General features: G+C 28.6%; 7 protein-coding genes across 12 annotated transcripts in view; 5 read left to right on the forward strand and 2 right to left on the reverse strand.

Moving 5' to 3' along the window:
* Window positions 1-6707, reverse strand: part of LOC119687712 (trans-1,2-dihydrobenzene-1,2-diol dehydrogenase) — an 8777-nt gene extending 2070 nt beyond the window's left edge. The window contains exons 1-6 of one of the 4 annotated variants that reach the window (XM_038102126.1): window positions 6617-6676; window positions 6482-6535; window positions 3372-3589; window positions 3005-3296; window positions 1008-1254; window positions 296-936 (exon numbers count right to left, since the gene is read on the reverse strand). In XM_038102126.1, the coding sequence (XP_037958054.1) occupies window positions 673-936; window positions 1008-1254; window positions 3005-3296; window positions 3372-3589; window positions 6482-6535; window positions 6617-6618 (1077 nt within the window). In that variant the 5' untranslated portion in view covers window positions 6619-6676 and the 3' untranslated portion in view covers window positions 296-672. Of the gene's footprint in view, window positions 1-295; window positions 937-1007; window positions 1255-3004; window positions 3297-3371; window positions 3590-6481; window positions 6536-6616 lie in introns of those variants that run through there. The other 3 variants (XM_038102127.1, XM_038102129.1, XM_038102128.1) reach the window with 3 other exon arrangements.
* A 1314-nt stretch (window positions 6708-8021) lies between these two features.
* LOC119687713 (transcription termination factor 4, mitochondrial) lies at window positions 8022-9217 on the forward strand. The gene is made up of 2 exons (XM_038102130.1): window positions 8022-8152; window positions 8211-9217. The coding sequence occupies exons 1-2, from the start codon at window positions 8093-8095 to the stop codon at window positions 9015-9017; spliced, it is 867 nt and encodes a 288-aa protein (XP_037958058.1). The 5' UTR covers window positions 8022-8092; the 3' UTR covers window positions 9018-9217.
* A 40730-nt stretch (window positions 9218-49947) lies between these two features.
* LOC119688234 (mucin-5AC) lies at window positions 49948-58015 on the forward strand. The gene is made up of 2 exons (XM_038102914.1): window positions 49948-50101; window positions 55779-58015. The coding sequence occupies exons 1-2, from the start codon at window positions 49948-49950 to the stop codon at window positions 58013-58015; spliced, it is 2391 nt and encodes a 796-aa protein (XP_037958842.1).
* Window positions 58016-61776: 3761 nt separating this feature from the next.
* LOC119662711 lies at window positions 61777-65693 on the forward strand. Its single transcript, XM_038072404.1, has 4 exons — window positions 61777-61858; window positions 61940-62022; window positions 64802-65108; window positions 65206-65693. The coding sequence occupies exons 1-4, from the start codon at window positions 61802-61804 to the stop codon at window positions 65596-65598; spliced, it is 840 nt and encodes a 279-aa protein (XP_037928332.1). The 5' UTR covers window positions 61777-61801; the 3' UTR covers window positions 65599-65693.
* A 5315-nt stretch (window positions 65694-71008) lies between these two features.
* On the forward strand, window positions 71009-107016 carry LOC119662713 (diacylglycerol O-acyltransferase 1). The gene is made up of 11 exons (XM_038072407.1): window positions 71009-71420; window positions 97225-97553; window positions 97643-97771; window positions 97832-97923; window positions 98454-98506; window positions 104973-105081; window positions 105465-105614; window positions 105687-106000; window positions 106067-106233; window positions 106293-106398; window positions 106466-107016. Exons 2-11 carry the CDS (start codon window positions 97258-97260, stop codon window positions 106700-106702), a joined length of 1653 nt encoding a protein of 550 aa, XP_037928335.1. The 5' UTR covers window positions 71009-71420; window positions 97225-97257; the 3' UTR covers window positions 106703-107016.
* On the reverse strand, window positions 99217-103791 carry LOC119662712 (exportin-2). The gene is made up of 9 exons (XM_038072406.1): window positions 103472-103791; window positions 103242-103390; window positions 101653-102348; window positions 101102-101585; window positions 100832-101030; window positions 100659-100762; window positions 100446-100602; window positions 100087-100384; window positions 99217-100024 (listed from the first exon to the last, which is right to left on the reverse strand). The coding sequence occupies exons 1-9, from the start codon at window positions 103554-103556 to the stop codon at window positions 99296-99298; spliced, it is 2901 nt and encodes a 966-aa protein (XP_037928334.1). The 5' UTR covers window positions 103557-103791; the 3' UTR covers window positions 99217-99295.
* Window positions 107017-109164: 2148 nt separating the features above from the next.
* LOC119687623 (aspartate--tRNA ligase, mitochondrial) overlaps window positions 109165-119170 on the forward strand; it is an 11393-nt gene continuing 1387 nt past the window's right edge. The window contains exons 1-10 of one of the 3 annotated variants that reach the window (XM_038102013.1): window positions 109165-109350; window positions 109869-109995; window positions 112643-112875; window positions 112942-113194; window positions 113255-113433; window positions 114241-114330; window positions 114389-115011; window positions 115091-115574; window positions 115639-115818; window positions 115880-116008. In XM_038102013.1, the coding sequence (XP_037957941.1) occupies window positions 109872-109995; window positions 112643-112875; window positions 112942-113194; window positions 113255-113433; window positions 114241-114330; window positions 114389-115011; window positions 115091-115574; window positions 115639-115818; window positions 115880-116008 (2295 nt within the window). In that variant the 5' untranslated portion in view covers window positions 109165-109350; window positions 109869-109871. Of the gene's footprint in view, window positions 109351-109428; window positions 109760-109868; window positions 109996-112642; window positions 112876-112941; window positions 113195-113254; window positions 113434-114240; window positions 114331-114388; window positions 115012-115090; window positions 115575-115638; window positions 115819-115879; window positions 116009-119170 lie in introns of those variants that run through there. The other 2 variants (XM_038102014.1, XM_038102012.1) reach the window with 2 other exon arrangements.

Below are 119170 nucleotides of genomic sequence, written 5' to 3' on the forward strand. Positions count from 1 at the left end.
TGTATTAATATATAATATTAATAGAGAAATAAGAAAATTATGTTAAGGCATTAGATACTATTATTAGAAATGCGTATAATAATAGAATAATTATGATAAAGTAATGCAAAAAAAATATTATTGTGGCATCTATATATATATTGTTATATTGTTGCTGTTGTGGTAGTCCGCAGTGATCTGGAGAGCAGACAACATAAAAGGAACCACACGACGAGGGTGGTGGTGATTCAAAGGCATTTTACAACTCTTATTATAATACTATGCGTTTAAACTTACAATTAAAGAAAATTCCTTACATTTTTTAATTTTTATTATTTACATAAAGTTTAACAATTACAATGTTTACAATTACAATTTTATTAAAATTTTAAACATCAATTTTATAAAATTTTACACAGTGCACATATATTTAATAATAAAATACATAAAAATCGTTAAGATATATTGTTTTAAGCTCACAAATTAAGCGACTTATACATTGTAAAAATATTTTTAACTATAATAATAGTTAAAAATCATTGCATACATAAAAACAATAAGATCTTATAAACATTTTCTCAAAGGGTTTTTTTTTTAAATGTGATCACAATATTTGTATTTAATAAAGGAAACGTTAAGATAGTTTCACAAAAGAAGTTAAAAAAAAACTGAAGACATATAACAAAAGACATTTCAATTAACTTTTTCATCGTTATAAACCACACCAACTTGTTGCCTTATTTCGTCTTCAATGCGAGCAAATAACAAGCTGTCATTATGTGAAACAGTTTCATTTTCTATTTTACCATTAATTAAAGCCTGACGCACTGCCTCCGCTTCATATCTCAAACCTTCAGAATTCAAAAAATTAGTTGGATGTGAGCCTTGTGGCAATACCCATTCACGTTCCTTTCCATCAATATCGATGATCTTAATGGGACACCAAAAATTAATTAACTAAAAATAAATAATTTCAGTTTAACCCACTGTGTCATGTACATAGCTTTAAGGATTTTTTTTTCACTTACAGTTATTTCACCTTTGGTACCTTTTATAATAGCTTTATTATCCAACTGTTTCTTTCCGCTCAACGAAATTTTTGATATACGATTGCGTGTGTAATGTAATTCAGCATTTACTGCGATGTCAACACCCTCAGTATTTACTTCGCCGTTAGCTACGATCTTTACTGGTGGTTCTTGAAAAGCCCATTGTGATACTTGTATAGCATAAATGCCCAAATCCAATATGACCCCACCGCCTAAATCATTTTTGCTAGAAATATAAATATAGATCAATAAATTTAATGTCAAGAGAGATAGATAGATCAATATATGTATTTAAGAGATTGAGATTTTGAAATTAAATGGATTTCATTTAAGAACAACCAGTAGAAGCAAATAGCAAGCATTACATAAAAATTTGGTTATTCCAAAATATATATTCTTAAAATTAAAATAGGAAAAAAAAGCAAATCTAATGAATAAATAATTTCATTCATATAGTTCAAGGTAATCAAACATTTTATCGTTTACAATACTAACTGAAGATTGTCTTGTTGTTTGAAACTTATCGAGGGTTCTACAAATCAATTTGTGGATTCGACTCTACATGTGTATGTGTTAATGTGAACTCCATAAATGAATGTCAACTGCTCTGTGTGAGATAAAAACCCTGACCACTTGCAATTAAAAAAAACTGTATTAATAAAATTATTTTGGTTTTTCTTAAAGACTATTCAATTCTATATGAACACAAATCCCGGTAAGCCAAATAAACTGCAAAACTGGCAGCATTCATATATATAATAATTACTTAAAATCAATTAGTAATAAAAAACGCACTAAAAATTTATTATTTGTCAGTTCAAGAAGAACAAAAATGACACATCTTAACAACACATCTAGTTTCAATTAAAAATCTCGTCAGCTTCATTCAGCGAACTGTATCCAATTCCGCCAATTTTATAAAATAAAAATCACATAAAAAGTTTAAATTTTATCTAAAGAATCCAAATACTGCTATATTAAATGTTTTCTCTACAACCTCATCATGACAACTGCACATGCCTCTAGTGATAACACGCATTCAAAACACATGTATATTGGGTTCCAAAAACGGCCGGGTCTACGTCCTGAAACCACTTCTCAATTCCGACGACCAAGTACTGTTCATCAACCCTCAAAATGGATATTACAAGCAGATATTCCCACGGGCTACAGCATAATGTATACTTATCTAATTAAGACCTGTAGTGACTTACATAAACTAATAGAGAGAACTAATTCTTATATTTCAGAGAAGTGTTTGTGTTGTGTTTTGGAGAGCAGAAACCTCCATATGTGACAAATATGTGACGTTTACCAAATACTCTATGCTAATACAATTATTTAATCTGAATAAATGTTAAAAAAAGGATATAGGGATTCGCAATGTAGTCCGTATTATTTTTTCTAGAGTAATGGTATGTCTGATCAGCTTTTTAGCTTCATTGGCCCAATATTCCAAATCTCGGAATTTATATTATATGTACATTGTTTGCTTTACTTATATTATTGAGATGTTAGCAATAAAACGATATAGCTTTAGACTTTATCGCTTCATAGACAAGTGTTTTGATAGCAACTTGAATGCCAATGCGACTGCTACATTGATAAAGAAAATAGAGTTTCATATTTTCTCAACATTAAAAATTACTGACACAAATAATAAATATTTAAGTAATATTTGATATTCATATCAACACATTTAAATATACTGATATATTAACTTAAATATCATATTTAAATAAACTACTCGGCGAAAGGCACAATGATGACCCATAGACTATACAACAATAAATGTACACTAATCGACCTAAGACCTACCTAAGAAATAGTCAATATAACCAATAAATCTTATTAAGAAGTTGAATAACAATATAGAACTAATAATAAGAGGAAGCGACTCTTAGTACTAACATTTTACAAATAACAAATGACGAAACTATTTGTATGTAAAGTAATAAAAATTTTTTTATAAATACCTTAAGCGATCTACGTTAATCAAGGAAAATCCAAATGATACTTCTACTTCTTGAATTTCACCCAACATTCCAGTTTGTATTTGTTTACGCAAATATTGATAGGCAGGGAAGAATCGAGACCAAACCGCTTCCATCAAGAAAAGTTTTTTCCTTTCGGCATACTGTATAAGATTCTTAGCTTGGTATAAATTTAGGCACAAAGGTTTCTCGCATAGAACGTGTTTTCCATGTTCCAACATAAGCATACCAATTTCATAATGCTGTGGATTCAATGCACCAATATAAACCACATCTGAAAACAAAAAAAAAAAAAGAAATCGTGATGTACAGATTGTCTATATATGGGAGGAAATAAATTAAAAATTACCAACGTCCTTAAAATCCGCTAATTCTGTATAAGTTCCAAACGCATTTGGTATTTTGTGTTTCTTAGCGAATTCCTCAGCACGAGCCCTATCCCTTGCCGCGACGGCTACGATTTTGTGTTCATCAAAAGACAAAGTGCTTAGGGCAACACAAAAGTCATGACTTATTTTGCCCGCAGATACAATACCCCAACGTGTTGCCGACATGCTTAGTGGATCACTATTCAAAAATGAATAAAAGACGTTTATAGTTTGTATTGAATTTTTATAAGTGCGATATTTATTTTCATTAACGTTAAACTATTGATGGAGTGCATGATAAGTTATAAGCTTATCTGTTTTGTACACCTTATCGCAGTGTAAATGTTTGTTTGTTAGAAATACTCAAATGCAACATCAGGTTTGTAGATTGGTAAGCATGAGCGTAGCTAAGGGAACCAATGGGAAAATGGCATTCCCTTAATGTTGGTCCAAAATATTATTTTGTCATAAAAACTATGGGGTCCCTTGTGGTAATGCCCCAAAAAATTTGAGGAAAATAATTGTGCAATTGTGTGAAACTACTGTTTTAATAGAATAATTTAATTTATAGATAAGATTAATTTAATTTTAGATAAGATTATTTCAATTCATTTAAAACTAATAAAAATTTGTTATAATTCACTACTGTTCAAAAAATAAATACTTTTTTGTTTTTAAAAAGCTTCTGTAAGTTTTTGAATAAACAATCTGGCACTTGTCCAAACAAATTATATACGAACTATAAACTAATTAAAAAGTTCGAATATTTCCTAAGACCACTGAAGACGAGTACTTAACAATACTCAAATAAATTAAAATTAACTATAATTTTTGTTGTTGTCTTTTCATTTCTATTCGAACCGTTCTAACTTTTAAATAGTATCTTTTCGTCATAAAACGCGTCGCTTTCTGCAAAACAAAAATTAACATTTAAAAACATTTTAGTTAGTTTTGATTTTTTATTTTATATAGTTACTTATATATATATATAGATATCGTCTACGTTTCGAAATTAAATTGACTTCTTTCTTTTATTGCAATATGTGTAATATAAAAAATCAACTTAAAAGGTTTTTATTTGAAGATATATTATTTTTATTATTTTATTATTTTTTTGAAACAAAAATAATACTTAAAAACGTGTCGAATTCTATTTCTATTTAAAAATAATATTAAATTGAAAAAATTGCTTAGGTACCCCTCTGTTTACATTCCTGACTACGCCCATACTAGTAAATATGAAAAGTAAATACACTTATAATTTGATTAGCGTAACTGGTTCTGTTGATTACTTTATATAAATATGTATATACATATGTTTCTTTACGTTAATAGTTAAAATATATTATAATAATTAAGTAGATACATGCTACAAAGATCAATAAGTTCATTCTTGAAAAATTTAAGTCAAGAAAAAAGAAAAGAAAAACAACAAAAATATATCAGTCGTACTCAAAACAAAGTAATAATACAATTTGTAGATTTTGTTAAAAAATATACATATATAAATCTAAAAAACTAAAAAAAGTTAAGGCGGTTTCGAAGCATATTCTTGTTGAAGAACACCACAAGAGTAAAGCTCGGGATACTAGTGGGAGTTAATGAGTAACGTTGGGGATATAACAGTGTCACTGGGAGTTTATGACATAAATAAGACCTACACCTTCTGTTAAGCTAAATTAAAACAATCGTAACAAAAATTTATATAGTTTCGAAATCATTTAGTGAAATAATAAAATCATAATGTCTATTTTACGAAGTCTTAGGTTGCAGTTCTGTTTTGCATGAAGTTTTAATTTTTGTTTACTTTTTTTGTTGTGGATGAACAAAACAAAAGTCAACTAAATAAATATAAAAATTAAAATAAAAGTATAATATTTATATATATATATAATATATATAATATATATATATATATATTCATATGCACCTATTCATATATTGCAAAGTAAAAATGACAGAGATCTGAGAGTCGATTCAGTCGAAAAATACATTAAAGATCGTGCTCTGAAACTGTTCAATATAATTGACAGTCACAATAATCCAACACTCAGCATCCTAAAAATACAGCGAAATTTGATAAACACAGGCAGATACAAAGACATCAGATCCATCATATTATAAAGCCCCGCATTCAGTTATTCTTAGTGTGACTTAAAACTGTCCACAGATAAAATAGAGTAAATAGAGCTGATTCACCAGCTCAGACAGCTGAATATTAAAAAAGAATAGATTGGGTGTAGGTGGTATTTAAATTGAAATCAACTAGAATTAAGGAGGAGAAGTCTAGCCACTTCAATTGGGCAGGTAACTGTTTACTACATGGCTATATCTTGATTTCCATTGAGTTAGGAGAAAACATGCTGCAGGGAGAAGACGTCGTTCTTCGTATGAGAAACAAGTCATAAGATTCAGCAGTTATACTCATAAAAAGGTATCATTGTACTTCAGAAAAAATGATATTCACAAAGAATAATGTGTTAATAATTAGCAAAAATAGATAAAAAAAATAGAGCTATAAAATTGTTTCCTTAAACATAGCAAATCATTATTAAATGAATTATTGATTTGTCATTTTATATATGCGGTGATTGCCAAAATCCCATATTGTAAAGCTAAAAAGGAGTATAAAGCTGTACTAGAAAAACGTCAAAGACGTGAATAGTAGTAGTGAAGAAACCACTATGGAATCGTTTTAAATATGCTAAATGGAATAAACTCCAAAAACGGACTCAAACAGGCATTGGCATTAAAAAGACGTTAAAGCAGTAACTGCTTCAAAAATTGTTACTGCTTGTATAAAGCAGGAAAAAAAACACATAAAAGCAGATCGTCAGAATTTATAATTTCAGAATAAGATTAATTTAAATATTTTTTATTTTTATTTTTGTAAAATAAATTCCGAAATTTATCCATAGATTGTTACACTTTCGTACTTTTTGTGAAGTAAAATATAAATTCTATTATAAACATTACTACAAAAGCATAAAAACGAAATTAACACAAACAGCATTTAAAAAATTTACAAATATTTTAGATTTACGTAGTAGAAAACAATTATTTAATTATAATAGAAAAACTCTCTTGTTACCTATTATTTGTAAAATATGTTCCAAAATTTCCATAAGATGAAAATCTGGCAGACCTGCATTATCATTATTTCAAATGAAATGATTAACAGACAAATGTTGACATTAATAAATGCGATTTAACATTTTTAACTTACATTTGGAAGAATTTCTTTTAACAAATCTTTATAAGTACTAATTACGGCTGAACAGAAAAACAACCAAAACAAACAACCTAACAATAAACGCCTGTTGAAGTCAGAACAAAACAGTGTTGCCTTGCGCAAAATAAAAATATATTAAATTTAGTACTACGATAACTAAAGTGTTTGTTCTATCAAAGTTTTTATATCAAAATATAGCGTTACTTCGCTAATATTTTTAATTACTTTTCATTAGATAATAGGTACTTTCGATGGTTTGCAAGTGTGACAAAAAACGACTCAATGGCCTACAGGCGCTAAGCATCACTGTTTCATTGGCATCACTGTTGCAATCTGTCAAATGTTATGTTTTTACGAACAGCAAATCTTGCATATGTGCACATAAATCAAGCAAACTGCATTTTTAATCGAAATAAGTAATTAACATAAAATTGAAAATAAAAACGAATAATGAATTAAAAGCAATGTTAAGAATGCAGCAAATTTCCCGTTACAATAAAATTTGTAATAATTTAGAATATTTATGCCTTAATAATTATTAGTTAGCAACTAATAAGTAAAAAACTGTAAAGCAATTTGCAATAATATTTTCTTCATGTACTCCTATAAGTTTTTATACATATTTATGTGCATATTTTTAAAGTATTTACTTTTCACAATTTTGCACATTTTTAAATATTTCATATCCACAATTATCAAATCTATCAAGCTTCTTAATTTTGTTTGCATTTTTGTTTTGCATATGATTTTTGACATATGATTGGAATATTTGTTGAAGTTTCTAATGAAAGTTCACAATAGTTCGCTTATTTCGTTGGGAACATCTTTTTCTTTACTAGCTAAACTATTTGGCCATTTCACAACTACTTGCTTAGATAGAGAAAGTAGTATTGTTATTTTGCGTGCATTTAAGCAACTATAGACCAGCAATTTGCTATTTTTTGTCACACTTGCGAGCCACCGAAAGTAACTATTGATAATTTCTCATCCAAACAAAAGGTTATTTAACATATCAAAATAAATTAAAATATTTTGCTTCAATTATTAAGATAAATAAATGAGAACAATGGTAATTAGAATACTATAGAAGACAAATTTCTGATAAGAATTAAAATGAAATAATTCGGTAAAGTGAAAGCTTCGTGAACCTCATTTCGGTTAAATAATAAAGAAATATGTTTTTCTCTCAGGAGAGCAGTTTATGTACAATTTATGAAAACACTTTCATGTAAAAACCTAATTAAAAGTGTTGTTTTTTTTAATGAAACACAAAATAATAAGATTCAAGCAAATTTGTAGTTGAATTTTGCAATAGATGTGTGCAGAAACAGACGTTAAATTATTATTAGTCTACGGCAATACTGTTATCGATAATAAATTTACCAGCTGAGAGCATTGCTAAGTGTCAGCTGTTACAACCGCCAGCTAATGCTATACATATTTCAATAGTAAATATTTGTCTTGAACAAAATGTTACAAACTTATTTTACAAAATTATTAAAATGCAGACAAATTGCAAGAGTGCAAAATGTATGGAAAATACGTAATAAATTAAGACAATATTGTTAAATATATTTGGTTTCTTTAGTTTCCGAATTTGAGGTACATGCATGCAGCAGCTACAGAAAACTCTTCAAAGTTTGATAGTTTCTCACTTGAACAAACGCACATTGATGAAGCCATTAAATTATCACCAATACTGAGTTCAGCACCTATAGAAATCTGGCGACGATCACATGAAACATTTGTTAATCATGGAATAAATACGACAGGCTTTCTTAGGATTGTAACTGGAAACCCATCGGTATTAACACGCTCACCACAAAAAATTATTGAGAGCATCGAACGCTGGCGTGGTTGCCAGTTCGGCGAAAAACTACTCCACTTGCTTATAACTAAATATCCAGAATTGCTGAACGTTAACGATTGGAGTCAAATAGCTGTAACTGTCGCAGTTTTAAAAGAACTTTTTGGAAACTCTAAAAATATATGGAAAATACTTATGAACTCTCCAGATTTGTTACACCAGAATGCGGAAACAATAAGACAAAAGTTTGATTATATTAAAGATATTATGCGTATTGAAATTCCTGAAATTATAAAATCACAGGCTTTGTCACAAACATACGCTGAAATTAAATGTCGCCATATTTTTCTAGTACGATTAGGTTTATTTATACCACGTCCACCTAAAGCTGATCCCAATATCCCAACGAAAAATCATCGTTTATATAAAATAATGGATACGTCAGAGAAAACATTTGCTACAAAAATATGCCATGTTACATTAGTGGAGTATGAAACCTTTAAGGAACTGTTTGCCCGTGAACAAAAGCGGAAACAAAATGCTGACGATGAAGAAGAAAATGAATTGAATTTATATAAAAAAAAATAGTTTTATTTTTAACTGAGATTAATTCATTACAATAAATTAATATATTTTTAAATATATGTATATATTTGTAGTATGAAATGCTTATTTAAAATAATATGTGTGAATTTATTTAAGTATATATTTGTATTTATTACTACTTTCTACATTATAAATTAAATTGTTTATATTTTTTTTAAGTACAGTAAATATAAATTAAAAAATTAAATATAAAAATCTGTCCTATTGTTCATATTTATAAGAAGTAAATATATAAATGACACTACAAAACTTATTTAAATTAGTTAGTTTTGATTCTCTTCTATTTTAACCGTTTCGTCCTATTAGCTTCTAAAACCAAACATAAATCAATCTAACTACTGCAATGAATTATTAAATTTTTTTTATTATATATTATTATTTTATATATGTCTTTAAATAATATTAATTTGTTAACTGTAATTAACCCAATGACATAACATTTTTGTAATTAACCCCAACGTTAATTTACGTTAATAATATTTTTATAACTCTCATTGTTTTTTTATACTTTAAGATATTTAAAAAATGTTCTTTGTTATTGTAAATACTTGTTGATAACCCTTGAAAGAAGTATGAAATACAAAGAAGTTTCTGATATAGAGGTATCCTGTACCCCTATGGAGTATAGCACAGTTTACAAAAATCAGAGTGAGATAGTGATTACATAGCAATAGGTATAAGAAGTGCGGCAATAATAGCTGTAAAGTACTAAATCATCAAAACATATTTTTAATATTAATAATAATAAATTTAAATTGAACTCAGCAGGTCAATAGAGGCGAAGTTCTAAATGTTGGAAGCAACTGTCTGACACTAAGTTTCGTAAGATATTTGCCTATGTATGTTTAGGCAACTTCCTTTACTAGTGGGATGGTTAGATCCTTATAGATATTTGAGTTTTGTACATACCACAGGGTTCTCGTTATTTTTCGTGTGATAAAGTTTTGCACTCTTTGAATCGTGTCAATATTTGTAGAGCAAACTGAGCACCATAAATTAATTCCATAAGTCCACATAGGTTTAATGACACAGTTGTAAAGTAAGACTTGGTTTTCGAGACTTAATTTACTATTTGGCTTCATAAGCCAATAGAGCTGGTTAAACCTTAATTCCAATTGCGTTTTCTTACTACATATATGTTTGCTCCAAGTCAGGCTTCTATCAATATGGATAACTTGTGGACCTGTCTCTTTTCTTAGTGCAAAGACTGTTAACATGATTTACAAAATTTGTTTAAAAAATAAAGAAATCGGAATGTAACCATCAATGGCTTTCAGGACGGACCAATGAAAAACGATTTATTATTTGGTTTGTAGATCAATATTGGATGAAAACTTGAATGACTTTTCATTAAAAAAGGATTCATTACAATAGAATTTTGTAAAATCATTCTACTGTTCTATTCTAAATATGTAATTTTCACTGTTTATTAAATTACTCAAAGATAGAGAAGAAAAGAGGTACGGGACACATATCTGCTCAAAAGATATGCAGGTAAATGATACTAATATTTTCAGGATTTTGAAGCTCAGATATTTGCGAACAAAAAATTATTAAGACTAACACAAGCTATTACGTTTTGACTTTCGGATGTCGCTTTTTTTATATATCCCTTCAGATGTCCCAACATTCATAAGACCAATTAAACTTAGTTCGCACACATTGAGCATCGTTATGAAATGTTGCAGCTTACTACTAATGAATATTGAATTCATTGTATTATTAGTTTTGCATTATTGGCTTCCCAGACATAGGGATATCGTTGGAAACAAACCAGTAGTTGAGAGGTTCATAAGAGGCTGAAAAAAAGACATAAATACAGTCGACATCTCAATACAAACATCGATGTGTAAATTATTTAGAAACATTGATCACAATTCATGACGGTTTTGTAAGATCACTAGGACTGTATGGCATATTTCTTCACAATTTCTTTACTGATCTGGTAGATATAACGAATTTCGATTTATCTGCTGTCCTTAACTTTTCCTGGAAGTTTAATTGTTTTAGCAAGAATAACTCAAGGTTCTATATTGAAAATGTTGAATTGAAAAAGTAATTTACGTACCTATTGTAACTTTAAGGACATCATAATGGGTAATCAATGTCTACAAGTGAAAATGTTGAAATTTTTGTTAACACATACCCTTTAAATTCACTTAACTTATTATTAACCTATTGCTTAACTTAAAAGTTACTAAGTATACGAGTAAGACACTTATAAGTTGTAAGTAACTTAAGTGTGACTTATTACAGTAATTGGAGTTGCTGTAACCTGATGATTACAAAGAAAATCTCAAGTCCTTTAGGTACATGTCAAACTTCTATTCTCCTAATATAGTTATTATATAAACTTATAATTCAGTAATCAGTTCACATAAGAAAAACGGCTTCATCATATTTTCCTACTTTAATAAGTAATGTTTACATACTAATTCAATAACTTTCATTTTTTAATTGTTATGATTAAATTTTGAATTTGCTACTTAACTTAGTACCACTTGACTTATTTGACTTCACCTTAACAAAATGGGTCTGTCCGAAGAAATAGATTGTCAACTCTGCTTGGAAGCAGACGAGACTTCCAGTCACATTCTCTGTAACTGCCCGGTCACTGGGTCGAGAACTGCCTCTCCTTCTGACATTTGGAGGTCCTCAACGGCTCACATTCTGGCTTTCAATTGGAAGGCGGAATGTCTTCAGTTCGGTTAGAGTCTGTTGCAGCACAAAAGATCAACCAAGATCGCAGTGCTCCGCTCCGTTGGGAGCTGGCACCTAGTTCATTCCTATTCCTATATTCCTAGTGTCAGTTCTTCAATGTACTGTTTAATTAACGGTAAGGCTTTTCACCACTTTAATGGTTGATACAATGTAAAAACTAAAGTGAAGATTATAATTACAAATAAATGAAAGTACTGAAAAAATCACATAGGTTATTACTTGAATTTAAAATTAAGAACTTTTTTTATTCTATGTCTCTTAATTACTAGGCAAACCTTGTGTTTTAATTTAAAATGATTAAAATGATATTTCAGTGACTCTTAAGTTCTCAATATTAAGAACTAAAGTATCACTTAAAATTCAAGTAAGTGCTCATAATAAAACTGCTAATATCAAATTGATACTTAGCTATATAGTGGGGCATATATATTTATATATATATTTTGAAGCATAGATGTCACTTTCCAGAAAGTTAATATAAATGTTAAATTCAAAACCAATGAAATTAGTTTTAAATAAAAATCATCCTTATATAATATAAACTAATCAATTGTACAATAATTCAACCAGGAAGCGAACAAAAAAGACTATTCACCTCAAAAGAACTTACATCATTTAATTATTATTATGAATTCAAATTTTTTTTTAAATTTTATAATGAAGCATTAAATTAATAATTTTTTTTTATTAATAATTGCCTTCAATATGTATTGTTCGTGGTTATATTGGAGTTGTTGGCCCAGTTTCTGGGTTGGCAGTCTATTGTGCGCGGTCTGCGACATGTCACATTGACCGGCCACCTGACCAGCATTTGAAATAAGCGAAAACAACTGCACAGAAACACAAACGGAGGAGGTGAAAATTGACTTTGTTTTGGGTTTTGAAGTTTGCTGAACGGAATTTGTAATTTTCAAATAAATTTATTTCAGTTCGAAATTTCTTTGATTTAATTATGGAAGTACGTTTGGAGACATTCTTGCATGTGCCCGAAAATTTCCAATTTAGAAGTAGTCGAAGTTTCGCCGGCGAAATAAGTAATAACGCATTATGAAAGATTCTCCGAAGTAAAAGCGAAAGTTAGTGAAAATTGCATAAAATTTATTATTATTTTTATTAATGCGAGTAGTAAAGAACAAACGGCAATGTCAAGGAAATGTTGGCGATTGTGTATATAGTAAGTAGACTTTGGACACAATTTGTTGTGCATTTATCGCAGAAGACGTCCATATTGTGGCTTGTGACTGACTTGTTGTTTGTTGCTCGCAACATTTGCTTAGCGCATCATAAAAACGGCCAACATAATTGAAAAACAAAAACATTTATTTAACATTTGATGCTAAACAAATATGACTAATTATGGAGGAAATAACACGCTCGGACCAGTCCCAATAATATGTCCATGATCCGCAAATATGGCACGTTTATGCCTTTGTGTGTTTAGTTGATTTGATTGAAAAGTGTAAAACCACTTGTTGTGGCTGGTGTGACAGTGCTTTGCTGCCGGCCGGTGGTTATGTTGTCAGTTGATCTTGGTACTGATGATGGTGCTGCAGTTGGCTATTGGAACCAAAAAGTCCATATTCGGTTAATGTTGTACTTGTATGTAGTTTTTTCTTTACATTTTCCTTCTGATATTTTCTTGCGTTTAGTTAAGTGTGGCAATGACAACAACACCCGCAATTTCGCCACTTCTCGGAAATTTATTGGTCGATATGAATGAATGAATTAATGAAATGTCTTTGGCTTACTTTACAGCTAACTTGCAACAATATTGAGTTCATTTCACTTATATTGGGATTCGCTTTTCAATTTTCACTAAACAGTTTTCAAAATTCAGTGAAAACAAAAGAAAAAGTTATATACGAGTACTATTTTCTTTTTCGGACTCTTTGCCTATTTGTTAAACACGATCTGTTTTAAATCTAAATTTTCACAGATATTACGATGCTAAAAAGAAAAAAAATCATTACTATATATAACGATTCTAACAAATAACAATTTTAACTTCTTAAATCTAAATAAAATTAGTATACATAAATATTACGAACAATACCAAAGGATTAAATCATGTTATATTACCTATATAACATTAAAATTTTATAAAAAATTTTAATCCAGTTAAAGAAAAAGACTACGCTCTCCACATTAAATACACCTATGAACTTAGCCACATAATTGATAAGAAACACAACGAATGGAGGAGTTCAATCATCAAGCAAAGTAGTAAACGATTGGTGCAAAAGTGAAGGGAGACCCCGGAAAAGATGAAATGATACGTCTATTGCAGGATTGAATTACCCTGAACCCAATAAGATTAATTGACGTCTTTATCGAGGAATTCAATCATCAAGTGAAGTAGCAAACTACTAGTTGAAAAATGAAAGGAAGTTCCCAGAAAAAATGAACTGATGTCCCGATCGGAGGATTTTTGATGATTGTATTAAGAAAAGCGGCAAAGTTTTGATATAAAAGAGAAAGGAAAATCCAAAAAAAGATAAATCATAAAATATATCTTATCATAAAAAGCAGCAAAATTTGGTGCAAAAGCGAGAGGTAGACCCCGGAAAAGGTTGTTTGGTACGCTAGAAACTGATCTTAAAAAAATGATTAGCAGGCAAAGAGTTACTGATTGAAATTTATAAAAACATATATTAAAGGCAAACTTTCTAAGATCCAATACCCTATTTCCAACACCCTATTAAATTATATTACATATTGTATGTGTTTATAAATTACAAGTTAGTTTTAATATAATCTAATCTGGTCCATCTAGTTTCTAAAATCATTTTGTATATTTGTTTAATAGGGAAAATATTCAAAAAGCAAATTGCGTGGTTTTATCTTTATTTTGACCGATTTGTAACATGGCGCATTGTCTTAATGCAAGAGAACTTGTATTCTTCATTTGAGGTCATTTGTTCACAAAATATTTTCTTTCCAAACTTAATCGATTAAATTATTACAATGCTGATCTTAAAATATGTAGACGAGTAAATATTCACAAATTTTGACTGGTGTATGTACAGACAACAGAGATCACTCTTTTAAATTCGGTAAAGAAACTCTAGAGTTTTAAGTTATCAGCATAGGGTAATCATATGGAATAAATCTATGGCATCATTAAATGCATCTGTAATCTGGTGTTTTTAATTTATTCCGGATATAAATTCTTCAAACTTCTTTTTATTATTATTGAAAATGATTTCATGGGCTTTTTTTAAATGTTTTCCGATACAACCACATATTAAAGTTTTGCGAATCACCATATAAAACTTGATTTTTTTTCAGATTATTGCTCAATTTATTATAAGTTTGGAACAGAGTTTTTCATTATTTTAAAAAGTACAAAAGTAGCGTCAGTAAAATCACGATAACTCTTTAACTAAAAGCCAGATTGTCATTCATGAAATTGTCACACATACTATTTGAAAGTTGTTACACTCTTAAGGTTGCTTAACAAATTACCATAGCAGACGGTATTCCATATTCTCTAAGCAGGGTAGTGGATGGACTTTTTAATTTGAAGTTATCGTATCTCAGCGAAGGAGGGTACATTAACTATTTTCCCAGTCTACCTAAAAGATGTTCGCTTAACAGACTACATTGGTACTAAGAAACACCGAACATAAATTGCTTGCGAAGTCATTAGCCGATGTCAGTAGTCAAATCTACTAAATAGTTTATTCGAGTTAACAACAAAAAGCCTGACAGGTTTCGCACTCAAAATAAATAATTTATATAAATAAATAATATAAGAATTCATAAATTTTTTCGTTTTTAATTAGACTTCGACTGAAATCATTTTAATGTTAGTCGAAATATCAAATTGTTTAGAAGGTATTATCATCTATCGGTCAACAAATCTATTATAAATTTATATCCCAATATTTCCCTCTCTTGAGGTATTTCGCTCTTTGGGTTATAAATGTATAATATAGACAATTATTTAAAATTAAACAACGTTTTAATAAAAATTTACAATAAAATTAGAATTGTCAAGTTTCCTAATATGACTGAGAGTGCTAGTCTGTCCATCCCGTTCGCTGGGTTAAAAAATATTTCATTCAATAAATTGATTACATTATCCGGCAAATATGTCAGTTTTTTTTTTGTACAAAGCCAAATTAACTAGTATTTTAGCCTGCTGAGCGGTTTTTGAGGTATAGGCGTATAACGGACTTGGGATTTTCGATCAGAGATTCATCTTATTTTTGAAGTCATAAAATTTATTAAACCTGATTCAAACTCGCACGTGAGAGTTTTATAATTCTGGGATTTAACGCGTTAAAATATTTTTAATATGAATTCATTTTGTATTTTGATTTTGTACAAAAATCTTGTCGACTAGTGTAAATAAATTTACCGAATTTAAAACTCATAAGAGAATTTAAATATTTTTATTTAAAATCAACATATTATATTATTGCTTCTTCAAGCTTTATGTACCATAAAGCTTTATGTACCATAAAGCTTGACATATTTATATTCACATATTTATAATATGATTCTTCTACATCTCCCTGTGGTTAGAATCTCATATCAATTGACATGATATGTTTGGTATTCAAAAAGTATCTAGATAAATAAATTAACATAATAAAATCTTCTTTTCCTGGTTAGTAGTCGTAACATTTATATTGATTTTTATATACGTCCATCGATTAATTTGTTCGCTGTGCAACTATTGGAAATTAGAATATATAATATAATGTCTGCATTCATTGAACATCGGTTTATGTAAACTTTATCTTTTCAGTCAAAATTCTCATATAATATGTTATATATTATATGTTATGTATATATATTATGTATTATATATTAAATATCACATATTATATATAATATATTATGTATCACATATTATACATTATGTACTATTTATTATATATTATTTATTATATATTATATGTATCATATTATATATTATGTACATATCATATAATATGTTATACATTATATACATTATATATCTTCAAAATTTTACAAAAACTAAACGATATAGCGTTCCTATCAATATCGTCGACATATGAGTTGAGTAGCTTATTTAAAAAGAGGAAAGAGAAAAAAATGGTATATCAGAATTGAGTTATGATACTGATCTTCGCATCTTAAATGTATTAGTACCTAGCACGTATATTTTGAATACATGTTAGGTATCTGCTCGACGGGTACCATAACTTCTATAAAATAGATCATTTTCGATATAATAACGGGTAATGAAACGAGAGTATGTCTATATATTGTCATGACATGTAGGAGCTTTAATTTGTAAGCAATTCTTTTCTGTGATCAAGATGTTGTTTTTTCAGAGTTCCTTAGAAAAGATAATATTTGAATCTTTTTGAGCTTCTCAGATATAATCTTTCTTGAACTCGTGAAAAAACTGGAATTTGGAATCATAAAAACACACCATCACTTTTATAGAAAATTAAGGCTACATTTTTTAATTTTTGAAATTGATAATTCGGGAGACTTTTAGCACAGAATGTAGTTAGCCAATTGAATTTCATTTACATTGTTTTGGATACTCTTTAGATAAAAGTTAAAAGCAAAAGTTTACCTTAAAGTTTTCTCCGATATGAAGGCACTTAACCTATTCGGCAACTGATTTTAATCAATTTTGTAAGATTAGAGAAAGTCTATCGAATATAGAAAGGTATCTAACTAATATTTTGGATCGGAGGGTTTTCTATTTATAAACTTAGGAGTATTGAGATGCTTATACGCTTAAAATCGCAGTCAAAATGTTCCTTTTTTTTGGGTTTTGTGAATTTTCATCTTACTAAACTATTAACGAAAATTTAATATTTTTCCGAAATTATTTTGAAATAAAATTGAGTCCATAGAAAAGTGAAAAATGTGTGTATTTCAAAATAATTACTGCAGGAAACACGCACATTTAGCCATGCCCGCCCGTACTAAACGTTCATTATGCAAATTTTCTAAATTGAAATTTGCGCCAAATGCGTGCGTTTTGCGTACTTGACTGATCCATCATCGTACATGTCCATTTGTCAAATTGTCAATCGGTTGTCATAAAAAGTATTTATTTACTTTTCACTGAATGAGTGACTAAATGGAAGTTTACGAAACGACGTTTAGGTGTGTTGTATAGTTTACAGACATCGCCGCAAATACACTTGACGCTGTCTTATGGAGTTTTGAACACCAACGCTATTGTTGTTGCTGGAACTGCTGTTATTGTCTTTGGTCACTCACTCTATTGGTATGCAAAAGAAGCATGAAAGTATAGTTTCGATGTAGCTTCACTCGTGTGGTAACTGCGGTCGCTGCAGAGAATTGTACGTGGAACCATTTAGCTGTAGAAAAGGAAAGTGGGGGCAGTCCAAAATATTTATAGAACTCGATTTTATAAGATTTCAATGAGCTTGAATATATCAGGGTCATTCCATATTTATTTATAAATTTTGCTTCTGTTTTGGGGTTTACTTTCTAAATAATAAAATAAATAAAACACCAGCTATAAAGTAAAATAAATATACATAAGTATATTATAATCAAAAAATAATTATTTGTCATATAATCATTCAAATATTGAATATTAAACCAAACAAATTCATCAAAATAATAATAATAAATCAATAATTATAAATGGGTAGTATATAATATATATAAACCTAAAATTTGGTGCATAATTGAGTTAGCTCATAATAAATATAGAATTATCTCTGTATATACATAATATGTAATATTAAATTTATGTTTTTAATTAGAACATGTAAAACATGGTTTTAACAATTTAAAAATGGTGATTCCTATATGAAAGACAGTGAACGCTCTGGTAGACCACAAGAGTGAGAAGACGAGCTATTACAGGAGTTATTGGATGATGACTCAATTAAAACTCAACAGTAAACTGCGAAAGCATTAAATGTGTCACAAAAATAAATTAGCAGATGTTTACGAGCGAAGGGGAAGATTAACAAACTGGCTATATGGGTCCCAAACGGTATAAATGAATGTCAACTGGAAAATCACTTATGAAATGCTGCCTTATTGTCGCGAAAAAAAATAATTTTTGTATTGAATTTTGAAGAATAACGAAAAATGCATTTCTTTTGAAAACCCGAAGCGAAAAATGTTATGGCTTTTACCTGGCGAAATTGGTTCATAACCACCAATTTCCTCAAGAAGGTCATACTATGTCCCTGTTGGAATCAGAATGGTATTTTGTAGTATGAAATTTGAAGCCCACCAAAACTGTTAATACACAACACTATCACCAACAAATGATTAATCGAAAAATGACCTGGATAGGCTAGAAGATATGGCAAAGTGACTTTATTACACTATAATACACCATCTCACATAAATGATGGTTGGTTTCACTCAATCAGTGAAAGTCACCTTGATATCGCTTGAATGGGACATCTTTCTGCACCCGCAGTACTTTCCAAATTAGGCACCGGCCACTGATTATCACCTCTTCATATCAATGGGCTCACAGACAAGTACTTTAGCAACTTCGAGGAAGTTACAAATTGGCTAGCCAATGGGTTGTCCCATTACTTGTTAAATGTCTACATCAATAAGCAAAATTGCGGCATACAGAGCTAAGATAATCCTTAAGATGTCCATTATAATTGACTGTTTGGTGCGTATCATCGATCCATATTTCTTTCGAAACGAGAAAGGAGCTATTTGGTATTTTTGTTTTCAAAAATTAATCAATTAAACACCGACGACATTTGGTGTAATCTGCCATGCAGCGCGCTTAACAATTGATTTATTTGGAAATAAATTTGGTAACAACTTTATTTCCAGAAGTGGTTCTGTCCTGTTAACTGACCTCCACGTTCATACTATTTGATGGCTCATATTACTTTTTACACATTTTTATATGCGACACATTTTTAAATGCGATGTCGTTAATGTCTGATCGATTAATCTGAAATAGGTACCGGATCATAGCAAGATTAATGGATATAATGCGGTCGACAAACTGGAAAAAAACCACACATCATGACATCAAATGCTATTAATATGGAAATTACGTTAGTCCTAATAAATTATGGCACTATGATTAGTTTCTTTTCTGTGGGCAATTTAAAAAATGTATGTCTCATAGATAATTTAAACTTAACTAGCATTTTTCCCATTTCCTTTTAAAAATGGATCAATTTTTCTCAGTGTATGTGAAAAAGCTATCAAATGAATATTAGATAATAAGCCATTTTTAACATAAAAATATGATATACTGGCTTTAGTAATACCCACATAATATATTTTAAATATGTAGGCACCAGAATTAATTACAATGACATATAATATTAATCACTATGTGTCGAGAATAATATTAAATAAGAAATAAAACACAGTAAGTCTTCTGATCAAGACATATGAAAGTTCACTCTAATCCCTTTATGATGAGGGGCTACCCTAAAACGATTATAAAATATTAAGAATTTGTGATTTCATGGTCGGAATGTTGATATATATTTATAAGAATTTAGATATAATCTTCAGTAACGTGTTGGATTTCATAGGAAGATTATTGTTAGAGATGTGTGGTAAAGATACCATCTTATATTGCTTAAATTATAAACACTTTAGTTATATTTTTTTAAAGTTTCTTTACGACATTTCTAAAAAATGTTATCAATATACAAAGAGTCGTTTACTGGATTCTAATAACATTGTATATTTTTATATATTAAAATTTGAGTGAAGTGTAAAAGAAATTCTAAAAAAATCTTCTATTTCTGAATGGCTCTGTTTAGCACTCGACTCAACTCTAGTTTAGTTGAGCCATACTTCGATCCTGATATTAGAGTAAACAATTTTTTAAAATTCTATAATATTAAATACATTCTAAATGATGTGTATCTAATTAGGACTAAAATCTGGAATCATAACGCAACCATCAGCTGTATGCGTGGTCTCGGCCGACAAGTTAAGTAAGTATTATGTCCAATAATACTAGAAGTAGAAATCGAACAATTTGAATGCGCATCTAGTATCGAAAGATATTCTGCTCCAATATCGCTTGTGTATGCGTCCAAAGATAATACTAAATAGAAAAAAGAAATTGTTTTTGCAAAATTTTATTTAAATTTATTTTTTATAATTTTAAGATATAATAATCATGAGAATCTTAAGAGAATAAAAATATTTACTTTAGCCAATTTGTGTGAGTCAATTAGCAACGATTTTGTGTGAAGTCGGTTTGTTGGCATCTTGTCATTTTTATTGCTGTCATTATTGTTGCTTTAATTGCCATTGCCTCTTGACTCTTTATCGAACGTGTAATTGAAATCCGAGCCGCGAAGTAATTGTGTGGGACGTAGCTTAAGTATATGATAAAAACTGTCTGATTCGATCTTAAATACAATGTCAGACTCACTCATATACATTTTAACAGGAGCGAATTTATGATAAAAAGTTGCTTAACAAGCGGTTGATGAAACCTGCTTCCGACAATTTTTACTGTATGGACGATTTACTGTATAATATTCTAGGTTTTTGATGTTGCAGTACCACACTGAGAATAAAAATGTTAACAGTGCAATTTTGAGAAATTGTATCTTGTTCGACTTTAGAGTGTATTATTATATATTATATATATAGTGTATTTATATATTTTAGGATGTTAGTAGATTATTTTATCTCAATAGAGAGGTTTTTTGAATAGCAATTGTAACAACAAGATTTTATTATTTATTATTTAATTGAACAACTGTTAAATAATGTATTAATTAAAAATAACTTTAATATATTGATTCAACTAGTCTATAGCTGATTTATGATTTATTTTTAATATATGTAACACAGCAAGTGAATCACAAATAAAACTATCACAGTAAATTAACAAGACGTGAAGTAAGAACATACCGGCCAAGTACAGTAGGCAGTTGAATAGTAAACACTGACTCTGAGCTTCAAATTTAACAGGGCACGAATTCAATCCTTCTTATTTGTATTCTTTAAAAATTATTTACGAATAATTAAATACGAAAAATATTTCCAAAAGATCCTTGATGATGAGCATTGCTGGATATTTGGCAATACTCGAAACAGAGGTATTGGGTTAGTCATAAATTCAATTAATTAGTACATAATAAAATTGTGTAGTAACAATTCACTACTATTCAAAATTCCTCTGTATTAAAGTAATTGTTTCATTAAAAGATAATTTTACTAAAAGATTTCATAATTGTGTGATGAAAGATGTGTCATTGTAATTGACTTTAAAAATCAAATTTAATATTTAAATTTAATATTTAAATTTAATTTTTTGCTGTTGCTGTAGATGGAAAGCATCAAAAACCACAGTTTGAGCCTTGTACTCACTAAAGTCATATCTTATTACTGAGTTGAGATGATCACTGCCATTACATGGTAGAAGACTGCAGCTTAAATCACATACCAATAATCATAGATAAATAGATAAGGAGCTTATAGTAAGAAATAGGAAATGAAATGTTTTACGTACAAAATCTTTTACAAACGTTTATTCTTTCCCACAGTAATATTAGGTTATGTACTTCTTTAAAGCATCTGAAGTCCATGTCTTCAGTGTATTGCCCACTGCTGAAACTTATATTCAAAATCTCAAGCGGACTCAGCGAACTAACACATCAAATTCCTGACTTGATGTGCGAATTACTTAATGTCTACGGAAGGTTGTGATTAACTGTGGAGAGAGGACATCCAAAAATTCGGTGAATTAGTTAATTAATTTATTAATTAACTTTCGCAACTACAAGCCTTCACATTTGATTCCGTTTCATATGACATATGGCTCTTTTCATACCTCAAAAAAGTGACAAACAGTTTTCATCAAACTGAGAGATAATAGCTGCCGTGGAGCGGCGTTTTGAAGACCTTCCACGTAGTCGCCTACAAAGATGGGAACCATAAAGTGGAAGATTGTTGGAGAATTAAAATTCAAAAAGAAAAGTCTTTTAAAGAAAAATAAATCTACGAAAATGTTACTTTGCAATAAATCATTCAATAATATATATGTTAAATATCTATTTTTTTTTTGAACATGAAAACAACGAAGTTTTATTTTGTATTGATTTTTGATTTTTTCAGTGTATTTTCTTACTTTTTTAATTAACACTTCGCATTTATTTTAATGGCACTTAAGTGAACATGTTAAATTTTTTACAGTGTTTCTTTATTAGCATGTGGGTCTGATGTTTATTTATTCATTTTTTTCGCTCATCTTACACATGTTTCCACACCCAAACTACAACATAATTGTAAGCTTTTAGCATATAAAATTTTGCATATCTGCCGCTATATGTGCCAGTGTTTATACAATGACCGAGTGGAGATATATTCGTGGATATCTGAGTACGTAAGCGGGGATTTGTAGTACATAAGTATGTTTGCGTGTACTACAATATGGTTTTATTTGTTGTAAGTGATAAGTTTTGTGAATGAAGCTGCCGCACATGAACGGAGTCTGCAAAGAGTTTTTAGTTTTTAATGGACTACTGCAGCCGCGCTAAGACAGGCTGGGGGCTAAAACTTAGACTGACTGACTGTGTTTGAGTGTATGTGTTAACTGTAGCTGTTGCTGTTGCTCCGCGACCGTATCTGGTCAAGTGAATAAGTTGCACATCAGAGTTTATTTTCATTTCAAACTGACCTCAGGCACTGCAGAACTTTTTTCGTTCACTTTTTTCAGTATTTTTTTATTTTTTTTTTGTTTTTCTCTTATTGACTAGAAATTTCTTTTAAAATTTTTATTTCATCTGACCATCCATTTATCTGTTTAAGACTTATGACACGTACAGGGTAATTCATTTAGTAGTTCCAAACGTAAGTGTAAATAAGTCACAATTCTCATTAAGATTTTGTTCACATTCCAATCTCACTTTATAGTCCGAATCTTACCATTTCAATATCACGGAACATCTTACAGTACTGAATAATGATATGGTAATTTTCTGTTTTTTCTGAACATAGCTGACCATAGCTTGACTATAATTTGATGGATATTTATTTTTAAACCAACGAGGATGTGAGTATTGGCAACTAAAACACAATTCTTTGATTAATCTCCTAGAAAATTTCACTGATGACAAATGGCACGATCTTAGTGGCCAATTTTAAATCGCATCATTAAAAAACGTGAATTAAAATTTTGGTGAATTTCTCAACAAAATCAAAACCGAATGAATTGGGTAAACCACAAATATTCTCATATATATATATATAACTATATATTCAACTTTACCGAAAACAGATTGAGAATCATGAGGCTGTAGCGGTCGGAGTTGACGATATGTGTCACACTATCATTACCTTAAAAAAAATGGGATTAACACACGTCCAAATCAAACGTAATTCTTGTGAATTCAATTATCTGGGAAAATAGCAAATAGAACGATGTCACACCATCTTCATTTTCAAAAAAACTGTAATCAAATGCCTTACCAGATAGTAATCTTTTGTAGGTACAATAATATTTCGTCAATTACTTATGGATTATCACTACCACACATACAAATATTTTGTTTGTTAATATATCTACCCACGATAGTATTGAATGCAAAAAATCATTACCACTTTTAATGTAACTCTCAAATAAATAAAGGGTTTTTAAGAGTTATTGAAATTCAGCGGTTGTTAAACGATGCATTTTGTAAAATGGCAAATCTTAAAAATGCCTTGTGATGACTTGAATGATAGATTTTTTAAACATATTTTACAGAAACCATGCTACCAAATTAGGTTCATAAAATTCGTAACCCTTTATTTAATTAAATAAAATTAAAGAGGTTTTCAAAAAGTAGTGAACAACAACAATAAGAATTCTTTTTTTTATATTAATTTAATTTTTAATAATTAAATTTTTAGCTGACCATACAACTGTTTCGAGTATTGTCAAAAACCTATCATCAGTGGTCAGAAAATAATTTTTGTAAATAATTTTTTTAAACTGCAAGTACCAGGAATCGAATTCTTGCCCTGACAAATTTGAAGCTTAGAGTTAGCGCTCTTTAACCAATTGACCCAAAGCCGTACTTGATTTTTATATTCGCACATTTTTCTAGAGTTTTGTTAATTTGCTGTAAAAGTTTTATTAACAAATTCACTTATTGTGTTTACATTAGATAAAATTTAAAATTTAAAGAAATAAAAAAATTTTAACACATTCAGCCGTTGTTGAACGATTCTTTTTGTAAGATGGTATAACTTAAAATTGCGATGTGATAACTTGAATGAGAGCTTTTTAAACATATTTTATAGAAATAGTGCTACAAAATCAGGTTTATAAAATAGGTAACCATTTAATTAAATATTAATAAATAAAACTACACATATGTACTTTAATAATATCAGTGCATTGCTAATAAACTAAATATTTGTTGGGAAGTGATTTATAAACAGCAAAAAATCCACAGACGATTGTGAGTAGAGCTATTGTCTGTTATTTACAACACCAAGTTTCAATAATCGCCATGGGAAAACAAAAATTTCCTTTATATCTACTAACAATAAGTAAACACAGTCAGAGATAATAATATTGTATAACAATAAAAACTTATATTTTAAATAAAAATGTAAATAAACGACGTTATTTATGATATAGTACGATATAAAATGATAGGAAATAGAGAGGAGTAAGATCTTACATACTGGTTTAAAGAGACATAAAACACTTTATATATTTATTAACCTAATATATATTTTATCAATATATTATTTCAGACTTTTTTTAAAATTATATTAGTTTCAAAATAAAAGAAATTATTAAATTATTTAATTAAAAAAAATTTAAACAATTAATGTAAAAAGTTTTAGTTTCACAAAAAAAAAAATGAACTCGTGCATTGCTTAGAAAGCGAGTTTGTTGCCTAAGTCTTTTGTAAATTTGCACGCGTTTACCATTGCTGACAATTAAAAAGATTTGTAATTATTTAGCAGCGGACAAACCTCAAAAATCCGTAAATGATCATATATCAAAAAAGCGAATAAGAAATGTTTAGTGTTTGTCTAAATTGTAGGTGTTCGTTGCGGCACTTTTTATCTATTCAGATTTTTATTTTGTTGTTATTATTTCCTTCAGCAAAATTCAGCATTAAATCAATTTCAAAAATAAGTCAGGGGCGTATCTCACGGACTATGCGATGGGAACTGATTATTCAATTGTAAAACAATTGTAAAATCAAAATCTAATTTCATATTATTTCATTTCATACATTTATCATATGAATATTTAAATATTTAAATTCGTGATGGGAAGTGGACTAAGAAAAATTTAGCTCACAATTTTGAAGGACATTGAGTTCCATTGTTATTTTTTGTGGAGTGAATAATTACTAAAGTGAATAATTAATAAAGAATAATTAATAAAATTTATTAAATTTTAATTGATTAATAATTTTCAATTTATTGATTGTTTAGAATAAATGTCCAAATATCAGAACAAAAATATTATTCATGTATGAAAAATCAGTTTTGTCAAGTAGATATGAATGAAGATAATGCAATTGAAATTTATTTAATTTTTAGAAATGTTAATTTAATTATAGTTAAACATATTTAATCCTTTTTTTAATTTAACGAAAACACTACAGCAATGAAATGTATTAGTGACTGATCAATAGAGTTTACGTTTTTATAAAAACACATCTAATTTGTGGCAACAATAGAATCTACTGAGTCTATTGCTAGTAGAACAGTTGTCTATTGCTAGTGGAACAGTTGTCTATTACTAACAATTTACTGTAGAAAATGTGTACAATGGACAATGAAAAATAAAATTTTATTTAATATGTATCAGCAGCCATTTAAATATTCCAAGTAGACTTCCAAACAATGTACTCCAGTCTTAACTTTTAAAAACTCGAATTCGAATAATGAATCTATCAAAATTTTTTGTTATTGATTTGTATGAACTATTTAGATGGCTTTAAGGTATTAGCATTGTCTGAAGCCCTAATAAACATTTGATACTTTTATGTATTTATGTAGTCGGAAAAGTAGAAATGAGCAAATTAAAAGCATGTTTTTATGTGTCTTTCACTTTAAATCTCTTATAAGCAGATATTATATATTTGATTATATAGTACAGCATATATGATGAGTGCTATTAAAACAAAGCAATACACGCATATCTTTTCATAAAGTATTTTTAAAAAAATTATATAAGTATATTATATATTTATCATCATATTTAAATATCATATCATATTTAAATATTTATCATCTAAAATTTTTCAACAGTTTAATATCTTTCTATAGATCGACTTCTTGGGGTCTTCAAAATAAATGTCCTTATTTACATACATTTTTACTAGAGATAATATTTATAAAATTATTTTCTCATTTTAAGTACTGATAGTTCACACCTTGACTTATGCTTATTTGCATAATATATTTACACTACATATGGCTTTTATAAGTGGTTGTAGTAGCAGATCGGTAGGTATCGTCTCATTACTCGTAATTAGCTGACACCTTGACTTAGTCACATAGATTCAAATTATGAGATTATGGTAAATAATCGATAAGAGTGATATCGAGAACTCGCACACTATGAGTGAGATGTCACTATACCAAGAATTTTTGTGGAACCTTATTATGCCTAAAATATATATGCTATGAAAGAAAAATATATATATTTGTTCTTATTTTTTTTTAAATTCGTATTAAAAATAATAAGCTGCATCAGGCATTGATCTTATTTTGAATAATACGAACTGCAGATTGGCAAAACAATCAATATTACAATATTACTATCTACTGACTAAAATACTGATATTAAAATTTTAGAAAAAAAAAAGATGAAACAGTGAGAGGAGGGGGTTTGAAATTTTTTATTATTGATATTCAGCGAATATATAATTTAGTAAAAATGGTTCATTTATGGCTTCTCAATCATAGACTTCATTTACAATAATATAATCGATATTTCAAGTCGACTTACTTTTTTTATGATATGACTATATTAAAGGATACTATAAGACGATTACATTTTTAAATTTATTATATTTTTATTATTATATAATGTTCTTAGATATATTTTTTTTTTGTATGTTGTTGTTACGTCTTAATGGATATTTTGAGAAAAGTGTCAAAATGAATACATATATTTCACATATCATACTACACCAAACTAAAATTTGTTCGGAAATATTATTGGAATAATTGTTAAATTTATTATTCATTTAACAAGATAAAAACAAGTGAAAATTAATAATATAATAACAAAATTTTGTATAGTATTATTATTATTCAGTGATAATTCCTTGAGCTAAAATAAGTAATAAAAGTGACACTACATATGTATGTAATAATATGTATATTGAAAAAATATATAAAACCTATGATAAAGTCGATTATTTAATCACAATCTTTTAATTGTCAGTCTAGATAATATAATATTCATATTTTGATTACATAAATAAACAGCAAACATCAGAATAAAAATGGTAGAAGATATTATAACAAAAAAAAAAATTATCAAAACAAATAAGAAGAGGACTTTAAAATAGTTATAACAGGAAGTATTTCAAGTCTTGTGAATGTGATAAAAGAAAATGGGTAGATCACAAACTCATTAATTCGCAGATGGATGACTATAACAAATAAGTCTATAAATCTAACAACATTGCTTCATTTTTGAACAAATGCGGCCTCAATCATGCGACAGTTGAGGCGGTATATTTTCCAGGGCACATTTGTATCTGATAAATCGAACACCTTTGGGTGTTTCGTACTTTATATTTAGTGATTTCTTTTTATTGACAAAGCGATTCTCAGACGAAAGCGATTCTTATAGTATTATAGTTTAGCAATTTCAAGATCATTAAGAGTAATTTTTTGGCAAAAATATATTTTAGATACATACCCATAAATAATTTTGATAATTATTTTTTTTTTATTATTTTATTAATTATAATTATTTTTATAAGTTGAATAATTTTAATTTTATTACTCATAAATAAACACACGCAAATAATTTATAAACACTGTTTAAATTTAAGATCTTGGACGCTGCTAATTAATTAATAGAAAGATGAATTTAGTTGCCAGGTTAATTACCAGCTGTTTGAGTAACATTGTGTTAAAAAAAGACCCTGTATTCTCAATGAAAGCATCTTTTTCAAATTTTTCTGTTTTCAAAACAAAATAATGATAATTTGAGAGAAAAAATTATATTTATTAACTTTTAACTTTAACTTAAGGTTTCTTACAATAAAAAATAAATTTTTTATTTTTAACATTTTTAATCTAAAAAAATAAAATTTTTATTTTTAATATTTTTAAATTTAAAAAAATAAAAATGTGACACAAAAAGCTTTCATTTGAAGGTATGCCAGACAAATTGCTGTAACAATAAATATATCGCTATTGAAATTAATGAACAACGTAATAAACATTTGAAATCTGTGAAAATTTGGAGTTAAAAATGCAGAAAAAAAAAATTAAATATTAAATATTAAACATAAGAAATATGTAGAGAACAAACAGCTTTATTTGTAATAAAAAATTCTTAATTTAACAATTTATTAATTTCTAACTTAAGTTTAAATAGTCTATAAATAAATGAAAAAGAAATCATAGACATAAATTAAAAGTATTTCAGGAATAATTAATTAAAACAAAATAAAGGAGCAAATTTATCGGCATTCAAAATTGAACCGCAGTGCGTATGGGTAACACAGTTTAAATTTCAACGCAGACATAATAATTAAAATGTTTATAAACATTAAAAATGAAAATGTTGCACAATAATAAAAAGTAAAGCAACATCTTTAAGACAACAGGTTAACAACAACAATAACAACAACAATTAAATATAAGTCGAATAACGTCGTTGTTGTTGTTGTTGACGTTTTTTCTTTTGGTTTTGTTTTTGTTTTTGATTTTGATTTTTTAACAACATTTGCACATAACCAAAACATACCGACCGAGTGCATAAAAGCTAATATACAGAGGTTCAGTGGAGTAGCTGCACGTACGCGGCCGCCGCTACTAAGCCTTATTGATTTGCTTTGGTCATCGGTAAAGTTTGGTTTATTGGACTCTTGTTGTGCTGTTGTTATTGTTGTTGTTATAGTGCTTGGTCGTCGTTGTTGGTGTGGCTTTTTTAATATTGTTGCTGTTGCTGTTGCTGTTGCATGATAATGTGGTTGCGTTTTTAACTGTTTTTCAGTTTCAATTTCAGTCTGTGACAAGTTGCTTGCAGTGTGAGGAAACAGCGCGAAATCAGTTAACGAACGAACGTTGCTACAAATGGATGCTTTTAACGGAAGTCGTTTGTTTTGAAATAGCAAAACATAGTAAGAAATAAAATATTTATTAATAAAAACAAAAGTGAAATAGAAAAGCAAATTATAACAAAAGTGAAATTTTCTAAACAAATTAAATATTGAAACATGAAATAATTTTATATTAGAAAAAAAAATTATTTTTAATAGAACTAAAATCAAAAAAAAAAAAAAAATAAAAAAAAAAAGGATATTCATACAAGCGATCCTTTACAAAAAATAAAAGTGATTTATAAAACAACAATAAATTGTTTTTTTTTTGAAATATAAAAAATTTATTTTTGCAAATTTTTTTTTTGTATAAAAAAGTAAATAATTGAAAAATTACTTAAATTTTTGTTAAAAAAATTTATTCAGTACCTGAACGCGAAAAAGCCGATTACAACCTATTGACAACCCAAAGTTTATTCCTGCAGTTTATGGTATGAAAATATACATAATAAAAAATTTATTAAAAATAAGGATTATTTAAAAACAAATATGTGTTAACAATAATTTTTATTTAATTTAAAATTGAATATTATAAAAATAAGTAAAGATTATAATATAAGACGACAATGGTTCTATTTATGCTTGAAGTAGAATTATGTACATATATATATATATATATATATTTATTTTTATTTAACAATTGTTGAAAAATCTTAATGATAATTAATATATATAACATATATACATATAGTATATATATATATTAATTTTTTTATTTGACAATTGTTGAAACATCAACAATGTTTGAGACAAGATCATTAAGAATAAACTCAAACATCTTGAAGATAATGATTATAATATTACCATTATTTTTAATTAATTATTGTAACCACAATTACATAAATATTTAGAAAATTCGATATGCATTAACAACAATCCCATATAATATAAAATAATTATTTATATAAAATAATAAATGTATAAATACATTTATTGTAAATGCATAAATACATATATACATTTATTTAAATATATAAATTAATATTAATAACATATATAAATATAAAATAGTATTAAAATAATTTATTTATTAATTACTTAACAAAGATTATAAAAAGAATATATTACATATGTTCTAATAAAGTTTAAAAAGCTACTGCCACTAAAACACAAATAATATTCTTTATATATTCTTTTTGATATATTCTTTACGTTCTAATAAAGTTTAAAAAGCTACTTCCACTAAAACACAAATAATTAATAATAAACTTCTTAATAAAGATATAATAACATAACTTCATTTAAGAACAAGTAATATTTATAATTTTAAAAATTATATAAATAAATTCTAAATTTATTGCACTAATCTGCCAAAATATCAATTAAATTTATTCATGATATTAATTTTTTAAAAATAAATATTAATTCCTTTCGTACTAAAATATTTTATTAAAGCAAAGATAGAACTCACATCATGGAAGAATAAAAAGCCGAGCAGACTTTATATTTAAATATCTGCATTTAAATATGAATCTTGATCCAAGAACGATATATACATATGTATATTACATATATATAGATTATATAGATTTAGATATATAGATTTACTCTAAAGTCTTAAAGTAGAATATAATTGAAATATTAGTTTAAAAAAAATTAATCATTAATAAAATACTTATCACTAGATAGTACATAATTAATTTAATAGAATGTTCAAAGCACGGCCCACGGGACGGATGATTTACATATATTAGCCAGCGCCTAACATATGTGTGGCCTGCGACATGTTTCCAGTCTAAAACAATAACAGAAATTTTCACTTAATATATTTTGGTAAAATTGCATTATTTTAGTACAGCATACTATGGTATCCCAAAAAAATGAATTCAAATGAATAAATTAATAAAACTTATTCTGACATCATCACCATATTTTTATTGTTTTCCAAAAACACCATGGATGTATTCACTTGTTTTTGCGTCCCTTCAATCTGCACAATCACTTGTATGGGCCCGCGATCGTATCTGGTCTGGACAGCGCTGATCTAATTTATTTCTTTAATATTTTTAGTTGTAACTGATTAGTCATATAGAAATGTATGCTCGCCCACTTCTATTAATTGAAAACCAACATACTGAAACTAATTTGGTCCAGTGTTATATTACATGATCTGAGTTGCCACTAATCAAAGTAACAAGTCATTCGTTGGTTTTATAAGTTGTAATAACCTTTGCAGTTAAAAAGATATTTTATAGTTCATTCTAATGAAGTTGGGAGCTGAACACTGTTTCAGTAAACCCGCACACGTCTCACTTAATATCTATTAAGAACACCTCAACTATTAGAAAGATTGTACTATTCATATCCAATAAAGGATGTTTTTAAAATCATGATTTTTTTTGATAAGTTGTGATGATTCTTCTTTTTCCTTATCGTCTCAATTTTTATTGTAGTAATTGAATGTAACACCAATTTTTAAGGCATGTCGAACTATAAGTTAATATCCGGTGATGACTTCCGTTAAAGTAGAGATTTCATTTTCTCGCATGTTACTTCCAGAACTGGTTTAGGTCTAATTTTAACAAAATAAGTCTATTGTTTTTTCTTGGTTACCTTGTCCTACTTTGTATAACTATGTCAATGCATTTGATTTATATATAAGTGAAGTTGCTGAACCATTTCAGTTAGAGATTTGCGATAATTGAAAAATTGCTGTTTGACTCTTAAAGTAGATATGGACACATATTATTGCAACCATATTGCTGGATTGCAAGTTGTTATTTGGAAGACACTACAGTAATCAAAGACTCGAATTAAAGATTCGATAGTGTAACTTTATTTCTAATCCTTGTGAATAATTTTTACAATCTATTTATTTCCGAGAAAATTACCTGGACAAGCAAATTGGTTTTTACTTTCCATATTTAACTCTGCGTAATAATAGTTAAGAGTAACTGAAGAATTATAAGGGATATTGTCAATTTCTTCCACAAAATATTCTATTGAGTGATAGTTCCACAGCCTGAACGAAACGTATGGGTGAATTTTTGAAGTCAGTACATTGTTTACGCTTTTAATTAAATATTAAAATGTATATCTCTACATTCTTGCTTGACCTTTCCTTATTGCAGATGGTATAATATTGATAGTTTGTTATTTATCAAGAAAAACTGCTAGTGCACATCAGAAGAAGAATATAGTTCGCGTTGGTACCGTTCCTGTGAATAAGTGCAATAACTCTGATTTCAATGTCGACAACAATTTTTTACAACAACTACCTCTGTAGAATAAGAATAAGAAAAAAAATACATTTATTGTGCTTAATAGCCTGTAAATTCCGAGATATTATTGCTATAAATATTAGAATTCAACTGTTCAACTATTTGTATGGTGCGTCACCTTTGCGATCCTTTCTTTAACTCTATATCTTTACAAAGTCAATATCAAGACAAAGCAACCGCAGCTAGTGATTCAATCTTTTTCGTCCAAGATCGAAGTATTCACAATGAATGTGCTCTGAGCTCTCCAAGTCCGTTGCTAAGTCACAAGTATCCATTTCTATAAATAAATATATAACTAATAGTTTAGAATATTCAACCATCAAATCGAAGTTCTCCACAAATATATATAGTTCACTGTTCTGGTTTAAAATAAAATCTCCGGGAACTTTTGTTTCAAATAACTTATTTTAAACACTTCAAATAAACTTCGATACTTTCTGTAACCAAATACCTTGAGAAACAAAATTTTAGGAAAATATGTGGAGGATCTAGAGAGAATCGTAAATAGTTCAAACTTCTATTATAATGACATCTTTAGAGATTTGCTTCAAAGAAGCTGTTCAATTTTTAGGAAAACGTGTATGTATGGCTTTTGTATGCATTATGATTTAAAAGACTAAGCATATGTATATATAATTAAAATCCTTATTAATGTAAGTTGCAAGGCTAACGTGTATCTAAGTTGGAAAACTTTATTTATTTGCGCATTGAAATAAATTTTTTTTACTTCTTCCAAAGGTGAAAAACGGATGTTTTCTAACGTCAAACACAATTCGCATTGGAACTTTAAGTTGACAACAAAAAGTGAAATTGAAAGAAATGTATTTTTGTGATAATCTTCAGTACAAATACGTGCAATAAATTTTAATTATAATAATAAGCAGCGTAACACGACTTCAACTTCAGTTTCAGCTTCAGCTTCAGCTTCAACTGCGAGTTGAGCTGCAGATGTGGCCCCGACGTCCGACGTCCACGTATGAGTACGGCGACATTTTTGTGTATTGTCTTAGGTTAATATGCATTGCTAATTTAAGGTACCAATTTACCGATTGCTGCGTAGTTTTCACTTAAGTTCGATGTACAATTCGGTTTCGATTTACCAGTCAAATACTTAGCAGAAGTAAATTTGATTAAGTCTGATTTGTCTGATTTGTCTGGAGGTGAAGTGAATATTTCACTTGATTTGTCTGAATACCAGTAATTCACAAAATAATAACAAAAATAAAATAACATAATTTTATTTGAAGCTATTATGCAATTATATAATCAAATTAATTTGAAAATCTCTTGCTGAAGTCTTGTAGAGAAAAAAATTAACGACTTTATCATAAGTTACGATCTCGGCGGCCAATTAATATCAGCAAATTTGAAATTAACGCGTTATTGCAATATTATTTTGCTTTTATTGTAGCAATGGTGATGGTATAAACATAAACTATTATATCATAAAAAGTCTTTGGTTTGTGTATGTTTAAGTTTTATATGGATTATAGTGCTTCTAGGTTTAAAATGGACTGTGAACTATATAACATTCTGAAATGGTTCGGTTAGTAGTTTAATACTCTGAACAAATGAGAGATATGCAGTGACTTAATTTGGCGTATACCAAATTAATTTTCATCTGGTCTCATTTTGTTCTTTAAAGCCACTAATGACGATAAATCACCATACAAAGAGCTCACACATAAATGAGTTGATTATAAATAAATGAACTCATTTAAGGTGAAAAATGTCGTACGCAATCCTTAAAAATAAATATCCCAGTCATAAAAGAGATACAATATGTTAAAAAGTTAAAAAAAAAACACTTTTGTCAATAAACTCAAACCGATACTTCCAAAATGTTGCATCTAATCACTTAAATTATACACCAGTAATAAGTCCAATAAATTATTGGCTAATTTAATGTCTATACAAAGAGCTCTCACATAAATAAGTTAATTAAAAATAAATCAACTCATTTAAGGTGAAAAATGTCATATGTAACTCTTAAAAACAAATGTGCCACAAGAAAAATTACCAAAATTTAATATATTAGTAATATGTTTTTTATGTAATATGTAAAAAACAAGCTGTTTCACATGCATAAATCAGCTCATGTCAATGGAAACGACAAAATCTTTATTTCATTAATTTAAATAGTTTTAGCTAAAATGAAAATATGATTTTATAAATAAAATAAGCAAAGCGTGAACATTCAAAATAATAACAATATAAATATCGCATAAATATTTTTATAATGCCATTTGCTATTCGAGTTCACATTAGTCTTTGCTCCCATGCGGTGGCATACAGAGCTATCATAAGCAAAGTGTGCAGCAATGCTCATCGACAAGCATTAAGATATTACATACAAAAACATATTTTGAACAAAAAATAATAGAAACATCAGTAGCAAATAGCAATCTTGATTTTGTGATACTAAATTTGAGTGTGCAGATATAAATTTGTGTTGTTTTTGATGTTACTGTTTTGTTATTTTGATAGATATTCGTATCCATTGCTGCTCTATATTTTCCTTTTTCTTATATATTACTCTAAACTGATATGATTATGAAGTGGTAAGTATTGACACCAATTATGAATACTGACTCAGATTTAGAAATTCTAGTGTTCCTGATACGCGTGAATTCGTCAAAAACTAATAGGTTTAAAATGTACCGAAAAATAAGAGATATAAACTGAAATTAGTATACAGAAGTAACTGATATTATGCTAGTTATTGTTCTGTTAATAGCAATTCAATATAGAAGAAATTGATATTCTGCTAATAGTATTACTCTTAGATTATAGGCTATAGACTATAGAATATATTCTACTTTTTACTATTTGGCGATTGCAACAGAACTGCAATAGTTACAGTGCTCTATTCCGCTCGGAACCAGTACCTCATTTATTTATTTTAGATTTGTTATTTGATTTGATTCTGCTAATTTTGTTAGTTCTCATTTTTCTATTGCTTTTTTTTTTTGCAGTTACTGTTCTGCTATATATATTGGAGATTGACAGATAATTGCTATATTATAAAATAGTCACTTTTGTAAGAAAAAAGTAATACTTTAATATTATCGTCTGTAATTGGTAATAAAATATTAGAAAGCATAATAAATGGCATATGAATATAATATAAATATATCATTTTCAAATATTTCGACTATTTATATTTCTGTAATTAAAATTAAATATACGGACAGTTATAGTAATTACAATATGATCAATAATGTGATCTTAAAATTAGGAAAGAAGCATAATTTCTAAAATTCAACCAAAAACATTTACCATGCTTTCTATTGTACCATGCTTTCTAAACTCCTATTAATGCTTTTTAATTAAAAGTGGCAGGTGCCACACAGCGTTGCGTTCCCACTTTCTAGTATTTTCGAGACCAAGTTTTATCTCATCTTAATAAAACAAAATTAACCATAAAAAAGGACTTTGAAAAGCACCATTGTCAATTTTTCAAATATAGAGAACCAAAATTTAACTATAAAAAAATAATGGTCCAGGAAAAAATGCCAGAAGATATTCAAAAAATTGGTTAATATTTGAATTAATTAAATTATTTTTTAACTAAATCATTTAATATTATGTATTTCAATGGCATTTTTAATTAAACACAAGTTTTGGATTCATAATTATATCTGATAATAGAAAATGATATAGGTTTTACAATATATGATGTCCTTATCTCTTTAAAAATTTTAACTTGAATAGAAAATGGAACTTAACTTTATTAAATTTTTTTATTTAATCAATAATTTTTTTTTATTTAAATATATATTACAACCTAATATAAATTTAATCACGATATAGTAGGAAGCTTAAATATCCGAGTTTATGTTATGAGACACCATCAAGACCGATATATTGATTATGCAGTTTGCAAATAAGGTTCGTTGTTTGGAAACGTAAGTTTTTTGCTCTATTTCTATATAGTCTATATATATATAGTTCTTGTAATAATAATATCCACTAAAGTCGACAGAATAACGTTTTATTTTAAGGTCACCTAGTTGTAGGTATGACACCTAAATACTTGTTTTTTGTTTCTGGCATCAATTGAATTTCTTCCAGTTTCGGTGCCATCCACTTATGAATTTTGCAACGTCTGATGATGTAAGATGTGTTTTGATTTCTTCTGTTTATAAAGACCGTTGTCCACACAGGTTGTCCGTAAGCAATAACTTCAGGAAGTAATTGGGTGACAAATTAAAACTATGTTGGATATCCATTTAATTCGTGCTTAAGAAGTCTATTATTTGATCTGATATTGAGGTATTAGTTATTGATATTGGTTGGTATTCTTCATTGCTCTTCACTCTCCTTTAAAACACGAGATAATATTGCATATTGATTCATTTACGTTCCTTTAAAACGCGAACAATTATGTTGGTTTTGCTTAAGTTTCAAGCTCATGTGTCACATTCAGTACATGCTTTCTGAAGAACCTTCATAGTCTTCTTTGAGCATTTCTTTGTACCAATTGACAATAAAATTGTGCGATATCAAATGACCACAAATTTTTTTCAATTTTAACTAATCATGGAATATTTCATATACGATAGGAAAAGTAAAATCTCAGTTTACTCCAATTAAACCGTTTAGGTCATCACACGTTGATCTTATATTATTAGTTTTTGCACAGTATTACCGGAACAACAATAGATGTTAGAAGTTTTTTACATCCTTTTTCCTTGTGTACTCGTTATATCAGTACCATCTTGCAGGCTGACTATTGTTCAGAAGATTCACAACCAGCAAAGCTTTTTTGCGAATCTTTTGTTAGTTTTCATAATTTTTGCAGGTTCCAATAAATGGAGAAGTTTAATGCATACCACAGTACTTCTATATTAGAAGTACTTGCAGTGTCCCAAACTTCTTTATGAGAACCTTATTCTCCAAACTTTATTGTTAACTTAGATAGTTTATTTAAGTAACCAGTATCTTTTTCCAGTTCTTTGAGCAAGTTGCAGCTTCTTTATCTTTTATTGCTTTCTCCAGACGTAAACCCTTTCACCTTGGTAATCGTGACTTGTACGGGCTTTTACGTATTAACCTTGAATTGATCTTAGCTGCACCTATAGATATTGAGATAAGTCAGTTTGAGTTTTACACTGTAACTCAGTTACTACAATCACTGTATCAACCGCGTAGTTTGTTAGGTTTATTTCGTTTTAGACAGACATTATTGTAATGAATATGGTATAGAGTACTACTGTTCATATTATTCGGATTATTTAAAAACATAAGTTATTCGAATAGTTGGATAGCAAGGAAGTCTCTGGAATTGAAAAAAAAATCAGATTTTTTCAGGAGCAAGAGTAAAGAGAGGGCATAAAATGCAATTGACTATCCGATTGATCGGATTCTCCGAATACTTTGTGAATCCAGTATAGAGAGCAGTGGACCAAACACACTTGCTTGTGGAGCTATAGCATTGATTCAATATAGATTTGAAGTTCCGCGTTGTTTAGACATAACTTTCACAAGGGCAGTGTGGATAACATAAATCATATTTGAATGAGGAAACATTCCGATTAAGATGGTTTTCCAAAATGTCTAACTTTTTAGTAGAATATTTCTCCCAAACAATATTAATTGTGAACTTCGTATTCAGTAATTTTGATTTGATTATACACATATTGTAGATTGCATATGAAATTTATTTGTGTTTGTAAGAGATGTTTGTATTGTGAGATCCCAATCTCACAACAATCTAATTTGTACGTATCTATACGCATTTTGGTTCATTCAATCAGTACAATAATATTTCTTTATGTTTAGCTGATTTTAAAGTAAATTCGTGAATAGAGATTCAGTACTTCTCAACGCTTTTCTTCCACTCTGACAATGTTGAATTAACGCATTTAACTATTTATCTTTCACTTAAAGTGAAGATGACATTCTTTAAATGAAATTAACGACTAACAATGTTTGCGTTGTTGTTGCTGCTTCTGATGCTGCTGATGCTGCTGTGCTGTTGCCGTTGTTGTTGCTTTTGCTGGCACTATCGTTTGCTGGCATTGCTACTACTGCAATTAATATTTGTCTTTGGCTAATATTGTGCGATGTTGCATACCAGCAACGTTTGCTACTATTTTTAGTTTTTTTTTGTTTAATTCTCCTTTTTTAATTTGTTTTCTTTTACGCATAAATTGTCTCTTTGAGTACCTGTAACAAACGGTCTGCTTGTTGTACCATTTGATGGTCCATCCGCATATTTGTCCAAAAGTCCACCACTGGTCCAGCTATCTACAATATTTGTGCAAACATCTGAAGCCGGGCTCATTTATTATTTTTATTGAAGTTAAAAATATGTTTTTTTTTTCCTCAAAGAGCATAAATTGTGTGGATGAATTTAATGCGTGTGAATATTTTTTGTTTACTTAACAATCGGTTTAAGTCAGTTTTTAAGCAATTTTACTTCCAAGTTATATAAAAGACTTTTATTCAAAATATTTATAAACTATAAATTTGCTCATAAAACACAATAAAAGATGAAAAACAAGACTAATTTTCTTCCAAAAATTATATATATATCAGCATAAATCAATTTTTATATATGTTTTCTAATAATTTCTAGAATTTAAATTTGAATAGGTTTTATAAGAAAAGTATGAGAAATTTAAAACGAAAACGATTAATTTTCACTTTTTTTTTGCAAGATTTATTTGGATCGTATATAGGAAACTCAGACGGTTTGCTTTTGATTCAACCATTATTTTTTTTTTTTTTGAACTAAGGTCTATTAAAAGCAAAATCAACTATTTGTAACGTTAATTTTATTTGTCGAAAGTGATAACGAAAAGAAACTATTTAAAAGTTAGAAGGGTTAAAATAGAAATGAAAAGACAAAAACAAAAATTTTAGTTAATTCATTTACTAACATGGCTTGGCTGACCATAAAACTCTGTTTCGAGTATAGCCAAGCACTTGTCGTACTTTGGTTAGTGCCACTTAAAAAATAAAAATATGGCAAAAAAATTGGAAATTGAGCATTAAAAGATTTTTCGCTACTTATAGAAAAATACGATTATTCATCGCTTCTAATCTGACAGGCACGAGTTTAAAGTCTGGCACTTGCCGTCCAAACAAATTATATACTGACTATAAACTAATTAAAAAATTCGAATATTTCCTAAGATCACTTATGATGAGTACTTGGTAATACTAGAAATAGCGTTGTATGGTCAGACAACTGAAATTTTTGTTGTTGTAGTTTCATTTCTATTCAAACCCTTCGAACTTTTTTTAGTAGCGTTCATATTACTTTTTTCAATCTGCAGTACGAATATTATTCTGTTATTGTAAATTACATTCGAAAAAAATAAATATGGTGCAAATATCCGAATTATTTTTTTGCTTTCATTGGGTATATACTAGCTGAATGTACAGTTGAATAAATATTTTTTCAAAATGGGTATGGGTTCATAGCTACTAAATCTTATTAGATGTTATACTATAGGTCAGGTACCAAAATATAAAAGCAAAGCAATTACTGCACTAAAACTTACTTTTAAAAAGCATTTTATTTTATTTTATTTTATTTTATTTATTTGTTTCATTAAATCCTTCATCAGTATCTTGATTTTAAAACGGAAATTTGACGTCACCAGAATAATAAAGGTTTCTGTTTTAGCTGTAAATTTCCCGCTGTATAACGCAAGTAGTTGACATAAGGTTATGGATGTTTGTAATGCTTCGTGGATTGTTTTTCCAAATATTTACAAACGGCATCATTAACCAGAGGGACTTTTCTTGTTTTAAATATATTTAAGCTATTTATCTAACATAGAGTCCTGGAAATCATTAATAAAATTTTATTGGGTGTTTAATTTCTTAAGACTTAAACTAAGTCAACCCTAACCACAAATACTAAAGCGTTTTAAATCAGCTAATTAAATAAATCATTAATATAGTTTTATTGAGTCTTTAAATTATTAACCCTAAGTTAAGTCAATCGAAACCACAACCAATAAAATCTCTTAATTAAGCTAATTAAATAAATCATTAATACAGTTTTATCCGGTTTTTAATTTCTTAAGCCTTAAGCTAAGTCAGTCATCAACATCATAAATAAAATCACTTAAATGAGCTTATTGAATAACTAATTGCTTTTTATTTAATTTGTTTGCAGAGTCCCTTACCTAAGTCAAGCATAACTATTATAACTAAAGTCACTTAATTAAGCTAATTAAATAACTAATTGCTTTTCTTTTTATTAGTTCACAGTATCCCTTTTTTACGTATACGTGTTTATCTTTGGAAGCAGCTAATATGAACTCAGCTGCTCTTAATTTTTAAATATCAAGACAATATTATTATTATCGCGAACTAACTGATCTTTAAATAATGTGCTTGAAAATAAAAGTCAATTTCTTTTAGGGTGATATACTCATATCTTATTAAGCATTATATATACATGAATAGTCCCTTAGGTGGTCTGAAACTTAAAAGCGCATGCAAGAGTTGCATTTTTTCTAAAATGCTTACAGTGCATCCTGAAAGAAACTACGATATTAAATGATAGCGTGTTATTGCTAATAAATTTTGCTATAATAAATATCTATTTAAAACAAATCCTATTTACTGTAAAACTATAAAACGTTATATTATATTATTTATTATTTATTTAAATTCTTTGATTTTTTAAAACGGAAACCATACTTTTATTAATACTTTTATTAATTATTAATATTAATTAAATATATACTTTTTAATTGACTCTCATTTTAAATATAATTGGCCCCACTGTACAAAATCTTGTTCAAATGTACGTGCAAGTTTGTTGCTTCAGTCTTTCGCTAAGGATGCTTCAGTCTACAAAGAAAATGATTGTTTTTTGATGCTTGTCGTAAAAATTATTTTATTTTAAACGACTTTGTTATTATGGTTGTAAAAAATCCATAAAAATTGTTTTCGTTGTGAAAAATATAACTATTTCGATACCGAACACACTATATGTATTTTGTTTTGTATTGAAGTGAAATACTGAATCACCTATTAGCAATGTTAATTGGTTGTCAAATATATCTTTGCAATTTATGTTTTGTTATAAAATCTATAATTATGCATGTCCAATGTAATAATAATTAAAATGAAAATTTTTATGGAAAACTTAATGAAGTCTTAAATATTTGTTTAAAGAGCATATGGAAATTTGGAAATATATTTAAAACAATTAATTAAATTTTAATAGAAAAAACTTTTTAGTCGCAGATTTCAGCTAGTATTTGTCTAGAAAAAATTTTTGTAATATTTATATATTAAGAAAAGCTGTTTTAAATATTTTTGTGCTCAATTTAGTAGAATCAATTTGCTACAGTATATATTCTAAAATCAATCAAGTGTGATTCTACTATTTAATAAAAGTCATTTAAATTGATATCCAAACTACATAGAGTTTCACTTTATTTCAGAATTATATTTCTTAAAAATAAAAAGATTAGTTTAAAATTCTATGACAAAAACTTTTATTCTATGGTTTTTATCTATCTAATCTACTAAATAAAATGTACCTACCTACTTATCTACCTAGTACTACAAGTATTTTTCTCGTATTTTATATAGCTATCAAAAAATTGAATCTGATCACAAAATTAATATAATTTTTTGTTCTTATTTTTGACTTTATAACTAAATTCCAATAACTAAATCCCATACTTGTTACATCAGTTCAATAATCGGTGCTTTATTATTTATAACAAGAATTAAATAAAATTAATTATGTGATATTAAGTATCTTTTCCAAGTAAATATGTGTCCACAAGCAAGCGATTTGAATTTGAATATAACTACCATAGAAACTTACGTTTCAGATATATATTCTTAATAATGTTAATGAATTCCTATCATTAGATATTAAAAGACTCCGTAAAGCTCCGTAAGCTACGCACAGCTTATCCGTAAACAATTTTCAATAACTAACTTACAGTAGAACCATCCGAAGCTCTCTTATACTTTCGACACTGTTTCAAACTGTTGCAGACAAACAGATATTTGATTTACTTCTTTGATCATCTCAAATTCTTAAATCTCAAATCTCCTAAATATTGAAACTTCTCTGTACGATCCAAGACTTTATGAAAGATTTAACACACAATTATATCTATCTCTATGATTGATAGATAATGAGTTTTATTTAATTCACTATAGATTATATACCTGTCTAACTCAAGGGGATGTAACGAAAAGATATAATGATCTCCTTTTATATCGTACTTTATATTTCAAGCTATCATATGTACGTCGAATCAGTGATAACATTATTTCTAGAGCTCAAACATATTAAAATCGGACTATATAATCTTTTTTCAAGAAGTAAAAAACCTTTTTAACATCTACAAATAATAGATAAACTATAGGTAAAATGCAATTAGGTTTCGTAATATAAAAATTATATTTCTGACGAATGCTATGCTACGAATGCTATGCTATTTGTTAAAATGTATACATAAGATTATTACTGTTTATTATTAATTTATGCACATATATGGAAATAATTTTAATTATTATAAATATATTATTGTGTTGAAGCTAGTTGAATCAGTGCATTTGAGCACTTTTTCTCTCTATTAACTGTGAGGTTTCTTCATAAACTCTGCCTACTTCTTGATTGGATTATTGTTTAACGCTTCATCTGACTAAGCAATAACTGACCATAGATCTGCATACCTTCCCGAGGTATATATATTGATATATATGTATTAATATTTCCATATATAATGTTAAGGGGCTAATTATTCAAATATCCATATATGTTATAAATATAGTAAAATATTATACTATAGCTATAAATGTAGCTATAGTATAATCGCATCCTCAATAGCTAGCTATTTGAAGTCTTGGTGAAGGAGTAAAACTAGAAAAGTAAATAAACCATATATAGTATAACTTATATATATACTTTATTTGAAAAATATATATTTTTTATAACGTAAAATATAAAGTATAACTATAACGTATATATGTATAATATATAGAGTCCATATAACATTTGGAAACTTTTAATTTAATTCAAGTTTTTGGCATCAAATACTTTTAAAATAGGATATATAATTTCTTAAATTAAAATGAAAAATGAGAAAAGAATTAATTTAGGCTTTGTAAAAAACATTTATTCACTTTCCAAAAAAATTTTTTATAAATATTGATTAATGTGAATCAAATTTTTAAAAATCAATTACTTCGAATGATCTTCACATGTCAAAATTATCCTATAATCATTCATCTTGAACTGCCAGAACTTATTAAAAATCTTTGAAAAATTTCAATTGAGAGAGACTAGTTTACATATCAACAGTCAGTCAGACAGACATTCGAGTAGACTGAGAAATGAACAGACAGATTCATCTTGTCATGATGATCAATAATATACACAGTTTAAAGGGTATACGACAGCTTTTCCACAGCGTTACAAGCTTTTTGGCAAACTTAATGTAAATGTTTCACACTATTTGTATATATATATAAAGGGTAAATAAATATATAATAAATATATAATTTTCATATGAAGCATAAAAAACCAAAGTAGAAACTTTAACTCATTTTGTGTTTAAGTTTCACTTTCGTGGAAGGGCCACAACATAGAAGTTGGTAAATAAATGTGGTGCTCCCTGAGGATATGTAAGCGTAAAAAATATTTTTATTAGTATATATATATATATTATATATATGTATAAATAACAAACTTGCAGCAGCGAGATCCAAAGACATACGTTTATGTGATTAAATGCATAATATACACAAATGAGAATTACTTCCATCTTGATTTAAAACCTAAATGAATATAAGAAAAAATTATTCTGTTAACTGTTGAGAAAGAAGATTGGAATACAATACAAGCTATAGCAGAATATGAACCTGAAAAAGGGCCAAAAGCCGTCCAAAAAGAAACGTACTTTATAAATTATATGCAGACTTTGGTTGTCAAAAAGTAAATGTAAAAATATCTTCAGCTAAACTTTTTGAAATTAAAAATTTGTTGGAAAAGTAAAATTTAAGAGATGCAGCTCTACAAATACAAACGATTTGCACAGTTATTAATCATTAATCAATCAGTAAACATATTGACATACCACTAATAATGCCAATCTTCCTATGTTATGTAGAATTCCTAAAATAATATTTCACTATTAGAAAAGGGGGCTTCTTTAAGTACTATGCAGATCAGGTAATCTACATGGCCTATATATATTATTACTTCCCAAACAAATCTTGAAATCGTTTCGGACGTATACGAATACAGAATTATTCTTGTAACTTTTTAGACACAAAAATTATTTTTTTTTACATAGAATTTTCTTCATCTTCAATGACCCTCCAATTTTTGAATCTAATATCTGCTTTTGCGAAAGATCTTCAAAATACTCCTCTATGGCAATTATTTTCGATTACAGAATTTTTTTAATTTACATTATTGAAAAGTGCCCGTGTTCAGCTGGAACGATATCTGGCGCGTAGATTAGTTGTTGTAATAATTTGTGCTCTGATCCACTAAATTTTGCACTGTTTTTTTAACTGTATGATCCGATCTGTTGTCTTGAAGAAAAATAATTTTTCTTATTTGTAAACCAGTTTTTATATGAATTTTTGCACTTTCTAAAAAATCTGATGCTAAGTTTTCTTAGTCGAATTCACTTTGCAGCCGAAAAGGTAGGTTCATATCATTTCTTGGTGGTACACTAATATCTCATCCGTAGTACTATAAAGACAAACAAAATTCTTTATAAAAAATAAATTTAATCCGATTTTCTTTTTTTCTTGTGTCGCTTTTCGTAAGAAAGATCAATTTTTAAAAGACACAGAACTCTTCTTTTAAATGTGCTCAATTTTTACTGACTAAACCCACTTCACTTTCATTGCCATTGTAGCATCGTTGCCCTACAGTACCATCAAATCAATTATTACTTTGTATTATACAAAGGAGACTCTTCACATCTCATAGCTCAGTACTTGATACAGTTTAAGTGTTTTTCACGCTGTTAGCGATTTTTCAACATTTCGTAAATGTTATGTGAATCTGGAGTCTCAGTTCTTTTAATAGCTCACCATGTTTAATAAGCCTATATGAGTTGATCTGGTCTTGCGTAATTGGTTCGATTATACTGCTTATAGGTTTAAACTTTGTATACTCACGAAGAACATGATCTACATTTTTTATTTGCTATGAAAAAATCAATAATATGGAACGGATAACTGCTTACCTTTGCATAAGTATTCCCGGAAGCAGCTGAGGGCTGATTAAGCTTTAGAAAATAGTTTATTTCTTTATGTTTTCTTATCAATTTACAGTTTAATGTTAATTCGATATTCTATCGAAATTGCCATTGTATCTCAGAATGTATTCATAGTGAGTGAGCATAGAAACACCGTCTATGTTAAGCCACTTTGTAAAGGCACTTGAAATCAAAGTCTCCTAGAAATCATGAAAGGAAAGACAGATTTAGTTACATGATAGAAGTAAATTCACATATAATTTGTTTTTTAATAGCCCTTAAGTGGGAAATGTAACAGAATGGGCCAATAGGCCTAAGTGGATCTTCAGTACAGTCGGTATAAACTAATTAGTGAATACCGTCTCGAAATATTGCCATATGAAAATTATAGAATAAAAATATAAAAAAATGAAGTCATAAAAAAGAATTATGTTTCTTAAAAATTGCAACAGTGATTAATTTATATAATTTCTTTTAATAAATTAATAAAATTTAATAAATTCAATAAATATGAAAGAAGTATATATATACATATGGCTTACGTTCGATAAGTGCGAAGTGTAAACACAATATTTTAATTTTATTTGCAATGCCTTTAACAATTAATAAAGAAATAATTAATAAATGTTTCAAAATAATTTCTAAAGAAACTCTACAAATGGTTTAGAAAGGTCTTATGAAAAAATTTAGTAAAGTTTTAATTAGAATGGAACAATTTTAGAATGGAAATTATTAGAATGGAATATTTTTCTTCGCTTTTAGGTTGAAAATTAAGCATTGTCATAAGTTAATTAAATTTTGAGAGGATTAGTAACTTAAAAAAAAAAACAGTGTATTCAATCAAAATTGTATTGATTGTAATTAAAATTAATTGACAGTTATACAGGTGCAGCAAAGGATTAGTCTTTTTTTTTATACAATAAATTGTTTAAAAATTAATTAATTAATTTTAGATAAATGTAAAATTTAATTATATTTTTATTTTTATATAAATGGTACCGGTATCCCTTTACTGTTAACACTGTTAAGCCGTAAATGTGACTAAATCAAGTTTCATTGTGGAAGCATTAAAAACATCAAACATAGACAATTTAATATGTTTACACACATTTGGCGAAGTTCATTTGATTAAATGTTAACGCATTTTAACTGCGGCATTAAGAAATTAATACGTCATTTTACACGTTTAACGCAAAAACCCGTACCTGAAACCATGACTAACTGACATCCCACTCCGCGGCATCATCCATTCAACATTCGCACAGTACATATAAACGCTGTCATATTATTTTCAATAGTTGGTGCCGCCATTTGGGAAGTCGGCAATCATAAACGAGCCTTTGTTATCCTATAAAAGCCAAAAAATCTGATATTAATATATATTGTCAAGATATATGTATATATAAATATATATGCAGTTTTTGTTAACAATAAGATGATGCTATTCACTTTCATTCGTTCTTCAAGGGTATTGGGTATTTCTTTATTTTTCCATTACACATTATTATCAGTACTCGTATTTTTTATTATTTTATTTATTTATTTTTACCATTTTTTTTGGTTATATCTTCATTTGGACTTGAATGGACTTCAACTGGACTTCAATCCATTGTGACACTATCAGCAATGAAGAAGGTTGAAGTTTTTCTCTGCGTTCGTGACAAGTTTGATTTTTGACGTTTTTGGAAACACAAAACAGACGAACAAAATTAAATGATGAGAGTCGAGAGTCTGGAGGCAAGAAGCAAAGACACTGAAACCAAAGTTTTGAGGAAGGAATAATAAAATTGTGTGTAGAAAGCGAAATGATTTGTGGGTGGTCCTTAAATAGCATTTATAGAAAGTATTATTTTTTCCATTTAATTTTTTTGAAACTTCAATTTTTTCTGCGTTTTGCGTTTTGAGAATCAATCCAGTATTTTCAAGCTTTAGGTTATAATGACAGATTTTCGATTTTATTTCGATACAACAAAATGCTTTTATAATATATATTTTAACCACTATATAACCAATTGTCTTTTATTCCTTTTGAAAAGAATATATGTAATTATATATATATAGTTTTTATTGATTTGAGGGCAATACCTAAATAAAATCAACTGAAAAACTTTACTTTTTTACTTCCAATTTTATTATATCAAAGCAGTGGATCAGCAATTATTGTATGTAATAGTGACAAACAAAATCACCAAATTTATATCCACTAATGGATACTTTCAGCTTATCCTAAATAATAATATACCTAAACCCTTATAGTGCACTTAAATGTAGGAACACTATAATGGTTTAGCAATGGTTAAATATTATCAAAAGTCAACATGTAGAAGATTTAAAAATCATGTTTCCAAATAATAAATCAAGTGCTATACATCCAGTCGAAATATTTCAATATGAATTTTTAATACGTATGTTAATATGACAGAAGACTGATATATAGTTCGTAGGTACTTCTCGGATATGGTAACTTATTACATTTTAACCCTTTTTTCTAACAGTTTTTTCATCATTATTTTGATGATTGAAGTTTTCGAGATTTTGTATTTCGAATATACAATGAACGAAATCTTATTGGTAACTCTTAACATCCCAACCTAAACCAATCCCTCCAAAGTTGTAGTATTTGTTTTTGTATTATTACTATAATTAATATTACTATTACTATAATATCTTAATCTTAACCAGTAATTTATTTTAATCTTTTCTATTGAAATCTAAATTTTTATATATAAGACGGTGTAATAAAAAGAGAAAAATTTTAGATTTATGTGCTATATATAGTATACAATACTATGTTGAATTTATGCCAGCACAAAAAGCGTCAGGAGCTGATAATCTTCATTCCTAACATATAGCCGTGAAGACTAAACTAAAGTTGAAGCAACAGATACTTCTATTAGTCGTGTCAGCTCTATATCCCTGATTTAAGCAGCATTTGCTTTCACAAATTGGGAATCATGGGAATCATGATGAAGCTTCTCCATTAATGTCCATGTTATCAGCTGCTGAGAGCTGTTTTCTGTTTTCTGTTTATGCTTTTTCTTTTTTGTTATTATCTATAATGATTAAATCATGCATATCGCAAAATATGGATGCCACAATTTTACTTCGCAAAATTCTAACCTCTCAGCTAACTGAAATTTTGGTTCCTGTGAGTAATGTGAACAGCTTGAAAATATTCGAGTTTCTTTATAGAGTAAAGGAGGATTTAAGTATTCAAGTTGTTCGATTCAAATACTCAAATTCGAAAATATTGGAGCAAATTCGAACTGTTTAATTATCACAATATTTTTTTTTGATGACGTAGAAACCATTCGCAACCTTAAGTCAGTATGAGACTCTAATCCACTAGAAAAAACATGATGTCTGACGGTTACTTGATTTCATATTCTAACTTAAAGAAATATATAATCATTGTATATGAACAATAAACTATTAGCATAAATAATATTTTGAAAATTATTTTATTTATTATATTTTGTTTTAATTTTCAGATAACCTAGCAGATATGATAACCGATCGCTTTAAATCAAATTTTCCTACGATTTGCTGTTGGTTAATTTTGTTAATCAGCAGTATAACCTATGCACAATCCCTCGGCTTACAACCACAAACTCAGTCGAAAACTGACGAAGAAAATGTTATAATCCAAGACTCAACAGGTAAAAATAAACACTTAAAAAATAATCACTGTAATGCAAACAATGTCAATATTTATCTATATTTATTTACGTATGTTTACCTCAGACCAATTTTCACATACCACAAAATAGTTGGATGATTGCTTGTAAAACAATCACTCATAAATTTTAATCATTTCAATCTTTGGTTTTGGGGTCCATAAAATTTCATATGAAAAAGTTTAAAGCACTTTTATGAACTGCGAATAAAAACGAAGCGCACAAATAATTGGTAGTGAATTAAATTTTGGCAACAATTTATCAAATAAGTAGATATTAATTTTTTTTTTTGCCAATGTCAATAGTCAAAGACCATTGACTGTTCCAAATCGCATGGCGTCAATTTGGAATTGCAATTGGGTTAAATGCATTCGACCGTGGTTAACAGCTTTCATAGCCCCTACGCATTGTATGAAAAGTATTAACTAAGCTTGTAAACCACGAAAGAAGTCTATGGAGACTGTTGGAGACTAATCACATTTATCTATCTGTAACATATACATTTATCTGCAAATTGTTTAGAAGTTTATTTTTCAGTTCTTAAGATTTGCGAAAGAAATTATGTAGCAACATTTTTTCACATCGGGTGCTCTACATTTGATGTTAGAACAAAAGCCAATACACTACATCTATTAGTTGTTACATAAATTTAAATATATAATATGTTATATCAGTCACCGATTTATATAAAAGTTATTCTTTTAATAATCTGACGGATCATTATTTTCAAAGCGTCTTGAAACTTGAAAATCGACCGTTTCAAAACATATTCTGCTTAATACTATAAAAAAATTTAAGTGGTATAAATCGCATACTATTAGTGCAAAATCAAAAAATTTAGGATCATAGATCCTTTAAAAGAAAAGGATCTATGAGATCTAAAGGGATTTATTTAAAAGAAAAGGATCTATGAGATCTAAAGGGATCTATTTAAAAGAAAAGGATCTAAGATTCTACCTGTGTAGAATGAGCGATCTATAGAGCGTAACTTTTGCCTGTTGGCACAGAGCTCTACATCCCACTTGGCTACTAAACCTATAGTAGCACCTATTAGTAATAGTAATAATCATTATAAGATTGAAGCATCATCATTATAAAAAAAGATTATACAAAAAATAATATATATGAAGGCATATAACTTTAATTATAGGTAAATTATCAGAAGACTACATGAAGCAATCCAAAGACTTTATTTATTAATAAAGAAAATTTATAGATGAATGAAAATATTCATATACCTAGACATAAACTCGCATCCCAATGATTTCCCAATTTAAACTAAATATCGGATTGTTTTGAGTTGAATGAGAACTTAAAATGATATTGCAAGACCGAAATATTGTTGGAATAAAGATTTTTTTTATTAAAATCTGGTAGATAATTTCATGGCATTTATTTTTTGAATATGATTTCCGGCACCTTATCGCTGCGACTACGAGTTACATGAACTATTCGATCAGTCCAACTTTTGACTATTTTTTGCAATAAATGGGACCGTGTGACATCAGTGGTGGTGTGAACATTTAAGAGTTGCTCGTTTGTTGTATAAACCAATGACTTAACATAGCCCTATCAAAAATATTCGAGAGGCGTTAAATAGCACGAAGGAAGGGGCCAGTTAACAGGACAGAACCACTTCTGTCGATTGTTAAGCACGCTGTATGGCAAATTGCGTATAAACTAATGACATGGTTTTGTCATTGGTTTTGTTGGAACCAAATGTAATGGTTTTGTTGGAACCAAATCTCGTCGATGCTTAACTGAGTCGTTCAGTCAGTTCAGTCAGTATGAACTTCGCGAATAGAATTATTTTTTTCAAAGTAAATTTCCACAATTTGGAAGTATTGTTCTAGCGTTAAACGAGTCATGATGAGTTACCAAATCTTACTGAACAGGAAATCAACACAGCTGTCAAACAATAGTTATAGATATCGATAGTTCTCATATCGTATCGGATGTTCTTTTAACATGCGATACTATCTGCTTGAATATTAAAAGGCACCTATTCAAATGCGATTTTATTTCTCGATATATAATTATATTACCATATATTTATAGTTAAGATAGTACAGAAAATGAAATCAAAATATTGATCATTAATATTGATTAAACCCTTCACAGATACTTTTAAGGTTTTTTAATGTGAATGTTATAACTTTTGATAAACTGTGCATTTTATACTGGGTTCATACAAAGTAGAACCATTTGAAAGATATCATTCCTCTTCATCTAAACCATCAAAATCCAAAGTACAATCCCTAAAAATCTTTTAGGATTCTAAAAAACACGATTGGATCAAATAAGTATAGTGGTGCAATGGACATTAGTAAAGAATCGTTTCATCTCATCACCGAATTCGGTGTTAGGTGCTGTTTCCCTCTCGCTTACGCTCACGCCCCATTGACGACAACTCACCACACCAGCGACAAACTTAGCAAACTCTTTATTAGTCTAAGCTTTTTAGTATAATAACAAATGTGTTTTGTTTACTTAATATATCATTTTAAGCTGCTGTTTGTTGTAACTGGCGTTATTGTTGTTGTTGCGGCTGTTGTTATTGCTGTTGTTAGTCTTATTTTTTCATATTAAAATGGAAAGCGATTTGTCAGGTTTTAGCAAATAATTTATCAACTATCGTGTCTCAGCGCATACCAGTATTAACTTGTGTACGTACGTACGTATGCATATGCAATACTTGTGATTGCCTGCACTTTGTGAATATGTACGTCTCCTAACTTATACGCAGCTACATATGCACACATATACACACATATGCACACATATATATGTATGTTAACTTAATATTTTGATTTTCAATGTCGTGTCTGCGTTGGTCCTGTTTTCAGTATTGTTGTTGTTATCTTATACAATGTGTATGATAAAGTGGTAAAAAATTGTTGTTCGTCAAGAGTCTGGTGGCATTGGCACACCGACGAAGAAGAAGCCGAAGATGTCTGTGCAAGTGAATGAGTGAATGAGTGACTGGTGATTGACCATTGATCATCTGCAAACATTTTAGCATCGAAAATATTTTCATGCATTACAACAACTGCATTAATACGATTGGCTTTGTAATTGTGTCGTGGCTGTTCTTGTTGTTTGGCTGTATTTGTTGTTGTAAAAATATCGCCTCACTTTTTATTCAACTTGTTCGTTTAAATTTAGGAATAATGGTTGGCAGAGCAGTTCATAGCGCAGTCGCTTCGCTACTCAGCATCTCAGCAGCTAGTTTACCTAGTTTCGCAAAACTTTTGTTTTTGTTTATAAATATCTGATGCATTATCGTTCAGCCACAAAAGCCGCTGTACTGCTGCTGTCTTGTGCATGAAATGCAGTCTTTTGTTAACAGCATTGTCTTCTGTATCTGTATCTGTACAGGGTTGATATTATTTATTTAATATTATTAAATAACCGTTTAAAAAAGGTTATTAACACTGTTGAACTTAACTATTTATGAGTTCTTATTTCATAATAAATTGTCTTTTGCTTTTGATTCAAAACATTAATCAAATCCGCATTATGTGTATTATTATTATTATTATTATTGACACACACACATGTTCCGAAATAATATTTATGAACTTAGTCTAATCACAAGAGATTTCCAATTACTACGATCGCGCGCTATTGCTTTTAGCTCACTAAATGATTTCCTCATTTCTTTACTGATGGTTCTACTCCATGTTGTCCTCAGCCGACCTTGATTTCTTCTTCCCTGCGGACTCCACTCGAGTGCAGCAAGAACAATTTCGATGTTTGGTTTGCGAAGAGTATAGCCCAGCCATCTGTATTTCCTCTGAATTATATCTTTATCAAATGGCTCTTGATTACCATATCCTATTATTCTTAAAATCTAACGCAGACATCTATTTACAAATGTTTGCAACTTATGAGTGCTAGCTGTAGTCACATACCAAGTCTCAGATTTAATAATAAGGCTGTCTATTAAATCGTTCAAAACACAGTGAAGATAACACTGGAAATATGTAACTAAGTTTTCTATAGCGGGGTTTAATGGAATTAATTAATTTTGTTAATTCTATCGAATTAAATTACCTCTTCCAACACAAACTAAACTGTCTCTCTCTCTCTCTCTCTCTAATCTCAAAAATATGTAAACAAATGGATGGGTCCTATAGCTTTCATTCCTCTGGTTTATATCTATAAAATGCTTTATAACAGAAAACAAATTTGTTTTTTACAATTTTTTTGGATTTTTTGAGTTCATTTTAAATTTTGAACTCCCCGAATGTTAACCTACAAGCTCTTCATTAATTAAAAACGACTTTTTTAAGACGAAAATTTTGATTGTTACTACAACGAACTTATGTTAGTATGAATAGATAAAGACAAATAGATAAAGATATTTGCTTTAGGCACCCTTCCTCAAATTCCCCTATTTTCCTATCAAAAAGAGGATTTTTTAAATTTTGCGAAAGGAATTTATTTCTTAATAAATACAAAAAATTCATATATCTCAAATATAAATTTTTTGTTGTTTTATTAAAACCTCAATTTTTAAATGTAGTTCATGGCTAGAATATCAGATATCTGGGAGAAAAATAGGTTACAAACAGATGGAAAGCATTTAAACCCACAGTGTGTGATTAAACTCGTATAAAGACCTCTTAAGAATGAATTCAAAAGACCTAAAAATTAGACTGTGAAAGACTTCCGGGTAAAATCGCATTCCAGTAATCAGAATTAGAAAAATAAGAATCAGAAGAATTGACTAATGCTTATGGACTGCTCAACAGATAATACGTATAAAGGTCACAAAAACATTAGCTCCAAAAATATGATACAATCAACATTTCTTGTTGAAATCAATTCAAAGTAATCAGATTCAAAGTTATACTAATTGACGTATATTTTAAAATTATCCCAATCTAAATTTACCTAACCTTTCCAGTATCGATTATAGTATCATCATCGATTCAAAGTTGTACTAACTGAACCACACTTCTAATCTTCCCAATATGGACTATTATGTCGAAATATGCATTATTCTATGATAATAAATTCAATCTTAGTACTCACTCTAATTATGTTGATAATTCCATATATCGTTTCACACTTCATACATATTTTAATTAACAATCATTGCTGCGGAAGATAACAGCTATTTTTCTTTGAAGACAATATTTATAAACAATATTCATACTTAGCTATTACATCCCTCTGATAACATAATTGATGACCATTAAAATGAATTCGTTCAGCTCAATCAGCAACTGCTATCAAATCATCAATTGATAGCAGTTAATCAACCAACAACAATAACAGCAATATCTACAACAACAGCCTCAAATCGGAGCAACACATTTGTTGACGCTTCCACAAGTGGTGATTAGAGTGGCTATGCGCACTCATGCCGCTCCAATATTCCGAACTGAATATCGGCAATTACAAGACCTGAGCGGCTGGGTGTGCTGTGTCAGACCGTGTCTGCAAATGTGCGAAAAAGACATGCGGGGGAAATTGTGGTAACCAACAATTTTCACAGACATTTATGTATTTACATAATTAATGATTTTGTTGTTGGTACTATTAACATTGTTGTTGTAATTTGTATCTTTTTGTTTTCAACTTCACACTAACACGATCGATACTTACTTGCTTGTCTAATTCGTAAAATTGATTATTTTTTCAATTACAGTGCGAACGTTTAGTCCTCGTGTGGACTATAATAACGAATGGCGACCTGTTGGACGTGGTGACCCTTTAAAAAATGATCCCACATACGATTACAGCCCACCGGCTTTAGAGCGCGTACGTTATTGGGCAGATAGCAGTGACAGTAAGACAGACAACAAAAATAAGGAAACAACTGTTGGTACAACGGACATTGTTCTTATTGGCAGTGGTTTGAACAGCAATATTCGAAAACCGAATCCAAGCAAGAATGATATATTACTATTTGGTGGAACTAGTGAACACACAAGAGGCAGTTTTCAAACCCCACAAAATTCTTTAAAAAATATGAAAGGTGAAACGCCATTATTACAGCCAAAATATACATCAATACGTCGTAGCTATTATGGGCATCAATTGCCTACCCGCCTAATGCCACCACCTATGCAAACAATATCGCAAATGATGAACGCAAAATCGACAGCAACTAGTGACTACCGCCACTTGAATATGCCTAGTTTTATGCCTAGTGGAAGTAGTTCTCTAACTGGTATGGGCACATCAACACACAATAAAAATTATTATAATCCTGTTATGAATTCTACTTGGATCCACTCGCCCGCTGCTGCTGCACAACATTATACACAGCGTTATCCATCAGCATACGATTCACATTACCAGGAATCTATGAATTATGTTAGTTATACTCGACCAAGTTCAATGGCATATGTCACCAATGCAATACGTCCCAATCAAAATGCGCTGAAATATAACTCACCGCCCCGTAAGCCATGGGTGCACGAACTGTTACAGAAAGAGGTAATTAAATCCGTAAAACCAACAATTTCGGTTACAAAATACATGATGGGCAGTACAAAACCCATGTATGAGTCTATGGTACCTATTGGCATCAGCACTACCTATTCACCAGTATCATTCGTTAGCAGTACAACGCTACCAACAAAGTCACCAACATATGCACATAGTACAACTCCAGTATTTATAACTCCAACAACATACACCACTACCTCAACAATAACACCGAGCACGTATACTCGTAAACCAGTGGCAGTAACTGTCGCAATGCCTACTAACAATATAGAAATTACGACACCTACAACAACTACTACAACCTCATCACGTCTACTTATACCCAATACCAGCAATTTATTACATCGACCAACAGTTGCACCAATGGAAATGACAACGGATTCTTTATTTTCACATTACAAACAACCTGCTAAACCTATTGCTGGTCCCATGTATCTAATTATTGAGGGCCATTCGAAAGTAAAAACATATGGCAAAAATGAAATCGATCCACATCAACCTAAAATTGTACCGATTATACCTAAACGGGAACCCATTGTCCGTATAGCAGATCCAAATGAAAAACGTGGAACCGTAGAAACTTTTCAAGTCAAGCATTTGCATACCAAAACAACGCCAACCACAGCAACTACTACAACAACGACTGTCAAACCAATAACAACAACAACCACTGCGAAACCAACTACAACTACTATCGCGACAACAACGACAACCGCAACAAATAACATGATTATGCCGATAACAACAGCAAATTTACCGCTAACAAGACAAAATATACCTACTATGACGAGTGAACCTCAACCGCCCACCGGTATGCAAGGCCTTTTAAGTTTACTTGATTCCTCATTGAACAATCTCTTCCACGATGTTCACTTGACAACAGCGGAAAAGAATGATGAAAAAATTTTCGTTACACCTCCACCATATACAACTATTCTGAAACCAATTACAACAACAGCACAGCAACAACTTCAGGTAGATGCACGGGTCAGTAGCAAAGGAGACTCCTTGAATGCCATCAATGATATTACATTGGATGCAAGCAATGCGTACACCGATGAAGTTGGCGATGCTGAAGTTGGAACCACTGAACCTGCACCCAGAGATGTACGTCAAGTTTTTGATTATGATCAACTACCTGAGTCAAGATTGAAGCAACGCACTGCTGCTGATGGAAATATTGTTGACGACAGCGAAGACGATGTTTGGTTTAAGGAAACTTACGATGATGTTGATGAGGATGCCAGTAATATGGATGATATGGTCGAGTATGAAGATGCTAGTCAGCAACTATTGAAACGCATAGATACATTAGTGGGTGTTGATGATAACGTTGATGATTTAGTTAATGAGAATAATAGTGGAGAGAATGATGAGGATGATATTGATTCGGATGAGTTCGAGCTTAGACATGCACGCACCCTAATATAAATACATGGTAATAATATTTTTTAAATAGATATACTACAATACAATATAGAAATGAATAGAATTATTTTCAAATTTATTAATTTAATTAAATAAATAGTAAATTTTTTATGAGTAGCATTTTAACTAGTTATGTTAAAACGTTAAACTGGCATTTGGAAAGGTGGGTAGTCGATAAGTCGACTGCTCATACCAAATAGATTATATTATAGATATGAAATAATTTTCAAATTATTACGGAAATATACCAAATCCGTTTGAAGCCATATAAAATAGTTTGTCTATACTTTGATGTCTTTACGAGGTTCCTTTAAATAACTGCAGTTACTGCTTTTGATAATGAGAGCATATGTTTTGAAAAATAAGAGTAACAAATTAAATAAAAGATTTTCAAAATTCCTTATATAATAATTTGTGAGTAATTTATTTTATTATTTTTTTTCGGTATATAAACTACCTACTTCACTCATGATCTTCAAAATATATAGTCCAAATCACATATATATATTTAACTGACCGTATTTAAATACATCTGTAAATGATGTAAATAGATTTTTTGTGAAAACGTCACACTGCTTAATAACGTTACTCTTACTATTTAGCTTCACCGAAGAATTTAACTAAACAATTTGTACACATATTTTCACAACATACTTCTAGCACCGAGCTTTCATATTCTGTATCACCGCACTCTTACATATAAACCATTCAAGTTGTTTTTCTAGACCTTAAAATCCTTCCCTAACTGTACATTTCTTAAAACCTTCAACAATAAAGTCCATCATAGCATATATCGTATACTTCATACAAGTAGTATATCTTCAACTTCCAGTATACATTCGCCCCTAACTGTACATTGGTTAATATCTTCAGCAATAAAGTACTTATCTCCTTCATATCGTATATATCCATTAAAATTTTTCTGAATTATTCAGTTTTTTTAAATTTTGATTTATGACTGTCTCGCAATTTTTTTCCCTATCTCTTCTTATCATATTCGTTTCCTTTACCATCTTTTGATTTTCTTTCATCCCTTCTTTCCTTCTCCAACATTATTTTTGTTCTTCTTCTTCCTCTTTTTCCCTCTCCTTCTCTCTTTTATTTTTATGTGCATTGTCTTCATAACTTTTTTACTTAAAAATGCTCTTAAAATTCTAATAAAAAAATCTAACCAAAATATTTAAATAAATAATGAGTTTATTGTTTTACAGATTTAATTATTTAAAATTATTTAAATTACATTTTTAATTGCTAATTACCTAATATGTATTATTTTTCTTATACTTTTGTAGTGAATTCATTTATATATATCAAAATTGCTTTTAATGCTTTATATATATATATATATATATTGTTTCATTATTTAATTATTAAAATTTTTTTCAATCAAGGTTTTGATAATTACATTAAATATTTCTTATTTTAATTAAAAACTACAAATGTTTCCTATTTTAACAAATTTATTTTTATTTCATTCAATTTTATATATATGTTATATTGTTATTATATATATATATATATTAATTTTTTTTTCCTTTTTTTTTCATTTTAAGTTTTATTTTCCTTTATTAATTTTATTAATTTTTCTTAATTACTTAATATATACTATTTATTTAATATAATCTTAAATGCTAAATATAATTTATATAAATAAAATTCTTATATTATATATAATATTTATAATAAATATCTCAAATAAATTCTAAGTTAATTAATGCAAAATAATAATATAAATCATAAACTAGACAATATCAAGAAAAAAAACACTTAATAATTAATTATATAAAAATATGTAATATGATTTAAATGAAAAACAAAATACTTTGCTCTACACCAAATCAAATTAATTGCTCAATAAGAAACAATAACTTAAAAATATTTATTTTAGTGTAAATATTAAACTTTTCAGCTTTATATTTTATATATAATATAATAATAATTGTAAGGAAAATATATATGAATTTAGATAATAATCAATATAATATAACTTTAAAAATTTATACAGTTTTTAATTTTTATTAAATTAAATATATTTTTATATAAATAAGATATATAAAAAATTGTTCAATAATTATAATAATTGTACACTTAAAAATTTTCTTAAATATTTATTAAATTTAATGAAGTAATTTATTTTTTAAATTAGTCATACATTTTTCATTCAACAGTGTTTTTATAATTTTATTTATATATATAAAATTATTTATTTATTTTTAAATTATTTATTTTGCTATTTATTTATTTATAAATTATATAATAATTAACTAGTAAATAATTTAGTTAATAATTATTTTGAAATTTTTTATTAAGTAAATTTTAATAATAAAATTATTTAAAATATTATCAACTGATTTTTATCAATTAAAATTTAAATATAAATAAATACAAGCATACATAAATATGTTTATATCAATTGTTTTATTCTAATTGTATTTTTAAGCATATACTTTTCTTATACTTTTTAAACAGTAATAATATTGTTGCAATTTTTTTTATTTTAAATATAAATATCAAAATTATAATATAAAATATATATTAAGGTATATGAATGATTTTATACTTATAATGTGCGTGTAGCAGTATGCAGTTTCTCTCTCTTCTCTACAGTATCTTCGGTCTGAGTTGGATTGAATTCCTAACTTTGACCGGTCCATAGTTAATAGAAAAATTATTTAAATAGTTATTTTTACAGCTCAATACTAGACACCTTTGATTAATTTTTAATAATTTGCATATGTATATAATAAAAAAAAAATTATGTACATATAATAGTTAGTAATTAAAGATGAAAATTCTGAAACTCTGGTAGTGCTCAAGAAAAATGCTGTTTCTGTTATAGTATGCGACTCAGCGAACAATATAATCTGCAAGTTTTTTTATTAACTAAATGATATAACGTAACAACTATTTTTATGGATAACATATCAGTGAATTATTTGGTAATGTTAAATAAATTACTATAGATAGTACTATAGATATATGGTACTAACAGTTTTTATTAATGGCAATGAATTCTAATATTATTTATACATTAACTAATTTTTGTACTTTGAGTTCTATTAAATAAAAATATTTATATGTGTAATATCTACTCTCCAACAGATCTACAGACCAACAGATCAAATATAACATAATAGTCAAATATAAAATAAGTGTATATATATTTATACATTGTGTTCTTAATGAAGAAGTCCAAAAATTGGGATTTTTTTTAATATTATACTAATGAATTTATGCCGGAGTAATTTGCATAATATTCTTGACTTAAAAAAAATTACATTGACATTATAGGTTCTACGGGTATATTATTCACCTTAAAGAGCCTGTAAATCCAATTTACGTTAACTAAAAATTTTACTATTTATCTTCTGTTGTGTTAGAATATTTAATATTAAAAATAATATTAATATTAAAAGTATAAAAGAAATTAATGTGCGTAATTAAACCATCACTGCATTTAGAGTTGGGAACAAAAAAATGTGACGTCCGAGAAAAATTATCAACGTTTTTGAGTCCACATTTTATGTGATAGCGACCGCGCCAATGTGCATTTCACCTACACCTACTCTAATTGAAATAATATTTCAATAAAACTCAAGCTGAATTTTATTTAGAGACTTATCCGGAAAAAATTGAATATGTGCATAGAGCAGAACATTTTTTTCAGATGATGTGTTCGAATTAAACAATTTACACCAGTTAAATCAGCATTGAAGTGTGACTCCAAACTTAGTCGCATTTCAGCCGTTGACAGTTCTAATTGGGAACCCACCGCCGAGTTCGCTAGAAATGAAATTCAAAAATAAGGCCTACACTTGTCTATCATGGATGTTTGCAGTTTTCATGGTAATTATAACTAAATTCAATTGGTATATGAAGAAATCATCGATCGATTGAAGATAAATAATTATTACTATTAATTAATAGATTTATCAGCAAACGAACGCTACGTTAGGTGTTTATTGGAACAAATTTGCTCCTGTTTCCGAGGGTGCTTGCGGTGTTAATAAGTAAGTACTCAATAAGTTAGAAAAGGGAAAGTGGAAACTCGAATGAAAAAAGTGAAATTTTAAAATAATTCGGAAAGGTGATAACTTTGTTCATTTACTTTAAAATAAATTCAAAGAATATTTTGAATTGTGTTTAAAATGTTTTGAGGGATCTAAAAATCTAATATCACGCGTGGTTATATGTACTTCAAGTAATTGAATTTCAATAACTATACATTACAAAATTAATGACACAAATATTAAAATACAAAATATAAACTCAAAACCCGAATCAATCCTTAGGGAGTCTCCTCCATATACTTCTATCTCTTGCTACTGCGTTTGAGTTATCTGTTACTTCCATTATCCAATATTATATTGTGAATACATTCTGTTCGCTGTCTTATTCAGTTGCTTGTGATTCTCTTCAACTGATCTGCGTATATGTTATGTACGCATCAGCATATAACTAGTACAATTCATCACAGCATCGAATTCGTTATTCGACACATATTGGATAAAATGTCTTCGCAAGCTAGACGCTGTCCGTAAGAGCAGTTACGTGTGAAGAATTAATTTTTTAAGAATCTTATAAAACACTCTCATGAAGCAATGGGAATAAGGCAACTGAAATAAAAATAATATTAAATGAAGAATGAAGAAGTAGAGTCGTAAGCTATATAAAATCGAAGAAGATGGTTGGGACATGCTTTATGTATGGCTATTGAAACACAACCAAAGAATATACTACTGTATAAAAATTTACGAGGTTAAAGAAAAGATAAAAATAAAAAAGTCGATTGATTTCATAAAAAAGATCTTAAGACAACGAATGTAAGGAGTTATATTGAAGTGTAACTATTATTAATTTACAATAATAGTACATTATTATTATTGTAAAGATAGTGATATTGTAACCTATATATCACACATACAACTTTCATAGAATAATAATTAATTTATATATATCACTTCGGTTTAGGTTTGATCATCAAGATCATCATAGGTTTCATCAGGATTTTTTAATTAGGTATATTGATGAAGTTAGATGCTACTACAGATTTTTATTTTTATCACAAACTATTAATTTAAAGTAAGTAGTTATCCTAACTATTAGTCGAATGGAAATCTTTCAAATTGAAAGCTCGTCAATACACAACTTATATATATATACATATATGTAACCATTTGATAACGATATTTGTTAAATTCAGAATATTATTAATAGCGGTCTTCAGCCTCTCTGCTCTTTTACTATTTATTTTAGATATTTTGTGTTCGACATATTATAACCAAAAAAAAATTGTTTTGAGGGCCTTCGAATTTGCTTACGAAGATTTTTCAAAAAAAATTCTATTTACTCCCTACTCTCCGACTTTATAGTAGCTTTTATACAGGATCTGACAAAAGCAAATAGCATATATCATATAGATATATAGTCATGAGAAATTCGACATTTATAAAAGAGCTAAAAAACTTAGGAAGAAGGAGGCACTGACATCCATCAAAGGATAAATCCTTTGCCAAAATGGCTTGTTGGACTGAATCAATACATAAAAACAATATATGAGCTGTTTATGGTAATCCAAAGTCAACATTGAAACTGATAAGTTACTCAGCCTGAATAGATATGAACGCAGACTTTACACTATTTTTTTAAAAAGACTAGCTGTTGTTAAATATCATCTTTTAAATATGCGACTAAGGAAACCGATAACTGCAGATTCTATAAAATGCAAAATAAACTCCACCATCAATTTATATGTGCTCATGCCAAGTCAATGCCAAAAAACAAGTCCAGTATCTTAATTTGACTTTCGTTGAATTTAATGAGATCTATTGAAAAACCAAGAGATATTATTAGGTTTGTCAATAGTATAATAAATCTTATAGATGACGCTGTTCTTTTGAATCAGAAAACGGCTATATATCAAGATTCACGAGCACATATTTTATGATTTTTTATAGTTTGTCAATAGTCTTAATAAGTTAATTTTAATTAAGAGAACTCGCTGGAGGAATAGTATAATAGATATTATAGATCACGCTGTACTTTTGAATCAGAAAAGTGATTTTTGCATTTTTAATTTATTTTTTTTTTTTTATAATATTATTTTTAAAATTTTTTGCAATATAATTTTAAAATTTCAAAAATAAATCAAATCAAAAATAAATTTCCCATAGCTCTCAAGAACTCAATTATGACAGCTAGATTAAGCATGGTTAATTTTTTGCCTGGTATATAGCATATTCCCAGATCAGTTTTCAGTTTTTTGTATATCAGTACATATAATTTTCCTAGTCTATACTCTGGAGTATCAGGCTCTTTATCAAAGTTTCTGTATATAGGTTTTTATGTCAATAAGTAAGCCAATAAGTAGCACAAAGTACAATATATATTCACATCATAAGATCTAGTCTTTATAATTCTATTAAAATAGGTATATATGTTTATATGGAATGTGCGTATGTTTATTAATTATTTATTATAGTTTTCAAATTTTTTCCCCTAACTTTCTTTCTTTCAAATTATAATGGTTACTGAGTACCAAAGTTACTTTAAAGTGGTACTCGTAGATTTACGGTCGATATTATACTCGCAACGTAACAAAATTAATAGTCGTGACTCCACAAAAACTATTATTCGTGTAACCTATACTTAACACATGTACCTTGCTTCTCACCTTTCTTATCAAATTTTCAGTGTTGCCAGATAAGTCCATATAAAATGGTCAATCCTCTTATAGTCGATAGTCTGGTATTATTGCATTAAATTATTTTGTTTTCATTCTATATTTAGTATCAAATTATTATCCTTGCTGAATTTGTTATGCAACACAACTCAAACGACCTCGATTCAAATGCGTGACGCCTGCTATGGTTGCTTTTTTCGAGCTGGCAGCATATTAAATGGACCAACACAACTGTCATCACTCAATGATTGTGCTAGACTATACATAACTGAATCAAGATATGCTACCTGTGCTACAAACTTACAGGCCATAGTGGACGGCAACCGCCCCACAACAGATCCTGTAGCTGGTTTCTGTTACACAGGTTACTGTGACTTTGTACGCTGTATCCGTCGCATTAACGCACAACAATTGGTAAAAAATGATAACACAAAAATATTGATATTATATACTATACTTATAATAATAATATATGTTATACTTTTGTCAAATCCTTTTATACTTCTTTTAGATTTCCACATGTTACAATGAGAGTCTTGGCACTCGACAGTTAACGCTCGAAACTGATCGTATATATTTTTACACAAACATCACGTCATGTATTTTAGCCAGGTCCCGCTGTTCGCAGTATAATCCAATAACCGGTGAACTACAAACCAATTTAATAGCACCACAAGCAGCCGTTGCGAATAAAGTTTCGGCAGTAGCAGCAGTGGCCAGCAATGGTTGGATTGGTGGTGCACAAATCGTGCCTCAGCCACCGTACTTTAATTCCCTACAAGTTTCAGATACCGGCGAGTTACGTGTTATAACTTTTCCAACTGCTACGACGAGTGTCTCTGATCTATTTTGTTCTCGTTTGCCAAATTTGCAACAATCCGGATTCGGTACCTACAACTGTTGAGCACTCAATGTGATAACTAATTCTGCATATATAAATTTTTACCGTAAATTCATTTATACCATATATAACAAAAATAACTGAACATATAATCGATATATTAGGATAATAATGAAATATATATACATATATATAAAAATTCTAAAATAGAGTTTGTATGATTTCATAAAAAATAAACTAACTGAACTATGTTAATAACTAATGGAACTAATGGAAGAAATGAAAAAGTATTTATTGAAAGCGATGAGTAACATTTTGAACCATTATGGAATTTTTTCCAAATAAGTATTAAAGAAGATAAATTGTTGATGGCAATATTTACTTTAATACAGAATCAGTTAAGACATATGGCAGTGATTATACTGCAATGAACACACATGCAACTTTTTTTCCATATAATGTTGTTATTGTCCAGGTTTGGGATTCAATAAAGTTAAAAATCATAACTTATACTTTACGAAAAATTTGACTATTTTTTTATTATTATTTTTATTTTATTATTTTTGGATTAAAACAATGGAACTAATTTCTAGAATATTATAACTCGCTAAACCCAGATATAGGCAAATTACTGTTTTGGTGCTGTAGGCCATCTAGACATCAATAACAGTACGAGTATCTTTAAAGTATCTTTAAAGAATTGGTGAAATGTATACACATTGGTATCTCAGGCTACTAATTACAACGTACTGATAAATATACAGAGCTAAGAGGTGTTACTTAGTCAAAATTTTTAACTAGTAGATCTTTATACTCAACGTTGCTAATATATTAGTTTTAGATTAGTTTCTTAATATAATATTAATGTTTACATATTGTAAATGCATTTCAGAAAAAGTATATTTAACTAAACGATTACATCTAATCCAACACACTTCGACGTCAATAGGAAAAAACTTGATCACCCGACAAAAGTACCGATCACTCTTTGTGGATATCAGCTAATATCCCTGTAAAAACTATATTTAAATTGAAAAAATGCCCATAGAACATTCAATTGCTAAAAGTGTTGAATGGTGACATTATGGTCTTCATAGACCCTATATGTGTAAAAAATTTCAAGGAAGGTCAACGGTGATAGTTTTCGGTTCAGGTAATTTTTCTAATTGATGGTGAGTATTATCATACAAATAGGATAATGCTTGCAATAACCTAATCGTGAAATGTACACCTATTGACACCAGACGCTTCAAAAACCGATAGATAAGAAAAAGATGTGGTATATAAAATTGCTATACTTTAATTAAAAATAAAACATAAATTGAAGAGAATCTCTAAGTTTAGATCTAATAACGACAAAAGTTTTGTGTAAATTATAACCGGTATATCAAGCACCTTTACTCAAAGTATCTCAAAGTTTCGTTTTAAAGTAATTGACTATATTCCTTTAAGAACTCTTCTTTCAAAGCACAGGGTCTGAATGTATGCTATAAATGAATATTAATTACAGAAAATAAATCAAAAAACTTTAAAGATATCGAACATAGAGAATACTTATATATGCTGTATACTGGAAATACTTGTTTGATATATGAATGAACATGTATTATTATTGATTTAGTTGGTCATTACAGACGTATGTCGACTTTGGCCGCGTTGAGTAGTCTCTACCAGCCAGCCCAATTAGTTGCTTGCTGTCGCCAGTTGACAGTACCAAGCGCCACAATAGCGTTGGTCATCTGGTCCTTCCACCGAAGAAGCGGACGTCCTCCACCGCATTCTTCACCTACAGGTACCGAATCAAACACCTTTCTACCTGGAGCATTTTCTTCCATTCGCACGATATGACCAAGCCAGCGAACCCGCTGATTTTTTATGCGCTTAACTATCTCATTGTCGCTGTGTAACTCATACAGCTCATCGTTTCATCTAATACGACAAGGGATTAGATGCTAAGGAACCATAGATCTTTCGAAGAATTTTTCTCTCAAAAGCTTCTAACACCTTCTTATCACTGTCACGCTCTACAGGCTAATTATTTTTTTTAAGGAAGCTTAGCATCTTATTTATAAAATATTTATGAAACATAGTATATTATTCTGTTCAGGCTAAATTTAACGGGCTTACAAAAATGCGTCAAGGTTTTTAATTTATCTAAATTTAATTAATAACATTTTTTAGTAAATATGAAAGAAATAAAGCTATTGTTTTACATTTTCACAAATAACGTCCAGTCAATTTAATTCTATGGGATATTTTAGGAGTTTTTAGGCAAAGATTACGTTTGTACTTGAATTGGGACTGCAACAACATTTTTATTAATTTAATGTTCTGACTACTTAAACGTTTTAAATTATTTTATTTGTTTAATTAAGTTTGTTACTTACAAAACTAGAATTATAAATAAATTCAAAAGGGTTAGGAATTAGTAAATACTTATAGGTAGCTAAATAAATATTGACCATTTTTAAGTCGACCTATTTCATTATATTATTCCATTTTATATTAATTATAATTTTTAATAAATCACATCACAAGTTTGCGACCTCGATGTTGGATTAAGATTCATATTTAAATGTAGAAGTTTAAATATTAAGTCTGTTCGACTTTTTATTCTTACATGATCTGAGTTCAAACCGGTGTAAGCCAGGTTGGTTTCTATCTTTGAATTAATAAAATATTTTAGTACGAAAGGAATTGATATTTATTTTTAAAAAATTATTTTATGAATAAATTTATAATAATCAGATTTATATTGGTTAATACGTATAAATCAAGGCTACTGAGCGACAACGGATGGACAGACATTATTCTACTACAAATTAGTTCAATGACAACCGATTTTTATACTAAAAATCCTCTGTTCCAATCTTTATCAAAAATAACTTCCTCAACTCAAAAAAAAATTAAAAATTATTTTCAAGATGTCATCATAAGCTGTTAAATCTTCAGAATTCATTTAGATTCATTGAATAAATTTCAGTAAATCTACTAAATGTAAAGTTCAGATTTTGATAAATATAATTATCAAAATTGCATACTTTTAGGATGACTTTAAAACAGCCAGTAAATTGTACCGCTACACATAACGTAACTTTATAACTTATGCATATTACAGTGAAAACTCTATTGAGCGGATGTACACCATCAACCATTTCAAAGAGGTGTTCGGTTATTTGGGTTTAAATGGTTCCAAATAAACACAGAAAATCTATTTAGACCTCTCTTGGTCGAGAGGTGTTTGGACTGTATTTGATATAAAAATTATAAGCAAATTCTTGAAGGTTTCTATTTATTCTATATGGAATATTTCTTATATTTCAAATTCTTTAAAAATTAATCTAAGCAAAAATCATGATAAATGAGATGATAAATGTGTGCGTTGAATTACGTGGGTATAATTTTTAAAAGTTATGCCTGAAATCACGGCGGAAAGAACATATTAAAATTTATAAAGCAAGACTTCATCTAAAATTGATAGGGTTATTGGATAAAGTGACAAGCTACCTACATACTGTAAGAACATTATATTTAATTAGTTATTAAATCCGCTCTGGAACACAATCATTGAGATGCACCAGTAATAAGAACATTTGTATATATAAGGATTTTCAAAACCTATAAAGAAACTCTGTTGAATAAGTTAAAAAAAAAATAAGTCATTCGTTTTTTAACTATTACATATCACAGCTCTAGAATAATGGAATATACTAAAAGTCATCCATCTGATTTTGCTATCCTAATGCACACTAATTTGAGAATTTTATACTTATGCCTTTATCTCAATAAAGTGCTAAGTACAATTATTATCCACCTATGCTCAATTCCTTCTCCCATATCATACTATCCCCTTTCTCCCGCTTATATTCGTCTTGTAATCCTCTCCTGTCCACTTTCCCTGCTCTACAGGTCCCCATGACATAACAGCAATACAATAGTTATGAGTAAAAGTCAATTTTTATTTTAAAAAAGTGTTATGTAAAGCACATATGTGCTACGGTTGTATTCCTAAATTAAAAGTTGTATAAAATGAAAAAAGTTTAGGAAGAGTGTATTTAATTTTTAATGAATTTTTTATAATTGTAACAATATAACCGGACGTTACATTTTAAGCTCTGAACCATTGTAGTCTATTTCGTTATATTGTGGTGATGTTCGCACTTTATTTTCATTAAAGAGTGCTGAGGTATTTTTAACTTTATTAACTTATAAGTAATTTGCTAGAATAAATATTTTATTTATGATACAAATTGTTGAAGAAATGTTACATATGTAGGCCGTATGCGAGTTCGAGTAAATTGAGGTAAAGTAAATTAAAATTTCTTAGGGATATTTTGCACTGCTCTTATTAAGGACGTGTGCGAGTTAGGCTAAGTTGCGTTCTAAAAAGTAAATTTAAAAATTTAAAGTAAATTGAAATTTCCTAGGGATATATTGCACTGCACTTTTATAGGACATGTGCGAGTTAGGCTAATTGAGCTCTAAATGAGGGAAATTCTAAGTTGAGCCGATAATGTAGTGATGTGTCGATACGTGTTGATAAATGGCTAAATGTGTGCAGTGCAAAAAATCCCAAAAAATCTCCCACTTGGTTTAGCATCAACTTAGCCTAACTCGCACACGTCCTTATTTTTATTTAGTGCACTTATTTATTATTTTTCTGTTAAAAGTTTTCAAATTTATTTATTTACTTATTAAACATCTTATAAAATTTTCACAATGGTAATATCTAATTTACCGTACTCGAAATTCTGGTAAATACGAACATTCGCTGCCATACCGACACAATTTACTATTTCCCTCAATTTACCATCAATGTTCTCAATTCTAAGATAAGATAAGTGCAAACTCAAAATAATTTATATGGCAACACTATTGCTGTATCCAAAACAAAAAATTTGAATCTCTCATTTCGCATCGCTTTTTTCATTGGGGCCAGTTTCCAATTACAAAGAGTTGGAGCAAATATGAGATGATAAACAAAACACAATAAATGTTGAAGAGAAACAATTAAAAAAATAACTTTAAGCAAACAGACTATTCCGATTGGCAACTACAACTGATTTCTTTGCAAGCAATTTGCGTACACCCGCATTACAGTGTCTTTTCTGTATGTAGTTGTTATGCTCAAGTCAAAGTAAAATCGACGTAAATGTTTAAGTTAACAGCGCAACACAAGTGAAGCGATAAGACAGTAAACAACGTGCTTAAGTTAGCCAGAAGAATTACAGTTGAAAAGAGAAATGACGACCGGTGGATCAATCCATGCTATACAGTTTTTTTTTATAATACATATAAAAATAGAATTTTTTTTTTATTTTGATAATTTCTCAAATATAATTTTTTTATTATATTTTTTAATTTTTTTTACTGATAGCAGCTCATATCAATCAAAGAAGAATGCGATTGCAGATAGGCAAAGCAACAAATACAAAACGGCAGCACAAATATTCTGACAGACACACCGACGGTTAGGCAGTCAGTATTGCAATTGTATCATTGTTGTTGTTGTTATCATTATTATTGTTGGTGGTGGTATTTTGTTGTACGTCGTACAAGTGATGTGGAAAGTGGCTTCTGCGCTTTTAGTTTCAGTTGTTTTCAACGCGTTGATCACTGTCGTCGCCGTTGTGATCTTGCCAAGTTGGAGCATTTATTTTTGCTTGAACGTTTTTATTTTTGGTTTCTTATTTTATTAAATTAAATCGCGTGCTTATATTTTTGTTTTTTCTTTTTTGACATTTATTGTGTTTATCGTATTTTGAAAAACAAAACAATTTAATATAACAACAAAGAAGTAAATATCGTGCACATTTAAATTTACGCTGTTTTTGATTATAACAATTTTCTGTTATTTTCATGTGTGGAAAAGCTTATTGAGTTAGGTACAAAAAAAAAATAAATTAATATAAAATTAAATCAAATAATAAAGTATTTATATACTTATATTAAAAATGAATTATTGTATTAGTTAACGTAATTTAACTAAAATTTTTAAATATTCCAATTATGGAATTTAAACAAGACTGCATATCATGTGTCTAACCTTTTGTTTTTTAATTAATGAATTCTAACAAATTTAAAACGTTTTTTTAATAAGTTGAATATTATATATATATATATATATATATGTATATGTATATATAATGAAAAATTAGTAACATAACTGTTAACACATTTATTAATCAAATTTCCACGTGAGAATTTCTAAAACCACCAAACCTTTTTTGAAGTCCTTCATATAAAAGGATGCGAAACTCAGCATCATAGAGTTTTCTTGACATTTGCCATTGCAAATAAGCTTTTTATGCTGTGAAATGTCATCAAGTTCAAATTTTCATATGCATTTTCAACAAGTGAAGTGTGAATATCAATCCATCAATGCGAAATATTCTGATAATACTTTGGATTGTATGAGAAAAAATGTTTTGATAATTAACGTAAACTTAATTTATATGAACATTTATGTATATAGTTCATCAATAAAATGTTTGCAATATACTCAAATGATTTTTTATTAAAGAATAAACTTTACATTTTCTGTAGAATATTTTTTATTATTTTCTGACTATCACAAACAAATAAACAGAAGCTAATATTTGTATAACAAGTGTTATCTATTTTGTGGTTTCCAAAGTAAACTTAAATAAAACACGCTTGTCTTCAAAATTTCAATAAAATTTTATTGGTATATATTGTCATTAGGTGTAAAATACAACAACATCCAAATGTTCCCCACAGATCATCTAACGATACTGAATCCTTTTAAAGTAATTTTCGACCACTTGTCAGTTAGAGCTGTCAATAGGACAACTATAACTTTATAGATAGATATTTGTTTTCAAAATTGCGAGAGTTTAAAGATTGTTAATATAAACGCAATCCATTGTGATGGATTCTAATCATCTAATGGTCTTGGTTATCAATTCACATTAATAAAATGTATCCAGAAAATTTCTTGCACAAAACAGAACGTATTATATGTCTTGCAACACCGTTCTACTGATATCACATATATGCCACATAACATATATTCATAAATTCTTATATTTATTTATTTATTATTTATTTTGTTTATTAACAATTTAACAAAAAAAATAAATTGGTAATCATGTGGTTGTAATCTTATAATAGTTATTTGTGGATTTTCACTGTCCCGGATTCGACAATTTTGTTTGTTGACATATAAACAAAACAAGAAATAAAACTCACCATTGAAGATATGTACTGAACCACTTTTTTTTGTAATAAGTTTTTACACGTTTAAAATATACTCTGGTTGCTTAGCACTCAATATTCTAAAATGGTAAACCTTAAACTAAGTATATAATGCCTTGGATGATAAGAATTAAGAATCAGTCTTTTTAAGCCCTCTTATTTGAATTATTATAAGTGTTTTATATTATAAATTAATTAGCATAACTTTTAACATTTTTCTTGAACTTTAACTGATTTAATATATTATTCTTAGAAAACTATATCATTATTATGTTAATAGAAATGTTAGTTTTATTTTTCCTCAGTGTAGAACTTTCCCGTCGAAAACGGGACTAATAATCTTAGTAATGAGTGGATTTACAATATACAATATTAAACCGCACTTATTGTATATTTGTAGAATTAATGTAAAAATCGATTAGCATATTACTAATCTGTAGTATTATCTAAATACTCAGTCTGTGTCTGGGGTTTGACAAATTTTTGGAATTTTATCAACAGATTTTTAACTCTTTTTTTTTTAATAGAGTTAAGTGTATAAAATTGTTGAATACTCTATATTCGCCTTAAAAGAAATGTGTAACTATCTTTTTATACACATACTGTATTGTAACAAATCTATTATTTTTTTGTGTAATGCCAAGAACACAATCAGCGAAAGACATAACATAAAAAAGTAATGATGTACGAATCAAATAATTTGGGAACAGAAATATGAAATCAACTTTTATTAATTAATTATATTAAAATTATAATCTTTCACTTTTCCTAATTAACAAAATAAACTCTTACAACTTGAAGTTTTTAAAAAGTGCTGTTGTGAAGCATATGAAACCATTTACATATACATTCTATACATGTTATGGTTTGGTAGATACATGAAAGAAATCACATATAGGAATACGTGGGTTAGAATAAGGTTGTATAAAATAAATGTGGAAAGAAAGAAGATTGTTTGGAAACTTGGGTAGATGAAGGATGGATGGATGAGGTTTTCATTGAACTCAACTCTGAGTTGAGCTGGAGAAATCTAACCACTTCAATGGAACAATATATGTAATATATTTTTGCTATGATAAAAGAATACTTAATATTCGTGAGTTTCTGTAAAATTGTATACAAAATTAAAGTAAAACTAGTCCGTGTGAATTACTTACTGGATAGGATAACTGCATTCTTACAGGCTATTAATTGGTTTGCACCGACTTGTTAAAGGTCACTTTTTATAAAATGAATTTGACATAGAAATTGTCTTTTGCTTTGCTTGATTGAATTGATTGCTTAATAGAGTGGAAACGCACTTAAGTAAAAAATATTTATTTATAGAAACACCGAGGTCCATGCTGAGGTCCACACTGAGGTCCACACCGAGGTCCACACAGAATCCGCCACTTATACCTAAAACTTAGTAATGGCTTAGTAATAGTTGCAATAACTATTTCTCTTGAATTTATTTATATGTATATTAAAGTTATCAATACTAGAATGGCTCGTATATTTCTCTGCAAAAAAGTCTATTGATGTACCTGTACTACGAGATATGAAGTATTATGTATGTGTTAAACGTTGTTTCAGTTTTTAGAATATTTAATATCCCCATTTTGGAAATTTTTTATATTGTTTTATATATGCATTGATTATATAGTATGTAAAACGTATGTATTTGCTTTTTAGTTTTGTTTTACACATTTAAGTTCATATTTATGTACACAATGACTTTCATTTTCATTTCGATGTCTTCTGACGTTTATTTTTAAAAAAAAAAAATTTTTATATTGAAACATATTATTAAAAATATTCGGTTCACGGTATTCTGGAAATGATGTGTATCGCTAAAATTATTTCATAGCGTACGGAACTGCAGATGTAATATGAAGTATATTTAGTATACTTATTAAGGGAAAACACGTACATTTTCAAAAAAATAATAAAGAGTATTTATTTTATTCCAAAAAACATTGTAAACATGAACATGTTTGATACATACGAGCTAACAACTGAAGGGAAATAGATGCCTATATTTATTTACAGTACTACGAACTTTTAAATTGAAAATAATTTTTAGGAATATTAGTTTACTTATTATGCCTCTAGTAAACAGCTCATGGATTTGAAAACAAAAATTATTCGGTGGATTAATCTAGCTTAATACATGTAAAAATTTCCGAATTGTGAAAGCGATTGAATGAATGCTTGTTGCTAAAAACTAGTGTCATGAATGTATGAAATATGAACTGAAACCAAATAAGCAAATGAAAATCTGGCTAAATGGACTGCTAAACATTCCGGTCTCTAACACATAGAAAAAATGGACAACAAATTATTACTTTTATACTATCAAATAAAACTGAGGTGAAAATGATTTATCTTGTAACAATAAACGTAGATGCCACGAAGCAGTGTGCCCACCAGTTCAAATTTATAGATCTTTGAAATTGGTTCTAATTCAATTGGGTGACCGTGGGAACTGAAATGTATATAAAAAAGGCAAACATATACAAATAAAATATATATGTAAAATAAAATAAATAAAACTATTTGATTCAAATGATATTACATCTTATTAGGTATTAATAAGTTTCTTCACCAAATATATAATGCATTTATGACATTGTAACTAAGTGAGATTAGCTTAATATTTTTTTTCATATTTGATTTATACCACATTTTCGAAAAACATGGAGACAACTTATTCTGAATGAGAAATATTTTCATGAGTTGAAGTAGTGTAATCTGCCATTAGTGTTGATTGCTGCGTTGAACTCATTAGAAACCCGCATAAAAGTGCTATCACTTAAGAGTGGTGCCCTGCATATACTATTTTTTTCATATATTTAAACAATATTTAAATAAAGTAAAGTAGAAAAAAAAACTACCACATCAATAACTTCATTCAATTATAACAAGAAAGCATATGGTAGAAAATTTACTTTCTGATGATTCATTTTCGGGCGCAAAGTCCAAGTAAAACTAATCGAGTCATACGAAATTGACGTATATAATATTTTCTTATTCATAGTTTTTAAAATATCAAACATATTTTATGAAATCTCATACTTTGAAACAGCGAAAGTAACTACTTTTCCAACGGTCATATCTGAATGTTAGATCAAAAATATTTCCATTAATATATTATATTAACCGAAACCTTAACCGATTCACTCTATTTTAGTAATAAATAGAGTTGTTGTTGTAGTTACCCGCTGGAACCTGTAAAGTACATAAAATATAAAACTGTAATCCTCCAAAGCAGCTACATAACTTCTCGGCTAACATGGCTCATTAATAATAAGACTAAGTCCTGGAAACTTATCAAGAAGGATCATCTGAATACTACAAAGCTTGCATTGGTATATAAGAACCTATGCAGAGAAACCACATATTCCTTGTAATTCTCATTGTAAAAATTATTGAAACCTGCAGTAAAAAGAAATCATTAAACATTTTCTCTATGAAGGCACGGCTTTGATGTCCAGAAGAAACAAATTTTTACAGAAGTACTGTTTAACGGTAAAGGTGAAGGACCTGGCAAATTATTTTAATTCGACGGAATAGATTTAGTCTATATCTTAAGGTTTATTGCAAGGAATGCGGTAGTAAAAAGAAATCATTAAACATTTTCTCTATGAAGGCACGGCTTTGATGTCCAGAAGAAACAAATTTTTACAGAAGTACTGTTTAACGGTAAAGGTGAAGGACCTGGCAAATTATTTTAATTCGACGGAATAGATTTAGTCTATATCTTAAGGTTTATTGCAAGGAATGCGGTAGCAAAACGGCGATAAATCGGTAATTGAGGTTAATAGAGAATAGGTGTTTCTAACCTATTCCCCAAAAATACAAGTCGAACCTGTTTGCATCCGGTAACATTAAAGAGCTTAAAACTAAAATGTAAGTTTTAGTCTCTCAGCAGTTGTCGGATGACACATGTGCAATGTTACAAAAACTGATTAACATATCCACTACTTTCAACAACCTTCAACATACCAACTTATTTATTAAGTTTGAGAACTTGATTTGGAAAATATAAAATATAAGCTTATATGTGATAATCGATATTGTTCCTTGCCAAGAACTCTAATCCCATCCACAAACCTTTTTTATAATCAGATATTTGTACAGTCATCAGTGCAATCTTCGATGTTTTTATTATGTCTACTCGGCTGCTAAAATACGATTGCCTGAGTGATTTCGTGAATCGATCAAATAGGAAGAAATCGTACGGAACCAAGTCAGACAAATTTGGTATATGTTCAATAGTATTCATACTGCATTTTGTCAAAAACTAGAATATATAAATAATATTGTGCGTTATCATTTTCTGTTTTTAATATAATAATAAATCAAAAACTCAGACGGAAGCATATGTACTCTCGAAAAATTTTACAAATGTTCAGCAATGGCATTAAAAAGTTAATGACAAATGTATCAAATCTGTGTGATACCATCACCCATTGATAGTTCCTAATACTTTTTGCTCAATAGTTTTCGATATATAGCCTAAAGGCATTTTTTTAGCCATTTTCATTTTATCTAAGTATATATCTAAGTTTTCGAAAATATCGGGCTTTAAAGTTGGAAATTTTTATACCACCAAGAGCCTGTATACTATTGGTTTTTTGCAATCAATGTAATAGTTACTTATATCCTAATCAACAACAAATGGTGTGTATTGTTTATGTTTATGTTAATCAATGTAAAAAATATGCAACCCAAAATCTAGATATCTCGAGAAGTAAGCAATGTCGGCATATTATGTAGTAGAAAAAGTAACGCAAAATGACGGAACCGCGCCAAAATTTTTTATTATTTTTTAATGAAAATCTATATAAGAACTTATTATTTATGCTATAAGTGTTATGCAAAGAAGAAGATCATCACTTTTCTGCTATTTGGAGAATCTCATTTCCATACGCGTTATGGTCCATATATATATTTTTTGGTAACTTTCTGTAATAGGTTTTAAACTAAACGCTCAAACAAAAATACTAATTATTTTATATGATTATAATCAAAAAAAATATTTTTTTATTAAGTACAATTTTATATATAAAATAAATTTCAAACAGTAATTCATTAACTTATTTTATATTTAATTATTGTGAACACAAAGTCTGCATTATCTCTGATAAACCCTTACATATGGTATTTACAGCCTGTAGACTTTATCATACTTTCCATAAATTACAAATCGCTTTAGTCTAGTCAACTAGACTTTGTATTTCCTGACTCTTTCTGCTGTCCGGCCACCCATCTGACTGTCGGGTTGTTTATTTGGATGATTATTTCCATGAACTTGAATTATTGAATTATCTTTATTTTTTGTCATACTCGTAACTGTTTTGTAATCATATTAGAGATAAGGCCGAGTCCATAGACAATCTAAACATTTGCTTAAATAATACTGACTAATGCAATAAAATAAATAAATGGCAAAAGGTGCTTCGAAATAACTTCAATAAAATTGTCAATATTTTGTCTGTTTTCATATTAAAACCAAATATTAAAAAATTAATATCGCAAACGAAACTATAAGTAAATTTTAAAAAACGAGAGTAGAATCAGAGTGTTAGAGAATAGAGAGAAGGGGTACTTCGCATGCCCCTTGTCTGTCTGTCAGCGGTTAAACCGGCCAGAATTCACTACACCAGCTTTTGTTGGTGAGTATCTTGTGATGAGATTGTTTACATTTCCGTATTTAAATTAAAACAAGTTTTGGGCCGTTCGCTGAAAACAATCAAAACAATGTGACGTCATTAGTTTAACGTTTGCATACTTTGTGTTACCCAACTGAGTAAGGTCTAAGCAAAGAATTTAGAATGAATGTATTTTAGATATTTTAGTTTTTTATTGTCTACCCAAGCCAAAGTACAGGTCTAGCAGTTAACTTACTTTTGAATGACTTACTAATCTAATTAGCAAGAAACAGTGTAATAAGTCTGAAAAATTTCTTAACCAAATTTCAGAGAAAAGTAATAAAAATTAAAAAAAAATTATCTTTTAATTTGTTGAATCTTAAATACCCTTCCTGCCCCCAACTATTAAAATTTTTTATTTATTTTTTTATTTATTATATTATTCTCTCATTATTCTTTACGTACAATTTGCCGCAGACCCAATAAGACCCAATACAACCCATTGACTATTTTAATTTATTATTCTTGTTTATTGAAAACATTCTCATGTCGAGTAAATACAGCGCTGGAAACGTCTATGAATTTTTTTAATTATTTTTTAAACTCATCCGACGGAATTGCCTTTAGTATGTCGATCGAAACCTTTCTGATAACCGGAGAGTATGGAAACGACTTTCTTTCATCTTCAATTTTAGCTTGGAGAATAGCTAAAAATCGCACCCATAAAAATAAAGCGATTTTGGTTACGAATTTATGTGTCAGTATGTCTTTAAGCAATAGTGCAATACCGTCTAACAAAAACCAACTACTCTCAAAATTCTGGTCGAATTGGAACACACAATGTGATACTTTTACATACAATTCTGTGATCCTTCGTAATCTTCTGAGTTGAACACACTGTGAACAATTCCATTTTAATAAAAGAAAACAGTTAGTATTGTCTTTAATTGACTCTTCTGAAAACGTAATTTTCTATCTTATTTTCTCTCATATTGGAAACATCACCATCGTCACCAGTTACATTGACTAACATGGTTAACTTTAACGAAATTTGTTTGGACCGTTTGTAACATATCTACTATGCTATACTCTCCAGTCTTCGCGGTCGACCGTCTTTGCGGTACACACTTTACCCAAAACTTCGGTCAAAATTCGATAGGTCTCTTGAATATCCCAGTTTCCTCTTTGTTGTATCTCACTGGCACACAGCGGTTACTTTGATGAATTTCTTATGCTTTCTCAATATATTGTACATTACGAATAATTTTTAGCCGTGGAGCAAGATTTTTCTCTTCAAGGTTCATACGTTCAAGGTTCATCACAGAATCAGACAAGCCAATGTCAAGCGAATTTGTTCATGTTTTGACAGTTTACAGACAAAATATAAATGTATACATTCTATATATACATTATATGCATTCCATAGGTGCTAGCGATTTTTGCGAATAATCCGCAAGTCATTTATTACTGCTGTGTCGTTTCTTCTATTGTTTGTAATAATTTACACATCAAGGTTTGTACGGAGGTGTCGATCTCGCATATGTGCAATTCAGATAATGTTCTAATCATCTTGCTCTCTTCAGTATTCCGTGTCTAGTAAATTAGCTAAGACAGAACTTGTTATGTTTAATGTTCATCAATGATGTGTGATATATCATCGATTCCACTATTCTTAGTTCGATTGCTTTCGTTGGTAATTTAATAACAGCTTTGACTATCTACAAAAAAAGCTATTATCGAAGAATGATTTGTGCTAAATTGTATTAGCCTGGTTACTTTTTTGCAGGCCATCGAACCGGAATTTTTTCCGTTTCAGTTTTCATTCCGGTTCAAGACAGAAAAAATATATCGGTTCGGTTCCAGTTTTCGTTCCAGCAAAAATATCGGTTTTTTTCAGTTTTCAGTTCGGTTTCGGTTCAATGCCCTGCTTTTTTTGGTTACATATGTGTAACGAGCTTTTGTTGGTAGGGTAGAAAATAGCAATTCCAGTATTGTGTGTGAAATCCAGTATTATTGTCATGCTGTCTATAACTGCTTCCAGTTTAATCTTGGCCAAACCACAACCTCCTATTCTCTTATTTCTTACTTAATTAATATTTAAGCAAGAGTATTGTTGTCACTAGTTTATTAAATTAACAAATGGTACTATCATTAAAGTACCTTAATAAAGTAAGTTCATATATCGATTAATTCTAGAATTAAACTTAATTTGTTAGTTTTATAAATTATGATGTTTACTCAAAGGAAACAGCTATCTTACGGATTTAAACAGCAGTAAAATAATGAACTTGTCTTTTAAAATAATTAAATAATTAGATTAATTGGTTGTAAGTTAAATTAAAAGTAAAAAATCAATTGTTCTACAAAGTATTTGTTAACATTTTAATATGTAATAGATATATGAAATTATAAATAATTATATGTAATATCTGATAATTACATACCAATCGTTATGTATTATTAATGTGTATCTATTATTAAGTGGACTAATGTGTGTAAGAACTAAATCTTTAAAAAAAAAACTCAGTTTAGTATATTTCTAAATAATCAATTATCGAACATATCATAGTGTTATATATAATCACTGTGTTATTATTAAATTCAGATATAAAAATATTTTTAAAAGGTCCATACATATGTAAGCTACTAGCGTAGTAAGTCGATATAAACGATATAAACTATATTTGTTTCTTATTTATAATACTATTTTTTAAATAACTATATTCTATTTTAAAATCTTCACATATTTTCTATTTCATAAAATTATATTTTATTATTATTATTATTGCTCTTCATGGACTTAGAGTACTTTTCCAAGTCAAACGTTCTTTATAAATTTATAGTATTGAACGTATATTTCAGAGTTTTATTTCATCATCCGATATGAAAAGTTTGTCAGTAGTTTTGTTGCGGAAATCTTTGCATAACCCAAAGTCTAGAGCCTGATTATTTACGCCAAACATATTCAACTTTTCAAACTCTCTATCACCAGCAGTCTTTCTGTTACTCGATTAGAATTTAGTGCCTTTATTGCTGCTTGACTATTCGGAAGGATGACTATTCTCTGGTTCTGACACTTACATTAAAGGGTGAAGTACACATAGTACTGTGATAGATAGTACTATCTATCACATTAATCACTTATTTATTACTCAGCTGTATATAATGATAACGTATATCTTAGGAAATATTTACTATCTACTCAAATTTTATTTAAACTTATTGCTCATCAGTGTGAAATGTTGACATATCTTAGAAACTATCTACGATATACTCAAGTAAGATTTAAATGGCAATCCTTAAAAAGAGTTAAAAAATGATTTGTGAATTTAATTCGTTATTATAGCTATAATTACTTTAGAAAGTATATGTAAAAAATTTAACACTGTTTTCCTGATGAAGTCCAGTTCGTTTCTAGTGTATATCCTTTAAGTTCTAATGACTATAAGTCATGTAATGTATGACTTTGATCATGCATCAAATGTACCACCATATTCAGTAAATGTACGTCCAAGTTCTTTTCAGGATGTATGCAAAAACAATATTAAAAAAATCTGTCTCAAGAATTAGTACCACTAAGAATTATGCACTAAATGAAGACTACGATAATAGTTCAGTGTTCAGCAATTATACGAATTATACGAAATAACATATTATACAGCGTTTAATTTAAAATAATACAATAGATTCTTGGTATACATAAATAATGTGAAGGTCTTTCGTTATTTCAACTAAAGGCCTCAAATGTAGGTTTCTCAAATATTTTCTATTTTTATAAAATTGTATCTCATCAGTTGTCAGTATGAAATAATTATATTTTCAAGTAACTACATACTAATATTTATGTTTTATACAAACTTTTCACAATCGGTATCTCAGTTAATATAAGGATTTGAATAAGTCCCATTGAGAAAAGGTATGGAGAGATATTGTGGATTTGTATTAGAAATTTAACTATAATTTTTCAATTTTATACCAAAGTTTCGTATATCATTCTGTTCTTATTTATATTGCGACCAATAACTTTATAGGGCTTACAACTGTCCAGACTTAAAGTGCTAATGGGTATGAACCATTTGTGATCTTATCTTGAACTATTGAATCAAATAATCAGTAAATGTGCAAGACTTTCGATTCCCAATAAAAATGTTTATCTCTGGAGTATACTTTCATGGCATTACATTTGAATTTTTGTTCTTGAACAAAATATATAATATTTTTAATAGATCAATTATATATATTATATTAATTATATATTTTATATTATATTATACATTATAAATTTTTATACATATTAATTAATATTTAATTAAGTCATAATATAAATATTATCAACTGTTTTTTTAAAGTTGCAATTTAACGTTAGTTATGACCAAATAGTCACTATTTTACTTAATAGAAACTAGCGTATTTGGTGGAGAGGTTTCGAAAAGCAGTGAACTACAACAACAAAATAATTTTTTTTTTTGTATTATTTATTATTTTAATTAATAGAATATTTGACTGACCATACAGCTGTTTCGAGTGTTGCCAAATACTCATCATCAGTGGTTTTGGAATTATTTGTCTTCATTATTTTTCAAAACCTCTCTAAATTTTTTTTAAAAATGTATGAAATATATATATAATGAACTTATTTCATAAGAATAAATATTCAAATTAATGTTCTGACAAGTTTAAACCCAATTTAAATAATTCTAAATACTAAAAAATGAGACGTGATTATTTAAAGATAATAAATAAATGCACTGAAAAAAAAAGTTTGAATAATCCGTAAGTTCGTTATAATATTTTGAATTATGCTTAGCAATACGGCTCGGCGTGATGTCGCGGTGAAATGCTATCTGTGAAATGTCAAATAATCAATGTTGGCACCGAAATATGGTTGCAACGATAATAGTGAGACTGTTCTGATACTTAAAAAATAATAAATGAAAATTATTAAATAAAGAAAGTGATAAGAGTGAATAATCATTATCGTTTTATTAAAAAAAATCCTGATCGGACAGACAGACAAACAAAACAAATATTGAAAACTTTACGTGGGCTAACAAAAATCAAATCTGCAAAAATATTTTAGTTTCCAGAAAAATTTAAATATAAAATTAAAACAATAAGAAACTAAATAATATCAATTATAAGAACGACTAATTATTTTTTAAAATTAATTCACTGGATATAACCTTGTAAATAGGTGTGTTTGAAATAAAACCTTACCGGGCTGTTGGATTTAATGTAAGTTGAAGATTTTCCTTTATGTCTACAGTACAGGAAGGATATCTATACTTAAGTATAATACTACATTTGAATGTGCGAAAACATATATCTAAAATTATACTCATTATATGTTTTATTCATTTTCCTATTAACGCTTCTACGCCATGTCATCTTGGAGCGTTCTCTGTTTCTTGCACCTTGGGGGTTTCATTGTAGGGCTACATGTACTATTTCGTTTGCGTCCTTCCGAAAGGGAATGTCCAATCCACTTGTATTTACTGGCACTATTTCTTTCTCAATAGTTATTTGTTTAGATATTTGCCACAAACGAGCATTAGTTATAGTACGGGGTCACCAAATACTGACTATACGTTGTAAACATCTATTCGCTATCGTAGATTAACACTAATTTGACGCAGAAATTAAATATTTCAATTTTAGTTTTTTTTTTTTATTTGACCACACACGCGAGAGACCGGAAAAGATACCAGTAGCCTTCGCTACTCTTTTATTTATATCTGCATCTGTTCCACCTTCAGTTGGTGGTGTACTACCGAGATATTCAAATCTTTCGACATCATCTATGGGCTAATAGGAGGCTCTATGAGCCACTTTTGTGCTAAGAGGAGGTCAATTAGCGCTCAAGAGCTCTTTGGTTTCGGCGGTGGTCCTATATCACCTCCTTATATCCGTAATATCTACCTTAGAAATTTTTCTGATCAAAGACAAATATATTCTGTAGTCTATACGGCTTCCCGTCGTCTAGCTCCGCCTATGGCAGCAAATATTGAATTAATTTAAAAGCTCTTCGTAGAAATTCGACACCTTAGTTACGTTTGGAATGTTCCTTTCTCAACTGCTCCAATACTAATCTAACCTAAAACTAGCTAACCCATGGCTTGTTCATACTAACATTAAATTATTTAGTTTACTATATTATCTAAACATTAATTTTTTGTTGTTAAATTGTGATTTGCATACTCCAACAATCGAAGCTCTCTACTGCCAGCACTTTCTTTCTTTTTAGATATCTTATTTTGTTATATCTAATTATATCTAAAGAGTAAACATATAATGATATAATAAGTAAATATATATTTTTCAAACAATGAAATCGTTTATATTAAGTTAATTCATGTCAAAAGTGCATGTAATAGTTAATAATAGTAATATTTTTTGTTAGAGCGTAATAATGTTATATGATTATGATGATTTTGATGATTATTTTGATTATTGTGATTATCTGAAGTCGTGAAATTGTCAGCAGAAATATTAATGTTACTATGGTTTGAGTATTTGATGATGAATTTCTTCTGAAGCTCATCATATACCTAATTTTACACTCTTCAAAATCATATCATTATTCACTTTTAACGAGGTACTACAGAAACTATATAGTTTTAATTACCATTAATTGAGATACGCAATTCAATTTTATAGTACTATTAATTAATAAATTTGTGACAGTTATCTTCCTCTAAGAAGTATATAATTGTTTAATTTATTTTTTATTTTTGATGGTCTGTCTAAGATAATTTTATTTACAATTTTTAATAACATAAATGGTTTTCATTTTTAAATTTCATTTAGTCTAATAAAATTTTATTTTTTCTTATCAGATTCTTGCTTAAAATATTTTTAAAAAATTTGGCTTAATTTAGTAATGTAAACAACACTCTAAAACTGATAACCACAGACCACACATAATTTTCTTTTTTTTTAAATAATCACAAACAAATTGATTCGTAAAAGAAAGTAAAAGTTTTGGAATACATACCGTCTCCATATTAGTTTTAACTATCCAAAAATATTTATGGCTTATATTTTTGGTAATCGTTTTAGATTTTTTATATATTTTTGATTCTACAATAGGACGAAATATTGTTATCAGAAAGCCAATAATTGCAATGATATTAGTGGTATATATTTATGGTTTTGAAAAGTTCTTCTCACACACAGGGAATGAAAATTCTTACATACTAAAATCAAACCCCACCAATAAACCACTTACCTATAACTCTTATCTGTTTGTTCACAACTACAACATATGACTCTTTTACGTATAGTTATCCATAAAACCAATTTGACGAAATTCTATCAACATAAAACTATAGTATATAAGTTTTCAAATGTATCTGAACGAACAGTTTAAATGTTAACTATATTTAAATCTGAATAGATCTCTTTAAAGATGTCAAATAATATCCACTTTCATCACACACCTAAATTCGAATGAATATATTTATAAATTAGTTGAGATTGTTCAGTTTATAGTGCAGCTAAAAGATATAGTCAACTGAATTTGATTGTTTCTTCAAATGTTCAAGATTCATTATCAAAAAATGGACGTACAACATTTAATTTGAAAAGAAATAAAAAACACAAACGATAACTACCAAGCCCAATCTAAGACCATTTTTATTTTTCATAAAATAATGGCTTATTAAATAAATAAATAATTGGTCTGACCAAATAACTGTTTCGGATACCGCCAAATAATCATCAATTGTGTTTGAAACATATATTGGTTTAAAAGTCCCCATTAAATTGTTGAACTGCAGGTTTTTGGAATTAAACCCAATCAAATTTGAACCGTATTCACTTAATTAAAAGTAATTAAATTTTTGCACTTAAAAATTTTCTTAATAAATGTGGATAAAGAACAAGTGGTATTCTACACGTCACAGAAATTTTTTTAAAGGGCTTAAAAACTATTTTATTATTTAATAATAATTTATACTTTCACTTGTAAAAAAAATAATACAAATATTACATTATCTTGAAGCATATACATATGATTCTTTTAAGAAGTAAGCACTCACAATAGTATTTTTGGTGTTAATTACCACTATTAATTAATATATACGAAACGACATTAATAACTATTTTCTTCAGTTACTTTCAGAACAAATAATTTATTTTTACACCGAACAATCAAATAAATCCCTTCAAAATATAATAGAATAAATTAAACATTTGTGTTGATTACTTACACAAGTATATTTGTTGTATACATGTGCGTGTATGTAAACACATACACTTATATATAATCATTTTGCATACATATCTAAATTACAATTCTCATGAGCTTCTAATGGCTTTGCAAATAAATAGCTTCATTTCACTGCTTCAAAATCTATCTTTTTACTAATTTTAATATAAACTTGTATGAGAAACTCTGTTACATGGAAAAGGCTTTTCACCCGTATTTCTAGGAACGAATTATAATTTAACTTAAATATTCAAATCAACTGAAGGCTCAACAATTTCTTATATTATTTGACATATGTATATATATACAAATACAAATTTTTAAATAAAAGTGTTTACACTATATATAATGCAAAAATAATGATAGAATCATTTTTTTATCATACTTGTGTGGTAATATTATTGGAATTAAATCAAATTCGTAACACTATAAGCTTCGACCTGTAACGAAATATAGAAACTAATCATCTAAATACATTTTTCTATATAATGTACATTCTTATATGTTAATGCATTTTTTAAAGTTTATTGTTAACTAAAACAATAAACTTAATATATTACTGTTTAAAATAGAACACGTAGCTAAAAATATTGAATTAATAAAATGTGTTATTATGTGTATATGTTTTTGTATGCATGTTTTTTACATTGATATTAAAATTATAATTCTCAGAAGCTTCTAATTGTTTTTCTATTAAGTAATAGCAATTCACTATTTCAAAACCAATTCTTTTACTAATTTTAATATAAACTTGTGCGAAAAACCTGGTTGCATGAAAATGGCCTTTGACCCGTATTTGTAGGAACAAATTATAATTTAACTTAAATATTCAAGTCAACTGAAGGCTCAACAATTTCTTATATAGACTTTAATTTATATCTTTAAATTATTATTATTTAATAAATAAATTCATTGTTTCCCTTCTCAAAGTGCGAATAATGAAAACATAGTTTACTTGAAAGTCCAAAAGTAAACTTTTTGGTAGTGTTTATTCTTATTAAAATTTAATATAATCTATTTTCGGTTTATGACCTATGAAAGACCATAAAAACTATATTTGTTTAAATTTGTTCCCATAATAAAATTGCATAACAATAAAATACGTCAATAATAAATAAAATAGCTCTGAATTTAGACAAATAAGAGAACATCTTTGAACATTATAAAAAGTAATTATCAAACTAATCTATTTTTACTTATCAATCTTTGAACTTGTTTTGTACAAATTGTTTGCTAAGCCTTTTTCATATAATAAAAAATAATTTTAATAAAATAATTAATAATGAAAAATTAAAAATAATATAAATTAAAAATAAAACGACTATAGCTTATTAAATACAATTCTTGAGATAATCAGATATTGGCTTGTATATAAAAATTAAATCTTTATAAATTGCAATGGAAGAGCTATAAGTAATGTTAAATATTTATTGTATATTTGTTTTAATTTTTTTTTTCCAAATATCCTTACTTTTACCTCTTTCTCTAACTGAAATAGATTTTCTCTCATAAGAAAAATTAACTAATTATTTTTTGTTAATAACTAATTTATTATATCATTTTTAATTAATAATGAACTTATAAAAAATTCAAGAGAAATCATTTTCAAAAAAATTTTAAAATAAAAATAAAAATAAAAAAATAAAAAATAAAAAAATATATAAATATAAATATATTTTTATTGTCATAAAAAAAATAAAATAGTTATACGCAAACCTGAAAAAAATGCTTCAAAGAAAAACATATTTTTTTCAATATAAAAGACATCAAACCACTACAAACCACTATTTCAAGGAAAAAGCTAAACCTTTATGAGACATACTGAAATATTAGAGAAGCTGTAATATGATTGTATTGCTATTAAAGGAAACTATATCTAATTTTGCCATATTTTGATATATTAGCATTATAACCTTTTGTAACTTTATACTAAAAAGCAACCAATAGTTATATCTCAAAGTAATCCTAGTTGAAACTTATATACTATTCTCATGATCAGTACCTCTAGATCAAAATCTAAGCACACTATGGTGTAGTAATTTTAGCATAGCAACCCATCTATAAGATGGATAAGCACTAGGTATGACTTTGACTTTTCAATATATGACTCTTAGGATTTTTCAATATTCTACTCAACATCTCCTCATTCAACTCACACCCAACATTACGATTTATAGATAGATTAGAGTGATCCGATTTGCTACACATTCTCATCACAAAATGCTAAAATTTTCCACATTTATATCTGTGATATATATTTCGTATAAGGTATTATTTACAATAGTTTACTTTGTGATGAACCTACGTGCCAATATTGTTAAAGGTGGCAATGGTTTACATCTGCTCTTCTTTCCGTAACCGCAAAAGTAATGTGAGTCATAAAAAACTTGATCGCATTTGGGAAGATATCGCAGTAATTTTCCTTTGTTCAATTTTTTATATTTTCTTGTTGGTTGCAAAGTTCGCGCAAAGTTGAAATTTTTTTTATTTCAATATATAACATAATTGTCAATATAAATATAATATGCAATAATAGTCATGTATTAAAATTTCCACTGGGTGACGTAGTTTATTGTTGAAACAGTAAATCTAGTAAATCTGCATGTCATACACGCATTTCAATAAAACCGAATTATTCTGCATTGTTGTGAGATACATTAAATGAAATACGAGAACTGTTTCATAAGTCAGTGACAAATAAATGAAACAGTTCAAGGGAGGAAAGGAGATGCTATGGTATAAAATATCATTATTATTATTATTAAATAATAAGCTTTGAATACACCCCGACCAAAAAGATTTGTCGTGTGCCTAAAAGCCCAAGTAAAACAATTCTAGCCTATTTATAAATCTTGTAATTGGTTTGGGACTAAGATCCCGCTTCGTAGGTAGTCGAGTTCACGTCTTGCTGTCACTGGGCAGTTGCATAGAACACGTTTCTCATGACAGAGGAACATGTCTTCTACAGTTTTAAAACAATTTTTCCAACACATTTACTGATCCCCTTACTGTGGGAATCTATTGTGTTATCATTATTTTTCTCTAAATTGGGTCAACTCTTAACTCTTAAAATTTACATGATTTGAATATGTGCAACTTTCAACTTTCTTAGAAATGCATTTAGAGGAGAAAATAAAACGGTTTGTGAACGGAGAGGGCATCCAATCATTCCGTGATCGAAAGACATGATCATTTGTGACACAATAACTCAACTCTTATTAGTTCAATTGTCGTGAAATTTTTAGGATACATCTGTCTTACTGATAAATATAATTGGATATAGGTAGATGGTCTCACTACAAATATGTGTGTTTTGAAAGTACTGTTTACCTTGGAAAATATCTAATTTTTTAACAGCAACCATATCGCTTAGAGAGAAGATTTCAAAAAAAAATTTTTTAATCTTTCCCTCGAAGATAGCATAACTGGTCGTAGTTATATGATATAGGTATGTTAATAAACTAGAACCATTTAATAGTTGATAAAATCTAAGTATTTTTAATTTTTAGTTTTGATTATGTATTATATTTTACCTACATGGGAAACATTGTGACAAATTAGAACGGAGCTGATGAAGATGTTGATGCTCGGATCAACAAATGCTCGGCTAAACCAAACGACTTAAAAAGCAACACATAATGGAGAGGTCATACGCTTAAATAACCGAGAGCGAGGCTAGCTGAAGCGCGATATACATGGCACGCCATCTACAGAGGAAGCACCAAATAAAGTCAGATATTTAGAAGAATTATTGAGGTCCTATGCCCAACTGGGGGAAATGGACAATAGTGATAGTAGTAGTAGTAGTATGTATTCTTACAAAACAATAAAAATTAAAAGAGTTCGAAAGAGTTCAAATATTGAAATTTGGCTGACCATACAACGCTGTTTCGAGTATTGGCAAATATGTAATATTTCAGAGCGCATATATTTCTTGAACACTTTATAATTTAATTTCTCTAATATTTAGAGAATAGATAATTAGATATAAAGATAATCAATAGGAAATGGGACCAATCTCTACAATACCTGCCTCTTAAAGAAGCTGTACTTTAAACACAATACTCTATTTTTAATTATAAAAATTTTTGAATATCTTTTTCTGTACCCTTCAGCATAATTAAAGATTTTTATTTATACAATACCTCATATAAAAATTTTTTTTTTTTTTTTGATAAAATTAAAGTGATTTCATTTCAAAATTCATGTCCACAAAAATATTTACCAAAAACGTCATAAAAGATAAAAATGGAATTCATTCGCTTCGTGCATTGAACTGCATTCAGTAAATATTTTTCATTTATTTTTTTATTTTTATTGTTTATTTGGTTCAAATTAATTTATGCCTTGAAAAAATGAAAATAAAATACATTTCTAAAATACGAAAAAACAACTTCATGGAGTGTATGAGAAGTACTGAAATGCTCTCAGAGAAGCATCGCCATCTGCAACAGAAACCGCAGATATAATCAACAGACCGACTGCCACTGGAATTGCCACACTTTGTGGTTTGACGATTTGACGATGTTGGTTGATGCAACGCTTGGATTCCATCAAAATCAACTTATATAGTTTGGTGTATTGAACCTTGACTTAATTCAAGGACATTTTTATTCTTTTCATTCCTTTTTAGTTTGATTCAACAATTTTTTATCTTCAAAATACTTTTGAGTAATTATCAATTCCAAGAAGTTGTTTATAGCAAAATTAGTAGTCCAAAAAATTCATAGTATTTTTGTACCTCAAGGAATTAAGAATGCTCTTAGCAGATATGTGATAATGAATATATAAATAATGTATCAATTGCCCTGCAAAGTGAAAAAATCTTTGCATTATAATTTTTATTTATTTTACATACCATTTAAAAGATTCAAGATTCAATAATATGTTAATAAATTACTAAATGACACAAAATCCACGATAAATATATTAGTCCAAAAATAAAACGAAACGTACATTGGACGGGTATATCCTCTATATAAACCAAGGAACAGAGTGTTAAGGAAGATTCTAATCAAGAAAAATCATTCAATTGTTGAATCCGTTCAATATCTTTAATAAATTGTTTCAAATCCCATAAATGCTGGAAGCAGGTTATTGATCCAGAAATAAAAAGGATGTATGCATATGTATGTTTTATACCTTTAATCTTTCTAAGTTTAAGAAAAATAGTCTTCACTAGAATCCTTAATTCACAATAAGTTTTAGTTAAGCATATCCTCTGTTAAAAGTTTCCTCTAATGTTTGAAACAAAGATACAACTGATTCAAATACAGTATATATATATATATACATATAAATGTTATCAACTATATAAAATTGTTTATATGTATCAGACTTCAGTTAGTTTGAATATCTAAGCAAAATATTTATTTAATCTTAAAAATAGGTGAAGAAAAATTATTCACATGCAAATAGGCCAAACGTACAAATATTTATTAACATAACATAGATTTTAAAGTAATGAGGCTTAGTTTGCCTCATTAGAACCCTATGAGAATTATAATTTTAATATTAATATTAATATAATAAACATGCATACAAACACATGTATAATAAAGCATATTACAATTTCAATATTCTTAACTATGAGCTCTATTTTAAACCAATTAAAACCATATGAGAATTATAATTTTAATATCATATGACCATATGAGAATTATTATTTTAATATCATATGACCATATGAGAATTATAATTTTAATATCAATGCAATAAACATGCATACAAACACATCTATAATAAAGCATATTATAATTTCAGCATTCTTAACTATGAGCTCTATTTTAAATAGTAATATATAATATTTATTGTTTTATTTAACAATAAATTTAAAGAAAATATACTAAAAAGTAAGAATGTATATTATACAGAAAAATTTATTCGGAATCTTAGTTTCTATATTTGATTACAGTATCGAAGTGTATAGCGGTACCAATATGATTGCATTCTAATGAATGATTATATCATTGTTGTTGCAAATACTTTCATATAAAACTTCTCATCCGTATATATATATATATATATATATATATATGTATGTATATAAAATATATGTAAAATTGATGTAAATGATATAAATATTTATATTTTTTTTTTAAGTTAATATAAAAAAATATTTAATACCAAAAGAGGTTAATACCTTCCTTAAGATATTAGGAAGGTGGAAAGGTTTTCCATTGCAAGGTGTGACACAAACCATCGATTCTAATCATTACAGCAACTTGAGTATCAATTTTTTTGGCATTAAATTAAAGATATAGATGTGGATGATATATGATTTATGATGTAAAAGATGCCACAAGCCACACAAGAAATCCGCTTTGGTGATGTGAATTGGGTCCGACTTATCAGTTTGTGCGATTCATCACCACTGAACTTTTTTAGTAGATTCTTACAAAGAATCATATTCGAACACATATTCTCAAACTCGCGACGCTTTAAAAATGAACACTCATCGAGTTATGGCGAAGTTATTAATAGCTAAATAGCTGCAAGTCAAAAGAGGTGCAGTACTAGAAGATGTTCCATTTACGACAAATAGGTTAGTAAGGTTACCAAGGTTAAAAGAAAAGTGGATTTTATTATCTATTAATTTCGAAACCATAAAATAGATGATAACCTGTAGTAAGAAAAAAATCAAATATGTGATAACATTAGATTTAAAACGCATCAGCTTCCTCTAGCTTCCTTTAGCTTATCGACAATAAGCTAAAAAAAATAGATCTATTGGGTATAAGTAAAGTTATCCGTTATTAGTTGAATTATATCCCAAAGTGAGTTTTTGTTCCACATTATTAATCCATAATGCTCTAACTGCTGGCAACAGTCCATCCATATTTACAAACTCTAGACTCAAATATAAAAACACAATTTTGTTTGTTAATACAGTCCTTTCAAGTCTTTTCGTTAAATATAATTACTTTAATAAAATTTTAATAATATAGTTTATATGTCAAATTTAGGAACTGGGTCGTTCAGAAAATATCCGGTTTAGTAACTATGTCAACTAACTGATAAATCAGCGCTTATATGGGAAAATTTTGCACTTATCAATAAATTTTTAATAAAATTTTTCATAACAGTATTTTCATTATACTAGATAGTATTACCTAAACTATATCAGTTTTGATTTCGGTTGGGGCAATATATTGTTAGAAAAACTATTTATCTAACATTTAGATGTCACCTTTTGAAAAAAAATCAATTAATCAATCAATCAACCATTCCAAAGTGAGAGACTTCATCAAATATATATCGAATTGGCAACTAACTCCAGTATATAGGTATAAAACCACCCTTCATATTTTATAAAGAATGGCTTAGAAAATGTTATATACGTCTATTAAATATAACTTGCTGCTAAGGTCTTGTTAGACATTTTTTTTCTGTTAGATGGAAAGTTCTAAAGTGTTAAACAGTGTGAGATTTAAACCCACTAAAACCACCTCTTAAGATTGCAAAATCTGTCAAAAGCCGAAAAACCATTCCATTTATCAAGGGAAAGGCAGACATTAGAATACAGAAGGATTAACAAAATTTGTAAACAGGTGAGGAAAGAAAGGGAGCATGTTCTTACTAAGCAGTCTAAGTAAACTTTGGCTCATTAAAATCAATCATCAAAAAGTGACCTTTATACTTTTTCTTATAATAATGGAATAAAATTATAGATTTGCATAAGCACTAATGTTATCTACTATTCTTTATAAAATAATATTTAATATATGATAGAATATGATAGAAAAAGAAGAGGCAGGGCGTCAAGCTGTATCAAATAGATTGAGAGTTTCAAATGAGTTTGCAGTAGAATTTCCATTGTCTCCTAAAAAAAGATACCACAATAATATTTTTTTGATTTTATATTCTATGTACCTATATTTCATTCTTAATATGTTTACATATTTTAAATAAAAAAAATGCTTTGAAATCAAATACTTTTTCCACAGCAAATAAAATAATCCTGATAAGATTTTAAAAAACAAAAAAATATTTCTGTTTTTAAAAATATTTGTTGAAATATTTGAAATGCCTTCCTATAGAAAAAATTTTTTTTTAATTTATAATCAAAAACTAAAGAAAAATTCATAATATGCAATATATATAAAACTAGTCGAGGGGTGTAAGAGAAGTGTTGGATTTGAACAGACAGCAACGTTTGACAGCAACAAGTGTTTTAAATTTTCTGGAAAATGTTTTAAAGAACAAAACTATATTTAATAATTTTTTTCATTTGTCAACTTCAAGTATTTGGTTGGTTGGTTGTAGTGGCCCTAAACCCTAAAATAAAAGAATAGAGACTAAATCAATCCTGTCGAATTTAAGTAATTAATTTGGTCTTTCGTCTTAATCGATGAATAGTCTGATAAACTGTGACAGAACTACCTCTCTAAAAATCTATTTCTGCTGGACGACAAAGCCGGGCTTTCATGAAAAAAGTGTTTAATGAATTTTTTGTCCTGCAGGTTTCCACAACTTCTGCAGTGAAGATTATGAGGAATGCACAGTTGCTCCGCGTAGGTTCTTAAAATATCAAGTTCCAGGGAAAATGAAATTTTTATTTTTAAATAGTAATACGCCATAATAACAGTAAAAATTAAGTGTTACCAATTTACTTTAATGAAATCTTTAAAAACCTGCATCAAATCGTATTTAATGTTTACCGAATAAGCAATTCCAATGCTATCAACCAAGAAGGATATGGAATTACAAGTGTATGTTCTTGACTGATAACCGTTATGTAATATTACTAAATAAATAGAAAACACTGAAAAATGTACATAGTTACAAGGAATTCCAGTCACTTTTAAGCGAACACTATAGCTAAAACTTATAAATTAACATCTCTCTTATTCACGCTAAGAGAGAAGAAGAAAGACCTGAACGCAAACTAAACTAAAACGAAGAGCAATCTGATGATTTTCCAATTCAGCGCAGGTGTGGGATCCTAGACGCATGTTTACGGAAAGCATATAGCATGCTTGGCCAAGTTATACGGGATCTTCCCTGAAGTAATACGAAAGCGGTCCCGGTGGGAGAAATCCCGCAGAAAAGAAGGAGATATTTTAATTCCTATATTACAAAGTAAGAGTCGGACACACCATTGCAGCGATGACCATTCCACCTCCTCACCACAAAAAAAATCCCTCTTATTCATCATATTAGACCCGCAGTGTATAAATAGATAGTTTAGATCCAAGATAAAATATTTTAATCAAATGAAGAAATGATATCCGCTGTAAATATATATTTTAATGGAGAAATTAAAGAAGATGGAAAAGTGTATGGAGTTAAAACGTATATTTTGTCGGAGAGTAGCAACAAAAAATATTTTGAATAATTTTAAACTTTTTAAACACCCTTCGTAAGTAAAAGAATTGTTTGCATTTATCTTTATAATAATTTTTTGTTAAATGGTATATCAATATTTTTTTGTTTCTCTAAGATTGCAAGTAATTAATTACTTATATTTCAGTTAACGGATAAGATATAAAGCATTTTTTAAAAACGTTTATCATCAAGTGCGTAGGTAAATTATAAAAACCGATAAATAACACATTTACTATATATAAATATGTAGTGCATATATGTATCACAATATATAATTTATTTATGCAATATCAAATATCAGATACATCATTTCTCTATGCAATAAATACATGAATATATGCGACAGCCGACATAGATTTAAAAATCTATGTGAATCTCCGGAGTACATTATATCTGTAGTTCTAAATTTAAAAATCATATTAAAACTGTTGACCAGATCAAATCTAGAGAATATTGTATTTTAAACATAGTTGTGCATCTAAAGATCATTTTAAGATCGGTTTGTGTTATAAAACCCAAAGATATAATATATATATTCCATCGTCTTTTACAAATATTCCACCATTTCGATATTTTTTCTTCTAGTATATTTTTTTGCTGAGACTTTATGAAGGTCATAGATTTAAGGAGACTTTGAGGATACTTTTTACTATATCTCAAAATTATATATTTAATATGATATTGTTTATCAACAAATCGGAATCAATGGATTGTTTATGGAAAAATCCACAGCATTCATAATGTGATAATGCATTGTACGATAAATGCTGATCCTATGTGTCGTATTCTTTTAAGAAAAATTTAGACGTTATAGAGCGAATCGTTAATTTTTGGACGGTCTTGTAGTGTTTCGTTTTTAATATGCCTGGCTTGTCGATTTCTTCAATATTTTTTCTTCTTAATTGCGCTGTTCTAACACTTTATTGCCTTCACCAAATATCAAACAGAGCTTTGGTACTTGGGCTACTTGTGTACTTAGGCTTACTCAATTTCTGGACGTTCACTACATTGTTTAACACTTGTATTTTCTTATGTTTCCCCTTTCCTCAGTGGTAATATACACTGAACTTTTTGTAGCATTTCTTCTAATAAATACCTTCTAACGGTTTTAAGCTTAACCCGTGATCATTCCATCTTTTTAATAATTTATTATAATCATTTTTTCAAAATCGAACTGATACTTTCTAAGCACACAAGCAATGTACATATGTACAAGAACTTATTTTTTTTTGTATGTAGTATATATATAGAAATAATTAAAATATATTTATTTTAACTAAAATCTTTTCGCATTTTTAGATATATTCTCTCTCTCTAATCACATCAGACACAATGCCCACCAAAGAACAAAATGGTGGTGTAAGCATTATAAAAAAGCTACGCCGATCAGCTTCAGCCACAGAGCATAATCTAAGTGAGTTGCGGAATCGTAAATCCACATCAAACCTCTTCGATCAAAATGGGATACCTATAGATTTACGACAATTTCGAAAAGTGCTCGATAGAGATGAAAATGGCAATGGTAGCTCAGAGAAGAAAATGAGATATAGACGTACACAAAGTGTAACACGAGCCGAAGAAATTACAACCAAAGAAGAGAAACAACGTAAAAAGCAACCAGATAAACCGTAAGTTACTTCGAACAATGACATTTAAGTTCTCAGACAAAATATAACAAAGATTATGATGTACTATATTAGAATATTTATCTTTGCAGTTGCCATCGTCCACGGGACTCATTATTTTCATGGAGTTCTGGTTTCAGTAATTTCACAGGTTTAGTCAATTGGGGTTTTCTATTACTTACAATTGGTGGTTTTCGTTTATGTCTAGAGAATCTACTTAAGTATAAATCAAGTGAGTTGCTTGTAACATGCAGTTATATAAAATCTTGTTTTTATTCTAGATATGGTATACGTATTAATCCCATCGAGTGGTATTTCTTTTTAAGTGGCCAAAACGAAGGCGAGGGACACGCATCTCTTTTTTTGATACTATGTAAGTCTGCATCGTAATTAAGTGATTATATTTACCTAGATCTTCTAGTTATATTAAAATTTATTAAGACGCTATATGTTAGTGTATGTAGATACATACAAGAATATATATAGGGACTTTTCTCATTTATTTATGTTGCAGTTAAACCCTGAGCTAAACATATATGAATAATATTAGGTATATATGAAAAGTATAAAAATAATAAGCAAGTTTCCAAACATAAAATCTGACCTTCCTTAAGATACGTAGGAACAGATGCGATAGAACATGGTACGGTTTAATGCCATATGAAGTGCGGCAACTATATCGATGATGCTTACTGTTATATACCGTATCTGTTTGTATCTTTATAAAAACAGAAAAATGAAAATTCTTGGTAACATGGGTATCTTTATACTTGTTCCGCTCATCACTGATTGTGACATAAAAACACTGCTCAAAAAAAAAAATAGTTAATTCATTAGGAACTAATAGATTAGAGTTTACATCTATCTTATATCAAATCTAATAATATTATATAAATTTTACAGATTCCGTTGTACATATATCGTTATGTCTATTGGTTGAGAAAGGGCTAGCTATGGTAAGTATTTATATTCTATTTTTTGTTGATCTAATATTTAAATGTAGCACTTATTCTGCTACTTAAGTTAGCAAAATAAAATTTGCATATGACAATGCAAAAAAAAAAAGATTAAATATACTATCGTATGTTTGCAACATAGATATTAACAAACCACAGCTCTTAGATGTATTTCAATCAAACGTTAAGTGGTGAAATATAACAAATTGCCTAAAAATTATATATATTACAGGACATTATAATATATATATATAATTATTTAAAAAACCAAAATACTGCTAAACAGTTCTACTATATATTTCAAAATAGTACATCACATTAGAACATCTTATGATGATCAAACATTGCTAAATAACTCGCTCCTTAAAGCTCGATCATATTTGAATAGCTAGTCTAAACACATTTATAGTACTAAGTTCTAATTAATATTGTTTAAATCTAACCAAAAATATTTCGTTCTATTTCTGTGTTAAAGTACAAAATAAATTGAAATTGAATTTATAGTTATTCTTATTATTATCATTATTATTATCAATTTGATTGTTGTTGAATAACTGTAACATTGTTTTAAAACTATTTTTAACAGGCAATGTGGAATTTCTAATTACGATTTTAAATCTTAAACAATTATTTCTGATTTATATTTTTTACGATCTTGATTCGAGGTTAAATATATAAAATTTATAAAATTTGTTTTTTAAATTAATTTGTTAAATACACATTGCATTAAATAAATAAAAAAAATATAAAGAAATTAAGTGTTTATAGTTAAATAAAAATAACGCGGAGTTAGGCGATGGCCACGCCTGCTTGATCACAGTACTTTTTCAAGGCTTCCTGATGCCTATCGCCCATAGTAGCAATTAACGCTGCAATTTCTCCACGATGTGCTTGTGCTAATTTGCCCACACTTTGGGCTAAATATAAACGTGCATCTTGTATTTCTGCTAAAAAGACTTCCTGTTTTGGTTGGGCATAGCTCAACTGTGAAAAAGCTGCCTGATAACCCGGTTCATCATCAACTTCAATGAAATGATCACCATCTATTGTGGTTTGATCAGGTGGCAATTCAAAAATTTCTATTACAGATTGTAATAGGCGTGACCAGTTTTGAACATAAGGTGGTTGCATCATAGCTGGACATTCTGTGAGTATTTTCGTAACACCAACTGCAACAATTTTTCTATCCATATCAGTATTAACTTTAGCCATTTCGGGTATAAATAAACGTTCGATTACCATACCAAACATAGAAGTTTGAATTGTATCTATCAATTGTACTAAAGTCGTTGCCCCTTGTTTTGCACTGAAGAACGAGAAAAATACAATAACACCACGCACCAGTTTCGTTGTTTTTGATGATGATAACCGATGGAACATTAAATTAAATACGCGTTGCATATTTGGCTCCAATTCCTTGTAAGGATAATGGCTTATTAAGGTTTGCATGAGATAGAAACCTTCCTGATCGTTCGATTTTGATACAATCATTTTTTGATAAATTCCTAATAGTCCATTCTAAAAGTTAAAATTTTTAATAACAACAATAAACTTAACATTATAAAAAGCAGTTTATTTACCAATTTATCTGTTGAAATTTGGCTTGGTCCTTGTTTAATAAAGGCATTTAAAAGTCTTATTAGTGGTTTAACATTGCCTGGACGATCCCATAATGTAGGGCTCAGTAAACAAGGGAATAATTGCCAATACGGTTCGGGGATTACACCTAAATCTTCACGTATTTCTAATAGAAGAGATAACAACTGAAAGACGTATGGCATGAATTCTAAAATATCCTGCTGCAATATGCCCTGAAATACTGGAAACAGAACTTCTTCAAAAGAGCTTACAGCATTCTTTTCCGCTTTACAAACAATTCTGTAGGAAAAAAGATCATTTAATTTTTATTTAAAATATGACGTCAGCTCATTAAACGTACTTTACTGTTAACGAAAGAGTCTCGAAGAGGTAATGATTAAAATGTGGTCGCGATGGATTTTTAGATACCTGTGCCAATATTTCAGTAAGGCGTGGCAATGCTATTGCCATATATGACATTGTTACTTCTTGCAACAAGGAATATGTGCGCATAATTGCTAAAAAAAAATATATTAAAAATCAAATGTAAATTATTGACAAAAACAAAACTAACCTTTCATTACGTACTCGTTCTCGCCAGAGTTTGGCAGTGTTAATGTGTTGAAAAGAGCAACCAAAAATTCATTGGAATAAGTTAAGAAATGCTGCCTCTCAATGCTAATGACAGAATGAATTTTGCATATTATAAATATACTTATATATCATTAAATAAAAGCTACAACTTACGTTGCCACATTATTCAAGCCGCGCAATGTCATCATCTTCTCAATGGCACACGCCGCATAACTATGCACAACAACGCTTTCTGCCTGCAGATGACGTATCATATGTGGTATACATGCAACTAATATTTGTGCTCCCAAAATGCTTCGGAAGGCCATAATGAACTTAATAGCAGATGACTTCAAAACCGGCAATTCATTAACTATATTAAAAAGTTAACAAAACAATTACTGAAAACACTGCAATATTCTTAATATATTTTTCGTTATCTACCATTTTGGCTTTCCAATTCTGGTACAATGTGTTGTCCACAAAATTGTGGCAAGGGCACTAGTTCTGAGACCTGAGTAATGCCATGTTTTTGTGTGCTGCCGCGCGATGCTAGAGCTATTACTAAATATATAGCTGTGTCCTTTGATCGCCAATTTGTTGTTGGATTTTCTTTATATTTGTCAAGCAAAAGGTTCATATATTGTCCGAATATACTAAATATTTTTTGCTCATAGTTTTGACTTAAAATTTTGACCAAATCACAAGCGGAACGTCGTCTTGTATCAATGTCAGAACCTTCAATATCCCGTCTTATATACTCCTCGGGGCTATCTTCAAATAGTTCCTCATCAGATTGACGAAAGTCTAAATTCGGTATAATCACCTTTTCGCATATATTGGCAAGTACTTCGGGACGTTCAAATAAATCTCCGTACTGCTTACGTTCTGCTACTGCAGTTAAGAAACTCAGCGCATTGGATACAAGCTAAAAATTTAAAGTTATATGGCTAAATAACATATAGAGACTTTAGTGAGGCCAAACTTAAACTTACCGCATCAAATTTAGTGTGTAAACTAGTTTTAACTAACAATTCCCAAACAGCAGGAACAAATATTTCAGTATATTTCCTAAACTCTTCGTCATACTTTTTCACATACAAGCCAATATTACAGCATATTTGTGAACGCAAGTGCTCGAGTACACCAGCGTTCTCATCCTCTGCCGTTTGCAAGCAAGGTACATCAACAGTTAATAACGTATGAAACGCTGGCATCCAAGTCTCCATATTATCCTCAAAGAATTCCGGCAAATCTTGTGAATTTAATGAATAAAATACTTTGCAAACCAAAACCAATGAACCGTAAATGACTTTTAAAGCTTCTACATTGTTCTTGTGTACATTAGTCATTTCCATTGTGGCTAGTAATAGATTTGTCAATGGCTGCGCCATTCGATCCAATACCAATTTTATTTCTTCCCACAACTCTTGACTCTTGAATGAGTAACGATAATGCTTGAAAATGGAATGTGCTGTTTGCAAGACGCCATTGATCATGTTGAAGTCACCAGTAGCAAACTTTTCAACCATTTCATCAATAAGATTTGGCCATTTCTTTGGGAAATCTGATTTTCCAATTATACTAACTGCATCGCTAAGTTGATTTTGTATTGCAATGGGCGACTTTAACATTAGGGCAACTATTAAAGATTTAACTAATACACGATCATCTTCATGAATTTTTTCATCCTGAAATAATAAAATGCTTGTTTATTAAAGGCAGAAATATTTAAAATATATTAATAATAATGTTTGTCATTATAGAATAATGTTAAGAAGTTTGCATTGAAGTGGATTATACGTTTACACCTATTTTTATTCTAAACGTTCATAATATCATAAAATATATACACATAATTATAAAGAATAAACATTGTTTTTGTTGATTTTAAATTGCACTAAATATTATCAAGATAATGTTATGTATATATGTACGTATTAGACAATATCGGTTTTCATATTTTGTTGCCTGCCTTTTCCACTGTAATTTTTGTGTCTGTTCTAGCTTTTCTTTTTGTACAGTTGATTTTTTTTATACTTGATTATAAAAAAAATGATATATTTTTTATATGAAACCCCAGATTTTATAAATAATTATACATGCTTAAAACATCCCGATCAGTTTTCTTTACTGCATTTCTACTGAGATATCTCCCTGACTTTTTAATATTTCGAAATTAATTAACGAAACCTGCTTTTAGAAATACTATTGGAACCCAGCGTTAGAACCAACTCTTCAGTTTACTATGTTAACATTGCGAACCAGCCATCCAAATATATAAATTTATGCTGGAAAACAGTTTCCAGCAATTATCACATATTATACCATCCTTACTGATCCTATAATGCAACATTTTGCAACTGAACAACAAAATAAATTATTACAAGATCACTTAATAAAATAAATAAAAAAAGATAAAATTATCTGCGTTAAGATTTCACCAGCGTACGTCACCGCAGCCGGTATGCGTTTTCTATTTACAAGTTTTATTTATAAACTATTCCATCACTCTTAAAAACATATCTACATGAATTATAATTATATTTTAATATTTGTCTGCATTCTATCACTTATTGCTTACCTCCGCTATCCAATTGCGTTTTATGAAATTCTTAAAGGAAATTGCACCGGCAACACGTATTGTCATATCCGCGTCCGCTTTGTCTATCAGATTAAGCAGAAGTACCGCATAATTTTTTTGCACTTCTATAGATTCCAATAACTTTTCAGCTACAAAATTCGAAACCAGATTAATATACAAACTACTTAATATATATATAAATAAGAATATGAAACATAAAACCAACTTACCAGGACGCCGGATACTAGGGTCGGAGCTCAGCGTCTGTTGTAAGTAGCCGGCTAATACTTGCAAATTTTCTGCAGTTACTTCCATATTCCTTGTTTGAGTAATTGCAATAAGATAATTAAATTGTTAGATTTCTTTCTTGTTGAACGAATAGTTCTCTTATATTAATTAATTTATCTTAAATGTGAAATTCAAGTCTGCTGTTCACAACAAAGCACCATCACAACATGCAAAACGAGTATGAAATTCCAACTGCACAGCGTGATTACGCGCGATGAGTAAAAACCGTTTTTTTTCTCTGTCAATTCCTCTACATTGAAATCTCTTTTATTTCTCATTTGTTGTGTCAAAAAATGTGCGCAGGGTTGCATTTCAGCACATGAAATAATAATTTTAAAACATATTCACCATATATATGTTATAAATATGGTATACAACAATAATAATAATAATGCATTAAAAAATATATAAAAATTTGAATATATTTTTAATTTTGAGAAATTGCAACATAAAAGAAAAGCAACATAAAAGAAATACAATTAATAAAAATATAATTTATAAAATTCCATATAGTAAAAAGAATTGACTAGCTAAAAAAAGAAATCGTAAAGTAAAATAATTTTTGATAGCAATACTTCAAAGATATATGCATAATATTACATGATATTTTCGCATAAAATATTATTGAGGAACTTGTTATAATTTTATTTAAATTTTGTGTTTTGTATTCAGCATATACCATGCGTTAAAATATTTTTGCAAATTATATAAACTATATAACATACAACAATTTATTTAAAATTATTGCAAATTTTATAGAAATATTTAAAATATTATACAGTTATATTAATAATAATATAATATTTATAGTATTTATTATTGTTGCCGGTAAAGCTACGCTTTCTTTATAGTGACGAAGAAGCGATATTTTAAAATTTTTTAGAAAATTTTCGAATAGCAAAGAAAGAAAGAAAGGACAAACACAAAAATTTTTATTTTTAATTTTATTGAAATTTGGCTGACCATACAACGCTGTTTCGAGTATTGCCAAGTACTCTTCATCAGTGGTCTTAAGAAATAATCAAATTTTATTTAATTCGTTTATAGTCCGTATAAAATTTTTATAATACAATAATTTTCACCTCAGCATTGTGGTGAAAACGAAAGCATTTTGGCAGGTCTTTTTAAATGATCAAACAACCAAAAATTTTAAAAGATAATTACGAAAAGAAAAACATAACATTCGCATACTTAAATTGCATTATAAAAAATCAAATATGATATATTTAAGCGGTATTATCTGTTTTTATATCAAAATATTTCCTCAATGCCTTTTACGCGGCGTTATAACAAAAAAGAAAGCTCTTCAAAAGCATTTCAATAACAATTTCTTTCCGAATAGTTCGTCTAATTTAATACTCGTTAAACAACAAATTAATAACTTCACTTAAATTCAAATAAATGTTAATAAACAAAGATATTAAAATATATTTTATCTTACAGGAAATAATTTCGGAGGGCCTCGGTATGTTTGTGCAAGTTCTCAATATTATTGTGGTTGTACTGTTGCCAGTCGTGATTATTCATCTAAAAGGACATCTTTTTAGTTTAAGTAAGTACATATTTTGAAAATATTAGGTAAGTATATATTTTTAAATTAAAATAGTTATGTTAAGCCTTTCCCGAGTTGCGCATCTGGGCACTTTTACTCTATGATAGCTGAGGGGATTCTGCAGAGTCCCGCCCATCTCACTGATTAATTCGAGTATTCCTGATAATCTTCGTGATTATTCAATGATTGATCTAAGATCTACGTACCGCCCCATGCGGTTAGTGAACACTCTGAGATTATATAGTGCTAAGTAGAACAGCCTGTCGGTTTTCGCATATAGGTTCAGAGCCCATAGTTGTTATTATGGTTACTTTCTTAGAAGTCGTTTTCAATTTAAAAAAAATGTTGAAAAAACTTTACTAAATACTTATGGTAATTTTCAGTGGGGGCTTCAACAGTTTGTTTTTTTTATTCCATTTTGTTTTTGAAACTGTGGAGTTATGTGCAAACAAATATGTGGTGCCGACAGACATATCATATGAAACAATATAATCCCAGAGAAAGACGTCCTAGCATAACAGTCGCTGAGTTGAGTAAGTAATTAGCAATCTATTTACATTTATTAATTTTAACTTTACAATATTTTTAAATTTCATATACTACAGAAAATGGACACTTGGATCATGAAGAAGAGAAGGATGAAGCTATACCCGAATTAGTTCAATATCCCGATAACCTCTGTTACAATGACATATTTTATTTTCTCTTCGCTCCAACATTGTGTTATGAACTGAATTTCCCCAGAACGACACGCGTGCGTAAACGTTTTCTACTCAAACGTTTGTTGGAAGTGATTTTCGGCGTGAACGTGGTTATGGGTTTGTTTCAACAATGGATTATACCATCAGTGCGTAACTCTTTGATACCATTTTCGAATATGGATGTAGCTTTGGCTACAGAACGTTTATTAAAACTGGCTGTAAGATATACATATATGTGAATGTATTATTTTAGATTAACACTTCACTTGATTCTTGATTTGTAGTTACCGAATCATTTGGTATGGCTATGCTTTTTCTACTTAACGTTCCATTCATTTCTGAATGCCATTGGTGAACTAATTCATTTCGCTGACCGCAACTTTTACTGCGATTGGTGGAACGCCAACAATATCGACACCTTCTGGCGCACATGGAATATGCCCGTACACAGGTAAGCAATTACTCTCTTAACCTTTTGCAAGCTAAATTCAAAATTCCGAATATCTTTAGATGGTGTGTACGACATTTGTATATACCAGTAGTACAAATGGGTTACTCATCTAGGCAAGCTTCTACAATTGTATTTCTTATCAGTGCTTTCTTCCATGAGTATTTGGTATGTTTATAATACGTGGTTTTAATTTAACATTTTATTAAATAAACATTTTTGATTATTTTTACAGGTTTCCGTTCCTCTACAAACTTATAAAATATGGGCTTTCCTTGGTATGATGGGTCAAATACCACTGTCAGCCATATCTAAATTTGTTGAACGCAGTTTGGGTCCACGCATGGGTAACATTATTGTCTGGGCATCAATCATACTGGGTCAACCACTTTGCATTATGATGTATTATCATGATTATGTGGTCACGCACTTCCATAACGCGCTCAACAGCACAGTATACAAAGAGACTTAATCAATCCTTGCCCACTTAAGCTAGACGCACATTTACGAACATGATTTTGCTGTTTTTTTTTTATAAGACAAATATTTTGCATTTAAATTTAAAGAAAATTTAAATTGTTTTTTTATGAATTTTAATATAGTGAAGTACTACTTTTTGCCAATATATTTTTGTAATTATATTATATTACAATTTTGTAGACAAATCAAAATAAAATACATGTATGTATGTATATTGTTAAATACTGTAATTTAGAATAAGAATAAACAAATCTGAGTTATGAAAGTTTGAGAATTTCGATGTTAAGCTTTTTTAATGAAATCAAATGTAAATAAAATATTTGAAAATATAATCTAAATTTGACTTTTATTAAAAAATAGGCAGGCGTTAGTAAGATTAGTTATAGATGGCATTTGTATATCTTGAGAAAAGACGAAAAATTTCCTAGGGTTTAAATCAAATAGATAGAGAAAGTAATAGTCAATTTTCAATTTACTTTAAAGCGACATATAAATTAGAAGAATGTTGGTCACAAAATCTGTGCTCCTAATTGAAATAACTCTTCCTTTTTTGAACATTAGTTGGTTCCCGATCAGATAAGAAGAGAGAAGCATTGCATTCTGATAAACGCATTTCACGTCTTTCTTTAGAGTGAACTGATTTTTGAAAAATGCAAGCTTATAAATAAGCATTGATGGAAGCGGTGTAATTTAATCTTATATTTTCAATTATTAAAATATATATTTGTGGTATGTAAATTTATAATAATAGAATCAGAATTAACACTTAATAGTTTATATCTGTAAGCAAGTCAATTACAAAATTAGCATTTCAAAGCACTACAAAACAATACCAAAATATTATGGCTCTAGCCTGACTTGCACCAACAAGGTTCTTCATGGTAAGGTAACTAAGCATGGGATATGTACGTTTGTAAATAACAATTTAATGCAAAACTGCTTTTTAACTACGAAATTAAAATAGTGCATTTAGCTCTTAATAAAATATTGCATTTAACAATTTAATATGTATTTAATAAACACATTCATAAATACATAAAACACGTTCAATACGTTTCATTTCTCTTTGATGTTTTGTTCTATTGTTTAGTTACGAAAACGCAACTATAAAAAAATGTCAAAAACAATAATTTTGCTGAAGCGCAATAGACTAACCAGGGTTGCAGCTTCAAAAAGATATAAATTACATGAAAAATTTCTACAAAGTACTATATTTCTTTAAAACGTATCAATTCTTTTGTTTATATGTACTAATGATTTCAGAAGGGTATGACCATTCTTAAATAAATAATAAGGCTTTCAAAATGTATTTTGTGCTTTTATATTTAACTTCTCTTTCTACTGTTTTGTTTTTCTAAAAACAACCTTTGTCGCCAAGCTTTACACAAAGCTGTTTTACGAAAATTTGTTTAAAGATCGTAATCTGGTACTTTGTGTTTTACTCGAGTTTTACTACGAGTAGTTCGTGTAACACATCTAATAAAATCTTAGTTTTTATTAATTAAATATGTAATTGATATAAAAAATGTATATAAATCATTTAATATATCAATTATAAACATAATTTTTTTGTGTGATATATTATTAAGTGAAGATTATAAACGTTGTATGAGCTGCATAAATCAGCTCATTATAATGTGAACGTTTCCTAATTAAAACTGAGCAAGTGCCTAAATAAGACAGTGTGAATTTACTATAATTGTCACATATTTAGTGAGTTAATTGCAAAAAAAAACATTAATTGCATTTGTGTATGTATACCAAAGCATTATTATTATTTCAAAAGGGGTAGTGCACTGTGACCTAAAATACCTATTGTGCCCTTAGTAGCAAACATTTATTTTTAAAATAATCATACTTTTTTTTTATTAATAAGTAATTAGAAAGCGATTTTATAGACAAAATTAGTTTTATTAGACATCATTAATACATTTAAGTAAAATGTATAATAAATTATGCATTATGTGACCATAACAGATAATTATAATTAATTTTAATTAGTAATTAATTAATATATTTAACTAAAATATGTAATAAATTATGAATTTAATTAATAATTATATAATACATTTAAGTAAAATATATAATAAATTCAGACCTGGAGAAAGACAATTCAGCAGGAGACGAGCAAATCGTTTAACGAGTTAAGAGCAATGGCACAAAATAGAAACCAGTGGAAAACTCTTGTAGACTCCGTAAGCTCCTAATGGAGTATGGAAATAATATAATATAATAAATTATGCATTATGTGACCATAACAGATAATTATAATTAATATTTTTATTAATAATAAAGCAACGAAATCTCTATTGTGTATTTTTGATTTTTACGTATTGTGAATTTATATTGATTATATTAGGAATTCTCGATTTCTATTCTGCTTTGTGCTGATTTCTCCGCACCACACCATTGTAAGCAAGAAAAGGAAAGAAATACAACAATAATTGCAGCTGGCAACAAACGCACGTAGATTCGCATTTGCGTCTTGTCTGTAGCCGCTTGTCAGGGTTTTATTTAGGGAAAAGTGTTAGATTTTGTGTGCAATTGGGTGGCATATTTATTTAAAATATTCAATGTATAAATTTATCAATTGACCAATATTTTAAGGTTGAACGAACTGAAAAAAAGGTATATTTTGTGGTACGGTCAATTCGTTTGCTTATAAAATCAGTTTTTTACTATTGTGCTTTTATCGCGTTCACTTGACTATCAATCAAATGTTTTCTTTTTTGCTTCACTTCTGTTTCTTCAATTGGCCAAAAAGGTTTCAATTTCAAAAGCCGTGCGTTTACATCATACTTGCATGTGATCTGCAATTTATTTATTAGAATTCTGCATTTATTTAAATAAGAGAATTAAAATGTTGTTGCTTTGCCGAAATTTCAGAAATAATCGATTTAAAGTTTTGTCCTTATTGTCCGAGAATATCGTACCATTTAGCGAAGTGCGTGCAATATCTATTTTGCGGCAAACTACACAAACAAAACACGCAGAAAGTAGTACTGATTCTAGTACGACAAAAAATCCATCGCCTAATAACCTCAGTCACGTAAGCCAATGATATTTGATAAGTAGCACTACAAAGCAAATATAGTAAATAATTAGATATTTATGAAATTCTGTTTCTGTGCACGATTACTAAAATTATACTCCTACAGGCTATGGGCGGACGGAATCGCGGTGCTATGAGTGGAGGTGGCAATCCGGGTCGATTTATGAACAATGACAATTACCGTGGAAACAATGACAACTTCCACGGCGGCGGTTTCATTGACAATTTTGGAAGTAAGTGAAGGACCCTTTGTATCCTCAACAGTTATTAAGGATACTTATTATGTTTCATATATATTAGTTTCTTAGTTAAATCCGATACTTATTTTCTTTACAATATGTTTATTGGTATTAATTTGACTTTGCTTGAAATATTGCAAAACGCATTTTGATATGACAATCGATAGGCAATATCACGAGGAGTAGAACTGCATTTGGAATTCATATATTTAAGCATGTGGTTATATCCATATGCTTCAATAAAGGTAGGATAATTCTTGCTGCATTAGTAAGACATATTTCATCATAAGTGATATGAATTTGCGTCATAATGAGAACTTTGTTGTAATGCGAAAGTGTTTTCGAAGAAGACTCTGCTTCTATACGAAGAGTAGTATTTCTTCGTTTTGGATCGACTCAACCTTTCGTGGCTTCGTTGTAATAGATATCAATGTATTCATAAAGTTAAGGCGAAAATTGACATATGCAACTTCGAGGAAGAGCTCGCTTCTTGTAGTGCCATTGGAATGTTCTTTTCTTTCGTCTATTATAAATAGAATAAAATTTTATAATAGAATTAAAAAACTGTTTATCATTTTGAGATCCGCATGAAGACAGTCAAAGTGCGACCGCAGCTAGTTAAAATTCTTAGGACTGAGTTTTGCCTTTTAAATTGTTGATTAGTCAGTTTTGCTGTGGTTAAGCTGTTATACTGTTTGTTTTTTATTTATAATTTAATTTTTCATCAAATTTTTTATGAAATTATTTTCATTTTTTTCATAAGAACAATTTCTTTAAGTGGATAATTTAATTAAAATCAATGTAATTATATTTTAAAGTACTAAACTATTCGCTTATCAAAAAAATATATCTGATTATAGCCAAAAAATAACTTTGGCAGATGAAAATTCTTGTTCAATTGGTTCAAACTGGATAAGAAATCTATCATTGTCCACTATGGCTGTAGTGCTAACAGGTCACTGCGTACTAGAAAAATATATTATTAGACTGTGAGGAGGAGGAAAATCTGTTTCACTTTCTTTGTCAATGCCCATCTTAGGCCAACAGAAGATAAAAATATTTAAGGTACCTTTTCTTATAGACCTGACAGTCGTAATCTTGCAAAATAAATAATTTAGCTAAGTTTATATATTTGTTAGATTTGGTTTACGTTCATTTAAATGGGTGGAGTCGTACCTTACAGCGTTGTCTATACGCTGATCAATGCGGTTGTTCTTTACGGCCATTCTGAATAACACTAATCCGAGATATCACAATTGGTCATTATATGTGCCCCAGTGAACTTTGGTATACGTCAGCTGCCAATGAGTGTTTATTCAAAATTATTGTTAAAACATTCGGGTTGTGGGTTCATAATTTTGAATAAGGATAATTTGGGTTTCTACGATATATAAATAAACGCAATATTAAAGATAGATATATATAACATATAGGTCCAAACTTTGTTAAAACGATGTTTTTGCTAACGATATTGATGAACGTGCTCTCATCTGTCTATAAATAGGGTTCTTGTCTCACTAAAGTAAATTGGAACTGTTTGCATTTGTTTACTAAACACAACACTACTAGAATACGTTCTTGAAAATATATATCTCATTATTTTCTACTTGTGATTTCGGGACATAGACAACTGGCCGTTCAAGAAAACAATTTGATTAATTGTTTAATTAATTTAATTCTTATTTATTTATTACTACTTTATTTATAATTATGATACTCGCCTTTTATTCATATTTGTCACATGATTCGTATTACATTTATTTATTTCGTCAAATAACTTACCGTAAGTTATGTAATATATCGCTATTAAAACAAAATTATGTATAACATGGGCGTACATAGGTAGGGGCTAGGGCTCGTCACCCCCTAGATTTCAAAATGTTATTATTGTTTTGAATAAAAATTTTATACTGTTTACAAGAAAAGTTTAAAATTTGTCTAGGGCCCCCTAATTTCGGCCTTGGGTACGCCTATGATGTATAACATGTGTCATATAATTATTGTGAAACACTCATTTGGTTACGTCAATAACATTTCCTCATCATATTTAGCATAAATATATTGTGTAGACTACACTATTTATATACCATCCATACTGAAAGCAAAGATTCACTTTGTCTTGAACTTGAGGATAGCAAGATTGCTTTTTAAAATAAAATAAAATAACATTTTTAGCTTCTAAAGACTGCTACTATTATGTGGATACGCGTATATTAGTCAGTAAAAATATGATATAGATTCTTTTCAGTTTAATGTTCTAATCACATTTCTTGGTGTGATGCTGGAGGTAATCTTCAGTTTTTTCGTTGAGTATTGTTCAATTTACTCCTGTAATTGGTATTTGATTGCATAGCTTATTGATTATTGTATTTTTTATTACCTTATCACATATTATATTTAATATCATCATATTAAGTATCATCATCAGCGTTACACCTCGGCATGGGCTTTAGCTGCATTAACCAGCTTTCTTCATTCTGCTTTGCATGTTGTTTTAGACCTCCAATTTTAGATACCCATTTTTCTGATGTTGTCATGTTATCGAGCCATCTCGACATATACATATTTGAAATTTATATGTATTTTATATACATATATCAGAATTGAATCAATTAATGTATTTATTTTTAATTTTTTTCAGTGGGCGCCGGCATGTCCGACTTAATGAATATCGTATCAGCCGTAGCAAACAATTTCAATTTGAATCCACCACCTCCTCCGCCAATACGTTTGGGTTGCGGAGAGTTGCGTTCACATCATAATGGAATATTAGTTGAGTTAACCGGACGAATGATTAAAAAACGTGTATCACGTTTTGCTGAATTGCGTGATCGTAATGGTGGTGCTACGCAATTGGTTATATTAGATGATAAGGTATGTGAAGCATATATAACAATTATAAATGATAATATAATAATAAATATCTGCGTATATTTGTAGTATCCGCGATTAGCACGCCGTATGCAAAATATGCCTGAAAACTCAGTATTAACGATAGTTGGAATTGTACAACGCCGACCACCAAATTCATGGAATCAAACAATGCCAACAGGCGAAATTGAAGTTGAAGTATGTGATATTATAAATATTGGTTTTCCTGTAGGCTTCAAACGTGCTGGTGATAAACGTTCCTTCAGTACAATGGCTCAAGAGAAGAGTTGTGGTATAACAAGTACAGAATACAAGATTGCAAGTATGTTAAATTAAATTCAATAATTGTTAAATATTTATAAGTAAATAAATTCACTTATAGAAAATGAGAATATTTTAAAATATTTTGAAAATCGTGATCTCACTTGTAATGATTTGCGTCGCAATGATATTGGCAAAACCGTCACATTAGTGGGCTGGATACCCTCTACGAAAAATAGTAAATTTATGCAATTAAAGGATGGTTATGGCCAAACACAAATAATAATTGAAGATCAAACTGTAAGTTTTTATTAGTTCTTTATTTTTAAATTAATTCAGTAGGTAGACTAGACAATGAGTTCACTTAAACCTGTTGTTATACTTAATTTATTAATACCAGTGTGACCCAATTAAAAATTATTTTTGATCGTTTATTGAACACTCGTACGATTACGTTTAAATTCAGCTTTTCACTATTTAATTGTTGTTAACGATGGTGCTAGGTTGCCGTAAACAGAATCCATTTCCAATTTGATTGCATCATTGTTCCTTCCTTTCAAATGAAGGGATTTTATTACTGAATAATATTCAATTTTTTCCATTTTATTAAAAATTACCAATTTGCACTATATAATTTATTTTCAAGAACCTGATCTCAGTCGAAACTGGTACAGCTATCGTTGCCACTTTTTGTGAAGTCAGGTTATTATCAATCCACCTAGTATACCAAACAAAGTGAGGGTTTAGGTATATGTTTTTAGAGGAAAAACTTCTTTATTTAACAGATTTTTAGCAAATTTGCATGTTCAGTATTATTAAAAACTACCCGTCTTTTTATTGGCGAAATATATAAATGACTTTATTTATTATGGTTATGTAGTCTGATTTTATTAATAGAGGCCACTGAAAGCAACAAGTTGCATATTCAAAATATTAGTTGAGAGAGGTTTTACAATATATTTTGTTGTTGCTACATTGTCTTTCATAACTGAATTCACTATAACAATTTGTTTTTGAATAATCGAAAACTTATTTTATTGGAATAAAAATACTTACTAAGTTATATATAATATAATATAATAATATAATTTTGATTTAAATCCACAGCTACAAGATACTTGTCTAACAGCACCTGAACAAACTGTCGTTCAAGTTGCTGGAAAGGTTCTTGGTAGACCGCGAGCAAATATCAATATGGTAACTATAATTTAGTCGAAATTCATAAATTTTTTAAATAAAAACTTTATTTTTAAAGAAATATGACACTGGAGAAGTTGAGGTTTTGGTTGAATCAATTAAAGTACTGAATCCTGACGATCCATATGATGGCCCAATTAAAAACAAAGAAAAGGTACAGAAATTGTCTATTAATGATTTAGATTTGGACAATGACGATTCTAGAAAGAATGGTAGTTCACACGAAGAAGGTGACTTAAATAACACCTCTTCATCTGACAAAACTAAAGTTGCTGATACCAATAAATTCACTGATCGGACACACAACTGTGGTGAGCTAACATCTATAAATATTGGCGAAAAAGTTGTAGCTTCTGGTTGGCTCGAATATCAACGCATGGGTAAATTTCTTATATTACGTGATGGATATGGACAAACCCAAGTATTGCTTACGGATAAAACTAAAGGCTTAGAAGAATACACTGAAGGGTTGTCGCTGGAATCTATTATTCGCGTGGAAGGAACAGTAATACCAAGACCTGCATCTACAGTAAATCCTAGAATGAAGACTGGTGAAATTGAGATAGATGCTGAAAAACTTACAGTACTTAACCATGCTAAAAAGAACTTGCCTTTTGAAGTGCGAAAATTTAATAGAGCCGGAGAACGTTTGCGTTTGACACATCGTTATATAGATTTAAGGTACAAAAACTGTTTTATGATTTGTTGTTGAATTTAATTTAATTTAATGCTTGAATATTTTCTTTGGAATTGTATTTAGATTTACTGATATGCAGAATAACCTACGTTTGCGTTCTGCGACCATAATGAAAATGCGTGAATATTTAATCAATTATTTAGGTTTTGTTGAAGTTGAAACGCCAACACTGTTTCGTCGTACTCCAGGTGGTGCTCAGGAATTTATAGTGCCTACGCGTAAACCGAATCATTTTTATTCATTAGTACAAAGTCCACAGCAATTCAAACAAATGTTAATGGCGGGTGCTGTCGATAGATATTTTCAAGTTGCTCGCTGCTATCGTGACGAAGCCACGCGTCCAGATAGACAACCTGAATTTACACAACTCGATATTGAGTTATCATTTACAACACGTGAAAGTGTTATGCAACTTATAGAAGAAGTTTTAAAATATTCGTGGCCCACAGAACACTCAAAAATTCAAACACCTTTTAAACGAATAACGTACGCTGAAAGCATGTCCAAATATGGCACAGATAAGCCGGATATACGTTTCGGATTTCTGGTACAGTTGTCAAAGCTCATAACTATCTATAATAAATTATTTGTCATATATATATTTTCAACAGCTAAATAATGTTAGTGATATTATCGCAAAAAATCCAGAACTGACTGCGCAGTTTGATGATCCTGCTGCGTATGCGATATTCGTACAAGGTTCAGAAGCTTTTTTCAATGCAGCTGCTCGGAAGCATTACGAGCAGCTGAGTAAAGATTTCAATGGCAAATTATTTGTACGCAAGTTTTCTGTAAGTCGAAGTTTTGTTGTATGATGATTATCTGGTGTTAAACTTTTAAACATGATTTCAGCAATTCAAAGATGTCTCAGAGCGCCTGACGAAAGCATTTTCAGAAGTAGTGGCAAGGGAGCTTATAGACAAATTTGTTATAGAAGAAAACGATCTCTTGTTTTTGGGCATCGGAAACAAAAAGGAAGTTGTAAGTATAAAATTCGTGGTTTATTTAAATTAGAAATTAAAAATTCTATAAACATTTTGTTTAACTGAGAAGTGATATAACTAGAACAATAGATATTGATGAATACATTCAGTTATTCAGAAGTATGAGGCTGGTTGGGATTTTATTGAACATTAACCTTTGGGTGGGTCCAAAGGTCAATTGGACGGAAGTGTGTGTGCGATGTGGCATAGCAGAACAGATGGATGATGTCATGGGGGGTAATGCGCACACATTAGGAATCGACGTATTTATGCGTGACAAGTAACTGTTTAGCTGATATCAATTGAGTTAGGACAGTTCTTGCTGCACGGAGGAGACGTCGTTCTTCCAGGGAGATGTTAGGCACAGGCTGTTTAGAACCTTATTGTCTGACCACCTTGGTTTGGAAGAAGATACTGCATCTGTGTGGAGTGTTATAAGTCTACGTTTATATTCGACCTCACTGATGTTAGTTCCATTGCAAAGGGTGTCGATATGACTATGATGGAAAGGCATTGAAAAAACCTTACGAATAAAAATATAAAATAAATAATATTTTCAAACAGTACAGAATGTAGTTAAAGGAAGCAAATGCATAAATAGTTAGGACTAAGACTGGAAGTACTAGCTGGGGGTTGTGGATTGAGAATTTTAAAATAAACTAGTGTCTATGTTCAGAAATCTCATTATATTCCTTGTTAAGGTTTGCTTAGAGCATAAGTATCATTTGTGGATTTATTAAAAGGTTTTGATTAATAAAAAAGTTATATACTAAAACTGAGTATCAAATTATTTTATTGTAGTGAATAAGTAATAACAAATGAATAAATAATAAATAAGTAAAAATAATAAATAGATAAATAATTATATAGTTTGAATAAAAAAGTATATGAAAATAGTTTACTATTTTGAATTAATAATTAAAAATATATATAATAATTAAACAATAATAATAAAATAATAAATAATAATAAAGTAATAAATAATAATAAAATAATAAATAATAATAAAATAATAATAAATAATAATAAAATAATAATAAATAATAATAAAATAATAATAAAATAAGAATAAAATAATAATAAAATAATAATAAAATAATAATAAAATAATAATACAATAATAATAAAATAATAATACAATAATAATAAAATAATAATAAATAATAATTGTGTTTGTCCTTTATTTCTTTCTTTGCTATTCAAAATCCCTCTAAATTTAATAAAATAATGATAAATAATAATAAAATAATAATAAAATAATAATAAATAATGATAAAATAATAATAAATAATAATAAAATAATAATAAATAATAATTGTGTTTGTTCTTTATTTCTTTCTTTGCTATTCAAAATCCCTCTAAATTTAATAAAATAATAATAAATAATAATAAAATAATAATAAAATAATAATAAAATAATAATAAATAATGATAAAATAATAATAAAGTAATAATAAAATAATAATAAATAATAATAAAATAATAATAAAATAATAATAAATAATGATAAAATAATAATAAATAATAATAAAATAATAATAAATAATAATTGTGTTTGTTCTTTATTTCTTTCTTTGCTATTCAAAATCCCTCTAAATTTAATAAAATAATAATAAATAATAATAAAATAATAATAAAATAATAATAAAATAATAATAAATAATGATAAAATAATAATAAAGTAATAATAAAATAATAATAAATAATAATAAAATAATAATAAAATAATAATAAATAATGATAAAATAATAATAAATAATAATAAAATAATAATAAATAATAATTGTGAAATTGATAAAATATGTTTTGTTTAATATTATTACTATAAATTTTTTGTTATATATATACAGATCTGTGATCACCCTATGTCCCTAATTTACGCCCCTGCTTTCTAGCATAGATGAACCTAGCTCGCTAGATATTAAGTCTATATGTTCACATCCCTCTACACTGATTACTGGAATGAAATTCCCTCAATACTGTGGAAATCTTTTCCATTCATTTCTAAGAGTTGGTTTTAACGGGTTCAAAAGTTTTACACTGTGTCTTTCGATGATTCACCTTTAATATAATAATTAACCTTTTTTCATGATCATATTTTAATAATTTTAATTATAATTACTACTTAAATAGGTTATTTATTAATTATACTATTTTTTATTTTTTTTTTATTTTTTAAATATTCATGACGCCTATTACAAATTTACGTGGAATTTTAGTTACATCTATTATCACTTAGAATTGATAGGTCTATGTGTGTCTTATAGCCAGGCCTATAGTTGTCTAATAGTTGATCAACTTATCAACTTAACATATATAGAAATAAACAACAACCACAAGTACAGTATAATGATCATTTTATATCTTAAAGAACTCTAAGTGAAACTTTAAAAAAATAAATTACTTTTTTCGAAATTAAATTTAATTAATTAAAAATATTAGTATTAACATTGTAATCTGAATTACTCCAACCGAAAATGAGAATTATGTATTTTCTATTCAACGGCTTTGCAGACAACACAAAATTGACAACAAAACCGCGACAGGCAAATGACAGCTTCCCTCGTCTGTGGATAACTGACATGTCACATACATTAACATCGTACCGCGTATATTATTTATTTGACATCTTGCTATCAAACGCCTTCGCTATTCCCATTAAAATTTTATAATTATTTTTGTTAAGAATATATAAAATAATTTATTAAACTTATATAAAATTGTTTTTTTAATGTAGGTAAATATTTATCATTTTTAGTAATAAAAAAAAAACTTAATTTTATTGTGACATCCAGAAAAGAAAGAAGAAGAAGTGAAAATAACGCAAATAGCGCAAATAACTCGAAAGCCGGCATAACCTCACAAGGATGTATTATTGCGCAAATATTATTTAAGGAATTCTAATATGAACAAAAATTGCATCAAAAAATTTCCAATTGGACAAAATAATGCCAAGTTATATCAAAATACTTTTTTTTTTTAACAAATGCGAAATGCAAGATAACATAACATGCAAAGCACTAATAAACAGTTTTATTTAAAACTGACAGCATTAGACATTTCTTATAGTTTGTTTTATTTAACTAATATTATGAATGCAATTACCAAAATAATAGCGTTCCGATTTTCCCTCAATTAGCTGAATAGAGTTATTTTCAAC

The sequence above is a fragment of the Teleopsis dalmanni genome, chromosome X, assembly GCF_002237135.1.
Source record: "Teleopsis dalmanni isolate 2A chromosome X, ASM223713v2, whole genome shotgun sequence".
NCBI classification, from domain to species: Eukaryota; Metazoa; Arthropoda; class Insecta; order Diptera; family Diopsidae; genus Teleopsis; species Teleopsis dalmanni.

Excerpts from the sequence above, each read along its gene's own strand:
- LOC119687713 (XM_038102130.1), top strand. The coding sequence starts at position 8,093 with ATGTTACAAACTTATTTTACAAAATTATTAAAATGCAGACAAATTGCA. Across the intron at positions 8,153-8,210 it reads AAATTGCAAGAGTGCAAAAT|TTTCCGAATTTGAGGTACAT; the intron begins GTATGGAAAATA and ends TGGTTTCTTTAG.
- LOC119688234 (XM_038102914.1), top strand. The coding sequence starts at position 49,948 with ATGATAACCGATCGCTTTAAATCAAATTTTCCTACGATTTGCTGTTGG. Across the intron at positions 50,102-55,778 it reads TATAATCCAAGACTCAACAG|TGCGAACGTTTAGTCCTCGT; the intron begins GTAAAAATAAAC and ends TTTCAATTACAG.
- LOC119662711 (XM_038072404.1), top strand. The coding sequence starts at position 61,802 with ATGAAATTCAAAAATAAGGCCTACACTTGTCTATCATGGATGTTTGCA. Across the intron at positions 61,859-61,939 it reads GGATGTTTGCAGTTTTCATG|ATTTATCAGCAAACGAACGC; the intron begins GTAATTATAACT and ends ATTAATTAATAG. Across the intron at positions 62,023-64,801 it reads GGTGCTTGCGGTGTTAATAA|TATCAAATTATTATCCTTGC; the intron begins GTAAGTACTCAA and ends TTCTATATTTAG.
- LOC119662713 (XM_038072407.1), top strand. The coding sequence starts at position 97,258 with ATGCCCACCAAAGAACAAAATGGTGGTGTAAGCATTATAAAAAAGCTA. Across the intron at positions 105,082-105,464 it reads AGGACATCTTTTTAGTTTAA|TGGGGGCTTCAACAGTTTGT; the intron begins GTAAGTACATAT and ends GGTAATTTTCAG. Across the intron at positions 105,615-105,686 it reads CATAACAGTCGCTGAGTTGA|AAAATGGACACTTGGATCAT; the intron begins GTAAGTAATTAG and ends CATATACTACAG.
- LOC119662712 (XM_038072406.1), bottom strand. The coding sequence starts at position 103,556 with ATGGAAGTAACTGCAGAAAATTTGCAAGTATTAGCCGGCTACTTACAA. Across the intron at positions 100,385-100,445 it reads ACTCTTTCGTTAACAGTAAA|AATTGTTTGTAAAGCGGAAA; the intron begins GTACGTTTAATG and ends TTTTTCCTACAG. Across the intron at positions 100,025-100,086 it reads AAATTTCAACAGATAAATTG|AATGGACTATTAGGAATTTA; the intron begins GTAAATAAACTG and ends TTTAACTTTTAG.